The sequence below is a fragment of the Bos taurus genome, chromosome 2, assembly GCF_002263795.3.
Source record: "Bos taurus isolate L1 Dominette 01449 registration number 42190680 breed Hereford chromosome 2, ARS-UCD2.0, whole genome shotgun sequence".
In the NCBI taxonomy this organism is placed as follows: Eukaryota; Metazoa; Chordata; class Mammalia; order Artiodactyla; family Bovidae; genus Bos; species Bos taurus.
This window is the reverse complement of record NC_037329.1, coordinates 9,789,476-9,933,654: the sequence shown is the minus strand read 5'-3', so window position 1 is coordinate 9,933,654 and position 144,179 is coordinate 9,789,476. Positions and strand designations below refer to the sequence as shown.

Below are 144,179 nucleotides of genomic sequence, written 5' to 3'. Positions count from 1 at the left end.
GGTAAGATGGTCTAATATTCCCATCTCTTAAAGAATTTTCCAGTTTGTTGATATTCACACAGTCAAAGGCTTTAGTGTTGTCAATGAAGCAGAAGCAGAAGCTTTTCTGGAATTCCCTTGCTATTTCTATGATGGCTTAATGCAATAAAATTTTATTTTATTCCATTGATAGGACAGTGGGGCAGAGATAGGATGGAGGACTGGCAGATGTATTCCTTTAGTCATTCAGGAACCCAGCTGACAGGCTCTGGCATTTCAACACATGGTTTTTAAAGATAACTTCTCCTGAACAATAGTTCCTTGCTGGTTATCGATTTTAAATATAGCAGTGTATACATGTCAATCCCACACTCCCTAACTATCCCTCCCCCCACATACCCTGTATGGCACAGGGAACTCTACTCAACATTATGTAACAACCTAAATGGGGAAATAATTTGAGAAAGAATACATACATGTATCTGTATAATTGAATCACTTTACTATGGACCTGAAACTAATATAACATTGCTAATAAACTATACTCCAATATAAAATTAAAAGTTTTTAAAAAGGATAACTTGTCTATATAAGCAAGCAATTAACAAGACAAGAGAAGAAAGAACAGATTGTGTGGGAGAAATTTAGCTGTAAGGCTACATGGCCACACAAAAGGACAAAGGAGTTTGAGTACTGTAGTCTGAATATGTGCCCAGCAGGAAAAGAAAATAGATTGGTTGAACAGCTAAATATCTGTCATAGGTGCTATCAGTTCAGTTCAGTCGCTCAGTCGTGTTCGACTCTTTGCGACCCCATGAATCGCAGCACGCCAGGCCTCCCTGTCCATCACCAACTCCCAGAGTTCACCCAGACTCATGTCCATCGAGTCAGTGATGCCATCCAGCCATCTGATCCTCTGTCGTCCCCTTATCCTCCTGCCCCCAATCCCTCCCAGCATCAGAGTCTTTTCCAATGAGTCAACTCTTCATATGAGGTGGCCAAAGTACTGGAGTTTCAGCTTTAGCATCATTCCTTCCAAAGAAATCCCAGGGCTGATCTCCTTCAGAATGGACTGCTTGGATCTCCTTGCAGTCCAAGGGACTCTCAAAAGTCTTCTCCAACACCACAGTTCAAAAGCATCAATTCTTCAGCACTCAGCCTTCTTCACAGTCCAACTCTCACATCCATACATGACCACTGGAAAAACCATAGCCTTGACTAGACGGACCTTTGTTGGCAAAGTAATGTCTCTGCTTTTCGATATGCTATCTAGGTTGGTCATAACTTTCCTTCCAAGGAGTAAGCGTCTTTTAATTTCATGGTTGCAGTAACCATCTACAATGATTCTGGAGCCCAGAAAAATAAAGTCTGACACTGTTTCCACTGTTTCTCCATCTATTTCCCATGAAGTGATGGGACCAGATGCCATGATCTTCGTTTTCTGAATGTTGAGCTTTAAGCCAACTTTTTCACTCTCCACTTTCACTTTCATCAAGAGGCCTTTTAGTTCCTCTTCACTTTCTGCCATAAGGGTGGTGTCATCTGCATATGTGAGGTTATTGATATTTCTCCCGGCAATCTTGATTCCAGCTTGTGTTTCTTCCAGTCCAGTGTTTCTCATGATGTACTCTGCATATAAGTTAAATAAACAGGGTGACAATATACAGCCTTGACGTACTCCTTTTCCTATTTGGAGCCAGTCTGTTGTTCCATGTTCAGTTCTAGCTGTTGCTTCCTGACCTGCATACAGATTTCTCAAGAGGCAGGTCAGGTGGTCTGGTATTCCCATCTCTTTCAGAATTTTCCACAGTTTATTGTGATCCACACAGTCAAAGGGCTTGGCATAGTCAATAAAGCAAATATAGATGTTTTTCTGGAACTCTCTTGCTTTTTCCATGATCCAGCAGATGTTGGCAATTTGATCTCTTGTTCCTCTAAGCAATTAACTAAGCCTCTAATGCTCAGGCTTCTTTTTTAGCTGAAAATGGAGAAGCTCTATACAGTAAAAAAAAAAAAAAAAAAAACAAGATCAGAAGGTGACTGTGGCTTAGATCAGTTCAGTTCAGTCGTTCAGTCATGTCCAACTCTTTGCAACCCCATGAACAACAGCACACCAGGCCTCCCTGTCCATCACCAACTCCCAGAGTCCACCCAAACCCATGTCCATTGAGTCAGTGATGCCATCCAACCATCTCATCCTCTGTCGCCCCTTTCTCCTCCTGCCCTCAATCTTTCCCAGCATCAGGGTCTTTTCCAATGAGTCAGCTCTTCACATCAGGTGGCCAAAGTATTGGAGTTTCAGCTTCAACATCAGTCCTTCCAAAGAACACCCAGGACTGATCTGCTTTAGGATGGACTGGTTGGATCTCCTTGCAGTCCAAGGGACTCTCAAGAATCTTCTCCAACAACACAGTTCAAAAGCATCAATTATTCAGCACTCAGCTTTCTTTATAGTCCAACCCTCACATCCATACATGACCACTGGAAAAACCATAGCCTTGACTTAGATCATGAACTCCTTATTACAAAATTCAGACTTAAATTGAAAAAAGTAGGGGAAGCCACTAGACCATTCAGGTATGTCCTAAATCAAATCCTTTATGATTATACAGTGGAAATGACAAATATATTTAAGGGATTAGATTTGATGGACAGCCTGCCTGAAGAACTATGGACAGAGGTTCATAACATTGTACAGGAAGTGGTGATCAAAACCATCCTCAAGAAAAAGAAATGCAAAAATGTAAAATGGTTGTCTGAGGAGGCCTTACAAATAGCTGAGAAAAGAAGAGAAGCAAAAGGTAAAGGAGAAAAGGAAAGATATACCCATCTGAATGCAGAGTTCCAAAGAATAGTAGGAAGAGATAAGAAAGACTTCCTCAGCGATCAATGCAAAGAAATAAAGGAAAACAACAAAATGGGAAAGTCTAGAGATCTCTTCAAGAAATTTAGAGATACCAAGGAAACACTTCATGCAAAGATGGGCACAATAAAGGACAGAAATGGTATGGACCTAACAGAAGAAGAAGATATTAAGAAGAGGTAGCAAGAATAACAGAAAAACTATATAAAACTGGTCTTAATGACCCAGATAACCATGATGGCCTGGCCACTCACCTAGAGCAAGACATCCTGGAGTGTGAAGTCAAGTGGGCCTTAGGAATCATCACTATGAACAAAGGTAGTGGAGGTGATAGAATGCCAGCTGAGCTATTTCAAGTCCTAAAAGATGATGCTGTGAAAGTGCTGCACTCAATATGCCAGAAATTTTGGAAAACTCAGCAGTGGCCACAGGACTTAAAAAGGTTAGTTTCATTCCAATACCAAAGAAGGTCAATGCCAAAGAATGCTCAAACTACTGCACAGTTGCACTCATTTCACATGTTAGCAAGATAATGCTCAAAATCCTTCAAGCTAAGCTTCAACAGTACATAAACCAAGAACTCCCATATGTTCAAGGTGGATTTAGAAAGAGCAAAGAAACCAAAGACCAAATTGCCAACGTCTGTTAGAACTAAGAAAAAAACAAGGAAATTCCAGAAAAGCATCTACTTCTGCCTCATTGACAACACTGAAGCCCTTGACTGTGTGAGTCACAACAAACTGTAGACAATTCTTAAAGAGATGGAAATACCAGACCACCTAACCTGCCTCTTGAGAAACCTGTTTGCAAGTCAAGAAGCAACAGTTAGAACTGGACATGGAACAACAGACTGGTTCAAAATTGGGAAAGGAGTACATCAAGGCTGTGTATTGTCACCCTGCTTATTTAACTTATATGCAGAGTACATCATGTGAAATTCCAGGCTCAATAAATCACCAACTGGAATCAAGATTTCCAGGAGAAAATCAATAACCTCAAATTTACAGATGATACCACCCTTATGGCACATAAAGAAGAATTAAAGAACCTCTTGATGAAAGTGAAAGAAGAGAGTGAAGAAGCGAGCTTAAGATTCACCATTCAAAAAACTAAGATCATGCCATCCTGTCCCATCATTTCATGGCAAAAATGGGGAAAAAATGGAAACAGTGACAGACTTTATTTTCTTGGGCTCCAAAATCACTGTGGATGGTGACTGCAGCCATGAAATTAAAAGACACTTGCTCCTTGGAAGAAAAGCTATTACAAATCTAGACAGCATATTAAAAAGCAGAGAGATTACTTTACTGATAGAGGTCCGTATAGTCAAAGCTGTGGTTTTTCTGATAATCATGTACAGATGTGAGAATTGGACTATTAAATTGGACTATTAAGAAGGCTGAGCACTGAAGAGTTGATGCTTTTGAATGTGATGCTGGAGAGATTTTTTGAGAGTCCCTTGGACAGCAAGGAGTCAAACCAGTCAATCTAAAGGAAATCAATACTGAATATTCATTGGAAGGACTGATGCTGGAGCTGAAACTCCAATACTTTGGCCACCTCAGGTGAAGAGCCAATTCATTGGAAAAGACCCTGATGCTAGGAAAGATTGAAGGCAGGCAAGAAGGGGACAACAGAGGATACGATGGTTGGATGACATCATTGATTCAATGGACACGAGTTTAAGCAAACTCTGAGAGATAGTAAAGGACAGGGAAGCTTCACATGCTGCAGTCTATGGGGTGACAGAGTCAAACACCACTGAGTGACTGAACAGCAACATAATGTTCAGGAACAGCTTGAAAGCACAGGATACCTCAGTTAAATGTTATAGGAAGTTGTGATGATTAACTTTTTGTGTCAAGTTGACTGAAACAGAGGAGCCTGGATATTTGCTTAAATATTATTCTAGCTATGTCTGTTGGAGTGTTTCTGGATGAGGTTGACATTTGAATCAGACTAATTAAATTATATTGTCTCCTCAATGTGGAAGAGCCGCATCCAATCCACTGAAGTCTTGAATAGAACAAAAGGCAAATAGAGGATTATTTCTCTGCCAGATGTTCTTCATGCTGGGACATCAGTATTCTCCTGCCTTTGGGGCTTCCCTGGTGGATCAGAATCTGCCTGCCATGTAAGAAACCTGGGTTCAATCCCTGGGTCGGAAAGATCCCCTGGAGAAGGGAATGGCAACCTACACTAGTATTCTTGCCTGGAGAATTCCATGACTAGAGGAGGCTGGTAGGCCACAGTTTAGTTCAGTTCAGTCAGTCAGTCATGTCCGACTCTTTGCGACCCCATGGACTGCAGCACGCCAGGCCTCCCTGTCCATCACCAACTCCCGGAGTTTACTCAAACTCATGTCCATTGAGTCAGTGATGCCATCCAACTATCTCATCCTCTGTTGTCCCCCTCTCCTCCCGCCTTCAATCTTTCCCAGCATCAGGGTCTTTTCAAATGAGTCGGCTCTTCGCATCAGGTGGTGAAAGTATTGGAGTTTCAGCTTCAACATCAGTCCTTCCAATGAATATTCAGGACTGATTTCCTTTAGAATGGACTGGTTTGATCTCCTTGCAATCCAGCGGACTCTCAAGAGTCTTCTCCAACACCAGATTTCAAAAGCATCAATTCTTCAGCACTCAGCTTTCTTTATAGTCCAACTCTCACATCCATACCTGACTACTGGAAAAAAACTGTAGACTTGACTAGACAGACCTTTGTTGCCAAAGTAATGTCTCTGCTTTTTAATATGCTGTCTAGGTTGGTCATAACTTTCATTCCAAGGAAATTTCATGATATCCCAAAGAATCAGACACAACTGAACGACTAACACTTTCATATTTTTGGACCCCAACTGGAACTTAAACCACTAGTTTCTCTGGTTGTCAAGTCTTCAGACTCAGCCTAAACTATACCACCAGCTTTCCTGGTTCTTCAGCTTGCCAGCTGCAGTTCCGGGGACTCCTCCACCTCCTTGATCACATGAGCCCATTTCTCATGATAAATCTCTTTATATGTATACTTTCTTTAGTTCTCTTTCTCTGGAGAACCAGACTAATATAAAGGGTGGAAATTTGCCATGGGATTAAGAAGGAATAATAGCACCCCAGGCACACCAAGCAACATACACAGGAGAACAGAGAATTTGGGAAGATTCAAAGTACTAAAGTAAATTTATTTTGACAGGATCCAAGGTGTTGCCATTTCCTTTTCAAGTGGATCTTCCCAACCTAAGGATTGAACCTGTGTCTCCTACATTGACAGGCAGATTCTTTACCACTGAGCCACCAGGGAAGCTCAGAGGCTAGAGGATTATAACCAAAAGTATAAACTTAAACAAGGGGTTTTACAATACTATTAATATGTTGGTGACTGCAAAAAAGATGTTTTATAAGAGCAAAAGGATTTTCTGAAAAATATTGGTAAATGCCAACAGAGCTCTGTGACATTTGATAAGGAAGAACGAGTCAGTTAATCAAATGTGCGTAGGCTGGAAGTCAGGCAGATCTGAGTTTAACGCTACCTGGTAAATTTGTTATAAGAATTAGAAAATTTGTACATAAAGCTGCCTGCACAATGGTATGACAAAGTAGTATGTGTTCAAAGGAAAAAAATAGCTCTTTTCTTTCTTCTCTGAGCAACAGAATAAATAAAAAGCGTGATTTTATCTGAGAACCAGAGGAGGAAAAGTGAATTGGTTAAAGCTTTGGAGCTTTAAAACTACTTGATATTGGTAATAACCTTTGTGAACAATTGTACCCTGTGAAAGTAAGAGCCAAGAAATTCTAAATTTGCCACCTATAAACTTAAATTCTGAGTACTGCTAACCTGAGTGCTAGCTGATGTATCTTAATGGGTTTGAGAAATGTGCAGCAAAATATTTGAAAAAGGTAATAATACTGAGCCTTTATATTAATTTTGAGAAACATTGACAATTTATGATAAATCCAAAATAAAAATGAACAAGAAAAATACTTTTGTATTAAAATTGTTTGACTCTACATGAATCTGCTTCCTAAGTATTTTTCTTATATCCTATTCACTCTTTAATGAAATGTTTAAGAGAAGTTTGATCTTCATAATTAGATATATAATAGTCATGCCTTATGAACTCACTTCAGGGAACAATTTATTCTATATGTTTAGTTTTTTTTTTAAGGCAGACAGTATGTTTAAGAAAATTAATTTAAGGCATGACAGGCTGAAAGCATGAGCAAAAATTCCATACAATGAAAACTGAAAAAAAGACAACGTTTATTTGATAATTCAAAATCCAAATAAATAAGTACTATTTGTTTTAAAACATAAAAAAAAGGTGAAAACTAAATCAAAGTTTTTAATGAAGTGGGGAGTTTTCTGGTATAATTAAGAAGCTAATTTACTTTTGTATTACCATCATGTCACACCATTATTTACTTTTACTATGCTTATTTTAAAGTTCCCAGTCTATAGAGCAATGATTCTCAACTGTGGATGCACAGGGGAGCGGTACAATCATCAGGGAAGATTTAAAAAATACTTTTATACTTAGGCTTCACCTTAGATCCACTGCAAAAGTATATTACAGAGTGGACCCCACATGGGAATTACTTTTAAAATTTGTAGCTCTTATCAATCCCTTTTCACACTACCACTATGCTGTTCAGACCATCAGTATCATTTATCTAGACTATTACTTGCCCAAGTAGCCAACCAAGATACCATCACCATCGTCTTCCTTGTTGCCAAATTAAATGTCCTAACTTGAACAACTTGTCAAACTTGAACATGCATACAAATCATGTGATGATCTTGTTAACAATTATGTTAACATAAGGCTCTGTTTCAGTAGATCTTGGGTGGAACCTGAGATTTTACATTTCTTTCTGTATTTCTTTCTTTTTTACATTTCTTTTTTTCAAGTTTCCATGACATTTACACGGTCATGCTACTGTCATCCAAAAATCCATACTTTGAGAATCATGTCCTAATTGTATTAACAAATGATTAATAGTTAAAATAAAATGTCATTATTTACCACTCTCATGTGAACATAATAACATTTTTAATGAAACATTGATAAGTATCAATACATTCTCACAAGTGTAGGAAGTTATGCACCCCCAAATATATTCATTCACACATGCATATGCATGTGTGCAAATTAGCAGAGTTGTATAGATGCTGATGCTAGGAGGGATTTGGGGCAGGAGGAGAAGGGGACGACAGAGGATGAGATGGCTGGATGGCATCACTGACTCGATGGACGTGAGTCTGAGTGAACTCCGGGAGTTGGTGATGGACAGGGAGGCCTGGCGTGCTGCGATTCATGGGGTCGCAAAGAGTCGGACATGACTGAGCGACTGAACTGAACTGAACTGATAGCATTCCTTAAGTATTTGAATTACTGATCATGCTTTGGAACTTTCACTCTAGCCCTTTTTTTTTTTTTTCTTTCATATTTCACCCATAGCTCTAAGTTTCTTATTTTACCTCAATTTGAACTATACAGTTATTTTCTACCAATTAACAAATAAAGATGTATTGATTGCCATTACTATATGTTAAGATTTCCAGAGTCAGGAAGAAATTACTGGTACCACTTTTTCATTTTTTTTTCCTTTCTTAAATTTTGCTTAATTTCATTTGACATTTTATATTTAAAAAGTAGAATTTTTCTCCTGTTGTATAGTGAGTATCCATGCTAAGTAGTATGTTCAAGTAAAGACAGATTTGGTCAGGACTTGAAACCCTGGGACAGTTCACAGGACAAGCTGTATATCAATACAGTGACAAGTGCTGTCCCCTTACAGACAGGCAAGTTCAGGGTCATATATGCTAAGTGTACCAAGGGTTGGCAAATAGCACTACAATACTTATTTATTAAAAATTATAATTTATTGTGGACGAGGGAGAAATGGATGGGGAAACAATGGAAACAGTGAGACTTTATTTTGGGGGGCTCCAAAATCACTGCAGATGGTGACTGCAGCCACGAAATAAAAAGATGTTTACTCCTTGGAAGAAAAGTTATGACCAACCTAGACAGCATATTGAAAAGCCGAGATATTACCTTGCCAACAAAGGTCTGTCCAGTCAAGGTTATGGTTTTTCCAGTAGTCATATACAGATGTGAGAGTTGGACTATAAAGAAAGCTGAGTGCTGAAGAATTGATGCTTTTGAACTGTGGTGTTGGAGAAGACTCTTGAGAGTCCCTTGGACTGCAAGGAGATTCAACCAGTCCATCCTAAAAGAAATCAGTCCTGAATATTTATTGGAAGGACTGATATTGAAGCTGAAACTCCAATACTTTGGCCACCTGTTACAAAGAACTGACTCATTTGAAAAGACCCTGATTCTGGGAAAGACTGAAGGTGGGAGGAGAAGGGGACAACAGAGCATGAAATGGGTGGGTGGCATCCCCGACTCAATGGACATGAGTTTGAGTAAGCTCCGGGAGTTGATGAGGGACAGGGAGGCCTGGCGTGCTGCAGTCCATGGGATCGCAGAGTTGAACACAATTGAGCTACTGAATTGAATGGATAGTTGGAAGATTAAGGAAATACATGTAACTTAAACTTCATTCCATAATTTTCCTAGCTATTATTGGATTTTTTTAAACCTTCTTATTATGATAGTCTAGAAATTAGCCATTCTGTCTATAAACTAATGCATAACTGGTATTGTATACTCATTTTAAGTAATAACTAGAAACATACAGATTGGACAATATTATCCAAGAATTGTTGACAAATATTACTTAATCTTAGTACAATCATTTCCTACTTTAGTATAAGACATTTCCTACCTTTGTGGTTACCCAAAATCCAGAACAAAAAAAATATTAATAATTTGGATGTTCAAACCTTCAGACTCACACTGCATATCTACTTTCCCAAGTTTCCAGCTTGCCAACTGCAGATCTTGAGCATTCTCAGCCTCCATAGTATCCTAAGCCAATTCTTTACAATAAATTTCATGTGTGTGTGTGCACAGGCACACACACATGCACATGTGGGCACGTTCAGTCATGTCCAGCTCTTTGCAACACATGAACTAAAACCCTTCAAGCTCCTCTATCCATGGAATTTTTTCCAGGCAAGAATGCTAGAGTGAGTTGCCATTTCCTCCTCCAGGGGCTCTTCCCGACCCAGGGATTGAACCCACATCTCCTGCGTCTCCTGCATTGGCAGGCAGATGCTTTACCACTGAGCCACCTGGGAAGCCCATATTACACATATATATTATATATACATATAGTTATACACCTTATTGGTTTTGTTTCTCTGGCGAACCCTAATACACTAAACAATAGGTATAAATTTTTAGTCATTCAAGATGAAAAAGTTCTATAGATCTGCTGTATAATATTGTGCTTATATCTGACAGTACTGTACACTTAAAAAGTTAAATAGATTTCATGTGTTTTACATCACAATTTTAAAAAGAAAAGAGGATTTCTTTAGTTAGGACTAATGTATTTTGAATAATAGTAGAGTCATTGAAATAAGTATGCAAATTGCTAACAGAACAACCTTGAAGAAAATAATACTCACCAGAATATAGAAATTCTGATGTTTCTAAATTCTCTCATTACTTTGTCAGTATTTAAACTGAATTATACTGTACTATTTGTGGGTTTCATCAGTAGAAAATAAAGAGCTTTGCCTAGGCATTAATATGTTTTAAGATTGGATTTTTTAACGGATATCAACTATTAAATATTATAGGAAGTGTTTCTATGAGCAGAAAGCTACCATTTCCTATGTAGTTATTAGTTTTAGATCTATGTAAATATCATGAGTTGCAATTTTAATATTTAAAGTCATCACCAGAATCACAAACACATCACAAGCAGTTATAACTGTAAAACCTTGAAAGTGCAACCTGAGAGTCTTTCCAGCCTAAAATGAATTACAAGAAATGAAGTAAATTACAAATATGTCCCCAGCCTGAGGTTGGAAACCTCATTAATTACAATACCAAAAGAGCCCCCAAGCCCTCGATCTTATTGTGAACCTCATCTACTTTGTTGTTATGCATAGAACTATTTATAATATCAAAATAATATCATATGTGGGATTTTCGCCTATAATTCCAATATGCATAATAGTTATGGTTTGCCTCTCAAACTACCCTTGAGAAAAAACACACATTAACTTGATCATAATGAAGTCACTGGAGGACTACTGTTGCTTAGGAACATAAAATTCTAGTGTGGATTGAGGATTTATTATCATATGAGCCTTCGAATTCAGCAATTGGGTGCTTTTCTTTTGATTAAATGCTATATATCAATGTGGCACCTCTAATACTTCCCAGTTAAGCTGATGAATGAAATCAATTTTGTATTACATTACTCATTGTCTGCTGTTTAATTTGGAAATAAAACCATACCCTTTATAAATCTGAAAATACAAACTAGAAATGTAAACATAAGTCATCATTTTTCTGTTGTAAGTATTTTTACTATTTTCTAAGTGTTACTAGCTTTCATGTTTTTAGTTCTCCTTGTCACCTTTTCTCTTTATCAGGAAAAACACAGAAATAACACATTTCTCAAAGGCAATTGATGCATGAGTACTTACTCAAAGGGCCATTTCTGATTACTGACACGCTATGTGCCATGGCGATTTATGTTTACAATTGCAGAAATAAATGACTCGCATTTTAGATTTTCATGAAAAAGATAAGCCACTGAACTAAGAATTTTATTATGTACAGCATTAATTTTAAAAGTGACATCTTAATGTGAAAAATAAAAATCATTTCAACCATCTGCTTTGTCAGCTAACCTTTACAGTGAGTGCCAAGTCATTTTTCTCAGATTAGTTCAATGTATTAGTCAGTTTTGAAGGAATGAAGCTCATCTTGTGTTCCACTTAAAGCCTATCCATTGATGTAGAACATAGAATGTATCACTGGAGTCTAACTAACTGCTCCCACCCTCTTCTTCATATTTTATGTATCATTATAATGGTGAAAGTGAAAGTCACTCAGTCATGTCCGACTCTTTGCGACCCCATGGACTGTATAGTCCATGGAATTCTCCAGGCCAGAATTCTGGAGTGGGTAGCCTTTCCCTTCACCAGGGTATCTTTCCAATGCAGAGACTGAACCCAGGTCTCCTGCATTGCAGGCAGAGCTGAGCCACAAGGGAAGCTTATTATGCTGAAGGGGTAGTTAAAAAAAGAAGTGGGAGGAGAAAGACTGTTAATATATCGCAAAGTCAGACTCTGAGAAAACAAATGAAAATTAATGTTTTCTATTTTACTTCAAATACCAGATTAGCCTGGCGGGCTACAGTCCATGGGGTCACAAAGAGTCGAACACAACTGAGCGACTAACACACACACATACACACACATACACATAAGATTAATCATTAGGAAAAGACTAAGAACAATTTGCTACATTGCTTAGAAATTCACTTAAGAGGGCATATCAAGATAAGTCTAGGTACAAGCCTAAAAATAATGACTTTTTCGTATTATAATTTAAAATTTTTCTAGCAATAGGAAACTATATCAGATTATTCTGACACAAGATGATTAATTCTTATCTAAGGAGAATCCACTTTTATTAACAGGTATTTCATTCATTGGATCAATCAGTTAACAAATATTTACTGAGCTCCTTACTTTGTGTTATTCTAGATGCTAAAAATAAAGCTGGAAACAATACAGACAACAATCCCTGCCCTCTTAGAGCTTTCTGTTTAGTACAAAAGACAGGCAAACAGTAAATAAACAAGTAACAGGATGACAGAAGACAATGGTAAATTCTTCAGAGAAAAATAAGAATTGAATAGAGAGTTATAAAGGAAAGCTTTCTCTTTTAGAGTGAGCAAGAAAAGCTTTGCTGAAGAGACATTTGAGCAAAGACAGGAATGAAGAGAGTAAGCCTCATGAATATCTGGAGTAAAACATACTCCAGGGAATGGAATAGCAGGTACAAAGGCCCTGAGGTCGGAGTGTGCCTGGCATGCTTAAAAACAGCAAGAAGATCAGTATGGCCAGTACAGTGAGTCAAGAGTAAGAGTAGCAAAAAGCACAGGTCAAAGAACTAGCCAAGAGTAAATCATACATGCTTGAGTACTAAGTCCCTTCAGTCATGTCCAACTGTTTGCAACGTATGTACTGTAACCTGCCAGGTTCCTCTATCCATGGGGATTCCCCAAGCAAGAATACTGGAGTGGGTTGCATTGCCCTCCTCCAGGGGATCTTCCCAACCCAGTGATCGTGCTAAGTCACTTCAGTCCTGTCCGATTCTTTGCAGCACTGCAGACTGTAGACTGCCAGGCTCCTCTGTCCATGGGGATTCTCCAGGCAAGAATACTGGCCTGGGTTACCATGCCTTCCTCCAGGGGATCTTCCTGACCCAGGGATCAAATCTGCATCTCTTATGTCTCCTGCATTGGCAGGTGGGTTCTTTATCACCAGTGCCACCTGGGAAGCCTGTAAATCATACAAGTTTTATCAATTATTTTAAGAATTGTGATTCAACTATTAAGGTAGGAGAACACTAGGGAAGAAATAAGACTTAATAAAGGATTTCTATTTGAGGCATAAGATATCTACTTGAACTCTAGGTAGCAATTTTAAAAATGATACTTTGACCAATGAGCCTAGAACTCATAGGAGAGGCTGGATATATAAATATGAGTCAACATATTGATGGAAATCAAAGCCATGCCACTGGACCAGATGAACTGGGGAATGGATGCAGCTAGGGAAGGAAGAAAGAGCAATAGAAAAGTTAAGAATAGGAAATAAATGCAAGGGAGACTGAGAACCTGTGACCACTGAGGTATGGGTAAAACCAAAAGGGAATAGTATCCTAATTCAAAGGAAGACAGTGTTCAGGGTATTAGGACTAACTGCTACCAAATGATGCAAATAAAGTCAGGTAAGATTAGAACTTAAATTTGTCCATTGATTTTGGCAATTTGAAAGCCATTAATGACCTTAACAAGAGTAATTCTAGAGGCATCAGTTCAGTTCAGTTCAATCGCTCAGTCACGTCCGACTCTTTGCGACCCCATGAATCGCAGCACGCCAGGCCTCCCTGTCCATCACCAACTCCCAGAGTTCACTCAGACTCACGTCCATCGAGTCAGTGATGCCATCCAGCCATCTCATCCATCTGTCATCCCCTTCTCCTCCTGCCCCCAATCCCTCCGAGAATTAGAGTCTTTTCCAATGAGTCAACTCTTCGCATAAGGTGGCCAAAGTACTGGAGTTTCAGCTTTAGCATCATTCCTTCCAAAGAAATCCCAGGGCTGATCTCCTTCAGAATGGACTGCTTGGATCTCCTTGCAGTCCAAGGGACTCTCAAGAGTCTTCTCCAACACCATAGTTCAAAAGCATCAATTCTTCAGCGCTCAGCTTTCTTCACAGTCCAACTCTCACATCCATACATGACCACTGGAAAAACCAGTCTTGACTAGACAGACCTTTGTTGGCAAAGTAATGTCTCTGCTTTTGAATATGCTATCTAGGTTGGTCATAACTTTTCTTCCAAGGAGTAAGCATCTTTTAATTTCATGGCTGCAGTCACCATCTGCAGTGATTTTGGAGCCCCAAAAAATAAAGTCTGACACTGTTTCCACTGTTTCCCCATCTATTTCCCATGAAGTGATGGGACCAGACGCCATGATCTTCATTTTCTGAATGTTGAGTTTTAAGCCAACTTTTTCACTCTCCTCTTTCACCTTCAGCAAGAGACTTTTTGGGTCCTCTTCACCTTCTGCCATAAGGGTGGTGTCATCTGCATATCTGAGGTATTAGAGGCATGGAGAAAGTGAAAATCCTGTTGGAGTATGTTCAGAAGAAAATTGAAGTAAAGGAGATAGAGTGAAGAGAGGTAATCCTTCTGAAAAGGTTAAGAAACAGAGAGATAATAAATAGGTTAAGACAATAAGGATAAGAAACATAAGAGCGTTACACAGAGGAAATGTGAAGTGAGGGGGTTATTTTAAAGACAGCAAACATGTTGGTATATTGTTGGCAATGGCCCAGCAGGAAAAAGAAAAGTGTTAATAAATAAGAAAAAGGAATAATTGCAGAACCAAAATATTTTCACATGGTGTGATTCAGTATGCATGTGGAAGTGCTGTCCCTAATAGAAGCAGAGAGGCAGATCCATAGTAACAAGTGGTAAGGTAGGGTATGTGATTACAGATGTTCAAAGATCCTAAATTTGCTGGTACAGCCAGAAGTTTTCAACCCCAGGATACTAAACATTAAATACCAACCTCACAATCTGCTCCTCAGCCCAGATCTCTGATTCTCCATGCCTGAGATAACTGAATCCTAATACCTCTAGCCAGGTAACAGAGAACATGGACCACCTTACCTAATTCCCTCTACCTCCTCTCCCAGGCAGTCCCCCATGATCCATAAGTCCACTGGAGGTAACAATTGTGTAGAAACATTAACTAAGTCTGACACCAACACTGAATACCAAAACTTTCCTATATTAATCAAAACTTCTTTCCTCATGACTCTACCAGCCCCTCTGCCTTTCTGACCATTTGAGTTACTGGCTCCTTTCCATCCTGGCGTGTTCCTTTCTTCCTTACAGCCATCCACTCCTAGTCTTGCATCTTTATTCTTCTACTTCATTCTAAGCTCACTCCTCTTATCCTTTGCCACTTTATCACTGTGATGATCATTTCTGTTGGAAATAAGTAGGCTAAAGTTCTTTATAATTAGTTTCCTACCTACCTCTTCCTCAAATTTTAGGGCATTCCATTCTCTATCTTTTCTTCTGCTGTACTGAATAACCTGTGAATTGCCTAAAACTTCATGCTACTTTCATAACCCTTTGCCCTTCAAAATGCACTTTCCTCCTATTACAGCATCCCCATTTCTTCATATATCTAAGTAAAATGTCAACTCAAGTCTCAACTCTTCTGGGACTCCATCTGCAAATATCTAGACCTGTGATTTTCAAAGTTGGCTTCACATTAGAATCTCTTAGAAAGCTTCAAGATAAAACTGAGGCCTGGAAGTCACCCTCAGAAATTCTCATTTAATTGACTTGGGCTGCCATCTGGGCATAGGAATTTTTTGCACCTCTCCAGACGATTCTAACATGCACCTAAAGTTAAGAACTAAGGCCCTCGATAATATGAATATCATCTAGCTACAACTCCGTATCACTTGACTCATCATTATCAGAACTTCTCATCTTGTATATTTAATCATCTGTGGACCATATTTTATTACATTTTGTATCCCCAGTGCCAGATTCAGAAAATATTTAACATATAGTTTTTGAGTCAATGAAGGAAAAAAATTATTTCATGTTTGTATACAAATGTTATTACTACCTAATGAGATAATTATTGCCAAATTCAGACTTAAATTGAAGAAAGTAAGGAAAACCACTAGACCATTCAGGTATGACCTAAATTAAATCCCTTACAATTATACAGTGGAAGTGACAAATAGATTCAAGGGATTAGATCTGATAGAATGCCTGAAGAACTATGGACTGAAGTTCATGACACTATACAGGAGGCATGACCAAGACCATTCCCAAGAAAAAGAAGTGCAAAAAGGCAAAACGGTTGTCTGAGGAGGCCTTACAAATAGCTGAGAAAAGAAGAGAAGCAAAAGGCAAAGGAGAAAAGGAAAGATATACCCAATTGAACTCAGAGTTCCAAAGAATAGCAAGGAGAGATAAGAAAGCCTTCCTAATGATCAATGCAAAGAAATAGAGGAAAACAATAGAATGGGAACGACTACAGATCTCTTCAAGAAAATTAGAGATACCAAGGGAACATTTCACACAAAGATGGGCACAATAAAGGGCAGAAATGGTATGGACCTAACAGAAGCAGAAGAGATTAAGAAGAGGTGGCAAGAATACACAGAAGAACTATACAAAAAAAGATCTTCATAACCCAGATAATCATGATGGTGTGGCACTCATCTAGAGCCAGACATCCTGAAGTGCGAAGTCAAGTGGGCCTTAGGAAGCATCACTATGAACAAAGCTAGTGGAGGTGATGGAATTCCAGTTGAGCTACTTCAAATCCTAAAAGATGATGCTGTGAAAGTGCTTCATTCAATAAACCAGCAAATTTGAAAAACTCAGCAGTGGCCACAGGACTGGAAAAGGTCAGTGTTCATTCCAATCACAAAGAAAGGCAATGCCAAAGAGTGCTCAAGCTACTGCACAATTGCACTCATCTCACACAGTAGCAAAGTAATGCTCAAAATTCTCCAAGCCAGGCTTCAACAGTATGTGAACCGTAAACTTTCAGACATTCAAGCTGGATTTAGAAAAGGCAGAGGAACAAGAGATCAAATTGCCAACACCATTGGATCCTCAAAAGAGCAACAGCGTTCCAGGAAAACATCTATTTCTGATTTATTGACTATGCCAAAGTCTTTGACTGTGTGCTTCACAACAAACTGTGGAAAATTCTGAAAGAGATGGGAATACCAGACCATCTGACCTGACTCCTAACAAATCTGAATGCGGGTCAAGAAGCAACAGTTAGAACCAGACATGGAACAACAGACTTGTTCCAAATCGGGAAAGGAATATGTCAAGGCTGTATATTGTCACCCTGCTTATTTAAATTATATGCAGAGTACATCATGAGACATGCTGGATTAGGTGAAACACAAGCTGGAATCAAGATTGCTGGGAGAAATATCAATAACCTCAGATATGCAGATGACACCACCCTTACAGCAGAAAGCAAAGAGGAACTAATGAGCCTCTTGATGAAAGTGAAAGAGGAGAGTGAAAATGTTGGCTTAAAGCTCAACACTCAGAAAACTAAGATCATGGCATCCGGTCCCATCACGTCATGGCAAATAGACAGGGAAACAGTGACAGACTTTATTTTGGGGGGGCTCCAAAATCACTGCGGATGGTGACTGCAGCCATTAAATTAAGAGATGCTTGCTCCTTGGAAGAAAAGCTATGACCAACCTAGACAGCGTATTCAAAAGCAGAGACGTTACTTTGCCAACAAGGTCCATCTGGTTAAAGCTATGGTTTACCAGTAGTCATGCACGGATGTGAGAGTTGGACTATAAAGAAAGCTGAGCACCGAAGCATTGATGCTTTTGAACTGTGGTGTTGGAGAAGACTCTTGAGAGTCCCTTAGACAGTAAGGAGATCCAACCAGTCCATCCTAAAGGAAATCAATCCTGAATATTCATTGGAAGGACTGATGCTGAAGCTGAAACTCCAATACTTTGGCCACCTGATGTGAAGAACTGACTCATTTGAAAAAACTGTGATGCTGGAAAAGACTGAAGGCAGGAGGAGAAGGGGATGATAGAGGATAAAATGGTTGGATGGCATCACCGACTTGGTGGACATCAGATTGGGTAAACTCCAGAAGTTGGTGATGGACAGGGAGGCCTGGCGTGCTGCAGTCCATGGGGTCACAAACAGTCAGACAAGCTTGAGTAACTGAACTAAACTGAATGAGATAAGAAAGCTGAAATATCTTGGGAAAAATTACATAAAAGAAGAAAAAAGGAAATCATTTAGTCAGAGTAGGTTACATGATGCCAGGGTGATGTTTGGAGCTAAGAAAAATTTATAGTGTGATTCTTGAGGCACACAGAAAAAAAAAAATCTGCAGATCTTTTTCAAAAGTAACAAAATAACTGTGGCTTTGTAGTAGAGCCTGAAGTCAGGTAGGTTGATTCCTCCAGTTCCATTCTTCTTTCTCAAGATCGCTTTGGCTATTCGAGGTTTTTTGCATTTCCATACAAATTGTGAAATTATTTGTTCTAGCTCTGTGAAGAATACTGTTGGTAGCTTGATGGGGATTGCATTGAATCTATAAATTGCTTTGGGTAGTATACTCATTTTCACTATATTGATTCTTCCAATCCATGAACATGGTATATTTCTCCATCTATTAGTGTCCTCTTTGATTTCTTTCACCAGTGTTTTTTAGTTTTCTATATATAGGTCTTCAGTTTCTTTAGGTAGATATATTCCTAAGTATTTTATTCTTTCTGTTGCAATGGTGAATGGGATTGTTTCCTTAATTTCTCTTTCTGTTTTCTCATTATTAGTGTATAGGAATGCAATGGATTTCTGTGTGTTGATTTTATATCCTGCAACTTTACTGTAGTCATTGATTAGTTCTAGTAATTTTCTGGTGGAGTCTTTAGGGTTTTCTATGTAGAGGATCATGTCATCTGCAAATAGTGAGAGTTTTACTTCTTCTTTTCCAATTTGGATTCCTTTTATTTCTTTTTCTGCTCTGATTGCTGTGGCCAAAACTTCCAAAACTACGTTGAATAGTAATGGTGAAAGTGGGCAACCTACCTGACTTCAGGCTCTACTACAAAGCCACAGTTATCAAGACAGTATGGTACTGGCACAAAGACAGAAATATAGATCAACGGAACAAAATAGAAAGCCCAGACATAAATCCATGCACATATGGACACCTTATCTTTGACAAAGGAGGCAAGAATATACAATGGATTAAAGACAATCTCTTTAACAAGTGGTGCTGGGAAATCTGGTCAACCACTTGTAAAAGAATGAAACTAGAACACTTTCTAACACCATTCACAAAAATAAACTCAAAATGGATTAAAGATCTAAACATAAGACCAGAAACTATAAAACTCCTAGAGGAGAACATAGGCAAAACACTCTCTGACATACATCACAGCAGGATCCTCTATGACCCACCTCCCAGAATATTGGAAATAAAAGCAAAAATAAACAAATGGGACCTAATTAAACTTAAAAGCTTCTGCACATCAAAGGAAACTATCAGCAAGGTGAAAAGGCAGCCTTCAGAATGGGAGAAAATAATAGCAAATGAAGCAACCGACAAACAACTAATCTCAAAAATATACAAGCAACTCCTCCAGCTCAACTCCAGAAAAATAAATGACCCAATCAAAAAATGGGCCAAAGATCTAAATAGACATTTCTCCAAAGAAGACATACAGATGGCTAACAAACACATGAAAAGATGCTCAACATCACTCATTATCAGAGAAATGCAAATCAAGACCACTATGAGATACCATTTCACACCAGTCAGAATGGCTGCGATCCAAAAGTCTACAAATAATAAATGCTGGAGAGGGTGTGGAGGAAAGGGAACCCTCTTACACTGTTGGTGGGAATGCAAACTAGTACAGCCACTATGGAGAACAGTGTGGAGATTCCTTAAAAAACTGGAAATAGAACTGCCTTATGATCCAGCAATCCCACTGCTGGGCATACACACTGAGGAAACCAGAAGGGAAAGAGACATGTGTACCCCAATGTTCATCGCAGCACTGTTTATAATAGCCAGGACATGGAAGCAACCTAGATGTCCATCAGCAGATGAATGGATAAGAAAGCAGTGGTACATATACACAATGGAGTATTACTCAGCCATTAAAAAGAATACATTTGAATCAGTTCTAATGAGGTGGATGAAACTGGAGCCTATTATACAGAGTGAAATAAGCCAGAAGGAAAAACACCAATACAGTATACTAACGCATATATATGGAATTTAGAAAGATGATAACAATAACCCTGTGTACGAGACAGCAAAAGTGACGCCGATGTATGGAACAGTCTTATGGACTCTGTGGGAGAGGGAGAGGGTGGGAAGATTTTGGAGAATGGCATTGAAACATGTGAAATATCATGTATGAAACGAGATGCCAGTCCAGGTTCAATGCACGATACTGGATGCTTGGGGCTAGTGCACTGGGACGACCCAGAGGGATGGTATGGGGAAGGAGGAGGGAGGAGGATTCAGGATGGGGAGCACATGTATACCTGTGATGGATTCATTTTGATATTTGCAAAACTAATACAATTATGTAAAGTTTAAAAATAAAATAAAATTTAAAAAAAAAAAAGTTAAAGCAAAAAAAAAAAAAAGTAACAAAATGAGATTGCTGACAGTCACATTTTCTTCCAGGACCCTAAAAGTGTCAATATACACAAATCTTTGAACTGCTCTGTTACCTGCTGTTTTCATAATTCTGATGTTTAGATATATTTTACTGCTTTTAAACTTTATCCTACCTATTTGATCCCAAATCATGAAGTTGTTTTTAAGTTAGTGGAATCTAATCCCCTTTAGATTACTGAAGCATCTAGATTCCCGTTACTTATTTGAAGGCAGAAGAAGATTTTTTTTAAAAGACCCAAAAAATACCACTTATAGTAAAATCAGCATGAAACTAAATGCCAGTGAGCACTAGGAAACTAAATGTAATGCCTAATAGTATTTTATTGGAAGTGAAATGAAGGCGAAATGAAAGTTGCTCAGTCGTGTCCGACTCTTTGCAACCCCATGGACTTAGTCCATGAAATTCTCCAGGCCAGAATACTGGAGTAGGTAGTCTTTCCCTTCTCCAAGGGATCTTCCCAACCGAGGGATTGAACCCCGATCTCCCACATTGCAGGCAGATTCTTTACCAGCCGAGCTACAAGGGAATCCCAAGAATACTGTGGAGTGGGTAGCCTATCCCTTCTCCAGCGGATCTTCCCGACCCAGGAATCGAACCGGGGGTCTCCTGAATCACAGGAAGATTCTTTACCAACTGAACTATGAGGAAGAAGTATTTTATTGGAACATTGTCCATTTATGATATGTTTAATCTTGGGTAAATATTAACTATAAATCCAATGATCAGAATGTAAGGTAACATAAGCCAATTTTGCAAAACAAATAAAACTTGAATTTTAGGTTCATGCTTAGGCATATATTATGATAACATTTACTTTTTGTTAAGTTCAGTTCAGTTCAGTCGCTCAGACGTGTCCGACTCTTTGTGACCCCATGGACTGCAGCACGCCAGGCTTCCCTGTCTGTCATCAGATCCCGGAGCTTGCTCAAACTCATGTCCACTGAGTCAGTGATGCCATCCAACCATCTCATCGTCTGTCGTCCCCTTCTCCTTCCTTCAGTCTTGCCTAGCATAGGGTCTTTTCAAAGGAGTCAGTTCTTCACACTAGGTGGCCAAAGTATTGGAACTTCAGCTTCAGTATCAGTCCTTCCAATGAATATTCAGGACTGATTTCCTTTAGGATGGACTGGTTTGATCTCCTTGCTGTCCAAGGTATTCCCAAGAGTCTTTTCCAACACTATAGTTCAAAACCACCTGGGTAATAGCAATTGCAATAAGAAATCAAAGCATTTGGAGCACACATTGAAGGGAAAGAAAATATTTTTAAGAAAAGCTAGCCCTGCCATTGAGAAAGGCACAATCTCCAAAGCTAAAAGTAAAAATTCAATAGAATTCTATCAGTCTTAAGAGTACTAGGAATGGAAATTTTGGGGTTTTAAGATTACTAAGATTTCTGATTTATAAGCATATAGATATATTACAAAATTCGCTGGAAATAGTGCTATTTGTGGAAGGGCTTTAAGTATGCTATCATTCTGAAGCTAAAAAGACAGAACTGATTGCTTTTATTTATTTAAGGTCAAAGTTAATTTGTTTTCTTTTTCTGTTTGATATAATCAGGTATTATTTTTTGTTGTTTCTATTTCTTTGGCTTTTGAAAACAGTAGGTAAACACAAGCATCTGAGTTTGCATTACTGTTGCAACCTCTCTAGTCATCAGTCTCCACGTTCAACTCACAATTTAGGAAAGGGGAACTGTCTTGCCTAATAACAAGTCTTTATTTCAATGTTTGAAATCATGGACAGCAAACAAATAATATAGGAGTCAATCGGGTAATGTAAAGGAGGGAAGCTGGCCATCAAGACAACAAAGAATGTTGACAGCTAAAGAGAATTACAAATTTCATGCCCATATAAGGGCATTGAGGTTTATGATGCTGATGCTGTCTATCATCTGGTCTCTATGTTAAATTCAGTATTTTATATAATGGATTTCCTTAAAATAAGAAATTCTTGTAATAAATTGGTCAAAAGTTTCCCACAATAAACTTTGGTTAAGAGATTCTCCTTAGTCTTAAACAAACCACTTCCATCAGCAAAACTGCATAGCTTATCTTGCTACACAATTACCCAAAATTTTTCTCCTGTTGTAACATATCTTCTTAGACTTGCCCTTACATAATATACTTTGAAGGAGCTTCCCTGGTGCCTCAGACAGTAAAAAATCTGCCTGCAATGCAGGAGACCTGGGTTCGATCCCTGGATCAAGAAGATCCCCTGGAGAGGGGAATGGAAATCCATTCCAGTATTCTTGCATGGAGAATTTCATGGACAGAGGAGTCTGGTGGGCTACATTCCATGGGGCTGCAAAGAGTTGGACACAACTGAGCGACTAACACCACACACACACACACACACAATATATCGCTCAGTTGTATCCAACTCTTTGCGACCCCATGAGTTGCAGCACTCCAGGCCTCCCTGTCCATCACCAACTCCCGGAGTTCACTTGGCATCACCAACTTGGCAACTAGGAGGAAAATTTTTTTTTAATTTAGAAATAGAGATGAATATTTATTGAATACCTAATGTTTCTTGGGGTTTCCCAGGTGGCACAGTGATTAAAAAATCCACCTGCTAATGCAAGAGATGCAAGAGATATGGGTTCAATCCCTGGATCAGAAAGATCCCCTGGAGTAAGAAACACCAACCCACTCCAGTATGCTTGCTTGAAAAATTCCATGGACAGAGGAGCCCAGCGGGTTATAGTCCACGGGGTCGCAAAGAGTCAGTCATGACTGAGCATGCATGCAGAATATTTCTAGACCTATATTAGAATTATTTCATGCATTAGCTTATTTAATCCTCACAACAAGATTATAAAGTAGATTTTACTAACCCCAAGGTACACATGATAGAACTGAAAATAAAGACATGAGATGAGGACTTGTCTGGTAGTCCAGTGGTTGAGAATCCACCTGCCAATGCAGGGAACATGGTTTTGATCCCTGCTTGGGAGGACTGCACATGTCTCAGGACAACTAACCCCATGCACCACAACTACTGAAGCCCGCACACCCTAGAGCCCATGCTCTGCAACAAAGAAAGCCACCACAATGAGAAGCCCACACACCACAACTACACAATAGCCCCTACTCATTGCACCTAGAGAAAGCCAAATAGCAACGCAGACCCAGCACAGGCAAAAATTAATTAAGAAGACACGAGGTGATTTACTCAAGATCACACCAACAAACAACGGGTTTAGGACCGGGTCTCATGTTCTTCTGTCTTAATCCAGTCTCTTTCCACAACATCATAAAAGTCTCTCCTTAATAAACAATGTGATTTTCATGATGACATTATGTTTACTGAAAAGATGTATAGATATTTTCTAAACCTCATTGCCTCAAACAGACTTCACTAACTTCACTGTTTTATGTGATAATTTCTCTTGTGAAAATATTAGACAGTTGAGGTATTTTTACAACATATCAATAAAGTTGATTTTCCACTACATTGAATAAAGCAAACTAACTTTTACCAAAAATGTAAAATAATTTCACTGATGAAAACAGCATAATTTTGGTCTCTTGTGGAAAATAACTAAGAGCAGAATTTGGCATCACAGAAGACTCTGTTATGTGAAATCTGTGTTAAAATATTATTCTGGACAAGAGGCATTTATCTGTCTCATCTAAATATCAAACATAGAAGTAACCCTCAGATCAGTTAAATGCTGCTGACTTAAAATAATTGCATCACATTACCAATTCAGAATAAGATCCCAACATGATCACAATTATGCCTGAAAGCATCTGTACAATGCACATTTCAATGTGGCTAAAAGCCTGTTAATACTTTTATTGCAGGATGGCATGACCTCAATCATTCAGTCAGATTTGAACATAACAATTAACCTCTATAACATAGGATCTATTTTCAGTTCAGTTCAGTTCAGTCACTCAGTCATGTCTGACTCTTTGCGACCCCATGAACCCCAGCATGCCAGGCCTCCCTGTCCATCACCAACTCTCAGAGTCCACCCAAACCCATGTCCATTGAGTCAGTGATGCCATCCAACCGTCTCATCCTCTGTCATCCCCTTCTCCTCCTGCTCTCAATCTGTCCCAGCATCAGGGTCTTTTCAAATGAGTCAGCTCTTCACATCAAGTGGCCAAAGTATTAGAATTTCAGCTTCAGCATCAGTCCTTCCAATGAACACCCAAAACTGATCTCCTTTAGGATGGACTGGTTGGATCTCCTTGCAGTCCAAGGGACTCTCAAGAGTCTTCTCCAACACCACAGTTCAAAAGCATCAATTCTTCAGCGCTCAGCTTTATAGTCACACTCTCACATCCATACATGAGCACAGGAAAAACCATAGCCTTGACTAGACGAAACTTTGTTGACAAAGTAATGTCTCTGCTTTTTAATATGTTGTCTAGGTTGGTCATAACTTTCCTTCCAAGGAGTAAGCGTCTTTTAATTTCATGGCTGCAATCAAAATCTGCAGTGATTTTGGAGCCCAGAAAAATAAAGTCAGCCACTGTTTCCACTGTTTCAACATCAGTCCTTCCAATGAATATTCAGGACTGATTTCCTTCAGGATGGACTGCTTGGATCTCCTTGCAGTCCAAGGGACTCTCAAGAGTCTTCTCCAACACCACAGTTCAAAAGCATCAATGCTTCAGTGCTCAGCTTTCTTGATGGTCCAACTCACATCTATTCATGGCTATCGGAAAAACCATAGCTTTGACTAGAAGGACATTTGTTGGCAAAGTAATGTCTCTGCTTTTTTTTTTTTTTAAAGAAAATCCATCCTGAACCCTCCTCCCTCCTCCCTCCCCATACCATCCCTCTGGGTCGTCCCAGTGCACCAGTTCCAAGCATCCAGCATCGTGCATTGAACCTGGACTGGCATCTCGTTTCATACATGACATTTCACATGTTTCAATGCCATTCTCCCAAATCTTGCCACCCTCTCCCTCTCCCACAGAGTCCATAAGACTGTTCTATACATCAGTGTCTCTTTTGCTGTCTCGCATACAGGGTTATCGTTACCATCTTTCTAAATTCCATATATATGCGTTAGTATACTGTATTGGTGTTTTTCCTTCTGGCTTACTTCACTGTGTATAATAGGCTCCAGTTTCATCCACCTCATTAGAACTGATTCAAATGTATTCTTTTTAATGGCTGAGTAATACTCCATTGTGTATATGTACCACTGCTTTCTTATCCATTCATCTGCTGATGGACATCTAGGTTGCTTCCATGTCCTGGCTATTATAAACAGTGCTGCGATGAACATTGGGGTACACGTGTCTCTTTCCCTTCTGGTTTCCTCAGTGTGTATGCCCAGCAGTGGGATTGCTGGATCATAAGGCAGTTCTATTTCCAGTTTTTTAAGGAATCTCCACACTGTTCTCCATAGTGGCTGTACTAGTTTGCATTCCCACCAACAGTGTAAGAGGGTTCCCTTTCCTCCACACCCTCTCCAGCATTTATTATTTGTAGACTTTTGGATCGCAGCCATTCTGACTGGTGTGAAATGGTATCTCATAGTGGTCTTGATTTGCATTTCTCTGATAATGAGTGATGTTGAGCATCTTTTCATGTGTTTGTTAGCCATCTGTATGTCTTCTTTGGAGAAATGTCTATTTAGATCTTTGGCCCATTTTTTGATTGGGTCATTTATTTTTCTGGAGTTGAGCTGGAGGAGTTGCTTGTATATTTTTGAGATTAGTTGTTTGTCGGTTGCTTCATTTGCTATTATTTTCTCCCATTCTGAAGGCTGTCTTTTCACCTTGCTAATAGTTTCCTTTGATGTGCAGAAGCTTTTAAGTTTAATTAGGTCCCATTTGTTTATTTTTGCTTTTATTTCCAATATTCTGGGAGGTGGGTCATAGAGGATCCTGCTGTGATGTATGTCAGAGAGTGTTTTGCCTATGTTCTCCTCTAGGAGTTTTATAGTTTCTGGTCTTACGTTGAGATCTTTAATCCATTTTGAGTTTATTTTTGTATATGGTGTTAGAAAGTGTTCTAGTTTCATTCTTTTACAAGTGGTTGACCAGATTTCCCAGCACCACTTGTTAAAGAGATTGTCTTTAATCCATTGTATATTCTTGCCTCCTTTGTCAAAGAGGCTTTTTAATATGCTGTCTAGGTTGGTGATAGCTTTTCTTACAAGGAGAAGCTTGGAATCTTCTTCCAAGATGCTTTCTTCCAGCATCTTTTAATTTCATGGCTACAGTCACCATCTGCAGTGATTTTGGAGCCCAAAAATATAATGTCTGTCACTGTTTCCATCATTACCCCATCTATTTTCCATGAAGTGATGAGACCAGATGCCATGATCTTAGTTTTCTGAGTGTTGAATTTTAAGCCAACGTTTTCACTCTCCTCTTTCACTTTCATCAAGAGGCTCTTTAGTTCCTCTTCACTTTCTGTCATAAAGGTGGTGTCTTCTGTATACCTGAGGCTATTTATGTTTTTCCCAGAAATCTTGATTCCAGCTTGTATTTCATCCAGCTGACATTTCTCATATGTCCTCTACACAGAAATTAAATCAGCAGGGTGACAATATATAGCCTTGACATACTCCTTTCTCAATTTGGAACCAGTCCAGTTCTAAGTGTTGTTTCTTGACCTGCATACAGATTTCTCAGGAGGCAGGTAAGACGGTCTGGTATTCCATCTCTTTAAGTGTTTTCCACAGTTTGTTGTGATCAACATCGTCAAAGGCTTTGATATAGTCAATAAAGCAGAAGTAGATGTTTTTCTGGAATTCTCTTGCTTTTTTGATGATCCAACAGATATTTGCAATTTGATCTCTGGTTCCTCTGCCTTTTCTAAATCCAGCTTGAACATTTGAAAGTTCTCAGTTCATGTACTGTTGAAGCCTAAATGGAGAATTTTTGGTATTATCTTGCTAGCATGTGAAATGACTGCAATTGTGCAATAGATTGAATACTCTTTGGCATTGCCTTTCTTTGGGATTAGAATGAAAATTGATCTTTTCCAGTCCTGTGGCCTCTGCTGAGTTTTCCAAATTTGCTGGCATATTGAGTGCAGCACTTTCACAGCATCATCTTTCAGGATTTGAAATAGCTCAACTGGAATTCCATCACCTCCACTAGCTTTGTTCATAGTGATGCTTCCTAAGGCCCACTTGACTTCGCACTTCAGGATATCTGGCTCTAGGTGAGTGACCACACCATCGTGGTTATCTGGGTCAATAAGATCTTTTCTTATAGTTCTTCTGTGTATCTTCTTGCCACCTCTTCTTAATCTCTTCTGCTTTTGTTAGGTCCATACTGTTTCTGTCCTTTATTGTGCCCATCTTTGCATGAAATGTTCCCTTGGTATCTCTAATTTTCTTGAAGAGATATCTAGTCTTTCCCATTTTATTGTTTTCCTCTATTTCTTTGCATTGATCATTAGGAAGGCTTTCTTATCTCTCCTTGCTATTCTTTGGCACTGTGCATTCAGTTGGATGTATCTTTCCTTTTCTCCCTTCCTTTACGCTTCTCTTCTTTTCTCAGCTATTTGTAATGCCTCCTCAGACAACCATTTTGTCGTTTTGCTTTTTTTTCCCTTAGGGATGGTTTTGATCACCACCTCCTGTACAATGTCACAAACCTCTGTCCATATTTCTTCAGGTCCTCTGTCTATCAGATAATCCCTTGGATCTATTTATCACCTCCACTGTATAATTTTAAGGGATTTGACTTAGGTCATACCTGAATGGTCTAGTGGTTTTCCCCACTTTCTTCAATTTAAGTCGGTATTTGGCAATAAGGAATTCATGATCTGAGCCACAATCAGCTCCTAGTCTTGTTTTTTCTGACTGTATAGAGCTTCTCCGTATTTGGCTTCAAAGAATATAATCAATCTGATTTTGGTATTGACTGCCTGGTGATGTCCAAATGTAGTACCATCTCTTGTGTTGTTGGAAGACGGTGTTTGTTATGACCAATGCATTCTCTTGGCAAAACTCTGTTAGCCTTTGTCCTGCTTCATTTGGTACTCCAAGGCCAAATTTGCCTGTTACTCCAGGTATCTCTTGACTTCCTACTTTTGCATTCCAGTCCTCTATAATGAAAAGGACATCTTTTTTTGGTGTTAGTTCTAGAAGGTCTTGTCAGTCATCATAAAACCATTCACCTTTAGCTTCTTCAGCCTTAGTGGTTGTGGCATAGATTGGATTACTGTGATATTGAATGGCTTGCCTTGGAAACAAACAGAGATCATCCTGTTTTTTTGAGATTGCACCCAACTACTGCATTTCAGACTCTTTTGTTGACTGTGAGGGCTACTCTATTTTTTCCTAAAGGACTCTTGCCCACAGTAGTAGATATAATGGTCATCTGAATTAAATTTGTCCATTCCAGTCCATTTTTAGCTCACTGATTCCTAAAATGTCGATGTTCACTCTTGCCATCTCTTGTTTGACCATTTTCCATTTACCTTGATTCATGGACCTAGCATTCCAGGTTCCTATGTAGTATTGTTCTTTTCAATATCGGACATTACTTCCATCACCAGTCATATCCACAATTGAGCATTGTTTTCACTTTGGATCTGTCTTTTCATTCTTTCTGGAGTTATTTCTCCACTGATCTCCAGTAGCATATTGGGCACCTACTGACCTGGGGAGTTCATCTTTCAGTGTCCTATATTTTTGCCTTTTCCTACTGTTCATGGGGTTCTCAAGGCAGGAATCCTGAAGTGGCTTGCCATTCCCTTCTCCAGTGGACCACGTTTTGTCTGAACTGGGTCCTGGTGCACACAAAGTTTTGTTCTTATCATCTTACCTTATGCTATTGAATAATCCTCTCCAATCTACCCCACCTTGAGCTACCTAACAGAAATATGAATCGTTCCTATCACTCACCTCTTAAAAATATCTGATTCTCATTAGCCTATAAGATAGAATTTGAAAAACCTTACTTACAAACTCATTGCAACCCAGTCACAATTCAGCTTTTCAGGCTCAGCTCCCACTATTAACATGTTTTTTAAATTAACTCACACCAAGCTGTTTCCTCTTTTCCAATCATGACTTGCATTCCATAACTCTTACCTTTGTTTACTCCATTCCTCTGCCTTAATCCTCTTTGCCACACATCTTTCCCTGGAATGCTCATTTTTTTAATATTAAGGCTAAACATTGCCTCTTCTCTGCAGTCTTCACGGATGCTTTCCCTAGTATAATTAGTTTTTCATTCATCTGTCTTCCCTCAGTACATTAAATGTATCAGTAGTAGAATATTAAAACATAATGTATTACATTGTGCTGTAGTTCATTGGATGTGTTTTTACCTCGTCTAATAGCCTGACCTTCCTAGAGAAAGAAATCTTGTCTTAGTCATCTTTTATTACCAGCACTTGGGCATGCTAAATGAGACATACTAAGAATTTAGTCAGTGTTTATTAATAAATGAATGAATTAATTAAAGTTTGAATGCACTCTTTTCTCTCTCTTTCTCATTGCTTCTTTCAACATTAAACTGGTCACATATGCTATTCATTTTACTTTCAAATTGTCTTCTCAGCCCATTCTTCCTCTTTCCCCCATTTTCATTGCCTCACAGAAACTCGTGGATGCAAAGGAATACAAATTTGTATAAGCAAGTCATGTAAAAAGAAATTTTCAAAAATTTTTATACTCTACAGGACTTCCCAGTTGGCACTAGTGGTAAAGAACTCCCTGCCAATGCAGGAGACATAAGAGAGGCAGGTTAGATCTCTCAGTCTGGAAGATCCCCTGGAAAAGGACATGGCAACCCACTCCAGTATTCTTGCCTGGAGAATCCCGTGGACAGAGAAGTCTGATGGGCTAAAGTCCATAGGGTCACGCAGAGTCGAACACAACTGAAGCAACTCAGCATGCAAGCAAGCACTGCATAGGAGTTAGGGCAGGGAAGAAAAGGATTAATGTTTTAACATTGACATTTGAGTAGGTTCTATATTTGACTATCAAAACTAGGTGAACAATAAAATGATCATTAGAATCTCAGATTAGTATTTTTGTAGCCCATAGGAAGTTCTGTATTATCTAATAACTGGATATACAATTATATTTTATGTTTAATTATTCTAACATATTGAATTTTCATCATTTCCTTAAATTGACTATATTATCATGTCTTTAGGAACAATCAAAGGACACCTGTAATCCATGAGAGAAAGAAAATCCATGAGGTGAGTCCCCCAATTGCTCAGACTTTGGTCTGGAAGCATTTTCCAAACCACTGCACAAAAACGTGGAAGTCAGGCATAGTACACAGTCTTTCTCTAGAAATTGATAAAACTGTTTGTAAAATTTATATGAGATTGAAAAGGATGCAGAATAGCTAAAATCGTCTTGAAATACAAAAACAAAGTTGGAGGATTCACAATACCTGATTTCAAAACATTATAAAAATTACAGTAATCAAGACATTGTGATGTTGGCTTAAGGTAGACAAATAGATCAATTGACTAGAAAAGAGAGTCCAGAAATAGACACACAGTTATATGGTCAATTGATTTTTATAAAGGTATCAAAGTAATTCATTGGGGAAAGGAAAGTCATTTCAACAAATGTATTGGAACAACTGGATATCTATATTAAAAAGAACTAACTTCAAATGTGTCTTTCATGATGCTCAAAAATTAATTTCAGAAGGAGGATAGATTGAAGCACAAAAACTATTATTATTGGGATTTAGGGATTCTTTATATATTCTGATAAAAATTGTTTTTTAAAATTTGTCTTGCATTTAGTTTCTCCAATCTATGAATGCTTATTCATTTTCTTGATGGTGCCTTTTCGATAAGCAGAAGTTTTAAATTTTTATGAAGTCTACATTTATTATCTTTTTATGGTTTGTGCTTTCTGTGTCTTGTCTAAGAAATCTTTAACCCCAAGATTGCAAAGATATTCTCTATGTTTTCTTTACCTTGTAGAGCTTCGGTTACAAAAGCTTGTGCATATTGAGTACTCAGGTGTCTTCTTCAATGGGTATTTAAAAAATAAAGGATTTATCAGACTGCTGCAAACATTCCTGGAGGAGGGCATGGCAACCCACTCTGGTATTCTTGCTTGGAGAATCCCCATTGACAGAGGAACCTGGCAGTCTACAGTCCATGGAGTCGAAGAGTCAGACACAACTGAGCAGCTAAGCATACCACAGCACAGCTGCAAATATTAACCCCCATTTCTAAAGCAGACCACTTTGTGGGGGTTACAAATGATAACTACAGATGTCAATTTTATCTTTTTTTATCTTTTTTATCTTTTTTTTATCTTTTATCTTTTAATTTTTATCTTTTTTTTAATAAATTTTACTTTAAATACAGTGTCCTAAAGTTTGATCCAGATGGAAAACTAAACTACATGATATCTTGCTCAATTTTATGTATACCATAACAAAGGTTGATATTGAGCATTTAAAATTAAATAAATATATATATATATATATATATATATATATATATATATGGACCCACATGACAATCTAATGGCAAAGAAGAATTGTGTTAAGACCCAATAGAACAGTCCAACTGATATCATATTTTCAGTCCATACTGTGCTGAAATTACGATAGATCTTTATCTGTTTCTAAAGTGCCATGTGCCTAATTATTTAAACTACCAAGAAAACACTATGCAATCTATTCAGTCACACAAACCACACCTGTATGAATTTTAAGAAAAACAAAACCTGATGTGCCATAGCCTAGCCTGACACAAAGAGAAATAAAACTTGGGCATGGGTCAAGCATTTGCCTTAAAAGGCAGTAGTGGACCCCTGAGTGCTGGTCTGGCCAACTCCCTGGCTGACGTAGCCCCTCACCTGCAGTTTCTTACCTGCATTCTTACACTTTGGCTGTGATATTGATTATCAAATTAAGTGCTCATCTCCATGAAAAATTGGAAATTTGAAGAAACTGTACCCATTCGTATATATCCTTTGCAATCTTGATTGGTGATTCAGCAGAAAATCAAAACAAATGATCCAAATCAGGTTCATAATGTTTACCAGTCTAAGAACTTCAACCAACCTTTGAAACCTGCCATAGTGAATAAATGCTCAGACTTTTGCTAGGCTTTGGGAATACAAAGATGAATGTGTGTGTGTGTGTGTGTGTGTGTGTGTGTGTGTGTGTGCTCAGTCGTGTCCAACTCTGTGACGCTATGGGCTGCAGCCTGCCAGACTCCTCTGTCCATGGGATTCTCCAGGCAAGAATACTGGAGTGGGTTGCCATGCCCTCCTCCAGGGGATCTTCCCAACCCAGGGACTGAACCCATGTCTCTTACATCTCCTCATTGACAAGTGGGATCTTTACCACTAGAACCCCCTGGGAAGCCCCTGGTGGCTCAGATGGTAAAGAGTCTGCCTGCAATGCAACAGACCTGGGTTTGATCCCTGGAGTGGGAAAAACCCCTGGAGAAGGGAATGGCTACTGACTCCAGTATTCTTGCCTGGAGAATTCCATGGACAGAGGAGGCTGGCAGGCTACATACAGTCCACACCGTCACAGAGTCAGACACAACTGAGCGACTAACACTTTAAGCATTAATGTCTAAAAAATGGAGTGTTTCAGTTTAGTTTCAGTTTGCAAGATATCCTGATGAGATTGTGAGTAACCTAGAAGAGAAGTTATCACCTATAAGAAATACTTAGTGTCTTCCCTTTTAGGGGAGATAGTGAGTATATTTTTATATACAAGGGATAGTTTCATTATGCTGCATGATGTAGTTGCTATTGTCTAAATGTGTATAGTTCAAATTTGAATGATGTGGACTGCGCTAGATAGTGTGTGGATATTCAATGGAATAATATATAAGCTCAAGTGTCACGTGAATATAATGCATATTATATTTTGAATATAAATTCATAGCATCATGAACATGTGACCAAAGGTGTTCAACATCATACTTGCCTTCAATACTCTCCAGTACCACAAGGACTAAAAATCTAATAAAACATATTTCTCAGAAAACTTTGCAGGAATTTTCTGGTTTAAAATCTTCAAAGAGAAGCACTTTCAGAGAATGTGGGGCTTCCCTGGTGGCATAGTGGATATGAATCTGCCTGCCAATGCAGGGGGCACGGGTTTGACCCCTGGTGCAGGAAGATCCTACATGCCATAGAGCAACTAAGCCTATGGGCCGTAACTATTGAGCCCTCGACCTAGATGCTGCCACCTGTGACTACTGAGCCTGAGTGCCAAAACTACGGAAGCCCACATGCCCTAGAGCCTGTGCTCTGCAGCCAGAGGAGCCGCCACAGTGAGAAGCCCATGCACTGCAACAAGTAGCCCCACTTGCCACAAGTAAAGAAAAGTCTGTGTAGCAACCAAGACACAAGGCAGCCAAAAATAAAATTAATTAATTTTGAAAAAAGGGAAAATGGGGAAGACTGAAGAGAAGAAAGAATTGTTCTCCTCTGGAAGCAGTGTAAAAACATACATGTCTTAGACCCTGAGCAAGACTTCCAAGGAAAATAGCCTGTTTTGGAGTTGCTCCAGAAGCAGAAAAGAATGCAGAAGTAAAATAGGAAAGTGAAAAAAGGTGATTAAAGAACATTGACATGTGGATTACAACTACAGCCAACTAGGGCTCAGTCCTGCTGGAAACTCTCTAACAGACTACGTAGAACGTATTTCAAGGTTCTCCCACTTACGGCAAGGAAGCTGATGTCCCTTGGGGACACAGGGTTGCTCCTGAAGCATTCAATTCCTGGCACTTATGGCCTGTCCTTCATCCAGTATACCCCACAGCCACATAAAGCCCTCAGACCGAGAGACACAGCATCTAAATGCACAGAAATAGATCCCGTAAAGTTTCAGGGGACGTTCAAGATGAGCCAACGTCGGCAATGAGGGCAGAGCTCTCAGGAATTGCTTTAACAATGCAGTCACAACTTCCTTCTGATTCCTGCATTTTTGGATTTCCCAACTACCAGAAACACTTTCTTCTGATCTTCCCCTTCTTAGCCTTCCAAAAGTGTTGTGTCTAATTTTCTCTATCAAGTACATTCCACCTAATATTGTTTATTTTCCTGATCACACTACCTGATATAGACAATATAGGAATAAAAATATGGAAATATTTAAGAAATGATTACTATCTAGGAAAATTTGCCTTGGTCAATAATCAGATTGAGGGAGGAGGTGAAAAAGGGAAAATCTACAGCAACCAAAGTAAGATATACATATGTAGCAGATTTGCTCAAATTAGAGTGAGGGACAAGAAGAAGATAATTCTTCTTCAGACATGTAGAGTTTGATGAAACTCTCAGGCCCCTAGGTGGAATTATATTTAAGAGGTAGTTTGATAGATGTATGAGTATACACTTAAGAAAAGGGGTTGGAACTGATAACATAGATTTAGTAATATGAGTTCCAGAAATATTTTAAGCTGGATGAGATTTTCCATGAATACTAGGAATAGAGTAGGAAAAACACAGAAGGTGTGAATGGGAAGAACCTGGAAAGAAAATTGAGGACCAGCTAATCAAGTGTAGATGGAAAACTAGGGGGAAAAAATGACATCAAAGAAGCCAAGGAAAAAGAAAAATTCAAGACTGACTAAAGTATTAGACTGAGCAGATTTGGCAAGAAAGATAATGTTCTAAAGGGTCCTGTGAAAGGATAATGATGAGATCATTGATAATTAAAGCAAAAGCATTTTCAATGGTATAAATGGTACTGAAGGCATAACTGAAGCAGTTGAAATTTAGAAATTTAGCTGTGAAAGTGAGAAAATATGTAAAGAAATGTAAATGTCTGTCTTATGAATTTCATAATAGATTCTTGTATTATTCATTTATCTAGGTGTAATCAGGTTCATAAAAGCTCTATGAATACAAATACAAATATTATTAATATTTATAAATCAGACATGACTAATAATAAATATTTACTGTTTCATCAGATTTTTTAAGATTGTGTTATTCATATTTAAAAAGGATCATTTTCTCTTGATTTATTACTTTATCTCTGGCTAGTCATTTTAAATGTACAACCTTTCCTACATTTAAGCAATATTAAATAAAAATTTGAGCTCCCTTATAGACTCTAATCATTTAGCTTTTATTGCTCTTTTCATGTTGAAAATGATAAAGCTTTTAATACACTAGAGCTGCCTGCTAGAAGCTCAGAAATGCTTGTATTAATTGAGAATTTGTCAGTATGTTACCCCTGGATGCACGTGGATAGGTCACACTGGTATTAGCAGAATCGCAAAAATGCAGTGCAGTAAGGCTTTACAGCTTTTTATTTTGAACACAATTCAGGGCTCGTGGCATGTGCTATCTCCTAAAATGTGAATTTAGAAAATCCTATGTTGAGCACAGCAGAAGCAATATTTTTCCTACATTATTATAGAATTTACATAGCAGCACGATCTAAAATAATTCCGTGGGTTTACATTCAATCAATAGTGCCAGATCCTATGCTAAATACCAGAGATACAAGCAACAGGAAGACATGGCTTGGAATAATTTTTTTTCCAAACCACAGTTTGAGACCAATTAGAAACTTGTTAAATGAATGTATTGAGTTATAGTAATGATTTTAAAGAAATGGAAAGGAAAATATCAGAGTAGTTCCCATAGTAAATATATTATTTCATGAAATTTAATTTCAGTTTTATACATTACTCTCATAAAATGTATTTCTCACTACAGTTGAAACCAAAAAGATTTGAAAGCTACTGTTCTAGAATATCTCATAGTCCAGGGTGGTGGTTAAGGTCTGAGGGGGATGTTTGGTGACAGACATGTAAAGAGAGCATTTCAATGTAATAATGTAAGTGCTATGATAAAATTATATTCTGGGTTGTATGGAATCTAAATGACATTTATTTAAGCCAGCCTATAAAGAAACAGAATCTTTATAAAGGAAATAAATGCAAATATTTCCAGTTACACTATTCAACAATGTAAGCTCATTTATGTAAAATTCTAATATATTATGTAAAAAAGAAGTTGAAGTACTGTTCTTGGAAATAGTTTTACAATATGTATATTTTTTATATACTTCTAAAATACTAAGACTTCATAAATTACACTAACATGTCTTTTAATCAAATTAAGAAAATAAAGTTATATGATAACTGTTATCCACAAATTTTTTGTTTTGGAGTTCATTTTTCAATATATAGTTATAAAATATGTCTTAAAGCAATATTGTATTATTCATCTTTAGGTGGTCTTCCCAGATGGCTGAGCAGGTAAAGAATCCTCCTGCAATGCAGCAGACACAGGAGATATGAGCTCTATCCCTGTGTCAGGAAGATCTTCTAGAGAAGGAAAGGGCAACACACTCCAAATCCTATGTCCCTGGGATTTACATTTAAATCCCAGGGACAGAGGAACCTGATAGGCTACAGTCCATGGGGTCACAAAGAGCTGGATACAACCGGGTGACTAAGAACATACATATGTTTGGATATTTTTTCAAATTGACTTTCTTACTACTTAACATAGGTAATGTCATATTAAAGAAAAGGAGATATATCCAAAATGCAATATATCTAGTAATTTTCTGGTGGACTCTTTAGGGTTTTCTATGTAGAGGATCATGTCATCTGCAAATAGTGAGAGTTTTACTTCTTCTTTTCCGATTTGGATTCCTTTTATTTCTTTTTCTGCTCTGATTGCTGTGGCCAAAACTTCCAAAACTATGTTGAATAGTAATGGTGAAAGTGGGCACCCTTGTCTTGTTCCTGACTTTAGAGGAAATGCTTTCAATTTTTCACCATTGAGGATAATGTTTGCAGTGGGTTTGTCATATATAGCTTTTATTATGTTGAGGTATGTTCCTTCTATTCCTGCTTTCTGGAGAGTTTTTATCATAAATGGATGTTGAATTTTGTCAAAGGCTTTCTCTGCATCTATTGAGATAATCATATGGTTTTTATTTTTCAATTTGTTAATGTGGTGTATTACATTGATTGATTTGCGGATATTGAAGAATCCTTGCATCCCTGGGATAAAGCCCACTTGATCATGGTGTATGATCTTTTTAATGTGTTGTTGGATTCTGATTGCTAGAATTTTGTTAAGGATTTTTGCATCTATGTTCATCAGTGATATTGGCCTGTAGTTTTCTTTTTTTGTGGGATCTTTGTCAGGTTTTGGTATTAGGGTGATGGTGGCCTCATAGAATGAGTTTGGAAGTTTACCTTCCTCTGCAATCTTCTGGAAGAGTTTGAGCAGGAGAGGTGTTAGCTCTTCTCTAAATTTTTGGTAGAATTCAGCTGTGAAGCCGTCTGGACCGGGGCTTTTGTTTGCTGGAAGATTTTTGATTACAGTTTCAATTTCCGTGCTTGTGATGGGTCTGTTAAGATTTTCTATTTCTTCCTGGTCCAGTTTTGGAAAGTTGTACTTTTCTAAGAATTTGTCCATTTCTTCCACGTTGTCCATTTTATTGGCATATAATTGTTGATAGTAGTCTCTTATGATCCTTTGTATTTCTGTGTTGTCTGTTGTGATCTCTCCATTTTCGTTTCTAATTTTGTTGATTTGATTTTTCTCCCTTTGTTTCTTGATGAGTCTGGCTAATGGTTTGTCAATTTTATTTATCCTTTCAAAGAACCAGCTTTTGGCTTTGTTGATTTTTGCTATGGTCTCTTTTGTTTCTTTTGCATTTATTTCTGCTTTACTTTTTAAGATTTCTTTCCTTCTACTAACCCTGGGGTTCTTCATTTCTTCCTTTTCTAGTTGCTTTAGGTGTAGAGTTAGGTTATTTGTTTGACTTTTTTCTTGTTTCTTGAGGTGTGCCTGTATTGCTATAAACTTTCCCCTTAGGACTGCTTTTACCGTGTCCCACAGGTTTTGGGTTGTTGTGTATTCATTTTCATTCGTTTCTATGCAAATTTTGATTTCTTTTTTTGATTTCTTCTGTGATTTGTTGGTTATTCAGCAGCGTGTTGTTCAGCCTCCATATGTTGGAAAAGTTGCAGGATATAAAATCAACACACAGAAATCCCTTGCATTCCTATACACTAATAATGAGAAAACAGAGAGAGAAATTAAGGAAACAATTCCATTCACCATTGCAACAGAAAGAATAAAATACTTAGGAATATATCTACCTAAAGAAACTAAAGACCTATATATAGAAAACTATAAAACACTGGTGAAAGAAATCAAAGAGGACACTAATAGATGGAGAAATATACCATGTTCATGGATTGGAAGAATCAATATAGTGAAAATGAGTATACTACCCAAAGCAATTTATAGATTCAATGCAATCCCTATCAAGCTACCAACAGTATTCTTCATAGAGCTAGAACAAATAATTTCACAATTTGTATGGAAATACAAAAAACCTCGAATAGCCAAAGCGATCTTGAGAAAGAAGAATGGAACTGGAGGAATCAACCTACCTGACTTCAGGCTCTACTACAAAGCCACAGTTATCAAGACAGTATGGTACTGGCACAAAGACAGAAATATTGATCAATGGAATAAAATAGAAAGCCCAGAGATAAATCCACGCACATATGGACACCTTATCTTCGACAAAGGAGGCAAGAATATACAATGGATTAAAGACAATCTCTTTAACAAGTGGTGCTGGGAAATCTGGTCAACCACTTGTAAAAGAATGAAACTGGACCACTTTCTAACACCATACACAAAAATAAACTCAAAATGGATTAAAGATCTAAACGTAAGACCAGAAACTATAAAACTCCTAGAGGAGAACATAGGCAAAACACTCTCCGACATACATCACAGCAGGATCCTCTATGACCCACCTCCCATAATATTGGAAATAAAAGCAAAAATAAACAAATGGGACCTAATTAACCTTAAAAGCTTCTGCACATCAAAGGAAACTATTAGCAAGGTGAAAAGACAGCCTTCAGAATGGGAGAAAATAATAGTAAATGAAGCAACCGACAAACAACTAATCTCAAAAATATACAAGCAACTCCTACAGCTCAACTCCAGAAAAATAAATGACCCAATCAAAAAATGGGCCAAAGAACTAAATAGACATTTCTCCAAAGAAGACATACAGATGGCTAACAAACACATGAAAAGATGCTCAACATCACTCATTATCAGAGAAATGCAAATCAAAACCACTATGAGATACCATTTCACACCAGTCAGAATGGCTGCGATCCAAAAGTCTACAAATAATAAATGCTGGAGAGGGTGTGGAGAAAAGGGAACCCTCTTACACTGTTGGTGGGAATGCAAACTAGTACAGCCACTATGGAGAACAGTGTGGAGATTCCTTAAAAAACTGGAAATAGAACTGCCTTATGATCCAGCAATCCCACTGCTGGGCATACACACTGAGGAAACCAGAAGGGAAAGAGACACGTGTACCCCAATGTTCATCGCAGCACTGTTTATAATAGCCAAGACATGGAAGCAACCTAGATGTCCATCAGCAGATGAATGGATAAGAAAGCAGTGGTACATATACACAATGGAGTATTACTCAGCCATTAAAAAGAATACATTTGAATCAGTTCTAATGAGGTGGATGAAACTGGAGCCTATTATACAGAGTGAAGTAAGCCAGAAGGAAAAACATAAATACAGTATTCTAACGCATATATATGGAATTTAGAAAGATGGTAACAATAACCCTGTGTATGAGACAGCAAAAGAGACACTGATGTATAGAACAGTCTTATGGACTCTGTGGGAGAGGGAGAGGGTGGGAAGATTTGGGAGAATGACATTGTAACATGTAAAATATCATGTAAGAAACAAGTTGCCAGTCCAGGTTCGATGCACGATACTGGATGCTTGGGGCTGGTGCACTGGGACGACCCAGAGGGATGGTATGGGGAGGGAGGAGGGAGGAGGGTTCAGGATGGGGAACACATGTATACCTGTGGTGGATTCATTTTGATGTTTGGCAAAACTAATACAATTATGTAAAGTTTAAAAATAAAATAAAATTAAAACCAAAAAAAAAATGCAATATATCTATTTTAAACATTTTAGACTTTAGAATATTATTACCAAACAAATGGACACACTCAGCTTGATTCTAGCTTGATTTTTATCCCATTCTACAGCACCTCTATGGATTGATATGGTTATGATCCCCAAGTCTATATTCAGCTCCAGACCTGTATTTTTCAGTATGAACAACTCCTTCTGAATTTCCCACAACTACCTCAAATTCAGATGGTGACTGCAGCCATGAAATTAAAAGATGCTTACTCCTTGGAAGGAAAGTTATGACCAACCTAGATAGCATATTCAAAAGCAGAGACTTTACTTTGCCAACAAAGGTCCGTCTACTCAAGGCTATGGTTTTTCCAGTGGTCATGTATGGATGTGACAGTTGGACTGTGAAGAAGGCTGAGTGCTGAAGAATTGATGCTTTTGAGCTGTGGTATTGGAGAAGACTCTTGAGAGTCCCTTGGACTACAAGGAGATCCAACCAGTCCATTCTGAAGGACATCAGCCCTGGGTGTTCTTTGGAAGGAATGATGCTGAAGCTGAAACTCCAGTACTTTGGCCACCTCATGCGAAGAGTTGACTCATTGGAAAAGACTCTGATGCTGGGAGGGATTGGGGGCAGGAGGAGAAGGGGACGACAGAGGATGAGATGGCTGGATGGCATCACTGACTCGATGGACGTGAGTCTGGGTGAACTCCGGGAGTTGGTGATGGACAGGGAGGCCTGGCGTGCTGTGATTCATGGGGTCGCAAAGAGTCAGACATAACTGAGCGACTGAACTGAACTGAACTGAACCTCAAATTAAATATTTTTAAAATAAATTTCTTATTTTTTTCCAAAGATGGGATTCTCTTTTATGTACCCTACCTGGTTAGCATCACCATTTAACTAGTAACTTAATCTAAGAATCTAGTGGTTATATTAGACTCTTTCCTCTCCATCATATATAGTTTCCAGTTAGTTAATAAAACCAGTGGATTTTCCAAACTCTATTTACCCCTTCCTCTTCACCCTCCACTGTGTTAGTTTAACTCATCTTTTATAAATATTCCGTGGACTGTGTAGCCCATGGGGTCCCAAAGAGCTGGGCACAACTGAGCGACTCCCACTTTCACTCTGACTTTCCTTCTTGGCCTCCTCTAATCCAACCTCTTCTCTGCAGTCAGAGTGATGTTTCTATAAAGGAAACCAAACAATGTTTTTTCTCTACTTAATATTCTTCAATATCTCCTTATTTCTTTTAAAATAAGATCCTTAGTATGCAAGGGCTTTCTACTAGCTTGCCTTCAAAAGCAGTAATCCTACCTTTCCGTCATTACTTCTCCAGCCTAGCAACTTGTAAACATGCTTAATGTCAGACATTCGCTACTGGTTGGCACCGGCTTTCCTACCACAATTCCCATCACCCTTTCCTCTTCATAGTTCAGATGTTCAGTCTCAAGTCCTGCCCAGCTCTGTTACCCCATGGACTGAAGCACCCCAGGCTTCTCTCTCTGTCTTTCACTGTCTCCTGGGGTTTGCTCAAACTCATGTTCATTGAGTCGGTGATGACATCCAACCATCTCATCCTCTGTCATCCCCTTCTCCTCCTGTCCTCAGTCTTCCCCAGAATCAAGGTCTTTTCCAATGAGTTGGCTCTTTGCATCAGGTGGCCAAAGTATTGCTGCTTCAGCCTCAACATCAGTCCTTCAAATGAATATTCAGGATTGATTTCCTTTAGGATTCACTGGTTTGATATTCTTGCTGTCCAAGGGACTCTCAAGAGTCTTCACCAGCACATAGTATGAAAGCATCAATTCTTTGGTGCTCAGCCTTCTTAAAGGTCCACCTCTCACATCCGTACATGACTACTGGAAAACCATAGCTTTGACAAGACGGACCTTTGTCAGGAAAGGGATGTCTCTGTTTCTTAATATGCTATCTAGGTTTTTCATAGCTTTTCTTCCAAATAGCAAGCATCTTTTAATTTCTTGACTGCAGTCACAGTCCACAGTGATTTTGGAGCCCGAGAAAATAAAACCTGTCACTGTTTCCACTTTTTCCCCTATCTATTTGCCATGAAGTGATGGGACCGGATGCCACAATCTTTGTTCTTAGTTTTTTGAATGCTGAAACTTTTTTCTTTTTTTTTATTGGAGAATAATTGCTTTATAATATTGTATTGGCCTCTGCCATACATCAACATAAATCAGCCACAGGTATACATATGTCCTCTTGTTCCTGTCTTTCCCCACCCATCTCCCATCCCATCCCACCCCTCTATGTTGTTAGAGAGCACTGGGTTGAGCTCCCTGTGTTTGAGAGAATAGTATATGGAAACATATATATTACCATATGTAAAATAGAAGCAAGTGGGAAGTTGCTATGTGACAAAGATAATGTTGAGTTTTAAGCCAGCTTTTTCACTCTCCTCTTTCACTCTCATCAAAAGATTCCTTAGTTTCTCCTCACTTTCTGCCAGTAGAGTGACACCATCTACATATCTGAGGTTGTTAATATTTTTCCCAGCAATCTTGATTGCAACTTGTGATTCATCCAGCCCAGCATTTTGCTTGATGTACTCTGCATAGAAGTTAAATAAGCAGGGTGACAATACACAGTCTTGACGTACTCCTTTCCCAGTTTGGAACCAGTCCATTGTTCCATGTCCGGTTCTAACTGTTGCTTCTTGACCTGCATACAGATTTCTCAGGAGGCAGGTAAGGTGGTCTGGTATTCCCATCTCTTGAAGAAGTTTCCACAGTTTGTTGTGATCCACACAGTCAAAGGCTTTATCATAGTCAATGAAGCAGAAGCAGATGTTTTCCTGGCATTCCCTTACTTTTTCTATGATCCAACAAATGTTGGCAAGTTGATCTCTGGTTCCTCTGCCTTTTCTAAATCCAGCTTGTACATCTGGAATTCCTCAGTTCACATACTGTTGAAGCCTAGCTTGGAGGATTTTGAGCATTACGTTGATTGCCTTCCCCTTCACATGCACATTATTTTCCAGTAATACTAAGCCACTTGTAGGTGACTGATGACACAATTCTTTCCCAAGCTGTGGGTTTTCACAGCCTAGTCCTTTTTCCTGCAATTATAATTTTCCTTTTGCAGTTCAAGACTCAATATAAATGTTCCTACCTCATTATATGGCTACCTTTTATTATGAACTTTTTGAAATTTTCTTTTCTAAAATTGCCAGATTATAAAGCAACATTAATTACTGCCTTTTCTGTATTCCCATGATCCCTTATAATGTTATTATTCTTATTATATAAGTATTTGTTAATGTAGTTTATTAATTATATTATTATAATATTTCCATAATTACATTTATCCCCACTACTACCTATTGGACCATTGAGGTTTATGGTTCCACTCATCTTTGTATTCTGAGCATGTAGCATAATCTGGCACTTAAGAAGTGAATTTAATAAAGGTCTGTTGAGTAAATAAATCGACATAAGACAAAAACAGAAATATCATTAAAGTGATTGTTATTTTAAACACTTACTTCTGAAAAGACTCCATGGAAAGAATGTGTGATTGTAGGTTATATTCAAATTAAACTTGAAGATGATTATTGTTGTCATTTGTTTATGCACAATCAAAACCTTGCAGTTCTCATATTACTTCTGATTTTTCATTAATGGAGACACTATTTTCAATGATGTCAGGGTTCTCATTCTCCCGCTCTTCTCTCAAAATAGATTATAATTCCATTTCTAATTATTTGTAGCATATTTCAAAAGCTTCATGAACCTTTGTCATCCAATTCACCACCACTGTTGCTGGCCCATTTCACTCTTTCAGTACTTCTTTTCTTCCCATCTTCTGTATGTGGTTTTAAAAGTCTCCCTTCAGCATTTTGTTCACATTGGCTTCTTCCATTGTGCTGCTGCTGCTGCTGCTAAGTCGCTTCAGTCGTGTCCGACTCTGTGCGACCCCATAGACTGCAGCCCACCAGGCTCCCCCGTCCCTGGGATTCGCCAGGCAAGAACACTGGAGTGGGTTGCCATTGCCTTCTCCAATGCATGAAAGTGAAAAGTGAAAGTGAAGTCGCTCAGTCGTGTCCGACTCCTAGCAACCCCATGGACTGCAGCCTACCAAGCTCCTCCGTCCATGGGATTTTCCAGGCAATTGTAGCTCTCTACATATTATCAGTAGAGTCCATGGTACATTCTGCATTTATTTTCAAACTTCCTTACCATCTAGAACCACACTTCCACTTTAATCTCCACCCACAGGTTCATGCCTATCTTTTTTTTCTGAAGTTTTTGAAATTTTCTTTTCTTAAATCCACTGTATGTACTTGACTAAGTTCAGTGTCACACAGACTTTCTCTCAAAATGCACATCAGTTCCACATCATCAATCAATACTTTATTTAGAATTAATCAAAGACTAGCAATTCCCCTAGTCTCTTTGGTTCTTTTGAGAGGTGAGATTGTAAGCAAAATGTGGCAAGAATTTGTCAGATCTGCTTTTACAGGATTTGATTTCTTATAGATGCAGAGATGGCTGTGATAAAGAATGATATATTCAAAATACCTCTGATGTTAGACTCAGGGGCTTTAGATAACGCTCTAACACTTATTACCTGTGTGACTTTAAGAAAGTTACTTATCATTTCTGATTCTGTCTCCTTATCTGTAAAATTAAGTTAAAAATATCTCTTACAGTTGTTATAAAAATCAAATGAAATGATTACATGAATTTGATTAATATATGGCACATAACATAATATAGATGATAAATACTTATTAATTTTTTAACTAGATTATTATCAATATTACCTTTCTAAAACCACTGATAAATCACAATACGACACTTAAAAGTATAAAACTACTTTAATATTAAATGAGAAAAAAGATGAAGGGAAGAGTGTTATTAGTTAAATCTTCTTTAAACTTTTTTGATGTATAATTTATAAGTATAACAAAATTGCAATATACATTGTGGAAGGGGTCCCATCATTGAATTAATTAACACATCTATCATTTCACTTTTTTGTTGTTGTTGAGAACACTTAAGTTCTCTTTTCTTAGCAAATTTTTCAATTATGAAGTTTGTACATTTTCAGAAGCATCTCCATATTTTCCACTTCAGATCCAACTATCATTCACCTATTTCTATGAATTCAACTTTGGTTTTTTAGATTCCACATACAAGTGATATCATGCAGTATTTGTCATACTCCACTTGGTTTATTTCACTTAGCATAAAGTCCTCTAGGTTCATCTATGTTGTTGCAATGGCAGTATTTCCTTCTTTAGTAAAGCTGAATTTTATATATAATATGTATTATATATATATAATTATACCATATCTTTTTTCCATTCATCTATTAATGGGTAATTAGGTTGTTCCCATGTCTAAGCTGTTGAAAACAATGCTGCAATAAACGTTGGAGTACAGATATCACTTCAACATAGTAATTTTGTTTACTTTGGATATATACCCAGAAGTAGTATTGCTGACTCATATAGTGGTAGTGGTTTAGTCGCTAAGTCGTGTTTGACTCTTGAGAACCCATGGACTGTAGCCCACTAGGCTCCTCTGTCCATGGGATTTTTTAGGCAAGAATACTGGAGTGGGTTGCCATTTCCTTCTTCAGGGGATCTTCCTGACCCAGGGGTTGAACCCACATCTGCTTTACAGGCAATCTCCTGCATTGTAGGCGAATTCTTTACAGCTGAGCCTCTAGGGAAGCCTGGATCATATGGTAGTTGTACTTTAAGTTTTTTAAGAAAACTCCACACTAAGTAAGAAAAACTCTACTTTAAGTTTTGTTTTCTTTTTAAGAAAACATGAAGTTTTCCATAGTGGCTGTACCAGTTTACAGTTCCACTAGCAGTGTACATGCTGCGCTGAGCTAAATCACTTCAGTCGTGTCAGACTGTTTGCAACCCTATGGACTGTACAGCCCGCCAGTCTCCTCTGTCCATGGAATTTTCCATGGCAAGAATACTGGAGTGAGTTGCCATGCCTTCTCCAGGGGATCTTCCCAACCCAGGAATTGAACCTGCATCTCTTCATCTCCTGCATTGGCAGGTGGGTTCTTTACCACGAGTGCCACCTGGGAAGCCCCTCAGCAGTGTATAATTGATACTTTTTCCCTACATCCTTGCCAGGTTCTGTTATCCATTATCGTTTCGATGATAGTCATTCCAACAGGTGTGAGGTAGTATCTCATTGTGGTTTGGATTTGCATTTGCCTGATAATTAGTGATGTTGAGCACATTTTCATATCAGTTGGCCATTTGGGAAAATGTTTATTTTGGTCCTCTGCCCATTTTTTAATTGGGTTATTTGTTTTTTACTGTGGAGTTATACAAGTTCTTTATATATTTTGGATATTAATATCTTATCAGATATGTGGCATATTTTGTCTATTATATGAGAACAACTTAAATTCAAACACATACAAAAGCTCTACATTTTATACTCCTGCCCCATTTTATATTTTTGATGTCACAATTTACATCATTTTATCCTGTGTATCCATTAAAAATTATGTAGATAGTTATTTTTAATACTTTTGTATTTTAACCTTTATAACTCATTCATAAGTGATTTACCCACTACTATTATACTACAGCAATGGCACCCCACTCCAGTACTCTTGCCTGGAAAATCCCATGGATGGAGGAGCCTGGTGGGCCATAGTCCATGGGGTCGCTAAGAGTCAGACAAGACTCAGCGACTTCACTTTCACTTTTCACTTTCCTGCATTGGAGAAGGCAATGGCAACCCACTCCAGTGTTCTTGCCTGGAGAGTCCCAGGGACGGGGCAGCCTGGTGGGCTGCTGTCTATGGGGTCGCACAGAGTCGGACACGACTGAAGCGACTTAGCAGCAGCAGAAGCAGCATTATACCACAGTATTCTGAATTTACCTTTACCAATGAGTTTTATACTTTCATGTTTTCATGTTACTAATTTGTATCCTTTCATTTCAGCTTGAAGAACTCACTTTAACATTTCTGTAGGGTGAGTCCAGTGATGATGAACTTCAGCTTTTTTCTGTCTGGGACCTCTTTATCCCTCCTTCAATTCTAAAGGACAGTTTTGCCCCAGGTAAGGGGAGGGGGGTTCAGGATTGGGAACACGTGTACACCTGTGGCAGATTCATGTTGATCTATGGCAAAACCAATACAATATTGTAAAGTAATTAGCCTCTAATTAAAATAAATTAATTAATTTAAAAAATTCTTGGTTAGCAGTTTTTTCCTTTTCAACATCAGTACCTTTGCTATGAAACACAAAAGTGTGCCCAACACATGGTGAGACCAAACAGTACCAAAACACCAGAGTTTAGAGGAGAGAAATGTTTCAGTTCAGTTCTGTCTCTCAGATGTGTCCAACTCTTTGTGACCCCATGGACTGCAGCATGCTGGGCCTCCCTGTCCATCACCAACTCCCAGAGTTTACCCAAACTCATGTTCATTGAGTCAGTGATGCTATCCAACCATCTCATCCTCTGTCGTCCCCTTCTCCTGCCTTTAACCTTTCCCAGCATCAGGGTCGTTTCAAATGAGTCAGTTCTTCCCATGAGGCCAAAGTATTGGAGTTTCAGCTTCAATATCAGACCTTCCTATGAACACTCAGGACTGATCTCCTTAGGATGGACTGGTTGGATCTCCTTGCAGTCAGTCCAAGGGACTCTCAAGAGTCTTCTCCAACACCACAGTTCAAAAGCATCAATTCTTTGGCACTCAGCTTTCTTTATAATCCAACTCTCACATCCATACATGACCACTGGGAAAACCATAGCCTTGACAAAATAGACCTTTATTGGCAAAGTAATGTTTCTGCTTTTTAATATGTTATTTAGGTTGGTCATAACTTTCCTGCCAAGGAGTAAGCATCTTTTCAATTTATGGGTGCAATCACCATCTTCAGTGATTTTGGAGCCCAGAAAATAAAGTCTGCCACTGTTTCCCATCTATTTGCTATGAAGTGATGGGACTTGATGCCATGAGCTTAGTTTTCTGAATGTTGAACTTTAAGCCAACTTTTTCACTCTCCTCTTTCACTTTCATCAAGAGGCTGTTTAGTTCTTCCTCACTTTCTGCCATAAGGGTGGTGTCATCTGCATATCTGAGGATATTTCTCCCAGCAATCTTGCCTCCAGCTTGTGCTTCTTCCAAGCCCAGCATTTCTCATGATGTACTCTGCATAGAAGTTAAATAAGCAGGGTGACAATATATAGCCTTGACGTACTCCTTTTCCAATAGAACCAGTCTGTTGTTCCATGTCCAGTTCTAACTGTTGCTTCCTAACCTGCATACAGATTTCTCAAGAGGCAGGTCAGGTGGTCTGGTATTCCCTCTCTTGAAGAACTTTCCAGTTTGTTGTCCTCCACACAGTCAGAGGCTTTGGCATATTCAATAAAGCAGAAGTAGATGTTTTTCTGAAATTCTCTTGCTTTTTCAATAATCCAGTGGATGTTGGCAATTTGATCTCTGCTTCCTCTGCCTTTTCTAAATCCAGCTTGAACATACGAAAGTTCACAGTTCAACAGTACTGTTGAAGCCTGGCTTGGAGAATTTTGAGCATTACTTTGCTAGCTTGTGAAATGAGTGCAATTGTGCGGTACTCTGAGCAATCTTTAGCATTGCCTTTCTTTGGGATTGGAACAAAAACTGACCTTTTCCAGTCCTGTGGCCACTGCTGAGTTTTCCAAATTTGCTGGCATATTGAGTGTAGCACTTTCACAGCATCATCTTTCAGGATTTGGAATAGCTCAACTGGAATTCCATCACCTCCACTAGCTTTGTTCATAGTGATGCTTCCTAAGGCCCACTTGACTTCACATTCCAGGATGTCAGTTCTAGGTGAGTGATCACACCATCGTGATTATCTGGGTCATGAAGATCTTTTTTGTACAGTTCTTCTGTGTACTCTTACCACCTCTTCTTAATATCTTCTGCTTTTGTTAGGTCCATAACATTTCTGTCCTTTATTGAACCCATCTTTGACGAAATGTTCCCTTGGTATCTCTAATTTTCCTGAAGAGATCTCTAGTCTTTCCCATTCTGTTGTTTCCCTCTATTTCTTTGCATTGATCACTGAGGAAGGCTTTCTTATCTCTCCTTGCTATTCTTCGGAATTCTGCATTCAAATTGGTATATCTTTCCTTTTCTCCTTTGCTTTTTGCTTCTTTTCCTTTCACAGCTGAGTAAGGCCTCCTCATGTAGCCATTTTGCTTTCTTGTATTGCTTTTCTTGAGGGTGGTCTTGATCCCTGTCTCCTGTACAATGTCACAAAGCTCCATCCATAGTTCATCAGACACTCTATCATATCTAGTCCCTTAAAACTATTTCTCACTTCCACTGTATAATCGTTAGGGATTTGATTTAGCTCATATCTGAATGGCCTGGTGATTTTCACTACTTTCTTCAATTTAAGTCTGAATTTGGCAACAAGGAGTTTACGATCTGAGCCACAGTCAGCTCCAAGTCTTGTTTTTGCTGACTGCATAGAGCTTCTCCATCTTTGGCTGCAAAGAATATAATTAATCTGATTTTGGTGTTGACCATCTGCTGATGTCCATGTGTAGGGTACTCTCTTGTGTTGTTGGAAGAGGGTGTTTGCTATGAACAGTGCATTCTCTTGGAAAAACTCTATTAGTCTTTACCCTGCTTCATTCTTTACTCCAAGGCCAAATTTGCCTGTTACTCCAGGTGTTTCTTGACTTCCTACTTTTGCTTTCTGGTCCCCTATAATGAAAAGGACAGCTTTTTTGGGTGTTAGTTCTAAAAAGTTTTGTAGATCTTAATTCAGCTCAGTCGTGTCTGACTCTTTGTGACCCCATGAATCGTAGCATGTCAGGCCTCCCTGTCCATCACCAAATCCCGGAGTCCACCCAAAACCATGTCCATCGAGTTGGTGATGCCATCCAGCCATCTCATCCTCTGTCGTCCCCTTCTCCTCCTGCTCCCAATCCCTCCCAGCATCAGAGTCTTTTCCAATGAGTCAACTCTTCACATGAGGTGGCCAAAGTACTGGAGTTTCAGCTTCAGCATCAGTCCTTCCAAAGAACACCCAGGACTGATCTCCTTTAGGATGGACTGGTTGGATCTCCTTGTAGTCCAAGGGACTCTCAAGAGTCTTCTCCAACACCACAATTCAAAAGCATCAATTCTTCAGCGCTCAGCTTTCTTCACAGTCCAATTCTCACATCCATATATGACCACTGGAAAAACCGTAGCCTTGACTAGACAGACCTTTGTTGGCAAAATAATGTCTCTGCTTTTGAATATGCTGTCTAGGTTGGTCATAACTTTCCTTCCAAGGAGTGTCTTTTAATTTCATGGCTGCAATCACCATCCGCAGTGATTTTGGAACCCAAAAAAATAAAGTCTGACACTGTTTCCCCTATTTCCCCCTCTATTTCCCATGAAGTGATGGGACCGGATGCCATGATCTTAGTTTTCTGAATGTTGAGCTTTAAGCCAACTTTTTCACTCTCCTCTTTTACTTTCATCAAGAGGCTTTTTAGTTCTTCTTCACTTTCTGCCGTAAGGGTGGTGTCATCTGCATATCTGAGGTTATTGATATTTCTCCTGGCAATCTTGATTCCAGCTTGTGCTTCGTCCAGCCCAGCGTTTCTCATGATGTACTCTGCATATAAGTTAAATAAGCAGGGTGACAATATACAGCCTTGACGTACTCCTTTTCCTATTTGGAACCAGTCTGTTGTTCCATATCCAGCTCTAACTGTTGCTTCCTGACCTGCATACAGATTTCTCAAGAGGCAGGTCAAGTGGTCAGGCATCCCATCTCCTTCCTGGATATGGATGTATATTTCTTTCCCTAAGTTAAGGAAATTTTCAGCCATTTTTTCTTTGAATAAGCTTTCTACCCCTCTTTCTCTTTTCCTTCTTTGGCCCCTTTAGGGTAGATATTGGTGCCCCCTAAGTCTCATAAGCTATCTTCACTCTTTTTTGTTTTTCTTTTTCGTTTGTCTGATAGCATGAATTCCATTTCCCTTATTCAAGTTTTCTGTTCCTTTCTTCTATTTTATCTATCCTTTTCTTAACTCTTCTACTGAATTTTTCAGTTCAGTTATGAGTTTCCTTCAACTTTATGATTTCAGGGTGATACTTTTAATTTATTTATATATTTATATTTTGATTTATCTACCTCCTTATTTTGTCTAGTACTTATATTTCTCTACATTGAAATTCTTGTTTTATTCATGCATTGTTGTCCTGACTTCGTGAGGACATCTTTATGCCCATTATTTTGAACTACTAGGTAAATCATGCCTCTCTATTGATATTGGTTTCAGGATATTTATCTTGATCATTTGTTTGAAACATACTCCTTTGTTTCTTCATTTTCCATGACTCTCTGTGTTGGTTTCTGCATATTAGATAAAACAACCACCTCTCCAGAAGTCTGTCAAGTCTTCTTGTCTGTCAGTCTTGACAGACTTCTGTACTTCTGTAGAGCTTGAATCTCATCAGTCAGCTTGATTGGAGCTCTGTTTTCCTCTCAGATCTTTGTAATTGTGCAAGTTGGCATCTTTGTTCTTAATAGTTCCTAATATTTAAGGATACGCCGAGACTCAGCAGTGTCCTAAAGGGGAGGATGGCAGTCAGCACCTAGATGCAGGCTGCATAGAATCCAGACCCTCAAGCAACAGCTGGGGAAGTATGCAGTTAAACTCTTCCAGGGAGAAACTGCTGGATGGGCATTTTGGCATGCTCCCCTTAGGCCGAACCCAGGTGTATAGCCAGGGTTGGAATAGAGTGCTTCTGCACCCACTTAAAAACTGCTTTTTTTGTTGGGCTATAGTCTTGTGGGACTTGTAAATACAAACATTGTTCGCTATCAAAGCTATATGGTTTGGGGACTTATCCCTTAGGTCCCTGGGATTTTCCAGGCAAGAGTACTGGAGTGGGTTGCCATTTCTTTCTCCAAAGGATCTTCCCGACCCAGGGATCGAACCCAGGTCTCCTGCATTGTAGGCAGACACTTTACCATCTGAGCCACCAGGGAAGCCTGATCATCCCTTAGGAAGTGGCCATAAAATCTGGGACACCGTATATGTGGACAAGGGACAAAACTATGCCATTCCCTTTCCTGTAGGTTCCCACAACAAAATAGCTTTAATATTATACAAGGTAATGTATTCAGAGATTAAAATAGCCCTTTAACACAAATGCAGCATCTTCACTATATTGGTCTTCTTTTCTAGCTTCGTGCATTATGAATTATGAATTTAACCAAAAAAGTGTGGTATCCAAAAAAACCTGTTATCAGTTCTGATATATTTCTTAAATAACATCATTAGTATTTTATGTGCTTAATTTTAACACTTCTGAAATATTCATTAATATTACAATTTATTCATTAATCCTACTGCTCTATAGGTAATTCTAGGTCAATATTCTGGCAGAAACCAATGCTCTGAAGGCAGGGAGAGAGAGGAGAGAGAAATGTATTCAATTTGCCTTATAAAATACTCTGAAGAATCTCTTTAAAGCACACTTATACAATGAAATATCCATATTTAGAATTTCAACAGTTTTATGCTTTTAGTGATTGCTTCAATGCTGATGTTATTAAAATAGAGAAATCACATTAAAATTACCATAATAAAGCATCAACATAATTCATTTATTTCACAAAAGATGTTGGCTGCCATCTCCTGGACTATGTCAGTATTATACTTTCAAAAAGAGCAAACAAATTAGGTCTTCAGGCTTTTTTCATTGTTCAGTCACTCATTCAGGTCCAACTTTTTGTGACACCCTGGACTGCAGCACGCCAGGCTTTCCTGTCCTTCACGATCTCCCGGAGCTTGCTCTAACTCATGCCCATTGAGTCAGTGATACTATCCAACCTGACATCCCCTTCTCCTCCTGCTTTCAATCTTTCCCAGCATCAGGGTTTTTTCAGCTTCAGGCTTTACATGGCTAATATTTCTTCAAGAAGGAAATAAGAGGACTTCCCTGGTGGCACAGTGGATGAGAATCCACCTTGCAATACAGGGGACATGGGTTCAATCCCTGGTCCAGGAAGATTCCACATGCCTCAGAGCAACAAAGCCCATGCTCCACAACTATTAAGCCTGTACTCTAGAGCCCTGGAGCTGCAAGTGCTGAGCCCATGCTCTGCAGGTACTACAGCCAGCACACCTAAAGCCTGTGCGCCACAACAAGAGAAGCCGCCAAAATGAGAAGCAGCACACCACAGAGCAGATTAGCCCCTGGTCACCACAACTAGAGAAAGCTGGTGCAAAGCAATGAAGATCCAGTGCCGCTAAAAGTAAATTTTAAAAAAGGAGGAAATAACAAAAATTGTAAAGAGCAGCAAAAAATATTATTTGCATATACATATTTCATTAAAAATCTGGCTTCTACAGTATTTATATGTAGTTAAATTTTCCTAGTTGCGTTCAAAGAGATTTATCCAAAGAGGTGCACATGCACACATGTGCACACACACACAACACACACACACACACACAACACACACAACACACACAACACACACACACACACACACAAAGTATACGTTATCCTAACTTTAAGCTTTATGGGTTTTTTTAAACAATACTCGTCACATATTTCCATTCAGTGATTCTTTTATATTCTCATATAGTTAGAGCTACAACACGGGTCATTTCTCTCCTTAAAATATTGGTTATTAAGGTGCCAAGGCTGATTAGTTTCCTCTGAAGCTAGTTGACAATTGAATCCTCAAGAGATAATTATTGTTTCTCATTAGGATCAAGTTTATTTTTTATTTTATGTACATCATATAGCTGGAATTAATAGGACAAAGAGAAGGATTAATTATTGGTATAAAACTAGAGTACATCTAAATTATACTCACTTTATGGAAGTTAGTGATAAAAACACACACTTTAATCTTTTCGTTACTTAGTCCTTCTGTATGATATCTGTATTTTTAATATTTTATAGATTAGCGATTTTCTAAAAGTTGAGGAGAAAATATTTGAGATGCTTCAGTCTCTAAATACGGAGAAGGCAATGGCACCCCACTCCAGTACTCTTGCCTGGAAAATCCAATGGATGAAGGAGCCTGGTAGGCTTCAGTCCATGGGGTCGCTAAGAGTCAGACATGACTGAGCTACTTCACTTTCACTTTTCACTTTCATGCATTGAAGAAGGAAATGGCAACCCACTCCAGTGTTCTTGCCTGGAGAATCTCAGGGACGGGGGAGCCTGGTGGGCTGCCGTCTATGGGGTCACACAGAGTCAGACACGACTGAAGTGACTTAGCAGCAGCAGTAGCAGCAGCAGTCTCTAAATATGTATATTTAGTTTTACCTAGGAAATACTTAAAAGTACAAGACTGAAAATTAAAACCACAGAATATTAAAACAAAAGCAATTTATCCTTAATTTTAATAGAAATCCTAAGACAACCTGCAAATAAGTAAGTGAACATTTGAAAATGATTCTGCCTTTCAAAGTAAAAGTGTTAATGAGCTCAAATATAATCTATTTAGTCTTACTGTATGTGAGAAAAGTAAAAATGATGGCAATAAGTAAATTGCAGTAATAGGTATGAAAATTAAAGCACATTTTGTCACTTAAAAACTTTGGTTTTCTGTTTTTAATGTGTTCTACTAAACAATTTGAAAAGGTAAAAAGAACACCATTTAATTGTGCCTGAGGTAGTGAAAATTGCCCAAGTATTTAAAATGATCTAACATGAAAATAATTTTTATTATGTTGTTGAGTATTGCAAGTGCATGTAATTATGAATTATTCACCCTCTCACTAGGCAGATCATCTCAGGATTACAGAAAAAGTAAGGAATAATGCATCTCACATGCACATCATTTTGAATTCTGACTCATTTGTTTAAGTAGTAAAATCTACTTTGCTTGATTTCTTAATTAGGCAACAAATTCAAGGGAAATTCTGAACACATGGAAAGTCAAAAATACATCAATAGAAATAGAATCCTAACAACTGATATCAAGAGAAGAAAAGCTGTTGATGTCACGGTCTTAAAGTAATAAGCTCATTGTGACACCTGGTGGATATTGTTGAAAAGGCAATTAATAGCAGTTTGGTTCCAACACAGCAGCCACTTGCCTTGTGGCCACTGAGCACTTGAAATGTTGCTAGCCCAAACTGAGATGTGGTATTGAAAGACAATGTTTTTAAAAGGCATGATATCTCCCCCATAATGATGCTTGGGACTAGTGCACTGGGACGACCCAGAGGGATGGTATGGGGAGGGAGGAGGGAGGAGGGTTTAGGATGGGAAACACATGTATACCTGTGGCGGATTCATTTTGATATTTGGCAAAACTAATACAATTATGTAAAGTTTAAAAATAAAATTAAAAAAGAAAAAAAAAAGAAAAAAATCAGTAGCCAGGAAAACAGAAACTTAAAATGTTACAGTAAAAATAAAGATAGTGCTTCTCAAACTAGACTATTCCTGGAGATTCACAAAGAAAGTTTTGAGGCATGGCCTCAGAGATTAACTATAGCTATTTCCAGGGTCAAGGAAACACCCGTCTCACCTCAGTGTAAAGGGATAAATCAATTCTAATCCCAAGCCTTCAGTTATAATAGTTAAAGCCCACCATCCCTGACTTTACTGGGGGAACATTACAGAGATCTTTCCTTTCAAAAAGAATGCCTCTTCCCTTCCTCTGCCTAGAAAAATCCAATTATATTTCAGTGTCACCTCTTCTGTGAAACTCTTCCATTCTGTGGTATTATGGCAATTTGCTCAGATTTTCATTGTAGCTTTTACTGATTTATTCTTGCTAATTTATGTATCTGTTTCCCACACTGTTGAGACTGGTCAAGAGCAAAGGCCTTGTCATCTACTGCACAAAATCCAACATGTGGTGGGATCCAATAAATGTTTGTTGATTCAAAAAAAAAAAAAAGCCACTATAAAATATTTTTTAGATCTATGTGAAAACTGCCCTTTAAGAAAGACAGACTGTCATTTATCAAAAAGACCAGCTGAATAAATGACTAAAGTAAGAACAAAAAATAAATAAATAAAAGGCATGATATCTCCCCCATAATGTTCCATATTGATTACATGCTGAAATGATAATACTCTGGGCATAGTGATTAAATAAAACATATCGTTAAAATTTATTTTGAAAGTTAAAATGTTAGTCACTCAGTCTTATCCAACTCTGCAACCCCATGGATTGTAGCCTGTGAGGCTCCTCTGTTCATGGAATTCTCCAGACAAGAATACTGGAGTGGGTAGTCATTCCCTTCTCCAGAGGATTTTCCTCACCCAGAGATCAAACCCAGGTCTCTTGCATTCAGGCAGATTCTTTACCATCTGAGTCAAAATTAATTTTATTTGTTTCTATTTACTTTTTCTTATGTGACTACTAAAAATAAGGCTTTTATGTGGTTCACATTTGTGGCTCACATTATATTTCTACTAAACAATGCTGTGATAGCATCTAAGCCTTAGATATTGTATAGGCATTACAGAATTTCTCAACTTCTTTGTGAAAATAGGAAATACATTTGTAATTTAAGATCGATATATGTGGTAGGCAGAATTTTAGGATGACTCCCAGTGATCCACACCCTTGGATAATTCCGACCCGTTGAGTAGAAGCAGGGCCTTCAAATATGGTGGGATAGCATCCCTTTGGTTGGTTACACTATACAGCAAAGCTAAAAGCATTTTTCAGATGTAATGATGGTGACTAATTAGTTGACTGTCAGTTCATCAAAACTGTGCTGTGTGGTGATCTGCCCTAATTAGATGAGCCCTTAAAAGAGGCTCAAAGCAACAGCAGACACCATCGCATTGGTCTAGAAGCAAATTGCTGCCATGTTGTGGAGTCAGGGGAAGGATGGCAGGCAGTCCCCAGGAGCAAAGGGCCTTAGTCCTTCCACTCTAAGAAACTGAATTCTCAGCAACTTTGGCAAATTTGAAAAAAAAAAGCCAAGCCTCAGATGAGTTGCAGCTCCATCTGACAGCTTTACTGCAGCCTTCCAAGACCCTGAGACTGAGGACCCAGCTAAGCTGTGTCTGGACTTCTGACTCATGGAAAGTGCAAGATATAACTGTGTGTCACTTTAAACTACAAAGCTTATGATCATTTGTTATGTAGCAATGGAAAACTAATACATTATGCCTTTGAGTATTTTTAGTTTATTTGTTTGTTACATTATTATAGTTCATATTTTTTGTTCTTTTTTCACCTGACATATTCATCACAAGAAGTCAAAATCAGCGGTGAAAACCGTAACTGTATTATAACATACACTTTACTGTAACTTCATTCTAGCAGGTACTTTATCATAGTAAGCACAATGGAAACAGAAATAAATACAAGGAAATAATAGAAAGGCTAATATAAACTTCTCATTAGAGCTGTGCTGCTATATAAATCATGGTAACTCCAACCCAGAGCTCTTTTAAATTTAAGCAGTGATGCATTTTTTTCTTCATCATTTAGTGCTGTTTTGACATTTAAGGTCCCTTGACTTCTAATGCTGAAGAGACAACGGGGTGCTGGTACAGGAAAATTTGGATACGTAGAGAGGTGAAACCAATCCCCTAACCTAAGCTGGGACATTTAAGCAGAACTCCTAGCTATATAAAAGTTCATCCATTATCAGAGACCTTTCACTCTGCTGCTTTGAATTCCTGAAATTTATAGCATACTCTTGATCCAAGTTCCTCAAGTTGAAGATTAGCTCAAAGAACAAGAAAGATGATTAACTCAAAGACTTGTGCCCTGTGACCTCGCCAATGATTCTAAAGGTGACAGCTGTCACTAGCTCCTCCAATCAACTTCCTGTTCATCAAACTCACCATAATTTTTCTATGCTCTTGAGCCTTTGCACATACATTTTGCTTTTCCTGGAATAAATTTTCCATTGCTTCCATGCCTGGGAAAGAGCACTTTTCTTGAGAACTTTTCCCACTATCCTCTGTTGACTTCCTGGGTAGCTTTTGCTTTTTTTCCCAGTCAGAAGTTTCTTCTATTCAATGAGTCCAACTGGGAGGACAAGAGTGGTAAGATTATGTGACCATTTTGTGATTATCTACACTGATTTCATCAGTGAGTGAGGTTACTTTAGGTTTGTATAGTACTCAAAAAGTTCTCAGGCATACAAGCTTGAATATATATATTTATACACACACACACACACAAAAAGAACCTCCTCCTCTCCCCTTTGTTTCCTCTCTTGACCACTCACCCAGGGATTTCATTAGACCCCTGCTTCCTCCTATTTGCATATTATAATAATACAAGGAGCTACCTGTCCCCGTGTTATTTCTCCCTAAGGCCTGCTGGTATTAAGCCAATGGGATCTGTTTCCTCACTATCCTTGTATTTTCACTTCTGATTTTTGAAAGAGGCCTTTTTTTCTTAATTTATACTATGTCAACACATTTCCAAAATACTATCACATTACATTTCTTGTCACCCCAAGATACAGCTCATTTTTCTTGGCACTTTGGTTTCAGAACACATTGCAGACTTCTGTAACTGAATTTACAACATTGTATCATAACTACTTCATGTCTATATCCACCATTACTAACAATAGGGGCCATACCTTATTTAATCTGGCATCTTTAATCTCCAAAAGGCAACAAATAAAATAAAATAAAATCTTTATTTATCTTTATTTTTTTATTATAAGCCAAATTAAAAACACTAACTTAGCTTAAGTGAAACATTTAAGACAAACTTGTGCTATCACTGATAGTAATTTTCCTATCCCTCTGCTAAAGCAATAAGCTGATGTTTCAGCTAGCTGAACCAGTGGGGACGGGGGAGGAAGATGGAAGAACAACCATGAGATTGCAACTGCCTCCTTCCCCTCCAGCTCCCACAGTGACTAGATAATTGTCATTATCTAAGATTTCAGAGCCAGAACTTCTTTGACAAGTGCTTTTTAACTTGCTTAAAATGTGACTTCCCTATAGGTGAAGTCGATGTTGTAGATTACAAAAGAAGAAAATAAGAAAAGATGGAAAGCAGGACATAGTTCCTAAGGAGGGGTGGGGGGCGGTGGGGGGGATTAAAACTCTGCTCCACTTTTCCAAACTGAAGGTCATGAGTACCCCTCAGGTGTTTTGGTTAGCTTCACTTCTCATTACTGGTGATATTTTGATAATTATAGTGCAGAAAGGTTTTGTAAATGAACATTTTGTGACTCTATATTTACCTCAGTTATTATCTCTGTATGAATTGAGCTATTGTTTGAGCCTATCTCAGCCAAGTTTATTGGCAATTGCAGTCTATTTGCCAACATCTTAGAAGCACTTATTTTAAACTAAAGTACAGCCCAATCTTTAAATGCAATCTTGCCTCAGGTTCATAAAGCCAAATCAATAGGATCATTCAAATCCAAGGTTAACTCTTATCTTGGAACCAAGCTCATTTCTATTGATTAACTTTTATTTTTGTCTTATTATGAAGACCAAAAGGTCCTTGGGATGGCTGTGGAAAGAAATCACCAAAAACAATCTATTTATGTCCCTTTGTAATTCTAACTAATTCATATAATTTTTATTTCCAACTTCATTCTAAATATATATTTTTTCTCATATATGATTTCTTTCTGTTTTATGGAAGACTTCTCAAATATCAACTACTATTAGTATTTCCTAAAAATATTAGGGAAACAGAGGAATGTGAATGAGTCAGATGTATAGCACATGAAACAGTCACACAGATTTCTATAAAACCAGAAACATAAAAGTATGTTTGTGGATGCTTATTTCCCAGAATTAATGTTTTTACATATTTTAATCTACACTAGAACTGTAATTAACACTAGAAACGTATTTGATATTTTTATTCTCTCTACTTTTTCCTTATGGACATTTTGCTATCCTTTTTATTTTGTCCATGATGACAAAAGAAAATATACAGGTAATTGTAAAGCTAAAAGATTTATGAAACAAAACTAAAATTTCCTAGAAAAGAAGGAATCCCACCTCAAGATAGTAACAAGATTGCAACACAGACACTTGCCTGAGTTTCCAGCTGCCAGCCTGCCCTACAAATTTTAGACTTGCTAGCTCCCAAAATTATATGAGCTAACCCCTCATAATAAACAAATACACATGTATGTGTACGTGAACACACACACATGCACAAGTTCCTTGCAGAATTCTAACTGATATAGTAAGTATATGAGGTGCTTCCCAGGTGACTCAAAAGTAAAGAATCCACCTGCCAATGCAGGAGACGCAGGAGATGCGGGTCTGATCCCTGGGTTGGGAAGATCCCCTGGAGGAGGAAATGAAAACCCACTCCAGTATTCTTGCCAGGATAACCCCATGGACAGAGGAGTCTGGTGGGCTACAGTCTATAGGGTTGAAGAGTTGCACAGGACTGAGCAACTGAGTGTGCACACATGCATAGTGAATATATACTGTATCTTCAACTACAAACAGGTGTGCAAGAAATGTCAAACTCCATTATTTCTTTAAAATCAAATAATTCCAGGTTTCCATTCCACAAACCAGGAAGAAATTCAATGTAGGTCCTTTAGAGTTCACAAACATCCTCTCAGCTTTATCGTATTCCCCTTTGATATCTTATTTTTCAAGGCCACTTGGCTCCTTAAGGCAGATGGCTCTGCCCATTCCATGTCAAACCTGAGCACTGGAATATCTGTCAAAGCTGGGAGTCCCATTTCCCTGTCCAATCTCTCTAGGAGCTCCACACAGTAAATCCACTTGATGTCTTGCCAGGTCCTAAAGATAATGCCAGGGGATGGAGTGTGGATCACCATTAGTTTTGAAGCTCATAAACCTCCAATCAGTCTTGGGGAAGTCCTCTTTCCTTCCCTCAAAGGAATTCAACTCTCTTCTTTGCCCTAAATATTCTTCAGAAACTGGGGGCCTCTCTATAAAACAAAAATGAAAAAATAAACAGCTCTCTGTAAGCAATATCTGCTTTCTAGCAGGTAATACAAATTCCTTATGAGACGAGGAATCTGAATCAATAAATTATCATACTGTTACATTAAAATGACCCATCCTGTACTTTGAATGGATCTTCTACACATCTCATTCTATTAACTCATGCTTTGATCTTTTGAAAAATATCAGTTCAATGAGTTATATAGATTTACCAAATGTTTATTATAAAATGATTCTTTTAAAAAATCACATCTGTTGATATCACCACCCTCATCATCAGAAAGGTTTTTAGATATTATGAAGCTGTCAAGTCCATAATGACCAAGTTTTTCAAAATTCTGAATTTTGCTTAAAAGATTAAATTTTATCATTGGCAACAAATGATATCAAAGGTTTTTCTTGAAGTGATAGTCTCACCCAGTTGTTTTTCAAGAAACCATTTGCCAAATACCCAAGTCTAAATAATCATAGTTCATTCATTACTCTGTCAAGTAAAAATTCTGTTCCATAAGAAAAGCAACTAATTCAACTTCCAACCCAATTTCACAAATGCTTTTTCTTTGAGATTGCCATTATATTTACATGTGCATCAAAAATAATGACTATAAATATTTCTGATTTTTGTCACACAGAATGCTACAGAGATGTATTTAAGGGCCAAATTTTAATAAAATTAATAGTTTACACTACTTTATCGGGGACATGCTTAAATGAAGCTTGTATTTTTCTGTACGTTGTAGTGAAGAATACAATGACTGCTAGTACTCTTGGGTGCCATTGCTTTGAAAAAATAGAGTCAAAAAGTGCTTACCTATAGCATTTGACATAATTCCTCTTAAAAACTTTCCTCTCGTGGCTGTTTCAACACTTCTCTTTCTGCTTGTTTCCTTTCCATCTCTCTGATAACTTCTTTCTCCCTTCAGTATCTTTGTATTAGTTATGTATTACTATGTAAAAAAGTACTCTAAAACTTAGTGCATCTAAACAGCAAGCATTGCTTTTCAAAGTATCTGATTGTCAAGAAATCCAGGTACAGCTTGGGGTGGGGAAACTGGGACATTCTGGATCAGGGTCTCTGATGAGGTTGCAGTGAAGGCATTGACTGGGGCTGCAACTATTTAAAGACAAATAGGGCAGGGAGATCCACTTCCAGGAAGATTCACTCACATGACTGTTGGCAAAAGGCTTCAGTTCCTAACTTGTTACATGTGTCTCGGTTCCTCACTATATGGGTCTCTCCATGGGCTGCGTGAGTGTCTTCATGGCAGGAAAGATAGGCACCCCCACCCAACCAATCAGGCAAAGACAGACAGGCAGACAGACAGAAAAGCTGCAGTACCTTTTATGCCCTCATCTATGAAACTGTCAGAGAAGGAAATGGCAACCCAGTTCAGTATTCTCACCTAGAGAATCCTGTGGACAGAGGAGCCTGGTGGGCTGCCGTCTATGGGGCCGCACAGAGGCAGACATGACTGAAGCGACTTAGCATGCACCCATGCATTGGAGAAGGAAACGGCAACCCACTCCAGTGTAATTGCCCGGAGAATCCCAAGGACAGGGGAGCCTGGTGGGCTGCCGTCTATGGGGTCGCACAGAGTCAGACACGAATGAAGCGACTTAGCAGCAGCAGCTATGAAACTGGACACTGTTGACAGTAAGCACTAAATTCATCCCAGCACTGGAGAAGAGAAGAATTAGGCTCTACCTCTTAAACAGTATCAGTTAAATTGTGGACATATTTCCTTACTACCACAGAATACTACATTTCATTCCCTGAATGTTACTGCTACTTAGAGATCTTACCAGTAACTTTTACCATCTCACTTTACTCACTTACCCTGGGTGATCTCAACCACTCCCCTAGTTCCAAGTGCCATCTATATTGATGAATATATTCATCTATATTGAATCTCAAACCATTATTTCAGGTTCATTATTTTAGTCCTCATCTTTCTTCCAAAACCCATAGTTATGTTTTCAACTGCCTGTTACACATCACCTAGAAAGCCATCTTGCTGCTGCTGCTGCTAAGTCGCTTCAGCCGTGTCTGACTCTGTGCGACCCCTGAGATGGCAGCCCACCAGGCTCCCCCGTCCCTGGGATTCTCCAGGCAAGAACACTGGAGTGGGTTGCCATTTCCTTCTCCAATGCATGAAAGTGAAAGGTGAAAGTGAAGTCACTCAGTCGTGTCCGACTCTGAGCGACCCCACAGACTGCAGCCCACCAGGCTCTTCCGTCCATGGGATTTTCCAGGCAAGAGTACTGGAGTGGGGTGCCATTGCCTTCTCTGAGAAAGCCATTGTAGCCTAACCAAAACCAAATATTTGTCTTCCTCTCTCTTTGTTCCCATTCAGCTCTTTCTTTTTGATCTTCAACCCAGTTACCCAAAATAGAAAACATAAAATTATCCTCAGTACCTACCTCGTATCTTTGATGTAGACTTATCCTCATTGTTTATGCCCCCTAAATAACTCTCAATTTATTTCCTCTCTCCATCAGCACTATCTTTGTACAGGTTGTCACCATTTCTAAGACTACTGCACTATCCTGATAATTGATCTTTATGTCTAGTCTCTCCTTTTTCTAATTTATCTTTTGTCAGATTTATCGTGGCTAGAATATATATCTGAGATCATATATCTCTATAAAAACCTTGAATGACTCACTAATAACTTCAATTTAAAGCCCAAGTCATTTAAAATGATACATAAGACCCTTTAAAATCTGATCCTAATATATTTTTAGCTTCATCTTTTGTCACTGTCTCAACACATCTTCCCCAAATCATTGTCACTCCCCTGAAATATCATGTACTTTCATATATTCATATATTTGCACATGCTGTCTTCTCTGCTTGGCATACCCACTAGCTCCACTCTGCTTGGTAAATTCCTATATTCCCAGTGCAAACAGCATCTCCTCCAAGCTTCTCTTTCTGACTTCTCCAGGCGAGAAGTCATTTTCATCTACTGTGGTTTCACATCATCCTGCGTATACTGATGGCATATCTTTGTCACCTATATGTTGTGGACGTTTTTAGAGCTGTTTCGGTTTCAAATGTTCTGTCTTTATGTCCATACAAGAACATGAGTAAATTTATCTGAGTATGCTTCCCAGTTTTAATGCAGAAAATACAATTACTAGTGACATCACTTGTCCCCTCTAGGAATTCCAGAATAACCTATTACAGGAAGAGGCTTTGTTGTCTCTTACAGAATTTTTGAAATCTTTTCTGATTTTATGTTGCAAACCTGCATCTCGAATAAGGCAGAGTGTCATTTAAAGCCCAGAGCACAAGTAAATATTTTATCAATGTTTATATCCTTTTCCACATTGCCCGTTCCCCATTCACCACAATTCCCAGAACACCGTTACAAACCCACTTCCACAATAAGCCCCAGAGTCAGGAGAACCGAAAGAAAGGAAGCCTGCAAGTGTGTCTGTACATCTAATTAAAGATGTTTATCCTCAGAAGTCTCATCTATAGTTTTTTCCTGTTCTTGTAGAATCTTGGCATTCAGTGACACACATCCTCATTATTGCTAGAAAATTCCCCAGCTGGATCTGGATTCTCATATCTCGGCACAGAGGTTTTTATTAAACTCATCCTCAATAGATAAGATAAATACCAAAGCTAAATACACTCTTGCAGAGAAAATGGGAAAGAACCCTCAGCTCTCACCTTAGTTCTTGGCTATCACTCACTTTTTAACACATTGATTGAGATCCTTCTAAGAAGCAGGTTGTGTTAGGCACCATCAATGGAGCAACAAACAAGAGAGCCAGGGTCCCTATTCCCATGAAGCTTACATGCTGGGGTAAGAGACAGCCAATTAAGAAATAAAGAAACAAAATCACAAAGTAGTTACAGATTTTGATAAATGCTATTAAGAAGTGAAGAGAGTGATGAGATAAACAGGGACTGAGGGAGGGAGGCCCTTCAGATATAATGGTCAGGGCTGGTCATTAGAGGAAATGGCACTTGAGCTGAGACCTCTGGGATGAAAGCAAGCCAGACATGTGGAGATTTGGGAGATTAATATATCCTATAGAGGGAACAAGGGTACTGCTACTGCTACCACTGCTAAGTTGCTTCAGTCGTGTCCGACTCTGTGCGACCCCATAGACGGCAGCCCACCAGGCTCCCCCATCCCTGGGATTCTCCAGGCAAGAACACTGGAGTGGGTTGCCATTTCCTTCTCCAATGCATGAAAGTGAAAAGTGAAAGTGAAGTCGCTCAGTCGTGTCCAACCCTCAGCGACCCCATGGACTGCAGCCTTCCAGACTCCTCCATCCATGGGATTTTCCAGGCAAGAGTACTGGAGTGGTGTGCCATTGTCTTCTCCAGGAACAAGGGTAATCATACCCTAAATATAGTATCTTAATCACCAAAAAACTAACAAAAATTCAGGTTATTAGCAGATGGCAATATCCATATATATAAGAAATACAGGCCAAGACAGCTTGAAATATCTACTAATTTCAGATGTCTATGTCTTAAATTGGATGTTCAGTATGAATTCACCTTAATTCTGATCGAGTAGCCACACTTTTAAGCCAACTCCAGAGTCAAAACTACTCTGCTGACAAGCTCCAATTTGAAAGGCTCTTCTCCTTAAGCATCCCTATCATAGTTGCCTCTTCTCACCTTGCTTCCTGAGCTGCTTTTACTATATTTGCTGTTTAAATTTTATCCCTCACATTCTCACTCTTTTTTGTTGTTTTTGTTCTGTGCAATTCTCCTCAAAGTTCTCCATTCCCATTGGCACCTATATGTTCCAAAGTCTCTCCTGAGTTTCCAAGTCAAATATCCACATTCCACTGGATTTCTACACACGAATGTCCCACTAGCTTCCCTAATTCAACAGAGCCAAAACTGGATACATCACCCCCTGCCCTGCACAGACACTCCATTCACTCCCCATGTAACCTTCTAGCACCATCAGTGATCATGTGCCCATGCTATCAAGCATGAAAGTCTTCTGTTTTCTGACTTCTACCCCCTCAGCTCCCACGCATAGTCACCCAATCTCCCAGTTTCACAAACTTAACATTTCTTTGGCGTGAGTTCCCTCAGAAATTAACAGGTCAACAATAAATTCTTTACTTCTTTATACTACAACCTGGAGTTATAGTAATATAAACTAATGATGTGCTTACTATGTGTCAGACACTCTGAATGAGTCACATGCACTATGTCATTTCGTCCTTCAAATAGCTCTGTGAGCTATGAACAGTATGATTATGTCTCTTGTATATGTAAAGAAACCAAAGCGCAGAAGTGTTCAGCAATTTGCCTTAAGTCCCCTATGGAAGTGGAAGGGCTAAGATTTAACCTACACATTTCTGACTCTAAAATCTGATCTTTTAAACATGTCATAAAAGTAAAAAATTAGCTTTCATAACAGGAAAATTAAGCAATTAACTTCACAGTTTTTCTAGGAACAAATTTACCACTTCAAAGACTTTTAAAATTCTGGGATAACAGGCACTAAATCTAGCTATGAAGGTGACATGGTGTTTGATTAATTAAATCAGTTATTCTGAAATGTGTTCAGTAGCAGACATCTGAAAATTGTGGTGTTATTTGGGTAATATGCAAAAGAAAAAATGATATGTTGAATTTCACCAAAAGCCTACACATGTTCCTAACAGAAAATAAGACTATATTTTACATAAATAGCTCCACATTATGTGGAATGTACATGAAACACTTTCAGTTACATGAAATATTTTGTCCATCCATTACTACTTGTTTCTTCCTTGTACATGTGTTTTATGACCCAATAACTAAGAATTCTAGCAGCCTACTAATTTTTAAGAACAAATGTGAAGGAGAAATTTTGAAATTGAGGGAAAAAAAGACTTTCTTTAATAGCCCAAGCAAAAGATGTGGCCCTAAAGTAAAGAAGTGAGATAGGAAGAGCATAATTTAAAAGATTAAGAGGTAGAATCAATAGGACTTGACTGGTTTGGAGGTTGAAGAAGGAATCAAAGATGACTCACAAAGTTTCTATGTATGATAGATGGAAGGTAGATAGTTTTTGTTTGAACTTGTATACATAAAACCAGAGTAATTCCCATTTATCCAGTTTTTCTTTCCATGGTTTTAGTCAATTTGGTCCAAAAATATTAAATGGAAAATGCCAGAAATGAACCACAGTTAAGTCCCCTCCATACAAATAAATTTTGTTCCAAGAATGTGTCTATAAGTCCAATTTGTTTGTAAGTCCAACAAAGTTAGTCTAGTCGCTCAACTAACACGTGGCTATATAGTACAGTACTGAGATAAGCTTATAATACTTTCACACAAATAATATATAGGAAACAAACACAAAAAATAAAAACATTTTTAATCTTACAATATAGTATCTTGAAAAGTACAGTAGTACACTACAAGAGGGCTTCCCTGGTGGCTCAGTGGTGAAGAATCCACCTGCAAATGCAGGAGATGCAGGACACTCTGATTTGACCCATGGGTGGGGAAGACCCCCTGGAATAGGAAATGGCAACCCACTCCAGTATACTTGCCTGGAAAATCCTATGGACAGAGGAGCCTCGTTGTCTACAATCCAAGGGGTCGCAAAGAGTTGGACATGACTGAGCACACAGAACACAGTACAAGAGCTGGCACACAGGGGTTGGCAGTGGGTGACCAGGCAAGAAGAGTGACTGACTGGAGGAGGGAGAGGAGGTGGGAGCTGGTAGAAGTGAAGGATCGTCAGCAACAGGAGACGGAGGGCAAGCTGCAATTCCACTCATGACTGATGGTGATGGCACAGGTTCTGGTTCCTTGCTGGATTCAGTTCTATCTATCCTCTTTAAAAAACAATCCAGTGAGGTTTGGGTAGTAGCTCTGTTTTTCATAGACAACATGGTAGCACTGGACTGCATTCTGAACCTCTGTGTACCATTCTATGTTTGGGTCCTGTGCCTCAAAAGCTAACAGTGTCTCCTCAAATAAAGAAAATCCCCCTGCCATCTGCCATCTCCTGCGTCACGAACCTCTGTTCTTCAGTTTCTTCTTCTTCCTCTTGTCTCTCCTTCATCCTTTCTCTGGGCCTCCAATTCCTGGCGATTCTTAGCAGTACCAGCTACATCACTGCTGGTTTTATGCTTGCTTCTCTACACCCTGGGCTTAAAGATACAGTACTACTGTACTCTATACGGGACAGTAAAGGACACAAAAGCACAACCACTTGTAGAGGACGCATGCACGTGACAATGTACACCAGACACTTGAACTAACAACATGATTGGACACGATAGCATGTGTGCATCTTTAAAAGGTCACAACTTGAAGCTTCGTATGTAAGGGAAAGTTTCTATGCAGGGGACTTGCTGTATTTGTAAGTATTAAACTGCACGACATTCTGAGTAGCTGTTCTAAGTAGCATGATGAAATCTTGCACTATCTCCCTACACTACCCCCAGAACTTGAATCATCCATTTGTCCAGCGTATCTATACTATATATAATACTTGCCCATTAGCAACACATAGGGAAAAAAATTTTAAACATAGTTTATGTAGGGTTTGGTACCACCTGTAGTTTTAGGCATACACTGGGGATACTGGAATATTCATATCCCCCATGGATAAGGGGAGACTATAGTATTTATGAAAAGCTCTAAGGCAGTGGAGAGTAATAGGGGTGTGGAGGTGAGAGATAGGAAAAGCTGACCTAAAATGGGGAGCATAAACTAGTAGAAGATAAAAAGCAGACATTACTGGGCTGAGGAAAGCATGGAATCCCTTGTATTACCTTCAAAAAGGCACGGGAAATCATCAGAAAGCTCTTAGTAGGGAAATAACATGATTGATGAGAATCAAGGGAAACGGTTTTAGCTTCAATGAAGCAAAAAAAAATATTTGGAAATTGTACATCTTGATTTCTTGACAAATGCCATAATAACTATTATCATAATGGCACCAAGAAATATTTCAAACAGAAACAGATAAGTCACCCATGTAAGTCACTCATTTAAGAAAATTTTATGTCAGTGTAGCTAAAGTGAAGGTTTATGAATTGAAACTCACACTGACAAGTTAAAAGAGATTTTACATGCGTTACTGAAATAATGGCAAATCTTTTGTAATAGTTTATTATTTTGGAGAAGGAAAAAATGTTTTAAAGGAAACTGCCAACATGTCAGAAGCATTTTGAAGCATCCAATATTTAAATCAAAATACTTTCTAATATATACTGCCTCAAGTCACAAAGTAGATCAGCAACTTACAGGACCAAATTAATCCCGTCTTAATGAAAAGAATTTAGATAAAACTAGTAGTCTGGCCTCTGCTCACCATAATAGCAACACCCACAGCATACTTGGGTCCTTTATCAGTTGGGGTCTGTATTGGCATGCTGTGGTAACAAAATATCACAGTCTTGGTGGCTTAAACAACAGAAATTTATATTCATATAGTTTTGAAGGCTAGAAGTCCAAGATCAAAGTATCATCAGGTTTGGTTTTTTCTGAGGCCTCCCACCTTGGCTTGCAGATGGCTACTTTCTTGCTGTGTCTTCATGTGGTATTTCCTTTTTGCACATGCATACCTAAAGTCTCTGTGTGTCCAAATTTCCTTTTCTTAATAGGACACCCATGAGATTGTATTAGAGCTCAAACTGAGAGCCTCATTTTAACTTAATCATCTATTTAAAGGCCTTACCTGCAAATACAGTCACATTCTGAGGTTCTAAAGATCAGTGTTTCAACATATAAATTTGGAAAGGCAGGTATAATTTATCCCATGAAAGAGTCTTTAGGTGCAAACAACTAAAACCAAGCCAAATTTAAGTTTTAAAAAATTATTGGAAATGTTGCCCACAGAATCTAAGGAATCTGGCAATCTTAGGATATCCAGAATTTTGGGAAACCTGGAGAATTCAGGTTAGGAAAACTAAAAGAGCAAGAGATAATAGCAATGGATGTAATTAAAGTATAGAGCAGATGCTGCCACCAGCCTATCACCACTGGATTTGTAATAAAATGTATTCTTCTAATGCTCTGAAGGACTCCAGAACTATTTCTGAGTCTTGTTTCATTTCTTTGAGATTAAAAGCTTAGGCATGGTAGGGAGGTGGCAGGAAGAATCTGTTGGTCAAATTCTAAATTATGTAACTAGAATCTAGGTCTGTGGGATAAGAGAAAAGAAGAAACTTGCCCCTTTAGTTTCTAAAGTGGGAATTTTAATATAATGGGTAACCTCTCTCTCTCTCTCTCTCTCTCTCTCTCTCTCTCTCTCTCATACACACACACACACACACACACACACACACACACACAGCACCAAGGACCTTTGGTTTTGTTTGTTTGGGATCTTGAGTCTCTATTCTTTTCTCTTCCCCTCCCTGGTGAGCAGGAAGAGGTTATATCATCAGGCAAGGGTATGTGTAAGGATCAAGGCAGTAACACTCTTCATTCTTCCTTCTGCAGTTTCAAAAGAGTGGAGTTGCTGAGATTAGGGTGTGTGTAGCATCTTAGGTGGTCCTGTCTCCTTAATCTTGATGAGTCTCTGGTCCCTTTAATCTTACCTCAGTTGGTTCTGTTCTTCTCCTTTGATTAGGAATTGTTCTGCCCTTCAGGCTTCTCTAGGGAGTCCCTGGTGGCTCAGAGATCAAAGCATCTGCCTGCAATGTGGGCGACCTGGGTTCGATCCCTGGGTTGGGAAGATCCCCTGGAGAAGGAAATGGCAACCCACTCCAGTATTCTTGCCTGGAGAATCCCATGGACGGAGGAGCCCGGTGGGCTACAGTCCACGGGGTCGCAAAAGAGTCGAACATGACTGAGCGAGTGACTTAAATTTAGGCTTCTCTGGTGGCCCAGATGGTAAAGAATCTGCCTGCAATGGACTACAGTCCATAGGGTCACAAAGAGTTGGACGTGATTGAGTGACTTTCACTTCTTCCACCCTTTGGAACTTGGAGACGGTCATAGAGGCTGGAGTCATGCCTACAAGGAATGGCAGACAAAAAGGCCTTCATGTCCAGGAGTCCCATAGGGCCCTGCTCAGCATCACCAGGTCAGGAAGATCCCCTGGAAAAGAAATGGCAACCCATTCCAGTATTCTTGCCTGGGAAAATTCCATGGACAGAGGAGCCTGGCAGCCTACAGTCCATGTGGTTGCAAATAGTAGGACAGAACTTAGTGACTAAACAACAATTTTGCTTTGTATAAATATTAATAGGCCCCATTTATTCATCTACTTTTGTTTTATCAGTGATATGTATTTAGACTTTGAAGTGGAAGCTGTGTGACTGAGATTGGGACTTGAACCCATGGTCTTTTAGATGAAATCACTCATCTGGTTTCAGAACGTAATGAAGCTCAGATGTCTCCTTTCAGAAAGAGTTCAGTGAGAGACAAAGAGATAGGTAAAAAGTGGATTTACCTAGAGAGAAATACATTCGACAGGAGTGCAGCAGTGGGCCATATCAGAGAGTGGCTCAGAAATACGGCATGGTTAGTTCTTTACGGGCTGGGTAATTTCACAGGCAAATGAGTGGGAGGATTATTTGGGGGGAAAGCATTAGCCGGTCAGTTGCGTGGGATTCTTTGCGGGCCCCATGGACTGTAACCTGCTAGGCTCCTCATCCATGGATTTTCCCAGGAAACACTGGAGTAGGTTGCCATTTCCTTCTCCGGGGGATCTTCCAGAGCCAGGGATTGAAGCCAGGTCTTCTGCATTGCAGGCAGACTAATCTTTACCATTTGAGCCACCAGGGAAGCCCATTTGTGGGAAGGAGCAGGGATTTCATGGAATTGGGCCAACACCCACTTTTGGTCTTTGATGGACTTAGCAAGCTGATTTGTTACCACTGAGTTAGCCACCATCTTGGACGTATTGGGTTCTAATCAGTTTCTGGCACAAGTTCTCCAGCTATGGCATTCTTTCAAAGTTTGTGGCCTGCCTCCTCCTGCCCCCATTTGAAGTTTAACTGCCAAAGTTGGAATTTCTAGCTTGGCCTTTATCAGAATCCTGAATATGTTTCTTCTTTTCTGTGCTTCACTTTAAAATGCTAACAGTAGCAACTTCCATCTCAATGTCAGTGTGATAACCAAATGAAATAGTGTGTATGCTCTGCCAACTAGTTTCTGGATTCAGTTCAGTTCAGTCACTCAGTCGTATCCAACTCTTTGCAACCCCCATGGACTGAGCACACCAGGCTTCCCTGTCTTTCACCAACTCCTAGAGCTTGCTCAAACTCATGCCCATCGAGTCTGTCACTGTTTCTAAATTACCAAGTATTTAAATGGTATCCGGTCCCATCACTTTATGGCAAATAGATGGGGAAACAGTGGCAGACTTTATTTTGGGGGGCTTCAAAATCACTGCAGATGGTGACTGCAGCCATGAAATTAAAACACACTTGCTCCTTGGAAGAAAAGCTATGACAAACCTAAACAGCATATTAAAAAGCAGAGACGTTACTTTACCAACAAAGGTCCATCTAGTCGAAGATATGGTTTTTTCCAGTAGTCATATATGGGTGTGAGAGTTGGACTATAAAGAAAGCTGAGCGCCAAAGAATTGATGCTTTTGAACTGTGGTGTTGGAGAAGACTCTTGAGAGTCCCTTGGACTGCAAGGAGATCCAACCAGTCCGTCCTAAAGGAAATTAGTCCTGAATATTCATTGGAAGGACTGATGTTGAAGCTGAAACTCCAATACTTTGGCCACCTGATAGGAAGAACTGATCCACCTGATGCTGGGAAAGATTGAAGGCAGGAGGAGAAGGGGACAACAGAGGATGAGATGGTTGGATGGTATCACTGACTCAAGGGACATGAGTTTGAGTAAGCTATGGGAGTTGGTGATGGACAGGGAGGCCTGGCATGCTGCAGTCCATGGGGTCCCAAAGAGTCAGACACGGCTGAGCGACTGAACTGAACTGAAGCATTTAAAGAAAGTTGTTGACATGTGCCCTCCACCCTCAAACTAGGTTTGGTAACCTCTCATTACAAAGATTTTAGGAATCATCTAGGCACTTTCCTAAAGCCTGAAATTAACTCGATAAACCTAATACACCAAAGGAGTTCACCGTTAGGCACTCCTCAAATAAAAGGAAACCTTCTCCATTTCTTCATAAACCTCCACAATAAACTGAGTGCACGCCGCACTCGCCAGTAAACTGGCCCTGCTCCACCTGGGACCGAGAAGAAGGTAACTCCGTACCCTGCCCTCCAACCAGCCCTGAGTTGCTATCGATGTTCGGCAGTCATCCAGAATCGGAGAAGGCAATGGCACCCCACTCCAGTACTCTTGCCTGGAAAATCCCATGGACAGAGGAGCCTGGTAGGCTGCAGTCCATGGGGTCGCTAAGGGTCGGACACGACTGGAGTGACAGCAGCAGCAGCAGTCATCCAGAATGGAGATAATACAGATGACTGCTAATCCAGCCGGCAAGAAGAGCCTCCACCCAAGACGAAGATGGGCAAAAGTCGCACATCGTCAGCGAAACAGACTGTGTAGGGACAACACAAACGCAGTGGGTTCCAATCTGTTTCCCCCAACTATCACCGAGCCTGCGGCAATCTAGCAAAGGCCAGGCGACTGAGCAACATGACGTGTAACGCGCAGTCATTTTCCCACGTCTCGTCTCCTCCCCCTCCTGGCCCGCCGACGCATAAACGCAGGCGCAGATTCGCTTCCGGGTTCCGGTCCTCACTACCCACCATGCTCTGCAGCACCAACCTGTCGCAAAGGCCGCATTCCGGCGGCGCGTGAGCGAGTAGCTTTACGTGCTGTGCGGCGGCAACGGCGGCGCGCGTCTTCCTCCTCTTCCTACCGCGGGGCCGGAGTCCCTGAGGGAGTCCAGCAGCGCTTAAGTCTGGCCGGCGCGACCTGTCTCCGCAATGCCCCCCAAGAAACAGGCTCAGGCCGGGGGCAGCAAAAAGGCGGAGCAGAAAAAGAAGGAGAAGATTATCGAAGTGAGTACCTAGTCCCCTCCCCCACTCACGCCGCGAGTTCTCAGGAAAGCAGCCTCCCGGTTCCCCGGTCCCCGACTACTCCTGTTCGCGTCTTCCGGGCCCACGTGCCCCTTGCTTTGGCTCTGTGTGCCCACAGCCCCTTCTCCAGCCTCCTGCTGACGCTCGCTGCCTCTCATCGCTATAGTGACGCCGCGGGCGCCCCCGCACTCAGCCTTTGCTTCTCCGCCCCACAGAGCCGCCTTCACCGACTCCCGTACGAAACGACCCCCACCCCCACCCCAGTGCCCTCACAGGGTTGTGTCCGCTAGTCACCGAAATTGAAGACGTTTCTAGGCTTGTGTTAAAAAAGAAAAATACGCTGAACTGTCTGGGACCACACTTTTTCTGGAAGGTCGACTTATTACGAGCCTTTGTGTTTCGTGTTTCTTTACCCATCACCTAGGAGTAGTGGTTACTTCCTTCAAGCCAACAGATTACTTCTTCGTGACATTTTTCGATCCACTTCTAAACTGTTTGAGGTCACATGAAGAGAGGAGATTTCTTTCATATCGTGTCACACCGTCTTGTACATGACGCTTGTCACATAGGTTATGGATTAAATTAAATCGAAAGACGTTTTAAGGGAGATGAGGTTTCTTGTCACTAGCTGTGTTGTATCTGAATTTGTTATATATTTATGTAAATTCATTTAGTTCACTGATTCTATTGCCTTTTAATGGCAGAGCGACGCTATTGACGTTCTTAAATGTTTTATATTTGTAGTCCAACGACTGTATCAGTGAATTTCCTTAAGAGAGTGAACCGTGTTTGAGATAACATAAACGTATCGTATGGACTTCTCTGGTGACTCAGTGGTAAAGAACCCGCCTGCCAATGCAGAAGACGCGGATTCAGTCCCTGCCTCAGGAAGACCCCTGGAGAAGGAAATGGCAACCCACTCCAGTATTCTTGTCTGGGAAATCCCATGGGCAGAGGGCTGGCGGGCTACAGTCCATGGGGTCGCAAGAGTCCGACGCGACTTAGCTACTAAACAACAAGGTATTTCTTCCCGTATTCCTGCTATTAATCACTCCCAATTAAACAGTTCCTCGTGTGCGTTAGAAGTAGTTGGAAACGCCATGACCATTTTCCTACATGATATGTATCTGAATAATTAATGGAGAGCCGTTTCTGGAATAGTTAACTTTTCATTAGAACACGAAAAACATATTGGGTGTTTTGAAATGAGATATTTATTTGTAAATGATTATTTTAATATTTGGTATTTGTAGCCTTGAAAAATAATAGCAGTGAAAGCCCTCAGGGTTTCATTGTATAAACCTAATCAGAACTTGTGTTTGTCAGAATTTCACAAAATTTTTAGTGTGTTAATTGGATTTAACTAACATGCTTACTTAGAATTCTAGTAGCTTTGGCCAGGTTCCGGCTCTGAAGCACAACATATATTCTTACCGCCAATTTGTGCTATTTAAGAACTGTCATGAAGTAGCATAACTAGAGATTTGAAAACAGTCATTGTCACCTTCACATCTGTGTCTGCTGTACCTTTTTGAACAATCTGGACTCTTGACTCTTGGTAAATATCTGGGGATGGTTACCTGATGGCATTTGGTGCTATGTAAACCAAGGGCATTTTAGGGATGGCATTTCACTTGTTAGCTTCCTTTACTGAGGTTGAGTTAACACATTCAACCATGATGCAAAGTAAAACTCACATATAGACATGGAATTAAATATTACATGACAGTTTAAGTATACTTTATGCATTATTGAGTTTTATCTGTGTACAGTTTTTATTTTTAAATAAATATTTAATTTTGTTTTAAGCAGTTGTATTTGAAAATTATAGTATTCCCATAACTAAAAATGATAGCTATGGATTTATTCATCTTGTAACAAGGTTATTTTTAAGGTAAGGAGAAGAGGACTTTAGTTTCATTAATGAAGACTTCATCAAAGAAAAATGGAAAATAGACAGCTGTATTCTTTAGCCAAAAATATTAGAATAGTGGGATTAAGTCTTTCTTAGTAAATTTTTTTTTAAATGGTAGTCTGCTGCTTAGATGTTTACTACCACCAGAGAGGGACCAAAGTATTGTAAATTGTAGGTATAAGTTTTATCATTTTTTTGTGAAACTAGATTTGTAGAGAATACTATGTTATTCAGCCTGGTTAGGAAACAGTATATTCCATTTCATCCAGAAAAGCACTTCTTTCATTTTTTGGTACAATTTGCATAATCTGAATACTGTTAATAGAAAGGCTTTTTATTTATTACCAAAGCCTTTAAAAGTTAAGATGAAGTAAAATATATGTATATTTTTTTTTAACACATACTACACATTTTTAATTTTATATGCAACTTCTAAAGGTTACTTTCCATTGACAGTTATTACAAAATATTGACTATATTCCCCATGTTCTACAGTACATCTTGAGCTTATCTCACACAATATTTTGTACCTCACATTCCTCCACCCCTATATTGTCCCCCCGTAACTGCTAGTCTCCTTTTTTTATAATTTTTTTTTTGTATTTTTAGAGTCCACATATAAGTGAGTTGTCTTTGTCTTATTTCACTTAGTATAATATTCTTCAGGTCCGCCCATGTTGCTACAAATGGCAACAGTTTATTCTTTTTTGTGGCTGAGGTGTATTTCACACTATATATACCACATCTTCCTTATCTATTAATCTGCAGTGGACATGTAGGTTGCTTCCACACCTTGGTAATTGTAAACAATGCTGCTGTGAACACTGGGTTGCATGTATCTTTTCAAATTAGTGATTTGGTTTGGTTTGTTCCTAGGTGTATACCCAGGAGAGGAATTGCTGAGTCATATAATCTGTTTTTGGTGACAGTATACTTTGCAACAAACTTACAGTGAACATGTGACAGTTGAAATCTGGTTCATACTGATAATTGAATTTTATTGCCATAATTTTTGTTGAAAAAATATTGTCTATATTTGACACGTGAAAGGTTAACATTTCAGAGATGGGTTAATTTTGAACCGTTTATAGGCATATGACCAGAAATTTCTAAATTCACCAAAAATTGAAAGTTAAGTAGAATATATGCTTTTAAGCAGCACTTTTGAAGAGATTTAAAATAAGTGGTTATACTACCCATCTGTCCCCTCTTCTATACCTCTGTTGCTTCCACTGCCACCGTCTTAGACACCCACTGTAGAACAACAGCATACATAGGTTTTGAGAACTTTAAGAAGTAAAAAGAGGCATGAGAGGCAGCATAATTTAATGAAAGAAGCAGCAGCTCGAGGCCAAATAGACCTGGGTTTGAGTCCCATATTTTGCATTAAAATTTCAAACTAGTTTAGGCAAGTTACCTGACCTATCTAAACCACAATTTCTCATTAGCAAAATGGAGCTAATTCCTATTATTCCAGAACTGTGGGTTAAATGAGATGACATGTAAAGTACCTGACATATGTTCAATTAATAACAGCTGTTGTTAATTCATTACTATAAAAAGAACTAGTTAGGGAAATTAATCAGACTGACCGCTGTTTATACAGTGCTTACTTTCTGTCACTTAAAATAATTAACTTATAATGTCTGCATTTTTTTCTTTCCCTGTTTAAACTCCCCAAAATTTCATGAATTCATTTGCATTTATAACTATTTGCTTCCCTGGTGGCTCCGATAGTAAAGAATCTGCTTGCACTGCGGGAGACCTGGGTTTGATCCCTGGATTGGGAAGATCCCCTGAAGAAGGGAGTGGCTACTGACTCCAGTATTCTGGCCTGGAGAATTCCATGGACAGAGGACCCTGGTTGGCTAACAGTCCATGGGGTCACAAAGAGTCGGACAGGACTAAGTGACTTTTGCTTTCTTTATGAAATGAATATATCAGAAAGGGTTATGGTTCTGTTCAGCATTCATACAGTTGTCTCAAATGGCATATACTATTTGCTTTCTTTGGCTAAAATTTAATAAACTGAAATCAACTTTGGGAAATGGAAGGTTTGTTAATGGAAAGGGGGAGATAATCTGGGTTAGGGCAGGCAAATAAAGGATGCCCAGCTAAGGCCTTGTAGTAGCAAAGAAGTAGTAATTGAAACTTAGAGGGGCAGGATCCAGGTGTGTAAAGGATGGAGAAAGAAGTGATTCTTGTTGCCAGTGAAAAACTTAGGCTAAGGTCAACTGTTTATTACCTTAAGCTGGATTAACCAGAAGCAAAATATCCATTGCATAGATGGACAAAAAAAAAATACTAAGAGGGCATGTGGGATGAAACTAATAAGGTAGAACAGTGCTGGCCTTTGTTCACACTGGTGAACAAAAGGAGGACTCCAGTTATGTTTGAGCACTGTTTATTATTGACCTGCCCTCACACCCTCTTCCTTTTTTCAAATATCTTAATTTAAGATGTAGAGGCTGGTCTGTAAAAGAAGTAGGATTAGTTAAGGGTAAGAAGAAGGGGGAGAAAGTGTCAGTTTTAAGTCAGGTTTGGAGTTCACTTAATGTTAAGGCTTTTGAAGCCTCTGGGAGCCATCCTTTTAGAATTACTGCCTGATCTCTAAACTCCTTTGTATTTTATTTCCATGCCTGAAACACACATTGTTCTTTCCTTATCACCTTACCTTTGGGACCTTATTAATCTAATGAGAACCACTATTTCTCTAGGGATGAGTGTAACCTCTGGTCTTCCCATCTACTGTCCCTCGACCCTTAAATCCAGGTTAATCTTGAGATAAGGGTCTCGCCTATATTCAAGAAGGGAGAGGGAGGCTTTTAAGTATTCCAAATTGTAAACTATCCTGTTTTCAAGGTTGGTGTGTCAGGTCCACAGTGTAGTATTCAGAAAACTTTGTTTACCAACCAACCCTGTAACTTAACTGGTTTCTCTGGGAAGTAGTTTTTCATGGTGGAAAGAACAAGAACTTGGCTTAGACTCAAATAATACCTGAACCAGACACGGATCTCAGTGTTTGGTGGAAAGAAAGGAAGAGAAGCAAGCCATCTACAAGTGATAAATTTTACACAGCTCCTTTAATTCCCTCACTGAAGTAAGTATTATTAACCTTTTTGCATTTGAAGAAAGAGAAACAGGTTAAATAATTTGCCCAAGGTTATTATTAAGGCAACAAGTGGCAGAGTTAGGATTTTGGTTCCCGAGTCCTTCCTGTTAACCACTGTGCTCCACCTCCTTGTAATAAGTCTTTTGACTTGCACTGCAGTCCTGAGATGCTACTAAGTTGAGACCCAATCTACAAATAAGAAAACTGGCAAAGAAGGTAATTTGTCCAGTTCTGTTTGGTACTGGAGCTTAGGCACTCTAACTCCAGAGCTTATACTCTATAAATCGTTACACTGTACAGCCTGCCCCTTATTAGCAGTGTTACTTCAGAAGAATTGAGTTTCAATATTCACATTTACAGAATGAGATAATATGATCTTTAAGAGGATTCAATAAAGTTATATATTCAGGAGTTTATATTTAGTGAATGCTAGATGTAAATAAGTGTCCTTTATCTCTGGAAAAAACAATAATTTCCAAGTTCTAATTAGAGACTTTCCAAATACAACTCATTCATTATCTCTTTAGACTGGTTAATTATGTGCTAACACAGTGTAATTAAACGTGGAAAACTGTTTTTCTTCTGGGATCTGGAGCTTTACACCTCTACCAGAAGTTCTTGTCATGAATACTTACTTTCTAGCTGGCCAGCACCCGTTAGAGGACTTTTTTCTTTCCTAAATCTTCATATATCAGTACCTATCTTTCTCTTTGGCCTTGCTTAATTCTTAGTTTGCTTCTCCTCTGTATTAATACAGAAAGCATGAACTGAACCCCAGACAGGCTCTCCTCTGGTGAGGCATGTGTAGATGGTGTTGCACTTTCATGCTAGTAACACTTTAATCTGAGGTTTTCCATCCCTTCATGAGACCTCATTTTTTTGTAAAAGGAAAGTACTTTATGGCATTTCATACCTGGTTGCTGTATGCAGTCATCTCTCCATATGTCACTTTACTGTTAACCATTTTTTTCTTCTAATTGGATTGTGTATTAAACTCTATAAAAACAAGGGAAGCCAACCATATTTAAAAAAAAAATACAGAGAATATCAGTTTGTATATGCCACCTACTACCTTTTTTTATATGCATAGGCTGTAGGAAATTCATGTAGAATTTTGTAATATAATGCAGTGTTAAAGCATAGGCATTTAAGTAGGGAAACTGAAGTTTTGCTATATGGATGGATATAGATGAGATGAACAAAGAGCTGTTTCCCAATGAGATATACTCTTTTAGAACTAAAATCCTCTTGAACTTTGTGATCTTGAGAGCATTGAAAGATATGTTTTATTAATTTTTTCCACTTCCAGTTTGTTCGCATACATATATAAGTATTCTTTACCTATAATAACTTTCTTCTCCCTACCCTGTCCCTTCCCTTAGAAATAATATCTAAAATAAAGGCTTTAAAATAGCCACTTAATTTTTTTCAGATTGAATGCCTCTCAAAAGATCTCAGGTGAATTTAAGACCTTTTTGCCTCTTTCTTCCTTTTGGAGACTCACTTATAAACAAGAGTATGAAAGAAATCCAAACTCTGACTTGAAATTAGGAGACATCTATAATTTTGAACCTCAGCGTATGAAAACTGATAGTGGATGGATGATGAATTGGTTAACTGATCTTGTAGAACAGAGCAGTTGGGCCTGAGTGCCCACCAGGAGTGTGCCATTGAGAAGTAAGTAGATTTGCTCTGCAAATTTTTGCAGAAACTCAACTGTGGCAGGTACTAGGTAATACAGAAGGCAAGTGATTGAAAATTGAGGGTTTAAAGTACAGAAGTAGCTGATAGTTTTTGTTTATTACCCCTGCAAGAAAGAGGGTGGAGGTTATAAATAAGGAGGCCTCTCTGCTTCTGTAACTAGGCACAAATGATGTGGGAGGCATGGTTAAAATGTGAGCCTGAAAAGAGCCACTAAGATGTCCATGTAGTAAACTAAGAGACACCTTATCCTACCTGCTCTCTTTTACAATCCTCTAGCCAGGCTTGTTGCTGTCCTCACTGAAAGATCCTTCTCAAGAGAAAGAGAAAAGACAGGAGAAAAGACTTTCAGATACCAGTGGTGGTTTCCTGATAGGCTTTTCACCTTGGTGTGAAGCTCACTCAGTCTAGCCTCCTGTGTTACTTTCCTAGGATTCTCATACAAATTACCACAAATTGGGTGACTTGAAAAAACAGAAATTTATTCTCTCACAGATACGGGGGCTAGAAATCTGAAATCTGCTACAGGCAGGACAGTGATCCCCCTGAAGACTCTAGGGAAGAATCTTCCCTTGCCTTTTCCCAGTTTCTGGTGGCTTCCAGCTGTCTTTGGCGTTCCTTGGCCTGGAAGCTGTATCACTGTAATCTGTCTGCCTCTTTCTGCACATTGCCTTCTCTCTAAACCTGTTTACCTTTTTCTTCTCTTATATAGATACTAGTCATTGGATATGTAATCCAGTGTGTCTTCGTCTTAATTTATTATAGCTACAAAGACCTTTTTCCAAATAAAATCACATTCTGAGGTCCAGGTAGACATGAATCTGAGGGGGACACTCTTCATCCTACTGCAGCATAAGTAGTCAAAGACTATCATTTAGTACATATAATGCGCATTCCACAAGTGATAGCTGCTATGTATTAATAGCTTTCCCAAAGTACTATTTGATAATATTCCAAATTTAAAGTGTTGCTTTTTAGTTAGGAATACTTCAATTTTAATATTCCCATTTTAGCAACAGCTAGTAATGCATGCATTTTAAATTTGAGTTCTTTAATTGTTTAGAGAGGATAGTTTATTACCCAAGAAACCAATTCAGAACTTAATGTATCTGCTTATGCAGTATTCCCCAAAATGTGTTAGTAGTAAGTTCATAATCCCTCATTTTTTGCTGAGAAAAATGCTTTCTGAGGTAAAGTCAGATTTAGAAGATTTAGGATGGCTGCCTTCTCTCTGGGTAAAGGTTTTCAGATACCATGTGCTTAAGAATTAGAAACCCTGTTGAATAAGCATTTTCCTAAACTTACTTGATTGTTGAACTAATTATCCTGCTGTAACAACTCTGCATATCCTGTAATACTGATATTCTAAAACAATTCAGAAAAAGCATCATAAACTAACAAGTTTAATGATGATAGTTATAAGAATGTATTGAATTCTAATGTATCATTAATATAAATTGCTAACATATTTCAACACTGTTTCTCCTTTAGGACAAAACTTTTGGTCTGAAGAATAAGAAAGGAGCAAAGCAACAGAAGTTTATCAAGGCTGTCACTCATCAAGTTAAATTTGGTCAACAGAATCCACGTCAGGTAAGTAACTTAAATTTCTGCATTTTCTTCATATGGATGTAATACAACATTGTTGCAGATAAAAATGTTTGGTGCCATAATTGTGTTTCAAAACAGAATCCTACTCTGTAAACTTACCTGCATCTTGTCTTGGTTACTCAGCAATATCTTCTAGATATTCTTTCAAACCATTTTTATATAGCTCTAATTTATTGTAATGGCTGCATACTGTTTTATGATGTGGCTGTACTATATCCATTTTTTCACCCTTTATAAGTAATCACTTTGTTTCTAGCTTTCTGACTTTAAGAACAGTTCTACAAGAAATTCTCTTGTACAGGTGTTTTTACGTGCATTTGTGCTTTTTATTTATGTAGCATAAATTATCTGGTGACACATTTCTAAATAAAGGGAAATGAACTTCTAATTTTAAGAAGTTTGCCTGATCATTCTCCATAGAGATTGTAATACTTGACATTTTCATTTGTAGTGCATGAGTTATACGTACTAAAGCTCTTTTTAATGTTTTCCAACCTGATTAAGTATAAAGTGATACCTCATTTTTCTTTTCCTTATTCCTAGTGAGTTTGAAAATTTTCTTAAGCTTTTTGACTGAGTCTCTACTTCTCTGACTTTTCTATTCACATCCTTTGTTTTTTTGTTTTTTTTGTCTTTTCATTGGCAACTTGTGAGAGAGATATAGATAATTTGTGATGTTTCTGTTACATTTTGCTGTACAACAGTCTACATTATAGATAATTTGTGATGTATCTGTTACATTTTTCTGTGCAACAGTTTTTAGTTTTTGTACTGTCAGATATGTGTAGCTTTTCTTTTATATGGTTGAAGAGGTCTCCCCTGCCACTAGATGATGTGTTTATCCTAGATTTTTTTCTGACTATTTACAGTCTATAATTTATCATATAACTTCATTTTGCATCATATTTCCTTTCAAATAAATAGCTAGCATCGTTTATCACACTGAATTGAAACATCCCTATTGACATATATGAAAGTCTCATATATGTTCAGATCTATTTCTAGATTCTCTTTTCTGTCTTTCCCTAAAGCAGTACTGCATCGATTTTGATTCTAGTGGCCTAGTAACATATTCTGTTAGCTGATAAGGCAAGTCCTTTCCCTTAAGATGTTACTCCTTTTCTGTTTTTCTTGGCTGTTCTTAGGCATTTATTTTTTCAGATGAATTTTGGAATTATTTTTATCAATTGGCAACTCATTCAAAAAACTTTAAACACATTTTCTTCAAATCTCTGTATTCTCCTTTCTTTTTTTAAAATGTAGATCTTTCGCTTTGAGTTTAGGATTTTACAGACACAGACATTTATTTTACTTTTTTCACCACCATATCTCCTTTTCCTTAATTTGGAAACACTTTTTTTTCCATCTGAAAATACCAGAATATATATTCATAAGATGGTTAACTTCTATCACTGATTCTGTCTACAGATTAGTACTTCCAACACTTTTCTTTCTCTTATACATGGTTTGACTCAAGAGCCAAAAGCTTGATCCTGTACATTGCTGACTTAGCAGCCTGGTCTAATAAAAACGTATGCTCAGGCTTTGGAATCGGATCTGCTTGAGCATGCATCCCTCTGTCTTATTTGTTTTATGATCTTAAATTTGTCCGACTCTCTTCGACCCCATGGACTGTAGCCCACCAGGCTCCTCCGTCCATGGGATTGTCCAGGCAAGAATACTGGAGTGGGTTGCCATTTCCTTCTCCAGGTATTTAATGACACTGGTCTTCAATTTGTAGTACAGTGAAAGGTCAATTACCCTTACAGGGTTTCTGTGATAGTTAAATGAGAAGATAATGTAAATCTTCTGGCATAATGTAAGGATTCCTTTCAAACATGTTTCCTCTTCCTATTTTTTCTTCCAGTGGGAAGTATCTTGACTGGTAATTTAAAATTTCATCAACCTGAGAAAGCCATAAAATGTTTTGTGGACTTGAGAGTACTTTCAGTAATACATTGTTTATAATCTCTTGGGTAACTGGCCTTTTATCTGTGAACTTGAGGTATCTAACCACCATACTTAACACTGGAAATGAGCAGCAGTCTTACTGTTAGAGCCAGGCAAAAGATCCTCCCCCGCCACCCCACCCCCACCAAACCCTGTGCTACAGAGGATGACCCTACTTTGTGTCTCTTCTAGACATGTTTCTCCCCACACCAGCTCAGGGCCTCAAAGTCCCTTACCCCAAGTCCATCTTAGGATATACTGACTGCCTGTGTGGCTGAAGTAGTCACAGCAAGGGTATGTCCTGGGAGTATGGGCAGAGTCTGGATCCAGACCATGTCCTCCGCTGCTCCTTCTGTCTCCCCACACACATGTGGTGGGATGAAACTCGGGGTAGAAAGAGGAGCAGCCAGAGATTGATTCTTGCTTTACTGCCGTGCTCCATGTGCAACTCCATGAAACCTGAGTGTTTTAAATTTGAACCTGCTCTTCCATGCCACAAGGTATGTTTGTCAAGTAGGGGTACAAACTATACTTTACTTAACAATAGTTTGATTTCTGACATAAATACTTGTAAAAATGGTTCTGGTCCCCACAAACATCTGATACAAAGAATACTTTTATTAAAAATAAAGTGACTTAAATTTTTATTTTTAGAAAACTTTTCTCATTGTTCTGTTTAAACACATCTGACCACATCATCAAAGCCAGGATTTAGAATGTCTTTAAGCCTATTATAATACTTGCCCAGTTCTTTCCTAAAATTTCCTTTCCCTTTAATACTTTTTTTGTCCTGGATTTCTACTTAATTCTTTGATGTTTCTTTGTTCCTTTAACAGGCTTTTTAGGTTCTTTTGGCTTGTTTAATATTAATATTATTCAGGGTACTGTTCTCTGCTCTTATACTTTTTTATGGTGCCCAGGCATAATCTCATACACACCCAAAGTTTATTATCTGTAAGCAGCTATTTCTAAAATCTTTATCTCAAAGCAGACTTCTGTCCAGGAATCAAGATCCATGTCCAGCTGCCTTCTAAATAATCCACCTTTCTGCCCTGTCAGCATCTCATACCAAGTATGTCTAAAACTGAGCTCATCTCCACCTCCTGCCATGAAACCTGTTCCTCCTGTATTCCCAGTCTTGTTTAGCATCACTAACCATACAAATGATAATCCTAGACTCCTCCCTCTCCCTGATACCTCATGTCCAGTCAGTCACTTAGTCCTAACAGTTTTATCCTTAACAGCTTTATTCCACCTTTTCTCCATCCTTGCTACTAATGCCTGTTTTAAGCGCCTATGCTTTCTTGGCTACAGCAATTGCATCAGCCTCCTAATTTTCCTTGCCTTCTTTCGTGGACCCCTTACAGTCCACTCTTCATAAAGTTGTTATTGTGATCTTTATGAAATGCAGTCTGATTGTGTCACTTGGCTTACTTTAAACTCTTGAATCTCACCCTGTCCACCTGTTGATACAGTCAACATTTTTCATTGATGTCTATCATACCTGATTCATCTTTGCATTGGTTGGAGCTTCTGTTTCTGCATTTCTTGCTTATTGAAAGAATTCATCCGTAAAGTATTAGCTCAGTCTAATTTTCTTAGGCGTATAAGCATTCTTTGTTTCCAGAGCACCGTGTATTATATTATAGTTGCTGACATGTCTGTCTTCCCACTAGATTCTGAGCTTCTTTAAATAAGCATCTTTGTCTTTTCATCTTTGTATTCCCTGTCATCTAACATAGGACCTGACATATAAATGTTTGGATGAAACCTCTAATCATATTAGGTATGTAAATTGTGTGCCTGGAACTACGTCATATGTCATGTTTGTTTTGTTTGGTTTGGTCTCCCACATTGACCTAGCCCAGTGTTTTTCCCAAGGGTACTTAAAGGTGTTTGGGTTGGTGCAGTTCTTTATTTGTGTGGGACTGTGCATTTTAGGATGTTTATATCTCTGATCTTCAAAATGCACCTACTTATTTCTGGGGAGTAGGTTGTTGTCACAAGAAGAAATTTCCAGGTGAGAACCATTTGCTAAAAAATGCTGGGCATGTAGCATATGCTTAATAAATGCTATCGCTGCAAGCTTTTAAATACGCTCTTAACTCGGCATGGTACCATGTATAGGTTTTTTTATAAGAGTCAATTGCTCTACAAGATTTAGCAATTTCATTTACTAGTTTGACACACCATTTAATATATACTGGAAGGCCATTGTAACATTGATATTAAGAAGTAAGAACTATATACATGTAATATGTGATTGTCTTTGTTATGTCAGTGATATAGATATTACTGTGTAGTGAAAACAGTTTTGTTATATTATATCAAATTTATATATCATACCTGGTAATATTATAGGTAGCACAAAGTGAAGCTGAAAAGAAGTTGAAGAAAGATGACAAGAAGAAAGAATTGCAAGAGCTAAATGAGTTGTTCAAACCTGTAGTTGCTGCTCAAAAAATAAGTAAAGGTAAACTTTAAATTTCAAAAGTGTTTTTACCAATGTAATTCACATTTGAAAACTCTTAAATGTTTTCATCAGTTGTATATGCTGTGAAAATAATAACTCTGTCAAAATTATCAATGTCGATTCTTATTCCTTTTATATGTGCATGGCTGTGTCATACAACTGTTAAATCCAGCCATTAGCCCTCCACCCTGCATAAGGGAAAATTAAGGATTTCGGCAGTCTACTAGTTGATTTATAACCTTTGATCTTTGGTAGTAGACAAAACAAACCTGTGGTTATAAAAACTACAAATCCCAAACTCTTGGCACTGCAAGTACATTTATATTTATATTTCTCTTTTGCCTCTTACCTCATTGACTCCAACTAGACAAGTAACTATAGAATAACATGCACTTACTTGGTTTCCTACCCCCTTGCTCTCTTTTTTGGTAAGAATAAAGGAATCAAATACAGATATAATATGCTATAGAAAGAACCTCAAAGAAATGTCTTAATATTCATCTATATGTGTGGTATTTCCTTTCACACCAGTGAACAGAAAATAACAAATTAACCAAAAGTAATTATATCTTACAAAGAAGCTGTACTTTGTTATCTGACAGTTTTTAATGTAAATACCATGTGCTATTTGACTTAGGTGCAGATCCCAAATCCGTAGTATGTGCATTCTTCAAGCAAGGACAGTGTACTAAAGGAGATAAGTGTAAGTTCTCTCATGACTTGACTCTGGAGAGAAAATGTGAAAAGCGAAGTGTTTACATTGATGCAAGAGATGAAGAACTTGAGAAAGGTATTTTTTTTTTTAAGATATATTCTTAAATATATTTTGATTTGTTGTTACTAAAATATTTAGTAGCTTGAAGACCATTTCAGTCTTAGTAGGACTGTGTTTGTCCTGAAGAATAGTTTGTTGTTTTTTGTAAAATCTGAATTTATCATATTATGTCCTTTAAGTAAATGAAGATATTTAAAAACCGGTGGCTTGTTTTGTATTTGTCTTTCACACTTTGTTCTAGTACTACCTTCTCATTTGCCTGAATTACTTAGATTTGGTGAAAATCTCACAACACCATTTATTCTTACCTTTGGTGTTTTAAAGGAAATGTGTTAGGTCATGAGTTTTATAATACGGCTTTCTTGTGTAAGGATATATGCAAAGTATTTTGGGGACAGTAAACAAAATTAACAGTATTTATTCTCCACATCACTCTCTATTTAGATACTATGGATAATTGGGATGAGAAAAAACTGGAAGAAGTTGTGAACAAGAAGCACGGTGAGGCGGAAAAGAAAAAACCAAAAACTCAAATAGTATGTCCTTTTCTTGAATTGAGTTGCTTTGGTCTTTATCATTAGGGAGAGTTATGTGGCAAGATATTTCTGGTATTTTCTACTAGATTATTATTTAAGTTACTGGACCTTTTCATAAAGATAAGGTGATCAGGCTTTGTGTTTGGAATATACAAGTGTCAGTTATACATAATTCTTGGTCAAAAGTGACTTGAAAATCATGTGACTAAAGTTCTTCAAATGCTATTTTCTGAGATGGTTTTACTTTCTCAAACATGGATGAATACACGTTTTCATATAAGAATTCTTAACTTTTTGTACAAAACAAATGGAGAACTGTTAAACTACCGTGTCTAATTCATAACTTACTCTGTTTTAATGGTAGGGAGACATTTACTCATAAAGGTAAAAATATTATTACGTATGAATTGCAAAATGAGTTTTTGGTACAAAATAGATCTAGTATTATTCCAGGAAATGTACTTTTACAAATCAGAGTCTTATTTCTCAGATGCTACATTCATGTCCACATACTCATTCTGTAGATTATTTACAAGTGAAAAACCTTGCTATGTTAGAAAAATTCGGAATATTGTTTTTACTTATCTCTTGTAGCCTTTTAGGAAAAGAGTATTGCTTATTAGTTAATGTTTCCTTCTTATTTGTAAAGTGCATTACCTAAAGCTTCAGTACAGTTGCATCTTGCACCCATTCATACCTTGCTCCCTTATATAAAATTGACTATAATTTCAGATAATTGAAATAATGTTTGTATCTTTACTGCATGTGGTTAGTTTTTAGAAAAGATCAAACCAAAACAAAGTTACTGGTTTTATTTTCTTGTAACCATTTTTAATTTCTCATATTTAAACACCACTCTTTGGATCCCATTTACAAAGACTAAATGGCAGCAAATCCTTTTGTGTAATTCAGTTTAGAGCATTGTCAAAAATAAATATTTTATACAAATCCTCTCTAAAGGAAAGTTACCATTGTATTAGATATTTTAAGATTAATGTATATTTACATTTCTGTATACAGGGTATTCTGTACCTAAGTGGTTAGCTTAAAAAAGATATGAATTGAATGTACCTATTCCATATACCTAAGCATTTACCTTGGAAACAGACCACACTGAGCCACTACTTGTGTATTAATAATACTGTCTCTCTAGGTGTGCAAGCATTTCCTTGAAGCTATTGAAAACAACAAATACGGCTGGTTTTGGGTGTGTCCTGGAGGGGGTGATATTTGCATGTATCGTCATGCACTGCCTCCTGGATTTGTCTTGAAAAAAGATAAAAAGAAAGAAGAGAAAGAAGATGAAATTTCATTAGAAGATCTAATTGAAAGAGAGGTAACTGGTATCTTTTTCTAGCATAAAACTCTAAAGCAGTACTGTGAAATTCTAATATTTACCACTTGGGGGCAACAATAGCATATTGTTATGAAAGGGAAAAAATAATACGAACTTTTCTCAAAGCTTCCTTACTTTTTATTTGATTACTCTTACATGTCAAAAATGCAAACCTAGCCATAATCATGATATTAATTTTAGGATTATGAAACAGTTTTTTTAAGTGCTAGCCACTGGCTTATCAAATAAATTGTTTTCATAAGATTCATATACTGGTACATCAATTCATGAAAATGCTTAGTATTCAGAATGACTGAACTTGAAGTTTTAGATGTTTTCCTTGATGTCTTTATTTTTTCACCATTTTACCTAGTTATTTATTGGTTATTTTAACATGTGAAAGGAGCCACTACAGCTTTTCAAGTATGTTTCATCACTCTTGGACTCAAGGACTCTTCATCTGCTCATCTCTGGTTCAACACAAGAATTTTATCCTTTGAGCTAGCAGATAGGTTTACTGAGTCAACAGATAAGGCTCCTAGCTGCTGCTAAGTCGCTTCAGTCGTGTCCGACTCTGTGTGACCCCATAGACAGCAGCCCACAAGGCTCCCCCATCCCTGGGATTCTCCAGGCAAGAACACTGGAGTAGGTTGCCATTTCCTTCTCCAGTGCATGAAAGTGAAAACTGAAAGTGAAGTTGCTCAGTCGTGTCCGATTTTTAGCGACCCCATGGACTGTGGCCCACCAGGCTCCTCCGTCCATGGGATTTTCCAGGCAAGAGTGCTGGAGTTGGGTGCCATTGGCAGTGACGTGAAAATGTTGAGATTATTGGAAATATTAGATTTAGGGTTGTGTGCTTCAAACAGTATCCATTTTGTCTTGCTATGGCTGGTCTAAATATGTTTTTGTAAATGTCTAACTTTGAAGTTATACATTTGTTCTTGAAAGGATGTATCATTTGGTGTCTCACACAGGAGGCAATATATTGTGATAAAAAATGTAGACTTGGAGTCAGATGTATTTGGAGTTTGTATCCTAGTTCTGCTACATTCTAGCTAAAACCTCATCTTTGAGAATCACAAATGAAACTTGGATGTATTGCTGCTTTTTCCTATTTCTTGTTTCACTATTTCTCATGACAAGTTTTACTCACCTTCGATTTTGAAAAGACATCTAGCTCAGAATAATATATTTTATAATGTTTGGAAATGTTTGTATCTGTGGACAATCATTTTGCTCCTTGCCATGTAAAGTAAAGATAAAGCAGTTAACTCCAGATTTAATGTCTTCTTAACAGTCATAGCAAGGACTTAATTGAACTAAGAGAAAATGATTAGATGTTATCATAGATAACTTTAGGGGGAGAAAATTAACTTTTTTATCTTTGCAGCGTTCTGCCCTAGGTCCAAATGTTACCAAAATCACTCTAGAATCTTTTCTTGCATGGAAGAAAAGAAAAAGACAAGAAAAGATTGATAAACTTGAACAAGATATAGAAAGAAGGAAAGCAGACTTCAAAGCTGGGAAAGCATTAGTGGTATGTCCCAAACTCCTGATTAGGTTTTCTATTCTCTCTTTCATTTTATAATTTCTATATTATGGAAGATTTTATCTCTATTTAATTGTATATGTCTAAAGTCAGTGACCAGCAGAGATTTCCCTGGCAGTCCAGCAGTGAAGACTCCACACGTCCACTGCCAGGGGCATGGGTTCAATCCCCGATGGAGGAACTAAAATCCCACATGCTGTGTGGGACTGCCAAAAAAATAAAGGCTTTTTAAAAATAAAACCAGTGACTAAGAAATGTTTGAAGTTTGTCCTGAGTTGATATATGTGTGTATTTGAATAGATCAGTGGTCGTGAGGTGTTTGAATTTCGTCCTGAACTGGTTGACGATGATGATGAGGAAGCAGATGATACCCGTTACACCCAGGGAACAGGTGGTGATGAGGTAAGAAGGACGCCTTGGCACTTCATTTTCTCATGTTGATTGAGAGAAACAATAGAGAGTGACAACAGAGCAGTACAGTTAAGAGTACTAACTTGGAGGCCTTGGTTCAAATCCCTGCTCTACCCTGGGAAATTAGCTACACTCTAGGCCTCCACTCTCATCCGTAATACTGCCATAATTATAATCCCTCCGGTCACAAAGTACTTCTGAGAATTAAGTGAGTTAGTACATTTATATTTGTTTATACTTCTTTATACAACTTGGGACAGTGCCTAATACAGTGTTCAATGCTTGAGTGTATTAGCTGTAAAATGTTCTACTCTCCCTCTCAAAAAAAGGTTTTTGTTTAACTACTTTATAGTAAAAAAATCATGAGACAGAGACACTAAAAAGTACAGAGAAGGGAGCAGAAGACAGCAGCAGAATTAATGGTGATAGATAAACTTAGTATTATTAATATTTTAATTATTAACTATATTGATTAATAAAATAGCAAATAGCTTTTGATTTTTCATATGAATATCATAAAATTCTGACTTCTGCCTTTGAGTTAAAAGATTAAAATATATTGTATATGTAAAACTGTGATGTCAGGAAGAAGCGTCAAGTATGACATTTCTATTCCTTTCTCAAGAAGTGTATAAAAGAAGTAAATTTGGCAATAGTCATTTGTTTTCATTTGGCACTATTAATTTTCTATCATTAAGATAAATGTCAGAGGTAAAGGGCAAGTAATGTATGAAAACTATTTTTATTAGTAACATTCCTTTTCTATGTGTTTTTAAAGGTTGATGATTCAGTGAGTGTAAATGACATAGATTTAAGCCTGTACATCCCAAGAGATGTAGATGAGACAGGTATTACTGTAGCCAGTCTTGAAAGATTCAGCACATATACTTCAGAAAAGGATGGTAAGTATGCTGAATTTCCGTGTAATTCTACAAACTAAGAAACTGTCTAAAGGAAGTTAGACCAGTCTTGGCAAACTTAGATGTCTGCAGGTACCAGACCAGTAACATAAATGTATGATCTGGCTGAATATAAAAGTAGTAAACAGTGGAGGCTGTGGAAATGGGTGGCTGATTGAATATTGAAGCCATTAACTGAAACTTGAATGAAAATGAGTTTGGACATTTAGCTAATGAGTTCAGTTTGGGAGCACACGAGTATGAGATATTTTGGTTATCAAAAGTGGCATTGTCTAGGATGCTGTGTAGACATTCCTAGGAGGAAAAGGTTTGAAAGTCATCTGCATTCATAGCTAACAGTGAATGATTTCACCCAGACACCATACATAGGATAAGAATGTTCTAGAACAGACTTCTGAAAACATTAATGTTTTAGAGTAGTAGAAAGGAAAAGGCTTGGGAAAGTTGCTGAGAAGAACAGAATTTCAGGAAGATTAAGTTGGATGAGAATTAGAAATAATTATGACTAGGGAAAGAATTCTAAGAATAGAGTATACAGTTTTCATTGGGACTACAGTGGTATGAGGAATGAGGAGAAAAAGTGAATATAAATCACTCACTTTTAAGAACTTTTAGAGGGAGACATGGTCATGAGAGAAGGGTCTTTTAGAGTATGGGAAATCTAAATATTGGCCAGAGAAAAAGGATCTGAAAAAGACAGAAAAATTGAAGATGAAACAGTGCTAGATATAGAATCAAGATCTGGAACTGTAAGTAGTTAACTTCGATGAAGAATAAAAATGGAAGGGAGGCTGATTTACATATATTTGGAAACAAAAGATAGCTAATACAATTTATATCTAACTGTGTCTTGAGTGAGAATTAAAAGTTTGGCACAGTTGCTGTGAAAGAAAAGAGTAGACAAAAGTTGAGAGGGGAAAAAAAAGCTAAACCTTATTTTTACACTGAAGGAATACAAGTTATAACTGGAAAATCTGGCCTGTCCTGAGGTTTGAGAATGCTGTCAGACTATTGTCTTAATGCCAATTGCAAACTAATTTGCTCCTTTTAGAAGTAGGGCTTTGGTGGTAATAGGTACAATTGCAAGTACCTCAGAGGTTTTAATTCCTAAGAGTTTGTCATCAGAGATGTATGAAATAACTTTAAGCTATTGAAAATTCTCTTCTGTTCATTATTGGTGTTATTGAACAAGAAAGGGAAGCATTTTTGTTTTGTCAGTCATAATAACTATAGCCTGAAAGAAGTAGCTGCATAGCCCCAGGGTTTTTTTCCCCACAATTTGATGACAAGGTAAAATGTTGCTGTATTTACACCATTACAACTCATGTGACTTAACTACTGTTTGTAAAACCAAAAACTCAGTAGCTGCTTGGATCATGAACATTTTCTAGATCACATGATCATTTATCAAAGCACATGGAAGTTGACTTTAAAAACCTAATTGTTGGGTCATGTAGAAAATACAGAGTTGTATAAGATAAATCTTGCCCTCAGATGTATGAACCATTGAACAATCAGCTGTCTTCAGTGAAAGACGTATTTTATCGTAGGTTTAGAAAAGTGATACAGATAAGCTCAAAAAAAGAAAAATCAGTTCTTATTAGAGTAATCTTAAGGAAGATTTTCATGGAAAAAGGAAAAGAACTATATCAGTCTGTAGCTATTCCTGATGGACTAGTGTTTTCTTTTTCTAGGCCTTATTGATTTTAATTTTTATTTTTAGAAAACAAATTAAGTGAAGCTTCCGGAGGTAGGGCTGAAAATGGTGAGAGAAGTGATTTGGAAGAGGACAACGAAGGGGAAGGACAGGAAAATGGAGCCATCGATGCTGTTCCTGTTGATGAAAATCTGTTTACTGGGGAAGATTTGGATGAACTAGAAGAAGAATTAAACACACTTGATTTAGAAGAATGACACCAAACAAGTCAATGAAAAAATTGAGCCAGCTCAGCAGGAGTTGAAATTGACTACATTAATTTTTTTCCACCTAAAACTCTTCAACAGGATGTTTGTTTCCCATGCTGATTCTGGAGGGCTTAGTTCCTCCAAAAAAGGAATATTCTCCCTACATCTCGTTTTCTGACTTTGGCTACATCTCATAGTAAGTTCAGAGTAGTTCATGATAAATTAAAGATAAATGGTCATTGCAGGAAATGATTGATTATTGTAATTGTCCACTCAAGTAGGAAGTGTAAACTACTTTTCCAGCTTTTGATTTTCATTGGGCATGTGTTGTTATAAGGACAACATAAATTTAAATTACCCTTCATTTAATGCAGTTTTTAATGAGTGATTCTATTTCCTTTGTATTTATATGTTTAAAAGACTGCCTAAGATATGAGCCTGTACTTCATCAAGGAAACTGCATATGCAGGTTCAGTATTATATATCTTTGGACAATTAGATGGTCATTTAAAATGAAACTTCATTAATCTGACAGGATCAACTGCAATGCCCTGTGTTAAACTGTTTGAAACTACTCCCTTTTCTTTTTTTGCCAATAAAGTTGTAAATAAAAACAGTGATACAATAAATTCCAAATACAGACTTTTTTTTTTTTAATGTTTTTCTATGAAAGTCTTCTGACTATTTCTAGCTTGAGAATTTTTACTAAATATCTATTAGAATTAACTATCACAAAAGACACACTTAAAGTATTCTCTTAATACCGATTACAAGATTGAGTGCTGATAGCACTACTATGAGTTTAGTAACACAAATACTTAGCCTCAAAAAGAGGCTATAGATGGTGTTATGTGAAAGGGTAATTACTGAATTGATAGATCATCAACCTAATTAAGTATCGCCTACATGCATATGTGCTAGCAGTGCAGGTAAAGCAGTTGTACCAAATACTACTTAAGCATCATTGTGGAGATCCAGTGTGTTACAGTAGTGTGCAATGAAGTTTGATAACCTTGTTTAAAAGAGTGTAAAGAAATCCACCAAAAAATTGAGCAGGGGGCCTTTGACACTGATAAATTTTCAAACACGAATACAGTGCTGCTTTTGTTATTTGCTAACCTAATGGATTTTAAGGCAATTAAGTAATAAAGTAAAAGGTCAGGTGACCTAGGCCCTAATTATATGAACCTTAGTTTCTTTGTCTGCATAAAGAAGTTAAAGTGTTTCTGAATTGTGAAAGCTAAGAAAACATGATTGTAAATTTTATCAGCGATAACATCAAAGTTGATAGAGAAATTGAGTTCTTGACAGTTTAGTACTATTAAGGTTTAGATTATCAGGAGCCAAGTTTCCCATCTGCAGTGGAAGTATGCTTTCATACTTTCTATGAAAGGTTTATTTCATTCTTTTTATTAAAAAGCTCTAAATACTTTAATAATGAAGCATTTCAATTTGAAGTATTATTTCTTTACAGCAAGCATTTGATTTTGAAAACCAGTTTTCTTTAATCAGTGAGTTAAAAGGAAAATGCTATAGTGTGAAAGTAATTTTCATTACCCACGATTTACGTATAAGACAGCCTTCATCTAATTTGCCTGTGTCTTCTATTAGGAAAAAAAATACGCTCAGAAAATGCAAAAAAAAAAAAAAATCTGAAAAAAATCAGAATGCAAAATTAAATCATATACAGGCATACCTCAGATATTTTGAGTGTTCAGTTCAGACAACTGCAGTACAGCAAAATATTCCACTAAAGCAAGTCACACAAATTTTTTTTTCCTGTTGCATAAAAAAATTTTATTTACACTATATTGAAGTCTGTTAAGTGTGCAGTACCATTATGTCTATAGAACAGTGTACATTCCTTCCTTAAAGATATTGCTAAGAAAAAAGGCTAACCATCATTTCAGTCTTCAGAAAGTCACTGTATTAATATAAAAAAATCACTTACCACAGATCATTAAAACATATTATAATAATGCAAAAGTTGACAATGTTACAAGAATTATCAACGCATGACAGAGACACAAAGCAAGCAAATGCTATTGGAAAAATGGCTCCGATAGACTTGTTGAGCAAAGTACAGTTTAAAAATGCAGATGCTGAATGTTTATCAAATTGAAGGCCTGTGGCTTCCCTGCATCAAGCAGGTCTATCAGCATTATTTTTTCACATGTTATTCTTAATGTTTGTTTTTGTTTTTTAAGATGTAATACTATTATACACTTAACTTAATAAGCTGCAGTGTAAACTTTTATTTGTACTGAAAGTGAAAGTGTTAGTTGCTCAGTTGTGTCCAACTCTTTGCAATCCCATAGACTAGCCCACCAGGCTCCTCTGTCCATGGAATTCTCTAGGCAGGGATACTGGAGTGGGTTGCCATTTCCTTCTCCCACAGATCTTCCCTACCCCCAGGGATTGAATCTGGGTCTCCCCACATTGCAGGCAGATTATGGTCTCAGCCACCAGGGAAGCCCTATATGTACTGGGAAACCAGTAAATTTGTGTGACTCACTTTATTGTAATAAGCAGTTTTCTTGCATATTAATGTAATATTGCATATATGTAATATGTGGTGATCTGGAACTGAACCTGCAGTCTCCAAGGTGTTCCTGTATTGTTGACAGTGCAGTTACGCTGTCTTGGTACAACAAATCTGACATTGGCACTTGTTTTTCAAGACCATTTACACATAACTTTAGGGTGGGTTTTTTTTCACACATTGCTCTTTTGTATAATTTCCATTGTTAACATAGTAGGTCTCTGTCATCTAATTTTAATTATTTGATGACTTAGCTTCATTTTTAAAGATTTGTGGTTTAGAAACTTAAAATGTAAGCCCTTCACAGAGAACTGTGACTTTAGCCTTATTTCCCTTTAGTTTATTAATGAGATCATTTTCCCAAACCTAAGGCCTTTTTATTTTCTTTAACATATAGGGGGTTTCATCAGTCAACACTTTTTATCCTGTACTCAATAATTGTTACTATCATGATCCCATGTTTGCCAAAATGTTTCTAATGCAAGCTAATTAAATTATAATATTAACTTCTTTTTGTACAGATAACTTATATAATACTATGGACCTACCATGGATGGACTAATGCAAAATTGTGTAATTGTTATATTTTTTTAATATTTGAATTATGCCATTCTGACCATTAAGTGGTTTAGAATGTGGTAAAAAGGAATCTACAACATCACATTTACATGTAGCAGATCATAAAGCATTGCATCCATCCTCAGGTTTTAGCACAAAAGGGAGTTTGTGACAGAAATGATTACAGATAATTAATAGTATTGAATGAGTTCTATTCATATTCTGTGTAGTGAACTTTGTATAAAGAGCTTTCAGGATCACAGGCTAAAAACTGGTCTTTATATATTAAAGTGGAGATCTGAGATTCTGATACACATACAGATAATCTATCTGATATCTATACAGATACATATATATATACTGTTAATGTTAAAGCTTCCAGGTATGTACACACTGTTCATACTGTATGAACTTAGGTACATGTAGCAATGAATGTATTACTACAAGGAATACCATGTGAGAGGTAGTAGGTGGACTACCAAAATCTTGTGTTTTGGGTTTTTGTCTTTTTTTCAGATGCATATCCCATTGGTAATAGTATTTTCTGAATGAGGATAATACCTTGTTTCTCAATTAATAAAAACTACAAAGATAACTTTAAACTAGAATTTAGTACCATCCACAAAATTTCATGGCCTCCCTGGGGGCTCAGATGGTAAAGCATCTGCCTGCAATGTGGAAGACCTGGGTTCATTCCCTGGGTTGGGAAGATCCCCTAGAGAAGGAAATGGCAACCCACTCCAGTATTCTTGCCTGGAAAATTCCATGGACAGAGGAGCCTGGTAGGCTACAGTCCATGGGGTAGCAGAGAGTTGGACATGACTGAGCCACTTTACTTCACAAAATTTCATAGTATCTTTAGAAATAAATCTGAATACAGCTGAGTGTACAAGCACACACACAAACCTGAATGGCATTAGTACAAAATGCATTTCCAAATACCTCCCCCCATTGTAATGTATGTTTACCCTTTCACTGTTCATTGCTTTCTGTTAATAGGCAATTCATTCAATTAATAGGTTTTTGTGCCTTTTCACAAATACGATACTTCTCGTATGCACTGTAGCATGACTTACCTCAAGACTTTGTGCCTAATTTGAGTATACATTTTAGAAAAGAAGGTCACAGCTATGTAAGGCTATGAAATATGAAACTAAAATAGCAAGTACAGAGCTGTTAATAGAAATGGCTTTTCTATCAGACTATAGGCAAACTTTTCAGTCATTTTGTATTTACATTTCATTGAGTATTTAGATTTTTTTAAATAAAAATGTCTTTTGTGAAAGTATTGTGAAGGACATTCTTCAGGCAAAGGTGGTTATTTTATACTTGGTACCCAGAGACGTATATTGGTTTTGAAACAAATGTATGTAAAATTAAGTGGTACTTAGGGACTTAAGCACTAGGACTTAATTTTGTTAGCCCTGTCTAGTTGGCTTTGTGCTATAATTCAGAAGACAATTAATACCTGACCACTTTTTTTGACACTTAATCTTGAGAAAAGGGTATGCAAATGTTTTCAAAGGAGCATATATATACCAGTTTCAATTTTACATGTGCAGTTGTGTCTCTTTTTACCTATGAATCCTTAAAACTGCACTTAATCTTACCTAATTTTTAGAGAACTGTGTATTTCAGTGACAAAGATCAGTACTACTTTTACATGTTTTAAGAATTTTGTGATGCTGTTACTGTGTTTATTTGGTAGTTATTTATTTTGAGTAATCTGTTTATAACTTTACAGCATGTATAGAAATGTATCAAAGAATGTGTAATTGAAAGGTGTATAATATACTAATCGTGTGGATTACCTCATGATTATGCATTATTGCATATATTGTATGTGTGTGTGCATGCATGCATGCAGACTCAATCATGTCCAACTCTTTGCAACCCCACAGACTTAGCCTGCCAGTCTCCTCTGTCCATGGAATTTTCCAGGCCAGAGTACTGATGCTATGCTAAGTCACTTCAGTCGTGTCCGACTCTGTGTGACCCCATAGACAGCAGCCCACCAGGCTCCCCCATCCCTGGGATTCTCCAGGCAAAAACACTGGAGTGGGTTGCCATTTCCTTCTCCAATACATGAAAGTGAAAAGTGAAAGTGAAGTCGCTCAGTCATGTCCGACTCTCAGTGACCCCATAGACTGCAGCCTACCAGGCTCCTCTGTCCATGGGATTTTCCAGGCCAGAGTACTGGAGTGGGGTGCCATTGCCTTCTCCGAAGAGTACTGAAGGGGTTGCCATTTCCTTCTCCATAGGATAGGCCCAACCTGGGGATCGAACATGCGTCCCTTGCATCTCCTGCTTTTGTAGGCGGGTTCTTTACCAACTGAGCCACTGGGGAAGCTCATATTGTGTATATTTTAGTTAAGAAATGTGGGAGAAGTAGAATCCATTGCATTCGTAGGAATATTCATCCTTTAATTTTTATTCGTTATTGAATAGATAATGAAAGTTAAGACTATAGTAACTAAATCCTTTTGATAATTTTTCAAATTAAAGTGATTGAGAAGCAAGTTAATTTCTGTAGATAATCATAACTAAACCAGCTCTCACTGATTCAACTGTATATCAGCTGATTGACCACATTGTTTGTTCACTCCATGGACCTTTTTTGTCTGATAATACTATTCCTACACTTCTTGCACTGGTTACCCATCATAAGAAAGAAAAGTGAAGTTGCTCGGTCGTGTCCGACTCTGCGACCCCATGAACTGTAGCCTACGAGGTTCCTCCGTCCATGGGATTTTCCAGGTAAGAATACTGGAGTGGGTTGCCGTTTCCTTCTCCAGGAGATCTTCCCTACCCCAGGATTGAACCCAAGTCTCCTGCATTGTAGGCAAATGCTTTACCATTGAGCCACCAGGGAAGTCTAAAGAGAACACCAGTCATAAAGGAAAAGTAAATATTAGCTTATTTTCTACTTACTCCAAACTTATCTTTCAGCTCTGTGGTGAGTGGGGTGGGGCGGTCATTAATAGCTCCAACTTGTTTATCTTCAATTTAAAACTAGGACTAAAAAGAACTATATCAACTTTGAACTATTAATTACAATTTTTAAATTACTTGATTGGTCTTTTGAGCTTTTTCTCCAGAACAGTCTTCTAGTGGGAAGGGTAAATTCTCAACTATCTAATATGTAGCCTTCAAGAACCATTTGATGTATGGAATGGCTTATATACAGGAGACCCCATTCATCCCTTGATAGCCACCTCACTCCTTTTCTTCCCAGGAAGATTTCTGGCAGCAAAGAATTATTTTAAATTATTAATCATTCAACATTGGAGGTAACTAAAAAGATTACTTAATTTGTAGGTTTACTACAGTAGTTTCTGATTGATGATATTTATAAAAAAACTATGAAGGATGAAAGTTGATACCCTTATTTATTTAAAAAAATATATTAGAAGTGACAGAAGTATGAACACAGATGAGTTGTCTTATCAGAAGAAAAGTGGACCAATTGGATGTCAGGTTTTTGTCAACAAACAGGCTACTAACAAGTTTATTCCAGCACTTATATTTTTATATTTAATTTAAATGCATACATAAATATGATTCACCATAAGTGCCTCTGGAACCGGGAATAAGCCCTTCTGTGAGAACTAGAACTGTATTTTGGACACTGGAACAATTAATTTGTTGTACAATGGCTTTCTTGTGGGAGAATTTTGCCAGCATTTTAAATGAACTATTTAAATGAGCTTATTAAGTGAGTTAAGTTAAATTTAAAGATGTAAAATCAGTCAAATTTCAAAGAGATAAATTGATAGAAGCATCTCTATTAATTCCTCTATTCAGATAAAATGGTTTTTCACAGATGTTTACTGAATTATTTAAACAGCTTCATTGAGAAGGCATAATTAATACAATAAATTTATACATGATTAAAGTGTAAAATTTAATGTTTGACAGATGTATATACCTGTGAAGCCATAATCACAAGATACAATATGTATGTTCATCTCCACTGAAAGATTCCTCATGCCCTTGTGTAATTTTTCCCTCCCCAAGCAAATACTCATAACTAAGTTAATTTACATTTTTTAAGATTTTATATGAATGGAATCATACAATATGCAATAGTACTCTATTTTTTTCTCTTTGCTTTCATGCAGCATAATTATTTGGAGATTTATCAATGTCTCAGATACTAGTAGTGCATTCTTTTCTGTTAGTCAGTGGTATTCTTTTGTATGTATATTAACACTATCCATTCACCTGTTGATGACATTTGAGGTTGTTCCCAGTTTGGAACTCTCATTTTAAAAAGTTACTATGAACTTTCACATATAAGTCTTTGTATGAACATATAATTCATTTCTTTTAAGTAAATGCATGTGGAATGTTTGGTTCATATGTTTAATTTCTTAAGGAATTTCCACAATGTTTTCAAAGTGATTGCATCATTTTACATTCCCATGGCAGTTTGAGTTCTGCTTGTTCCACATCCTTACTAACACTTGATGTGATCAGTTTTAATTTAAATCTCATTCATTTTGGGTTAATGTTTTTATGTAGTCCAAAGTATGAATAAAAGTTCTTTTTTTTTTTTTTTTTTTTGCGTTTGGTGAACACTGTAATCATTCTAGCACCACTTATTGGAAGGGTTATTATCTCTCTCTTGCTGTCAGTACAATACTTTCTTGATGACTGTAGCTTTATACTAGTAAAGCCTGAAATTAGGTAGAATAAGTTCTCCAACTTTGTTCATCTTTTACAAAGTTATTTGTATTTTCATGTGCATTTTAGAATGAGACTGTTGATTTTTGCCCAAAATGATACTGGAATTTTGACTGGGCTTGCATTAAATGCATAGACCAGGGAGTTCCCTGATGGCCTAGTGGTTAGGATTCCAGGCTTTCACTGCCATGGCCTACATGCAATCTCTGGTTGGAGAACGGAGGTCCCAGAAGCAGTGCAGCACAGACCAAAAAAACCATACATCATATTTGAGAAGAATATGCATCTCAGTATTGAGTCTTCTGATTCCTGAATCTGGTGGATCTCTCAATTTATTTAGGTCTTTTTGAATTTCAGCAGGTTTGTAGTCTTTAGTATACAAGTTTCAGACATCTTTTGTGGTATTTAGTATTTGTCATACTAAAGTATTTCATATTTCTTAATGCTGTTGTAAATGATACTTTTAAAATTTCAATTTATAATTGCTCATCCCTACCATATAGAAATATAATTTTTGCATTTTGATTGTACTCTGCAGCCTTGCTAAACTCATTCTACTTTTTTTAAAATAGATTTAACAGTCTTCTACATAGATGATCATTTGATAACCATCTGTGAATAAAGATAGTTTTCTTCCTTTTCAATCTGGATACATTTTTTTTTCTTTTTTCCATTATTTCATGAGTCAGCAAACCTGTTCTTATAAATAAGGTTTTATTCAAACATATTTATATATCCATTATCTCTCCTGCTTTCATGCTACAGTAGCAGGTTGGGTAGTTGCCATAAAGACCAAATGGCCTCACAAAGCCTGACTTACCATCTGTTTCTATTTTTAAAAAATTGAAATTGAAGAAATGCTTCCTTATTGTCCTGGCTAGGACCTTTAATTAAGGTATTAAATAAAAATGGTAAGAGCAAACCTTCTTGGCTTTTCATAATATTAGATAAAAACATTCAGTCTTTCATCATTAAGTAATGATGTTCAGTCAGTTCAGTTCAGTCGCTCAGTCATGTCCGACTCTTTGCGACCCCATGAACTGCAGCACGCCAGGCCTCCCTGTCCATCACCAACTCCCGGAGTTCACCCAAACTCATGTCCATCAAGTCAGTGATGCCATCCAGCCATCTCATCCTCTGTCGTCCCCTTCTCCTGCCCCCAATCCCTCCCAGCATCAGGGTCTTTTCCAATGAGTCAACTCCGCATGAGGTGGCCAAAGTCCTGGAGTTTCAGCTTCAGCATCAGTCCTTCCAATGAACACCCAGGACTGACCACGAGGATAGACTGGTTGGATCTCCTTGCAGTCCAAGGGACTCTCAAGGGTCTTCTCCAACACCACAGTTCAAAAGCATCAATTCTTTAGCGCTCAGCTTTCTTCACAGTCCAACTCTCACATCCATACATGACCACTGGAAAAACCATAGCCTTGACTAGACGAACCTTTGTTGGCAAAGTAATGTCTCTGCTTTTGAATATGCTATCTAGGTTGGTCATAACTTTCCTTCCAAGGAGTAAGCATCTTTTAATTTCATGGCTGCAATCACCATCTGCAGTGATTTTGGAGCCCCCAAAAGTAAAGTGTGCCACTGTTTCCCCATCTATTTCCCATGAAGTGATGGGACCGGATGCCATGATCTTAGTTTTCTGAATGTTGAGTGTTAAACAAACTTTTTCACTCTCCTCTTTTACTTTCATCAAGAGGCTTTTTAGTTCCTCTTCACTTTATGCCATAAGGGTGGTGTCATCTGCATATCTGAGGTTATTGATATTTCTTCCAGCAATCTTGATTCCAGCTTGTGCTTCTTCCAGTCGAGCGTTTCTCATGATGTACTCTGCATATAAATTAAATAAGCAAGGTGACAATATACAGCCTTGACGTACTCCTTTTCCTATTTGGAACCAGTCTGTTGTTCCATGTCCAGTTCTAACTGTTGCTTCCTGACCTGCGTACAGATTTCTCAAGAGGCAGGTCAGGTGGTCTGGTATTCCCATCTCTTGAAGAATTTTCCACAGTTTATTGTGATCCACACAGTCAAAGGCTTTGGCATAGTCAATAAAGCTGAAATAGATGTTTTTCTGGGACTCTTGCTCTTTTGATGATCCAGCGGATGTTGGCAATTTGATCTCTGGTTCCTTTGCCTTTTCTAAACCAGCTTGAACATCTGGAAGTTCACAGTTCATGTATTGCTGAAGCCTGCCTTGGAGAATTTTGAGCATTACTTTACTAGCATGTGCTATGCTATGCTAAGTCACTTCAGTCGTGTCCGACTCTGTGCGACCCCATAGATGGCAGCCCACCAGGCTCCCCCATCCCTGGGATTCTCCAGGCAAGAACACTGAAGTGGGTTGCCATTTCCTTACTAGCATGTGAGATGAATGCAATTGTGCGGTAGTTTGAGCATTCTTTGGCATTGCCTTTCTTTGGGATCAGAATGAAAACTGACCTTTTCCAGTCCTGTGGCCACTGCTGAGTTTTCCAAATTTGCTGGCATATTAAGTGCATCACTTTCACAGCATCATCTTTCAGGATTTGAAATAGTTCCATTGGAATTCCTTCACCTCCACTAGCTCTGTTCATAGTGATGCTTTCTAAGGCCCACTTGACTTCACATTCCAGGACGTCTGGCTAGGTGTAGGTTTTTCATATAATACTTATAAAAGATTGAGCAAGTTCCCTTTTAGGGGGTGAGTGGTATTTGTTTTGTTTTAATCAAGATTGAATGTTGGTTGTGTCAAGTATTTCTCTGTATCTATTGAAGTGACCATATGGCTTTTAAATTTTTAAATATGATGGCTCAGTCTGTAAAGAATCTGCCTGCATTGCAAGACACTTGGGTTCAATCCCTGGGTCAGGAACATCCCCTGGAGAAGGAAATGGCAACCACTTCAGTATTCTTGCCTGGAAAAATCTCATGGACAGAGGAGCCTGACATGAGGCTGCAAGAATTGGATATGACTTAGCTAATAAACCACCAACATGGTGAAACTAACTTTGAATTTCTATAATAAACCCTACTTGACTCCAAAATATGATAAAATTTTATTTAAAATACTTATGTCTCTGTTCATTATTGATGAGTTGGTCTGTAGTTTTCTTGTTATGTCTTTGAGTTTGGATCAGGGTAATACTGTCAGAGAATGTGTTGGGATGTATTTCTTTCTCTTCAATTTTCTAGAAGATATGTGTTCAATATTATATCTTCCTTGAAATTCACCAGGGAAACCATCTGAGCCTATAGTTACCTTTATTAAGGGAAGATCTTTTTATTACAAATTCCAATTATTTTTTCTTGTATGAGCTTTGTTAGTTTGTATGCTTTGAGGAATTTGTCCATATCATGTTTTCAGTGTATTAGCATAAAGTTTTTCATAGTTTCCTTTATTATCCTTTTAGTATACTACTGCAGAATGTGAAGCAGTATTAGCTCTCATTCTTAATGTTAACAGTTTGTGTCTTCTCTTTTCCCTGATAAGTCTTGCTAGAGACTTACCAACTTGATTGTCTGAGAGAAATAGCTTTTGATTTCTTTGATTTTTTTTGTGTGTAATTCTGTTTTCTGTTTCACTGATTTTTTTACTCTGATCTTTATTATTTTTTTCTTCTGCTTGCTTCAGGTTTAATTTGCTATCTGTTAGTTTCTTAACATGGTAACTGAGGTTATTAATCTGATACTTTTTTTTTTTTTTTTTTGACTGCACCACACGTTTCGCAGGATCTCAGTTCCCTGACCGAGGATTGAACCATGGCCACTGCATTGGAAACCTGGAGTCCTAACCACTAGGCTACAAGGGAACTCCCAGATTTGATATTTTTTAAATCTAGTGATTGAGTCCTATAAATTTCCCTCTGATTACTGTTTTAGCTACGTCTCATCTCATGTTTTGCTTCTCTTGTGGCTCAGCTGGTGAAGAATCCACCTGCAATGCAGGAGACCTGGGTTCGATCCCTGGGTTGGGAAAATCCCCTGGAGAAGGGAAAGACTACCCACTCCAGTATTCTGATCTGGAAAGTCCCATGGTTTGTATAGTCTGTGAGGTCGCAAATACTCCTACACAACTGAACAACGTTCACTCTTCACTTTCATGTTTTGATATGATATATCCCATAACTTTTTCCTTTTTAATTCAGATCAAAATTCTTTATAATTGCCCTTTGACCATGTTATTGACTCTTGATTCTATTGTGGTCAGAGAACATACTTTCTATGACTTGGATTCTTTTTAAATTATTGGGACTTGTTTTACGGCTTAGAGTATAGTTCACCTTGGTGAATGTCCCATGTACATTTCTGCTGTTTGTTCTTTACATGTTTATTACGTCATATTGATCAGTAGTGTTTTTCAGTAATTCTGTATCCTTTTGACATGTTTTTTCCTCCTTTCCACTTAACCTATTTGTGTCTTTATTTAAAGGGTTTCTTTTAGGCAGCATATAGTTGGGTCTTGCTTTTTTATCCAATCTTATCTCTCTATCTTTTCACTGGAGTGCTTAGACCATTTACATATAATAATTGGATTCACAAGAGTGGGTTAAAGTCTATAGTCTTACTATTTTCTATTTGTTCTATTTCTTTGTGTCCCTTTTTAATTTTTACTACCTTTGGGGGAGATTGAATATTTCATATGATTTCCCTTTTTTCCATTCACTTACTAGTCATAATCTTTGTTAGTTTTGATTGACTGAATTTTTTCCTCCTTATGGGTTGTATTTTCCTGCCTTTTTTTTCCCCTGATAATTTTTGGTTGGATGATAGACACTTTGAATTTGTTGAGTGCTGGTATTTTCGTATTTCTCTAAATATTCGTAAGCTTTGTTTTGTATTCACTTAAGTTACTTGGGAAGATTTGCTGCTGCTGCTGCTAAGTCTCCTCAGTCGTGTCCGACTCTGTGCGACCCCATAGACGGCAGCCCACCAGGCTCCCACGTCCCTGGGATTCTCCAGGCAAGAACACTGGAGTGGGTTGCCATTTCCTTCTCCAATGCATGAAAGTGAAAAGTGAAAGTGAAGTTGCTCAGTCGTGTCCGACTCTTAGCAGCCCCATGGACTGCAGCCTACCAGGCTTCTCCGTCCCTGGGATTTTCCAGGCAAGAGTACTGGAGTGGGGTGCCATCCAGGTCTAATTTTCTACAAGTGAGGCAAAGCCTTTCTGAATATTGTGCCAGATGCCCCATGAATTTATGAGATTTTCCTGTCTGATAGTTGAGAACAGGAACTGTTGTAGCCTGTGTGAGCTTCAAGTATTAATTCTCTCTGAAACTGTCAAGTGTGGGTTTTTTTTGTTTGTTTGTTTGTTTGTTTGTTTCTCCAGCCTTAGGTAGTTTCCATGCATGGGCTGGTCATTAGTACTCAGTTGAAGACCTAAGAAGGGACCCTTGGTGTGGTGTGTGGCTCTCATCTCTGGCACTTTGCCTTGTAAATTCTAGCTGCCTGGGCTTCCCTAGACTCCTTCTGGGTTTCCTCTTCCTATCCTATAACTAGAAACTCCAGGCAGTAAACTTGGAAAAGTCATGGGGGTCACTTTCTTTTCTCATCTCTCAGAAATCATTGCCTATTGTCTAATATTTGTATCTTGAAAACCATTTTTTATTATTCTTTTTAATTTATTTTAGTTGGAGGCTAATTATAATGTGGTAGTTTTTGCCATACATTCACATGAATCAGCCATGGGTGTACATGTGTTCCCCATCTTGACCCTCCCTCCCACCTCCCTCCCCATCCCATCCCTCAGGATCATCCCAGTGCACCATCCCTGAGCACCCCGTCTCATGCATCAAACCTGGACTGGTGATCTATTTCATATATGATAATATACATATTTCAATGCTATTCCCTCAAATCATCCCACCCTTGCCTTCTCCCACAGAGTCCAAAAGTCTGTTCTTTACATCTGTGTCTCTTTTGCTATCTCACATATAAGGTCATCATTACTATCTTTCTAAATTCCATATATATGTGTTAATATACTGTATTAGTATTTTTCTTTCTGACTTACTTCACTCTGTATAATAGGCTCCAGTTTCATCCACCTCATTAGAACTGATTCAAATGCATTCTTTTTAATAGCTGAGTAATATTCCAGTGTGTATATGTACCACAGCTTTCTTATCCATTCGTCTGCCTATGGACATCTAGGTTGCTTCCGTGTCCTGGCTATTATAAACAGTGCTGCAATGAACATTGGGATACACATGTCTCTTTCAATTCTGGTTTCCTCGATGTGTATGCCCAGCAGTGGGATTGCTGGATCATATGGCAGTTCTATTTCCAGTATTTCAAGGAATCTCCATACTGTTCTCCATAGTGGCTGTACTAGTTTGCATTCCCACCAGCAATGTAAGACGGTTCCCTTTTCTCCACACCCTCTCCAGCATTTATTGCTTGTAGACTTTTGGATCGCAGCCATTCTGACTGGCGTGAGATGGTACCTCATTGTGGTTTTGATTTGCATTTCTCTGATAATGAGTGATGTTGAGCATCTTTTCATGTGTTTGTTAGCCATCTGTATGTCTTCTTTGGAGAAATGTCTATTTAGTTCTTTGGCCCATTTTTTGATTAGGTGGGCTTTTTTTTTTTTTTTTTTTCTGGAATTGGCCTGCAGGAGTTGCTTGTATATTTTTGAGAATAATTCTTTGTCAGTTGCTTCATTTATTATTATTTTCTCCCATTCTGAAGGCTGTCTTTTCACCTTGCTTATAGTTTCCTTCTTTATGCAAAAGCTTTTAAGTTTAATTAGGTCCCATTTGTTTATTTTTGCTTTTATTTCCATTACTCTGGGAGGTGGGTCATAGAGGATCCTGCTATGATTTATGTCAGAGAGTGTTTTTCCTATGTTTTCCTCTAGGAGTTTTATATTTTCTGGTCTTACATTTAGAACTTTGATCCATTTTGAGATTATTTTTGTGTATGGTGTTAGAAAGTGTTCTAGTTTCATTCTTTTACAAGTGGTTGACCAGTTTTCCCAGCACCACTTGTTAAAGAGATTGTCTTTTCTCCATTGTATATTCTTGCCTCCTTTGTCAAAGATAAGGTGTCCATAGGTGCGTGGATTCATCTCTGGGATTTCTGTTTTGTTCCATTGATCTATGTTTCTGTCTTTGTGCCAGTACCATACTGTCTTGATGACTGTAGCTTTGTAGTATAGTCTGAAGTCAGGCAGGTTGATTCCTCCAGTTCCATTCTTCTTTCTCAAGATTGCTTTGGCTATTCGAGGTTTTTTGTATTTCCATACAAATTGTGAAATTATTTGTTGTAGCTCTGTGAAAAATACCGTTGGTAGCTTGATAGAGATCTCATTGAATCTAGATTGCTTTGGGTAGTATACTCATTTTCACTATATTGATTCTTCCGATCCATGAACATGGTATATTTCTCCATCTATTTGAGTCCTCTTTGATTTCTTTCATCAGTGTTTTATAGTTTTCTATATATAGGTCTTTTGTTTCTTTAGGTAGGTTTATTCCTAAGTATTTTATTCTTTTCATTGCAATGGTGAATGGAATTATTTCCTTAATTTCTCTTTCTGTTTTCTCGCTGTTATTGTGTAAGGATGCTAGGGATTTCTGTGTGTTAATTTTGTATCCTGCAACTTTACTATATTCATTGATTAGCTCTAGTAATTTTTTATATACTACATATGATTTTTTGTTTCAAGCAGGGGTATATCTGATTCATTGTGTCATTTTGGCCAGAAGTGGAAGTAAAATCTAAATTTAGACATGCACTTTTTCTTTAATACAGGAAATTTTTGAATGAAACTTGACTTTCTCTACACAATTTGGTAAGAATGTGGGGGTTCACAAAGTACCAAACCCCTAATTAATTCTTCCCCATATTTCCTGTGTTTACTTTGGATAGCTTATGTTTTTCAGTCAGTACTACTCATAAAAATCTATTCGACAGTAATAGCTTTGCTAATACTGCTGCTGCTGCTAAGTCGCTTCAGTCGTGTCCGACTCTGTGCAACGGCATAGACAGCAGCCCACCAGGCCCCGCTGTCCCTGGGATTCTCCAGGCAAGAACACTGGAGTGGGCTGCCATTTCCTTCTCCAATGCGTGAAAGTGAAAAGTGAAAGGGAAGTCGCTCAGTCGTGTCCGACTCTTCGCGACCCCATGGACTGCAGCCAACCAGGATCATCCATCCATGGATTTTCCAGGCAAGAGTACTGGAGTTGGGTGCCATTGCCTTCTCTGTTGCTAATACTAAGAATATTCATATTCAAAAAATTGTTATTTTCCCTTAAAATTCTTTTTTTAATGATTAAGCATTGCAGTATATATTCTCTGTATGAGAATATAGTATAAAGTATTAAAATCTCATGAAAATTATTTTTTGAATGTGAAAATAACTCAGGTGTAATATAAATGGGTGTCACAAACTTCAAGGGAAAGAACTTCAGGAGTCTACTGAGTGGCTGAGAAAATGCTCTTTTACATAGTTCTTGAGTTCACTGTTGAGATATATCTGTATTTAAAGTGATTTTATGTAACATGGAAGATCTCTCGAAATTACTGCTTTATCTTTCCCGGATATTTTTATGTAAAACCCACAATAACTATAGAACTTTATAGAAGTGAGTGACCTTCTCAGAGAAAATACAAGTATATCTTTATGTCTTCTTTTCATTTCCTTATGCTTAAAAACTGTTGCTTTAAATTGGATCTTTTGGTATACAAAAGAATTCTTTGGACACATTTGACCACTTTGGTTTTCTTGTTTCATTTACTTGCCCATATGTTAATGAAGCAAACTGAAGTTAATAGCACCCTAAAATTGAGGAAAACACTTGAAGTGATAATAACCTGTTCAAGATCTCAGCTTTAAAACGTGAGCTTAGAAATTCAGGGAACATAGAAAATAACAGTTTATTTTGCCTTATCCTCTGAACATATTGACATAATTATTTAGCTGTATGATCATCCTAGGATGTTCAACATCTGCATAGATTGTTTACTATACATATTAACTTGCCAAAAATGGTTTGCAGAATTTTTCTAATGACATGAATATTGCAGTTCATTTTCAAAAAAGCAAAGATAAAACCATTAATAATGTCAAACAGGGTATTGTCTAGAGAAATTCTAGCCAGTCATTTAGTTACTGTTTACAATTTATTACTGAATGTGCTTTACCATCAGGAACAAGCTTCCCATGGTGGTTGTATTAAAAATTAGCAGTTTTACACTGAGAGGCCCAGTGCCAACCTGGAAAAATTGGTTGCATTGATGAGTAATAAACTGCATGTTGCAGATTCCCATACTGTTTGAATTCATTTCACAGTATTGGCAAAGAATCTGAATTTTAACTGGAAACACACGGTTCTCTTCCAAGCAGGTATTAAAAACACATTGTCTACTTTTCAGAGAATCATAATAGAGTTTCTGCACTTTGTCATTTTGACCGTAGTTTAAGGTTTAAAAGGTTTGAAATTTCTTGAAAATATTAATTATCCTTCTCTATTTTCTCATTCATAAAGTTAATATGATTCCAGTGCAATGTACCATTTGTTTTTAGATATATGAAGAAATACGTGGCCTACTTTAAAACTGTTTTCCTCCAAAAAATGAATTTTTAAAATGAAGGAAAAGATAGTTAAATAATTGCAAAGCCACTGTTTTCAGTTAGACTTGTAGATTATGTATATACTCTCGATACTGAAACATTGAGGTTTCTTTGAAAGGAGACAAGCTTAAAAGTAGGCCAGTATTCCTGTGGTTTAATTTCAACTTTCTGGACAGTTAAATAGAATTTTGTACTTAAAATATTTTCATATGGCTTTGTTTTAAGAGCAAAAAAATATGAATTTGCCTTACAAAATGTAAAAGTTTTAAATGCACTTTTTTTCCTCACTTGTCAAAGCAACCTTAAAATTAAACTCAAATGTCCTTATGTATATGTTTATCAACTCCATATAGTAATTTTAAAGTGTACATGGTCTTTCCTAGGTAAAATTTATATCTCCATGTAAGTGAAACAGTAAATCCTGGGCTTTCATATATGGACACTAAGCAATTTGTCAATATACCATATAGTTCTGAATGCACTAATAATACAAAGCTTAATTTTGTTCTTTAGTCTTGATGTATTCACTGATAATGGTGGGAGAGACCTCAGCTTGGCAATCTACAGCAAGTTAGTTAGGAAAAGATAACATTATTCATACACATATGCTGAGAAAATGAGTGACAGAATGTTAGGTACTTGAGTGGCCAGTGTCACTGCTCTGTTTATCTTGTATCAATCACTCTAGTCCTGAGCTAGAAGTACATTTATAACATAACACTCAGAAGTTCACATTCAAAAGAAAAATGTTAGGGATTTCCCTGGTGGTCCAGTGGTTAAGACTCTGCACTTCCATTGGAGAGGCCCCAGGTTCAAGCCCTGGTTGGGGAACTAAGATCCCACAAGCCACATAGCGTGGCCAAAATATATAGTCAAAAGGAAAAAGTTGATAAAAGTTTTTAAATGAAATGATAACAAGCAGGAAACAGTTTGTGAAGTCGCCATTTGGTTTCCTGATCAGCTACTTTCAAACTCAGCATTCTGCATCTGCAGTTGGTAATTTTGACTGAGTTCAAGATGATCAAGAATTATAGAACTGTTAACCTCATTTAGTATTTACAAGATGAGAGTTGTAACTATGTACTCCTTGACATCCTCCAGGCCTCTTTGCCACCTTTGATTACTCTCTATTCCTTGGCAGTGTCATTCACTTTATGATTTCAGTTATCATTTCCATATGTGCAGCTATATCTCCAGCCTCACATTTCCCATAAACTGCCATACAGCTCAGCATATCCTGCCAGTACATCAGATTCCAAACTGAAGTCATCATTTTCTCTCCTAAATCTTTTCTTTTTCTTTTTTTCACTTTCTTTTTTAACCCATTATTGAGGTTTTTTTTTTTTTTTCTTTTTTTCTGTCCAGCCACTTGAATCAAAAAAGTGCTTATTATTCTACTATGCCAAGATTTCTCTCACGTCCTTCCTCCCTTCTATTCACCTTGCTACTATCCGATATCACTGAGGTTCTCATTTCCCTTCATATTTGGTCACATGGTTATGTCTCTTCCAAACCAGGACACTTTTGAATGTAAAAGGGACATTATGGAGAGTGAAGAAGGCTCTTAATACATACAATAGGACAACTGTTACACAAACTATCCTTCGCAAATCTAGGTATATGATCACCGTTAATCTATTTCCTTCCTTCCTGTAACTAATCCATTAGTTTATAGCCCTGCCAGATCTATCTTCTTCTTTTTTTTTTAATTGATGTATAGTTGACTTACAATATTGTGTTAGTTTCAGGTATATACCATACTGATTTGATTTTTTATTTTTATTTTTTTTTTTTGCAGATTATGCTGTATTATAGGTTATTACAAAATAATGGGTATAACTCCTGTGCTATACAACATATCCTTGTTGCTTACCTTTTTATGTGTAGTAGTTTGTATCAGATAATGCCATCACCTTAATTTGTCCCTACCCTCTCCCCTATCCCCATAACCAAAAGGGACATTTTGGAGAGTGAAGAAGGCTCTTGTAATACTTAAACTAAGACAGATGTTACACACTCAGACTGTCCCTTGCAAACGTGGAACAGTTTTAATCACTGTACTCTGGTTAATCTATTTCCTTCCTTCTTGTAGATAATCCATCTACTGCACTACCAGACTTAACTTCTTTTTTTGAATTGATGTATAGTTATTTGTTTTCTGTGTCTCTGAGTCTGTTTCTGTTTTGCATATAATCCATTTGTATTATTTTTTAGGTTCTATATATGAATGATATCATAAAATATTTATCTTTATCCAATTTATTTCACTGAACTTAATATTCTCTAGGTCTATTCACATTGTTGCAGTGGCAGTATTTCATTCTTTTAATGGCTGAGTAATATTCCATTGCATATATGTAACACATTTTTGTAATCTAGTCACCTGTTGATGGGAATGGGGCTTGCTTCCCTATCATGGCTTTACACATGGTCCTGCTATGAGCATTAGGATGTAAGCATCTTTTCCAATTAGTGTTTTTGTTTTTCCAGATACATATCCAGGAGTGGAATTGTTAGATCATACAGTAGTTCCACTTTTGTTTTTTTAAGGAATCTTCATACTGTTTTCCAAGGTGGCTGCACCAACTTACATTCCCCCCAACAAGATGAGCTTTCCTCATAGCTCAGTCGGTAAAGAATCTGCCTGCGATGCAGGAGACCTGGGTTTGATCCCTGGATTGGGAAGATCCCCTGGAGAAGGAAATGGCAACCCACTCCAGTATTCTTGCCTGGAGAATCCCATGGACAGAGGAGCCTGGCAGGTTACAGTCCATGGGGTCGGACACGACTTAGCAACTAAATCACCACAGCAGTATATGAGGGTTCCCTTTTCACCACATCCTTTCCAACATTTATTTGTAGACCTCACTGCTTTGCATTTCTCTAATAATTGATGATTTTGAGCACTTACTCTTAGGCCTGTTAGCCATCTGTGTGTCTTTGGGAAAATGTCCAGATCTGCCTATATTTTGATCATTTAGTTTTTTGATATTAAATTCTATGAATTGTTTGTCTATTTTGAACATTAACCCCTTGTTAATCACATTGTTTGTAAATATTTTCTCCCATTCTGTAGATTGCCTTTTCATTTTGTTGATGGTTTTCCTTTACTGTGCAAAAGCTTTTAATTTTAATTAGGTCCTATTTGTTTATTTTTGCTTGTATTTGTTTTGCCTTGGGAGACTGATCCCAGAAACTATTGCTGTGATTTATGTTAAAAAGAGTTCTACTTGTGTTCTCATCTAGGAGTTTTATGGTTTCAGATCTTATATTTAGGTCTTCAAACAATTTTGAGTTTATTTTTTGTATATGCTGTGAAAGAATGTTCTCATTGTTTTACATTTGGCTTTCTAGTTTCCCCAGTACCACTTGTTGAAGAGACTATCTTTTCTCCATTTTATAGTCTTGCCTCCTTTGATATAGATTAATTGACCATTTTTGTGTAGGTTTATTTTTAAAATCATTTTATTCTGATTTTTCATTATTAGTATATAGAAATATACCAGATTTCTGTATATTAATCTTGTGCCCCACAACCTTGCTGAATTCATTCGTTCTGGAGACTAAATTTCTCTATATATAAAGTATTATGTCATCTGCAAATAGTGACAGTTGTATCTCTTCCCTTCCAATTTGGATATCTTTTATTTCTTTTTCTTGACTTATTACTGTGGCTAGGACTTCCAATACTGTTATATAGAAGCAACAAAAGTAGCCATTGTTGTTTTGTTCCTGAATTTACATGGAAGGCTTTCAGATTTTCACTGTTATTTTCGTTGTGGGTTTGTCATAAATGACCTTTGTTGTGTTGAGATATGTTCCCTCTATACCCACTTTGCTGAGAATTTTTATCATTACTGGATGTTGAATATTGTCAAATGCTTTTTCTGTCTATTGAGATGACCAAATAGGTTTTTCTTTCCTTTTGTTGATGTGGTGTATCACATTGATTTATTTACATATGTTGAACCATCCTGTGACCCAGGAATGAAGCCAACTTGATCATAGTATATGATCCTTTTTATGTATTGTTGCCAATTTTTGTAGAGGATTTTTGCCTCTATACTCATCAAAAATATTGACCAGTAATTTTCTTTTTTGCAGTGTCCTTGGTTTTGGTATCAGGATAATAGTGGCCTCATAGAATGATTTCTTTCTCTTTGAATTTTTAGGAATAGTATGAGAAGGACAGGTGTTAGTTCTTCCTTATATGTTTGATAGAATTCCCCTATGAAACTGTCCAGCCTACACTTTTGTATACAGATTCAATTTCACTTCTAGTGATTTTTGTAGTTGTTTCGTCACTCAGTCATGTCTGACTCTTTGGAACCCCATGGACTGCAGCACACAAGGCTTCCCTGTCTTTCACCATCTCCTGGAGCTTGCTCAAACTCATGTCCATCAAGTCGGTGATGCCATCCAACCATCTCATCCTCTGTCATCCCCTTCTCCTCCTGCCTTCAGTCTTTGTGAGCATCAGGGTCTTTTCTAATGAGTCAGCTTTTCATATCAGGTAGCCAAAGTATTCGAGCTTTCATCTTCAGCATCAGTCCTTTCAATGAATCTCAGGATTGATTTCCTTTAGGATTGACTGGTTTGATCTTGCTGTCCAAAGGACTCTCAAGCGTCTTCTCCAACACCACAGTTAAAGAGTATTAATTCTTCTGTCCTCAGCCTTCTTTATAGTCCAACTCTCACATCCATACATGACTACTGGGAAAACCATAGCTTTGACTAGATGAACATTTGTTGGCAAAGTAATATCTCTGCTTTTTATTATGCTGTCTAGGTTAGTTATAGCTTTTCTTCCAAGGAGCAAGTGTCTCATAATTTCATAGCTGCAGTCACCATCTGCAGTGATTTTGGAGCCCAAAAAAATAAAGTCTGTCACTGTTTCTATTGTTTCCCCATCTATTTGCCATGAAGTGATGGGATTGGATTCTGTAATCTTAGTTTTTTGAATGCTGAGTTTTAAGCCAGCTTTTTAACTCTCCTTTTTCACTTTCATCAAAAGGCTCTTTAGTTCCTCTTCACTTTCTGCCATAAGGGTGGTGTCATCTGCATATCTGAGGTTATTGATATTTCTCCCAGCAATCTTGGTTCCAGCTTGTGCTTCATCCAGTCCAGCATTTCACATGATGTACTCTGCACAGAAGTTAAATAAACAGGGTAACAATACACAGCCTTGATGTACTCCTTTCCCAATTTGAAACCAGTCCATAGTTCCATGTCCAGTTCTAAGTGTTGCTTCTTGAGCTGTTTACAGATTTCTCAGGAGGCAGGTCAGGTGGTCTGGTATTCCCATCTCTTGAAGAATTTTCCACAGTTTGTTGTGATCCACACAGTCAAAGGCTTTAGCATAGTCAATGAAGCAGAAATAGATGTTTTTTCTGAAATTCTCTTGCTTTTTCTATGATTCAACAGATGTTGGCAATATGATCTCTGGTTCCTCTGCCTTTTCTAAATCCAGCTTGAACATCTGGAAGCTCTTGGTTCACCTACTGTTTAAGCCTAGCTTAGAGAATTTTGAGCATTACTTTGCTAGCATGTGAAATGAGTGCAGTTGTCAGTAGTTCGAACATTCTTTGATGGTGCCTTTCTTTGAGATTGGAATCAAAACTGACCTTTTCCAGTCCTGTGGCCACTGCTGAGTTTTCCAAATTTGCTGATATATTGACTGCAACACTTTCACAGTATCATCTTTTAGGATTTTAAATAGCTCAACTGGAATTCCATCACCTCCACTAGCTTTGTAGTGATGCTTCCTAAGGCCCACATGACTTCCCATTCCAGGATGTCTAGCTAGGTGAGTGATCACACCATCATGGGTTATCTGTGTCATGAAGATTTTTTTTGTACAGTTCTGTGTATTCTTGCCACCTCTTCTTAATATCTTCTGCTTCTGTTAGGTCCATACCGTTTCTCTCCTTTATTGTGCCCATCTTTGCATGAAATGTTCCCTTGATATCTCTAATTTTCCTGAAGAGATATCTAGTCTTTCCCATTCTATCGTTTTCCTCTATAGCTCTGCATTGATCACAGAGGAAGGCTTTCTTATCTCTCCTTGCTATTCTTTGGAACTCTGCATTCACATAGGTATATCTTTCCTTTTCTCCTTTGCCTTTTGCTTCCAATTTTTCCATACTCTCACTTTCAGTCTATATGTGTTGGGTTTCTTGTAGGCAGCATATATATGGGTCTTGTTTTTGTATCCATTCAGCCATTCTGTTTCTTCTTGTTGAAGCATTTAATCCATTTATATTTAAAGTGATTATTGATATATGTGTTCCTATTGCCATTTTCTTAATTGTTTATGGTTTGTTATTGTAGATCTTTTTCTTCTCTTGTATTTCCTGACTATATATGTCCCTTTAACATTTGTTGTAAAGCTGGTTTGATGGTACTGAATTCTCTTAACTTTTGCTTGTCTGTAAAGCTATTGATTTCTCCATGAATTTTGAATGAGATCCTTGCCAGATAGAGTAACATCGGTTGTACATTTTTCCCTTTCAGTACTTTAAATATATCCTGCCATTCCCTTCTGGCCTGCAGAGTTTCTGCCGAAAGATCAACTGTTAAAAAGATCAGCTTTTATTTGGATAAGTTAGATTGTTTGAGATTTTTCTTGCTTCTTGAAGAAAGCCTTTATCACTGTGAAATTCCCTCTTAAATGTGATTTACCTGCATCACATATATTTTGGAAAGTTATGTTTTCAATTTCATTTGTCTCAAAATATTTTCTGATTCTCTCTTTGATTTCACTGTTGATCCACTAGATTTTAGTGGCACGTTGTTTAGTTTCTACATGTTTATTCTTTTCCTGTTTTCCTTTCTGTAGTTGATTTCTAGTTCATACTGATGCAGTTGAAAAAAATACTTCAGGTAATTTCTATCCTCTTACGTTTGTTGAGACTTTTGTTATCTAGTATATGGCCTATCCTGAAGAACGTTCCATGTACACATGAAAAGAATTTGTTTTTGAATGTCATGTCCTGTAGACATCAGTTAAGTCCAACAGATCTATTGTGTCCTTTAAGAACACTTGCCTTATTTTCTGTCTGTATGTTTTGTGATTGATATCAGAGGAGTATTAAAGTCTCCAACTATTACTGTATTTTTATCAATTTCTCCTTTATGTCTGTTACTATTTTCTTCATATATTTAGGTGCTTCTGTGTATATATGTTAACAAGTGTAATATTATCTTCCTGTCCTGATCTCTCCTTTATCATTATATAGTGCCCTTCTTTGTCTTGTATTATAGCGTTTGTTTTAAAGTCTAATTTGTCTGATACGAGGATTGCTAGCCCCCAGACTTACCTTCTTAAAACATTGTTTTAGTCATGCCTTCCATCTTCATAATTCTTTAGTGGCTCTAAATTATAAAAATGTTCAGGCATGATCTTCAAAGTCGTCTTTAGTCCAATTTCAGTTTCTCTCTCCTACATTATTTCTTTTACAGTTCTATTGAGATATAATTGACACACCGCACTATATATGTTTAAGATGTAGAACATAATGACTTACATACCTTGTGAAATGATTACAATGTTAGTTAACATCCATCATCTCATTGATATTTTTTTAAAAAGTGAGGGAAGTATTTATTTATTGTGATGAGAAATCTTAGGGTCTACTCTCTTAACAACTTTCAAATATACCATATAGCAGTCTTAACTGCAGTCATTGTGTTATACATTACATTACATCCCCAGTACATATTTATCTTGTGACTGGAAGTTTGTACCTTTTGACTACCTCTATCCAGTTTTTCCACCTCCCACTCTGGTAACCACAAATTTAATCTCTTTTTCTGTGAGTTTGGGATTTTTATTTATTTTTAGGTTCCACTATTTATTTTTAGAGTCTGTGTATAAGTGAGATCATACAAATATTTGTCTTTCTCTGTCTGACTTATTCCACTTACCATAATGCCCTCAAGGTCCTTCCATGTTGCATTGTTATTATTTCCTCAGTCAAGCAACTCACAATGTTAATATTTAACTTTTCTGATCCTGAGTTACCTCATTAGTAAAACGGAATTAAAATGTTTATTCCTCACTTATGAAGCTAGCTTAGTACATAGATAGTGAAGTGAAGTGAAGTGAAGTTGCTCAGTCGTGTCTGACTCTTTGCGACCCCATGGACTACAGCCTACCAGGCTCCTCGGTCCATGGAATTTTCCAGGCAAGAGTACTGGAGTGGGTTGCCATTTCCTTCTCCAGCAGATCTTCCCGACCCAGGGATCGAACCCAGGTCTCCCTCATTGTAGGCAGACGCTTTACCTTCTGAGCTGTACCTACTGCCAAGTACTTGGTACAGGCACACTGAGGAACTGGTAGCTACTATTACATACTATAATTTTGTGTATCTTCTCTACCTATTTCTACTCTGTGAAATATTCTCTTCCTCTTCTCTAACTTCTCTATCTTCAAAGTCCTTAATCCTTCCTATCCTTGAATATTCCAAAAGTGTATTCCCTTTAAACCACTTTTTTTTTACATTTTTTTATTTTTTTTAATTTTATTTTATTTAACTTTACAATATTGTATTGGTTTTGCCATATATCAAAATGAATCTGCCACAGGTATACATGTGTTCCCCATCCTGAACCCTTCTCCCTCCTCCCTCCCCATACCATCCCTCTGGGTCGTCCCAGTGCACCAGCCCCAAGCATCCAGTATCGTGCATCAAACCTGGACTGGCGACTCGTTTCATATATGATATTATACATATTTCAATGCCATTCTCCCAAATCATCCCACCCTCTCCCTCTCCCACAGAGTCCAAAAGACTGTTCTATACATCAGTGTCTCTTTTGCTGTCTCGTATACAGGGTTATTGTTATCATCTTTCTAAATTCCATATATATGCATTAGTATACTGTATTGGTGTTTTTCTTTCTGGCTTACTTCACTCTGTATAATAGGCTCCAGTTTCATCCACCTCATTAGAACTGATTCAAATATATTCTTTTTAACAGCTGAGTAATACTCCATTGTGTATATGTACCACTGCTTTCTTATCCAGTCATCTGCTGATGGACATCTAGGTTGCTTCCATGTCCTGGCTATTATAAACAGTGCTGCGATGAACATTGGGGTACACGTGTCTCTTTCCTTTCTGGTTTCCTCACTGTGTATGCCCAGCAGTGGGATTGCTGGATCATAAGGCAGTTCTATTTCCAGTTTTTTAAGGAATCTCCACACTGTTCTCCATAGTGGCTGTACTAGTTTGCATTCCCACCAGCAATGTAAGAGGGTTCCCTTTTCTCCACACCCTCTCCAGCATTTATTATTTGTAGACTTTTGGATCGCAGCCATTCTGACTGGTGTGAAATGGTACTTCATAGTGGTTTTGATTTGCATTTCTCTGATAATGAGTGATGTTGAGCAATTTTTCATGTGTTTGTTAGCCATCTGTATGTCTTCTTTGGAGAAATGTCTATTTAGTTCTTTGGGCCATTTTTTGATTGGGTCATTTATATTTTTGGAATTGAGCTGCAGGAGTTGTTTGTATATTTTTGAGATCAGTTGTTTGTCTGTTGCTTCATTTGCTATTATTTTCTCCCATTCTGAAGGCTGTCTTTTCACCTTGCTTAGAGTTTCCTTTGTTGTGCAGAAGCTTTTAAGTTTAATTAGGTCCCATTTGTTTATTTTTGCTTTTATTTCCATTACTCTGGGAGGTGGGTCATAGAGGATCCTGCTGTGATGTATGTCGGAGAGTGTTTTGCCTATGTTCTCCTCTAGGAGTTTTATAGTTTCTGGTCTTACGTTTAGATTGTTAATCCATTTTGACTTTATTTTTGTGTATGGTGTTAGAAAGTGCTCTAGTTTCATTCTTTTACAAGTGGTTGACCAGTTTTCCCAGCACCACTTGTTAAAGAGATTGTCTTTTCTCCATTGTATATTCTTGCCTCCTTTGTCAAAGATAAGGTGTCCATATGTACGTGGATTAATCTCTGGGCTTTCTATTTTGTTCCACTGATCTATGTTTCTGTCTTTGTGCCAGTACCATACTGTCTTGATGACTGTGGCTTTGTAGTAGAGCCTGAAGTCAGGCAGGTTGATTCCTCCAGTTCCATTCTTCTTTCTCAAGATAGCTTTGGCTATTCGAGGCTTTTTGTATTTCCATACAAATTGTGAAATTATTTGTTCTAGCTCTGTGAAGAATACTGTTGGTAGCTTGATAGGGATTGCATTGAATCTATAAATTGCTTTGGGTAGTATACTCATTTTCACTGTATTGATTCTTCCAATCCACGAACATGGTATATTTCTCCATCTATTAATGTCCTCTTTGATTTCTTTCACCAGTGTTTTATAGTTTTCTATATATAGGTCTTTAGTTTCTTTAGGTAGATATAGTCCTAAGTATTTTATTCTTTTCGTTGCAATGGTGAATGGAATTGTTTCCTTAATTTCTCTTTCTATTTTCTCATTATTAGTGTATAGGAATGCAAGGGATTTCTGTGTGTTGATTTTATATCCTGCAACTTTACTATATTCATTGATTAGTTCTAGTAATTTTCTGGTGGCGTCTTTAGGGTTTTCTGTGTGAGGATCATATCATCTGCAAACAGTGAGAGTTTTACTTCATTTTTTTTTTAATTGAAGGATAATTGCTTTACAGAATTTTGTTGTTTTCTGTCAAACATCAGCATGAATCAGCCATAGGTATACATATATCTCCTCCCTTTGAACCTCCCTCCCATCTCCCTCCTCATCCACCCCCTAGGTTGATACAGAGCTCCTGTTTGCGTTTCCTTAGCCATACAGCAAATTCCCACTGACTATCTATTTTATATATGGTAATGTAAGTTTCCATGTTACTCTTTTCATACATCTCATCCTCTCCTCCCCTCTCCCCATGTCCATAAGTCTATTTTCTATGTCTGTTTCACCATTGCTGCCCTGTAAATAAATTCTTCAGAACCATTTTTCTAGATTCTATATATGTACGTTAGATTATGATATTTATCTTTCCTTTCTGACTCACTTCACTCTGCATAATAGGTTCTAGGTTCACCCACTTCATCAGAACTGCCTCAAATGTGTTCATTTTTACAGCTGAGTAATATTCCATTGTGTATATGCACCATAACTTCTTTATCCATTCATCTGTTGATGGACATCTAGGTTGCTTCCATGTTCTAGCTATTGTAAATAGTGCTGGAGTGAACAATGGGATGCTGCTGTTGCTGCTGCTAAGTCACTTCAGTCATATCCAACTCTGTGTGACCCCATAGACAGCAGCCCACCAGGCTGCCGCGTCCCTGGGATTCTCCAGGCAAGAACACTGGAGTGGGTTTCCATTTCCTTCTTCAATGCATGAAAGTGAAAAGTGAAAGTGAAGTCGCTCAGTCGTGTCTGACTCTTCACAACCCCATGACTGCAGCCTACCAGGCTCCTCCATCCATGGGATTTTCCAGGCTAGACTACTGGAGTGGGTTGCCATTGCCTTCTCCGAACAATGGGATATATGTGTCTTTTTCAATTTTTATTTCTGCAGGGTATATGCCTAGAAGTGGGGTTGCTAGGTCATATGGTGGTTTTATTCCTAATTTTTAAAGGAATCTCCATACCGTTTTTCATAGTGGCTATATCAATTTACATTCCCACCAACAGCGCAAGAGCGTTCCCACTTCTCCACACCCCCTCCAGCATTTATTGTTTGTAGACTTTTTGATGATGGCCATTCTGACCAGAGTGAGGTGATATCTCATTGTGGTTTTGATTTGCATTTCTCTAGTAATGAGCAATGTTGAGCATCTTTTCATGTGTTTGTTAGCCATCTGTATGACTTATTTGGGGAAATGTCTGTTTAGGTCTTTTTCTCACTTTTTGATTGAGTTGTTTGTTTTCCTGGTATTAGTTGTATGAGCTGTTTGTATATTTTGGAAATTAATCCTTTGTCAGTTGTTTCATTTGAATTATTTTTTCCCATTCTGAGGGTTGTCTTTTTACCTTGCTTATAGTTTCTTTTGCTGTGCCAAAGCTTTTAAGTTTAATCAGATCCCACTTGTTTACTTTTGTTTTTATTTCCATTACTCTAGGCGGTAGGTCATAGAAGATCCTGCTTTGATTTATGTTATCTAGTGTTCTGCCTATGTTTTCTGGTCTTACATTTAGGTCTTTAATCCATTTTTAGTTTATCTTTGTGTATGGTGTTAGGAAGTGTTCTAATTTCATTCTTTTACACATAGCTGTCCAGTTTTCGCAGCACCATTTATTGAAGAGGCTGTCTTTGCTCCATTGTATATTCTTGCCTCCTTTGTTAAATAAGGTACCCATAGATGCATGGGCTTATTTCTGGGCTTTCAATCTTGTTCCATTGGTCTATATTTCTGTTTTTTGTTTTTGTTTTTTTTTTGCCAGTATCATACTGTCTTGATTACTGTAGCTTTGTAGTATAATCTGAAATCCTGAAGGTTGATTCCTCCAGCTCCATTCTTCTTTCTCAGACTGCTTTGGCTATTCGGGGTCTTTTGTGTTTCCATATGAACTGTGAAATTTTTTGTTCTAGTACTGTGAAAAATGCCATTGGTAATTTGATAGGGATCACATTAAATTTGTAGATTGCATTTGGTATTTTCACAATACCAATTTTTTCATTTCACAATATTGATTCTTTTTTTTCACAATATTGATTCTTCCTACCCAGGAACATGGAATATTTCTCCATCTGTTTATGGCATCTTTGATTTCTTTCATTAGTGTCTTGTAATGTTCTGTGTACAGTTCTTTTGTCTCCTTAGGTAAGTTTATTTCTAGATATTTAATTCTCTTTGTTGCAATGGTTAATGGGACTGATTCCTTAATTGCTCTTTCTGATTTTTCGTTGTTAGTATATAGAAATGCAAGTGATTTCTGTGTATTGATTTTATATCCTGCAACTTTGCTAAATTCAGTGATTAGCTCTAGTAATTTTCTGATGCTATCTTTAGGTTTTTCTATGTATAGTATCATGTCATTTACAAACAGTGAGAGCTTTGCTTCTTTTCCAATCTGGACTTTTTTATTTCTTTCTTCTCTGTTTGCTGTAGCTAGGACTTCCAGAACCATGTTGAATAATAGTGGTGAAAGTGGTCACCCTTGTCTTATTCCTGATCTTAGGGGGAATGCTTTCATTTTCTCACCATTGAGAATAATGTTTGCTGTTGGCTTATCATATACGACCTTTACTGTGTTGAGGTAGCTTCCTTCTATGCACATTTTTTTTGAAGATTTTTGATCATAAATGGGTGCTGAATTTTGTCAACGGCTTTTTCTGCATCTATTGAGATTATCATATGGTTTTTATCTTTCAGTTTGTTAATATGGTATGTCATCTTGATTGTTTTGTGCATATTGAAGAATCCTTGCATCCCAGGAATAAACCCAACTTGATCATGGTGTGTGAGCTTTTTGATGTGTTTCTGAATTCTGTTTGCTAAAGTTTTGTTGAGGATTTTTGCATCTATGTTCATCAGTGATATTGACCTGTAGTTTTTTGTGTGTGTTGTCTTTGTCTGGGTTTGTTATCAGGGTGATGGTGGCCTCATAGAATGAGTTTGGAAGTGTCCCTTCCTCTGCCAATTTTTGAAAGAATTTTAGATGGAGAGCATAGCTCTTCTCTAAATGTTTGATAGAATTCTCCTGTGAAGCTATCTGGTCCTGGGCTTTTGTTTTTTGGGAGATTTTTGATCACGAAAATGAAGTACAATAGATCGCTCCAGTGAACAAAGGAAATCAAAAATTATGTTTACCAGTTAAGAACAAAACTAACAAAGCACAAACTGGATAAAAAACTAAAGCAAAGTGCCAATTGGGGAATAAAGCAATGAAAATAAAATTAACAAATATGTTGAGAGGAAAAGAAAGAAAGAAAAGAAAGAAAGAATAGATATGCAAAGTTAAATATAGGTAGATAAAGAAGATTTATATATATTAAAGACTAACTGTAAGGGTAAAAGAACAGGAGGAAAAACAAACAAAGGAATAAATGTAGAGGAAGCCACTTTTTACTCCTCCCAACTGAGAGTATAAAATTCATGTAGTGATTAATATATATGTCTTTATACCTTGTCTATTCATGTGTGTATCTTTGCCTCCATAATAGAGTATTGTTTGCCTGAGGAAAGGAACTCTTATCACTCATTATAATGCATTCCCCACACCCTAGTGCTGGACTTTTAGGTAATGAATATTGTTAATTATTAAAATTTTTACAATTAAAGGGTTCATTCATTTGGACTATGAAGCAATTGAGACCTACAGTACTATGTTTGCCAAATATGGTACATTTGTATATGAAATACTATGCAGTTGTTTAAAAGAATGAAGTAGATTTTTCCATGTACTAGCATGGAAAGATAACTATGGTATTCTATTGAGTATTAAGAAATAAGGCAATTATGAGAACTCTGTTGAAAAGTATATACGGGTGTATGGAGTGGCTGTATCTGTATATTTCTTTAAAAAAAGATTTTAAAACTATATACCTGTTAACAGTGTTTGTTGTATTTATGTAGTATATTTATAATTATAGTAGGAAGGGATATAATTACTGAGACCCTTGATTTTCAGATTTCTTCTTTTTGTGTGTGTGTCAAAAATAAATAAAAGTAGTCCACAAAATACATACATTATATTTACCATTTTTAAGTGTTCTGTAATGTTAAGTATGTTCACATCACTTTGCAACAGATAATATAAGTGGATTAATACAGTATGTGTATGTGTTATGATTTTGCTTAGCATAATGTTCTCCAGGTCCGTTAATGTTGTAGCATGGGACAGAATTTCTTGAATATATACACAGAAGTGGCATTGCTTGTCAGTTCAGTCAATCAGTTCAGTCACTCAGTCATGTCCGACCCTTTGAGACCCCATGGACTGCAGCACACCAGGCCTCCATGTCCATCAACAACTCCCAGAGTTTATTTAAACTCATGTCCATTGAGTCAGTGATGCCATTCAACCATCTCATCCTCTGTTGTCCCCTTCTCCTCCTGCCTTCAATCTTTCCCAGCATCAGGGTCTTTTCCAATGAGTCAGTTCTTCTCATCAGGTGGCCAAAGTATTGGAGTTTCAGCTTCAACATCAGTCCTTCCAATGAATATTCAGGACTGATTTCCTTTAGGATGGACTGATTGGATCTCCTTGGTGTCCAAAGGACTCTCAAGAGTCTTCTTCAACAACACAATTCAAAAGCATGAATTATTTAGCAGTCAGCTTTCTTTATAGTCCAACTCTCACATCCATACATGACTACTGGAAAAACCATAGCTTTGACTAGACGGACTTTTGTTGACAAAGTACTGTCTTTGCTTTTTAATATGCTGCTGTCTGCTGCTGCTTCTAAGTCACTTCAGTCGTGTCAGACTCTGTGCGACCTCATAGACGGCAGCCCACCAGGCTCCCGTCCCTGGGATTCTCCAGAAAAGAATACTGGAGTGGGTTGCCATTTCCCTCTCAGGTGCATGAAAGTGAAAAGTTTGAAAATGAAGTCGTTCAGTCATGTCCGACTCTTCACGATCCCATGGACTGCAGCCTACCAGGCTCCTCTGTCTATGGGATTTCCCAGGCAAGAGTACTGGAGTGGGTTGCCATTGCCTTCTCCGTCATTTACAAGCTGGTGAGATGTAATTTATATCTGAGAGCAGGACATGAAAATATGCTGTCTTGGTTGGTCATAACTTTCCTTTCAAGGAATAAGCGTCTTTTAATCTCATGACTGCTGTCACCATCTGCAGTGATTTTGGAGCCCAAGAAAATAAAAGTATCTCACTGTTTCCATTGTTTCCCCAACTATTTGCCATGAAATGATGGGACCAGATCCATGATCTTAGTTTTCTGAGTGTTGAGTTTTAAGCCAAATTTGTCATTCTCCTCTTTCACTTTCATCAAGAGGCTCTTTGGTTCCTCTTCACTTTCTGCCATAAGGGTGGTGTCATCTGCATATCTGGGGTTATGATATTTCTCCTGGCAATCTTGATTCCAGCTTGTGCTTCATCCAGCCTGGCATTTCACATAATATACTCTACATCAAAGTTAAATAAGCAGGGTGACAATACACAGCCTTGACATACTCCCTTCCCAATTTGGAATCAGTCTGTTGTTCCATGTCCAGTTCTGACTGTTGCTTCTTGACCTGCATACAGATTTCCCAGGAGGCAGGTCAAATGGTCTCATATTCCCATCTCTTGAAGAATTTTCCACAGTTTGTTGTGATCCACACAGCCAAAGGTTTTGACATAGTCAATAGAGCATTGCTTAACCATATAGCAATTCTATGTTTGTTATATTCTGTTCTTTTGATAGTGATCATGCTAATGGATGTGAGGTGATATAGTGGTTTTGATTTATATTTCTCTTATGATCATCTGTATTTCTTCTATGGAGAATTGTCTTTTCAAGTTCTTTGCCCACTGTTTAGTCAAATTATCTGTTTTTTGTTGTTGAGTTACAGAAGTTCCTTATATATTCTGGATATTAGCCTTTTTTCAGATGTGGGATTTGCAAATATTTTCTCCCATTTTGTAGGTTGCTTTTTCACTCTGTTGATTGTTTCCTTTGGTGTGCAGGATTTTTAAGTTTGATATAGTCTGTTTTGTCTATTTTTGCTTTTGTTATCTGAGCTTTTGATGTTTATCTGAAAAATTACTGCCAAGTCTAACATCCTAAAGCTTTTCCCGTACCTTTCTCCTAGGAGTTGCAGTTTTAGGCCTATGATTTAGGTCTTTCATCCACTTTGAGTTTATTTTTAATATGGTATATGGTAAGTTTCCAAATTCACTTTTGGCATGTGGATATCCAGTTTTCCCAACACTATTTATGAAGAGACTACTCTTTTCCTCTTGTGTAATCTTGTACAGATTCTTTGGCCATATATGCAAGGGTTTATTTCTGGACTGTCTATCGTGATCCTTTGGCCTATATAACCTGTCTTTATTTCTGCAGCACACCATCTTGATTGGTCTCTCATGTATTCTTCATAACAACTATGTGAGCCAGGTACTATTATCCCCACGTTCTAGAAAAGGTAATTGAGTTCTAGAGAGGTTAAGAAAATGCCCCAAGGTCAAATAGCCAGTAAGTGTCAGAAGCAGAATGAAATCTCAGTCAGTTTTAAGGGTTTTATTTTATGAATGGATCTTTGTTCTTAACCTTAGCTAATATACTGTGGGGCTATTGTGATCACCAATTGACATTACTGTGATTTAATTAGAAGAATATCTGAGTCTATTTGACTACTCACTACTGCGCAATGGATTTGCAAGATGAATTAATTGGGCCAAGGCACAGTAGAGCCATTCAAAATGAATACTGAACCCTGGGACCCAAATGATCATGCTGTGATACCAGTGAACTCCTAAAGCAAAAGCTTGGCCATTTAATAAATCTATTTGTTCCATTCCTAGATCGATTCATTCATTCCTTCTCCATGTGACATTTCCCTCATAACAGTTCTTCTAACTATAACTTTTTAATTAGAATGATATGCTCTCATTATATATAGCATTTACTGTATGAAGCTGTTGTGCTTTCTTCACATAAACAACTTGTTGCTATAGAGTAATTCACTTAAAATCATTAGAAGAGAAGACATCAGTATAGAAATTGACCACTTGGTTACTGTACCTTCTTGGCAATGACTTTAGTTCAGTCAAACATGGAGGGGAAAAGCTAGTCAAATCCCTCTAGTTGTGCCTTTGTTAAGCATCTCAACTTTTTCATTTATTCAACAAACATTTGCACAATTACTATGCACAAGTATTACACTAGGTGTTGGGGATATCAGAGGTGGAAATGAAACAAAACCCACCTGTCTTGTGAGGCCCCCATCTAATGAGGAAAATGGGAAAATAAATGGATGATTTTAATACATTAAAATAGAGAAATGTATGTACTCTATGAAAGCACATGAGGGAAGCACTTAGCTCAACAGAGAGGATCAAGAAGCAATCCCACAGATGTCTTCTTACAATACTTTAACTTAATCTCAAAGTTCAGAGGAACAGAAATGTGAGCAAGCATGGATCATAGTTCGGTACAAAGTTCAGTACAATTGGAGCATTAAAAGAGGCATCGTGGGAGATTTCTGATTTCACGGTTGAAAGCATTTCAGGCATGTACATGTGTGCTCAGTCGTGTCCAACTCTTTGTGACCCTATAGACTGTAGCCCACAGGTTCCTCTGTCCATGGGATTTTCCAGGCAAGAATATTGGAGCAGGTTACCATTTCCTACTCCAGGGGATCTTCCTGACTCAGGAATCAAATTCACATCTCCTGCATTGACGGGTGGACTCTGTACCTCTGGTGCCACCTGGGAAGCCCATTCTAGCAGATGAAGCAAAACTTGGTAGTGTTGGTTGTGCGATGTGCAGTTGAGGGTTGCTGGGGGAGAACTGAGCGCTTTCTGTTGACCAATGCCGGCTGCAGGCATTGCAGTTTTCAGTGCATCTCATCCATTTGCTGAGCATACTTCTCAAATATAATGGTTTTGCCGGGATTCAGAAAGCCATAGTGGATCAGACTGTCAGCAAACCACTGAACAGTAACAAGCTTTTTTTGTACAAGTTTGGCTTTAGGAAGTGCTTTGGAGACTCTTCTCAGTCCAACTTCTAAGCTGGTCATCACTGGTTGTCGTATACAATCCACCTTCCATCTCACATCACAATCCAATTGAGAAATGGCTCATTTTTGTTACATAGACTAAGAGAAGATAACACTTCAAAACTATGATTTTTTTGATTTGTGGTTATCTCATGAGACACCCATTTATCAAGCTTTTTCACCTTTCCAATTTGCTTCAGATGCCAAATGACTGTAGAATGGCCAACGTTGAGTTCTTGGGCAACTTCTTGTGTGGTTGTAAGAGGATCCACTTTGATAATTGCTCTCAATTGGTCATTGTCAACTTCCAATGGCTGGCCACTATGCTCCTCATCTTGAAGGTTCTTGTCTCCTTTGCAAAATTTCTTGAACCACCACTGGCCTGTATGTTCATCAGCAGTTCCTTGGTCAAATGCATTGTTGATGTTGTGATTGTTTCTGCTGCTTTATGACCCATTTTAAACTCCAATAATAAAGTCCTTCCAATTTGCTTTTTGTATAGCATCATCTCCATGCTCTAAAAGACATATAAAATAGACAGCAAATAATAATTCATTAGCAAAAAAAAAAATACTGCAAGAAATGTGCATTAAAATGATGTATAACATAACCACATTTAAGAATGTATTTCAATATCAAATGGCAAAGTTCAACAATGCAAATCTGTAATTACTTTTGCACCAATCTAATAATTTCTATCAACTGTGTAAGTCTTTCAACCATTTCCTTAGTTTTTTCTTTCTGGAAAATAGCAGAATGACATGTTGGAGTTTAATATTTCCTGTAGATTGGAAATTGTTACTATTCATACGTTTCGGAGTCCCATGTTTGAACATAAAAAGAAGAAATGTTTCTCTTCTCTTAATGCAATTCCATCCTTGGCCTTCATACTTACGCACAGACCACAAAGTGACAAAAGCTGTATATCCCAAAACTGGATAAAGAAGAAAGACGGAAATGGAAATTACCTAGGAGTCATGATTCCTTTCTTTTTGGGGTCCCTGAAAATTGCCTCGTGTCTGAGTACATTCATAGCATCAGATGCCACACTCAGTCTCCAGAAACCATGTGAACAAGTCATGGCTGCCAGCACTAGTAAGGATTTCTTAAATCTGACACAAAGCAGGTTAAAGAGTACAGAAGTGCAGGCACAAGGGCCTTCTTGGCCTTAGGAGTAAAAATTCATAGCCATTGTGTTATCTCTCTTCCTCCCCCAGCTGAATTGGAGTCTTTTTGCCAAGTGTTTTTTCCATCCACTTATGGACACTAGTGTATACGTAGGAGAAGGCAATGGCAACCCACTCCAGTACTCTGCCTGGAAAATCCCATGGACGGAGGAGCCTGGTAGGCTGCAGTCCATGGGGTCACTAAGAGTCAGGCACGACTGAGCGACTTCACTTTCACTTTTCACTTTCATGCATTGGAGAAGGAAATGGCAATCCACTCCAGTGTTCTTGCCTGGAGAATCCCAGGGACGGCGGAACCTGGTGGGCTGCCGTCTATGGGGTCTCACAGAGTCAGACACGACTGGAGCAACTTAGCAGCAGCAGCAGCAGTGTATATGTGCATTGAAAGGTGTGGCTGATTTGGACTTGGGTAAATTTTTCCTTGGAATCTTCTAACTATATGATACAACACCATGAACAGCTTCCTTTTTATGTGAAAGGAAAGCATGATAACACACTGGTGGCCCCAAAGTGGGATTGGCTGCTATTGCAAATTGTTGAGAGAGCAGAAACAAACAAATGCTACATAGATTAAAATATTTTTTTAATTGGCACAGTATAAGATGCTCATGGGGATGAGGACATCTTTAACAACAAATGAACTGGACATTGAATCTAAAAGGAAAGTGGATATCAAATTAATACAGCTAGAATATCAACCATAAACCTTGGTAGCTCACCTGTCCCTGACAAAAACCCAAAATGTTTACTTTTATTCCCAAGAAGTGTTGGAGAATTTTTGTATTCAGTATCTCAATACTGGGAATATATAATATATTCTGGCACAGATTCAAAGAATAAAAATAAAAATAATGTGTGAGATTAATATAGAAGACATTTAAAGAATTAAATGGAGGTTGGTTATGAAAAGGGTTGAGAATGAATACCCTGCCCTTATTTCGGTTCTCCTTGTTCCATGAAGGAGGTAAGCTGGCCAGTCATTTAAATTCCTGCTTTGTGCCCAGGATATAGCTCATCCCAAATAGCTTTTGCATTGCTTGGGAAGTCACAAAAGAAAAAAAAGAAGGATCCCACGAGGTTTCTAGAGGCTGTGCACTAGTCTGAGTACACCATGCTCTCTCTGTACATAGTATCTGGGACAGTTCAAAGCAAATAGGCACCTCATAAATCATGCTGATGTGAATGGATTAACTAGATTTTTTACTGTAAAGTTAATCTCTCTTGGGACAAATATCAGATTATCTTTCTCTAAATAATTCTAATGTAATATAATTTAAATCACAGTGTAAAAGTAAATAATCATAATTTCTTAGGTGTATACTAGCCAAAAAAATTTGCTCACTGAAAAACAGATTCAGAGGCACCCTCAAATCAACCCTTGCCCTAGATACTAAATTCACTGCATTTTGTAAGAACCAATGAGCTAATATATTCTATTTATAGTTGATTCATATCCTTCTCCATCATCAAATGGGTTCCAGGAGATAAGTGAGATGTTGTCACTATGTGCAGTAACATTTTATCATTCTCTAAGTCACTTCATGGGAAGTAGATGGGGAAACAGTGGAAACAGTGTCAGACTTTATTTTTTGGGACTCCAAAATCACTGCAGATGGTGACTGCAGCCATGAAATTAAAAGATGCTTACTCCTTGGAAGGAAAGTTATGACCAACCTAGATACCATATTCAAAAGCAGAGACATTACTTTGCCAACACAGGTCCATCTAGTCAAGGCTATGGTTTTTCCAGTGGTCATGTATGGATGTGAGAGTTGGACTGTGAAGAAGGCTGAGCGCTGAAGAATTGATGCTTTTGAACTGTGGTGTTGGAGAAGACTCTTGAGAGTCCCTTGGACTGCAAGGAGATCTAACCAGTCCATTCTAAAGGAGATCAGTCCTGGGTGTTCATTGGAAGGACTGATGCTAAAGCTGAAACTCTAGTACTTTGGCCACCTCATGTAGATTCATTGGAAAAGACTCTGATGCTGGGAGGGATTGGGGGCAAGAGGAGAAATGGACGACAGAGGATGAGATGGCTGGATGTCATCACTGACTCGAAGGACATGAGTTTGGGTTTATTCCAGGAGTTGGTGATGGACAGGGAGGCCTGGTGTGCTACAATTCATGGGGTTGCAAAGAGTCGGACATGACTGAGCAACTGAACTGAACTGAACTGAACTGAATTCATTAGAAGTGGCAATGAGAAGTTTCTTTTCTTCCTCGTATTTCTACAAAAGCCTGAGTTGCAAGATTTTAAGCTCAGTGGTAAGAACACAGCTACATATTATCACCCTTGACATTTGCAGACTGAAAAGAATTCTTTTTTCCACTTGGTTTTTGGCTTCCCTCACTGACTCAATAAACAGGACTTATTTACTGGAGAAAGATTTAAAGACCAAACCCAGCATGGTGAAAATGGCAAGAGAATAGATTTTGGAGTAAAATAGCCCTTGTCACAAATCCTGACTATTCCCCTTAATAGCTTGATAATCTTGACCTCTAATCTTCCTCATCTATAAAATGTGGAGAAAAAGATTTGTCTTGGGGATGCTGAGTTTTTGAAAAAGAAAATGCATGTGAAGCACTTACCACAAAGCCTGACAGTTTATAACTGTCAGCTCCCTCCCTCTGTTTCTCTTTTCTCTTCATGTTGTACAACATAACTCCAGAAGAAAAGATTCAGAATACATTTCTTCATCCTTTATTTACACAAATTAAAATTTTCTTTCTGCTAATACTCATTATATCACACTAAAATATGAACAATAAATTATAATAAAATATACTAATGATGATGATGTTTACTAATGATTGTCTTCCAAGTTGTTTGCCACAAATTGTAATAAACTTCAAAGGGCATGTTTCCCTCAAATAACAGCTCTGGAGGAGGGCTATCATTAGGCCAGGCTTGATCTAGATGCTCAAAGGATGTCATCAAGAATCTGGTTTTGAAGTGTTTACATAATATACAGGCTGCATCCTCCCCTAGGGGCCTTGTTGATGAGGGAGAGAGAGGGGAATTCTTTGAGGGAGATATTGGAGAAAGCAAGAGACAGAGGCACGAGCAGATTACCTGGCAGAAGGACACTCCCGGCAGTGGGAAATCAGATGCAAAAATAACGGACAAAGGAATTAATCTAGGGCCTCCTTGGCCATTGACAGATATATTGGCTTTTGCTCTGAGTAAGATGCATAAGCACTGGAGGATTTAGGATGAAAGAGGGACACACTCTGACTTAAATTTTAAAAGTTTCACTCTGGTTGCTGTGTTGAACTAGACCAAATGGAAATAAGAGAAAGGCAGGGAGATGGATCAGTAAATTTTCAACAGAGCAGGTAGATGATTGTACCTTGGTCGAGAATACAGGGATGAGATATGGGGAAAGTTTGGATTCTGAATGTATTTTGAAGATAGAACCTTCAGTATTTTCTCATAGACTCAATGAGGAATATGATGGGGAAGCAAGCAGTAAAGGATGTTAGATAAGTCTACAGGAGCAGGGACTTAAGGGAGAAAAATTGGAAATTTGGTTTTGAACGTGTGATGTTTTTGATGCCTAGTAGACAATCGGCATGTTTATAGCTATTGTTTAAAGTTACTTACTGTGTTCTGACAGTTTTAAGTGCCTATGCACATTAATTTATTTAATCCCCATTACAGCCATGAACTTCCAGATGTTCAAGCTGGTTTTAGAAAAGGCAGAGGAACCAAAGATCAAATTGCCAACATCTGCTGGATCATCAAAAAAGCAAGAGAGTTCCAGAAAAACATCTATTTCTGCTTTATTGACTATGCCAAAGCCTTTGACTGTGTGGATCGCAATAAACTGTGGAAAATTCTGAAAGAGATGGGAATACCAGATCACCTGACCTGCCTCTTGAGAAACCTATATGCAGGTCAGGAAGCAACAGTTAGAACTGGACATGGAACAACAGACTGGTTCCAAATAGGAGAAGGAGTACATCAAGGCTGTATATTGTCACCCTGCTTATTTAACTTATACGAAGAGTACATCATGAGAGATGCAAGGCTAGAAGAAGCACAAGTGGGAATCAAGATTGCCGGGAGAAATATCAATAACCTCAGATATGTAGATGATACCACCCTACAGGCAGAAAGCGAAGAACTAAAGAGCCTGTTGATGAAAGTGGAAGAGGAGAGTGAAAAAGTTGGCTTAAAGCTCAACATTCAGAAAACTAAGATCATGGCATCTGGTCACATCACTTCATGGGAAATAGATGGGGAAACAGTGGAAACAGTGTCAGACTTTATTTTTGGGGGCTCCAAAATCACTGCAGATGGTGGTTGCAGCCATGAAATTAAAAGACACTTACTCCTTGGAAGGAAAGTTATGACCAACCTAGATAGCATATTCAAAAGCAGAGACATTACTTTGCCAACAAAGGTCCATGTAGTCAAGGCTATGGTTTTTCTAGTGGTCATGTATGGATGTGAGAGTTGGATTGTGAAGAAAGCTGAGCGCCGAAGAATTGATGCTTTTGAACTGTGGTGTTGGAGAAGACTCTTGAGAGTCCCTTGAACTGCAAGGAGATCCAACCAGTCCCTTCTAAAGGAGATTAGTCCTGGGTGTTCATTGGAAGGACTGATGCTGAAGCTGAAACTCCAATACTTTGGCCACCTCATGTGAAGAGTTGACTCACTGGAAAAGATTCTGATGCTGGGAGGGATTGGGGGCAGGAGGAGAAGGGGACGACAGATGAGATGGCTGGATGGCATCACCGACTCAATGGACATGAGTTTGGGTGAACTCTGGGAGTTGGTGATGGACAGGGAGGCCTGGCATGCTGCAATTCATGGGGTCACAAAGAGTTGGACATGACTGAGTGACTGAACTGAACTGAACTGAACAACTGCATGATTTTTTTCTTTGAGGCATCCTCAGTTATCAATAATATGTAAAGCCATGAGTCTGGATGAGATCACCAAGAAAAGTGGGTATAGATACAGGGAAGACCAAAGACTGAGCTCAGTGAACTCTAATAATTAGCTTTTAGAGACATGAGCTAAATGGGAGGGGCTTCCCAGGTGACGCTAGTGGTAAAGAACCCGCCTGCCAATGCAGGAGACATGAGAGGAAGGTTTGACCCCTGGGTCAGGAAGATCCCCTGGAGGAGGGCATGGCAACCCACTCCAGTATTCTTGCCTGGAGAATACCATGGACAGAGGAGCCTGGTGGGCTACAGACCTTGGGGTCACAAAAAGTCAGACTCGGCGGAAGAGATTTAGCACAGACGCGGAGACAGGTGCAGAAACTAGCAAAGGAGATTAAGGAGTGGCCCACAGAGGAGGAGGGGAACATTAAAAATTAGCACTCCAGGAATCAAGTAAGTCTATCATAAAAAGATGAAATGATCACTGTGTCAACAGCTGCTCGTATTTCAGGTAACATGAGGGCTGAGAATTGACCACATTTCAGTGGAATGTTGAGGACCAAAGCTTGGTGGGAATAGATCCAAGAGAGACAGGAAGAGGGGAAATAGAGGCAGCTAGTGAGCACAGGCAACCCTTTGGAGGAGTTCTTCTCTAAAAGGGAGCAGAGAAATAAGGTGGCAGCTGGAAGGCAATGTGAGGTCCAGTAAAGCTTTTTTGGTTTGGGGTTTGTTTTCAAATTGATTTTCTTTTTAGAGAAATTTTAGTTCAGAGCAAAATTGAGCAGGAGTAGGGAGATTTCACACGTACCTACTGAGCACACATGTAGCCTCCCCCCACCCTCAAAATCCCACACTTGACAGGTGCATTTGTTACAAGCAATGAACCTATACTGATACATCAGCATCACCCAAAGCCCATAGTTAACATTGGGGTTCACTCCTGTTATTGTACCTTCTATGGATTTTGACAAATGTACAATATGCACCTACCACTATAGTATTATACCTAGTGGTTTAATAGGCTCCACCTATTCACCACTCTGTCTCCCAACCCTAGCACCACTGATCCTATTACTGTCTCCATAGTTTTGCCCTTTCCAGAATCAAATTTCCTAAAAATCCTCAGAACTCTGCCTATTCATATCCCCACTGCTACCCTACCCTCTGAAAACTGAACTTTTTATATGGTCTCCACAGTTCTGCCTATTCCAGAATGGAATATAGTTAGAATAGTACAATATGTAGCATTTGGGGACTGGCTTCCTTCACTTAGTAAGTAATATGCATTTATTTAAGATTCCTCCATGTCTTTTCATGGCTTAATAATTCAATTCTGTTTAGCATGGAATAATATTCCACTGTCTGAATGTACCACAGATTATTTATCCATGAACTTACTGAAGGACATCTTGGTTGCTTCCGTGTTTTGACAACTATGAATTAAGCTGCTAGAAACATCTTTATGTGGACGTTTTTATGTGGACACAACTTTTCAACTCATTTGAGTAAATACCAAGGAGCACAGTTGCTGAATCTTATGGTGAGATACTGGAGAAGGCAATGGCACCCCACTCCAGTACTCTTGCCTGGAAAATCCCATGGACGGAGGAGTCTGGTCGTCTGCAGTCCATGGGGTCGCTAAGAGTCGGACATGACTGAGCGACTTCACTTTCACTTTTCACTTTCATGCATTGGAGAAGGAAATGGCAACCCACTCCAGTGTTCTTGCCTGGAGAATCCCAGGGACGGGGGAGCCTGGTGGGCTGCCGTCTATGGGGTCACACAGAGTCGGACACGACTGAAGCGACTTAGCAGCAGCAGCAGCAGCATGATGAGATATGTTTAATTTTGACAGAAATTGCTAAATTGTTTGCCAAAGTGGCTGTACTCTAGTGCATTCCCACCAGCAATGACAGTTCGTTTTGCTCCACATCCTCACTAGCATTTGGTGTTATTAGTGTTTTGGATTTTGGGCAAAGTGAATAACAGTGCTATCTCATTGTTATTTTAATTTGCAATTCTCTAATGACATATGATGCTGAGCATCTTTTGGATGCTTATTTGCTGTCTGTATGTATTCTTTGATAGAGTGTCTGTTCAGGTCTTTGGCTCATTTTTAAATGTAGTTGATTTTCTTATTTTTGAGTTTTAAGAGTTCCGTGTGTGTGTTGGAAAACTGTCCTTTATAGATAAGTCTTTGGGAAATATTTCCTCCCACTCTGAGGCTTATCTTCTCAGTCTCTTAATACTGTCTGTTGCAGAACAGAAGTTCTTAATTTTAATGAACTCTACCTTATAGTTCTTTCTTTCATGGATCATGCCTTTGGTGTTATATCTAAAAAGTAACTGCCATATCAGAGGTCATCTGGTATCCTATTATATTGTCTTCTAGGAGGTTTATAATTTTGCAGTTTACATTTTGATAGGATACATTTTTAGTTAATTTTTGTGAAGATTGTAGTTATCTTTAAATATTCATGGGACCTGTAGCAATGTACCTTCTGTTAATTCTCTCTTCTCCTCCTAGTATTCCCATTATGTGTATGTTACACCTTTTATCATTGTACCACAGTTCTTGGGTATTTTGTTCTGGGTTGTTTTTTGTTTTTGAAGTCTTTTTTTCTGTTTCCTCTTCAGTTTTGGGGGCTTCTAATAAGATACATTCAAGCTCAAATATTCTTTTCTGAACTGTATCCAGTCTACCAACAAACCCATCAAATGCCTTCCTCATTCCAGTTACAGCTTTTTTATCTCTAGTATTTCCATTTTATTCTTTCTGAGAATTTCCATCTCTCTGCCCGCACTGCCCATCTGTTCTTGCACACTGCCTACTTATCTGTTAGGGAGTCCTTAGCATCTGGTCTGATTATTCCAACATCCCTGCAGTATCTGAATCTAGTTCTAGTGCTTGAAAGTGAAAGTCACTCAGTTGTGTCCGATTCGTTGCAACCCCATGGACTATACAGTCCATGGGAATTCTTCAGGTCAGAATACTGGAATAGGTAGCCTTTTCCTTCTCCAGGGGATCTTCCCAATCCAGGGATTGAACCCAGGTATCCCACATTGAAGGAGGATTCTTTACCATTTGAGCCACAAGAGAAGCCCAAGAACACTGGAGTGGGTAGCCTATCCATTCTCCACAGAATCTTCCCAATCCAGGAATCTAACCAGGGTGTCCTGCCTTGTAGGTGGATTCTTTACCAACTGAGCTATCAGGGAAGCCCAGTTCTAGTGCTTATTGCCTCTTCAAACTGCATGTTTTGCCTTTTGGTATGCTTTTTAATTTTTTGCTTGACAACCAGGTATAATATATTGGTTAAAAGGCACTGTGATAAAGACTTTTAGTAATGTGGTAATAAGGTGTGAGGGAAGAGAAAGGTCTCAGTCTTTTAGGGAGCCTGTGTCTCTGAACTGTGCATCTTGGTATTTGCCCCCCAGGTGGGACAGAATGGATAGAGGAGGCTGGAGTTGGCTATTTCCCTTCCCCAACATGGAAAGTTAAAAGGAATTAGGGTTGGGTATTTCCTTTCTCGCATGTGGAAAGCTAGAGTGGGCTAGACTTGGGTATTTCCCATCTAATAAAATCTCAATATTTAGGTTCTGTAAAATAGGTTTTCTTATGGGCAGGACTTGTTAAGAAAAAAAATGTTCCTACATACTTCAAAGTGATTTCTTTTCTCATCCCCCTGCCATCAACCTAAGCATATTTTCCTCTGATATTTACTGTAAGAGCTAGGTCAAGCTCTGGAGATAAAACTCACAAAATTGTGGGGACCTCCTGATGACTGGGTCCCCCTAGAGTATTTAATTCTCAGGCTTGTCCACATTGAGCCTCTAGCAATTTGTCGATTACAGTTCAGGTTTTCCTACCCTTGCACTGGTTCTCATGAAGGTCTTTGCTCCAGCAAGTTCTGATTCTCTGTATTTACTTGTCTCTCCAAGTTTGGAGGCAGTAGTTTGCCTATGACCTCACTTCTCTGCTGGATCTCAGAAAAGATGTTGATTTTTCATTTTGTTCAGTTTTTCACTTGCTGTTAGGACAAAATAACAGTTGCCAAGCTCCTTACATGCCAGATCAGAAACCAGACACATGTTTTTGTATTTAACATAGGAATATTACTTTACCTGCCTCCTGAGAAGCCTGTATGCAGGTCAAGAAGCAACAATTAGAACTGGACATGGAACTATGGACTGGTTCCAAATTAGGAAAGGAATATGTCAAGGCTATATATTGTCACCCTAGTTATTTAACTTATATGCAGAGTACATCATTTGAAGTGCCTGGCTGGATGAAGTTCAAGCTGCAATCAAGATTGCTGGGAGAAATATAAAATCTCAGATACGCAGATGACACTACCCTTATGGCAGAAAGCAAAAAGGAACTAAAGAGCCTCTTGCTGAAGGTAAAAACTCAACATTCAAAAAACTAAGATCATGGCATCCAGTCCCATCATTCATGGCAAATAGATGGGGAAAAAAGTGGAAACAGTGACAGAGTTTATTTTCTTGGGCTCTAAAATCTCTGCAAATGGTGACTGCAGCCATGAAATTAAAAGATGCTTGCTCCTTGGAAGGAAAGCTATGACAAACTGAGACAGCATATTACAAAGCAGAGACATTACTTTCCCAAAAAAGATCCATATAGTCAAAGCTATTTTTTCCTGGTAATCATGTATGGATGTGAAAGTTGGACCATAAAGAAGGCTGAGTTCTGAAGAATTGATTCTTTTGAACTGTGATGCTAGAAAAGACTCTTGAGAGTCCCTTGGACATCAAGGAGATCAAATCATTCAGTCCTAAAGGAAATCAACTCTGAATATTCCTTGGAAGGACTGTTGCTGAAGCTGAAGCTCCAATACTTTGGCCATCTGATGTGAAGAGCCGTCTCATTGGAAAAGACCCTGATGCTGGGAGAGATTGAAGGCAAGAGAAGGAGAAAACAGAGGATGAGATGTAGATGGCCTCACCGATTCAATGGACATGAATTTGAGCAAGCTCTGAGAGATAGAGAAGGACAGGGATACCAGGCGTGCTGCAGTCCATGGAGTTGTAAAGGGTCAGACACGACTGAGCAACTGAGCAACAGCATTACAGAATATCTGTATACTGATGGGAAATGATTTACGAGGGTAGAAAAATTGATGATACAGAAGAGAGGATATATTTGAAAAAGAGAGATCCTGGAGAAGGTGAGGGAATGAGATCCAGTGGAGCTACTGGATTTAGATAAGCAGATAGACATTCATCCGTGGTGAAAGGTCAGGCAGGGTACATGGGGCCCGATGCAAGAAGATCAGTAGTTGTGGTGTTAGAAGTATGTGGAAGTTCTCTTCTGACTGCTTCCATTTTCTCAGTGAAATGAGAAACAAGTCATTGGAGAAGTGGCAACAAAAGTCTGAAATGAGATATGAAATAATTAATAAATGAACTGACTTAGAAAGTAGAGTAGGCTTTCAGGGCTATGCCGTGTCATGAATTTGAAGGAAGTATAATCAGCATGGTTATTAGTCTTCAGCTTGTTCAGTTTCCCAAGGACAGGCAGGAGAAGTACAGAATTCAATTTAACCAGAGAGGAGTTTGGCAGAAGTGTGTAAAGGCAAAGAGTATAGACTCTGGAGTTAGACTGCTCATATTTAAATCATGGTTCAAGCACTTGGCAACTAGCTTGTCTTGAACAAACTGCTTACGCTCTCTGTGCTTCTGATTCCTCAGCTGTAAAATGAGTACAGTCTGTTTCCCATTTACAGAGATACTAGGACCATTTAGAGGAAATCTTTTACATGTTTCCACCACCCTGTCTCCTAGCTTACCTGCGTCTGGGCCCATATACTCCTAGGGTGTGGTTGAGTGTCTGGGTGGATAATTCTAAGCACTGGAAAAAGAGGAGGGAAGGGTAAAGGATGGGGGAAGAGGGGAAGGACACATAGAAAGCACAATAGAAGTGCTTTATTATCTTCTAAGAGGGTAAGGTGGAGGAGCAAAGTAGCAAGAAAGCTGAGGATGTATACAGTGCAATGATTAAAGTGATGAGTTGTGAGTGAGGAACTGAAATCCTGCTTCTTTAGATCTCAACAGAAGTGCAGGAAACTCCAGTTAACTTTAGGGAAACCCCTTCATCCAAAAGAAAACTCTAGAATTTGATTTGAACCTAAATGAAAGTGAGGCAGACTTGAAACTCATGATCTCTCGTACAGTTCCATGATGAAAGGAGAAATATATGCCAAGAAAACAACAAATTCTTAATGCAAATCAGAGAAATTCTGCTACTTCGTTGAAAATGGTCTTTCTCTTTCTACTGTAATTATTTCAGTGGTGTAGGATTGACTATAATCCCTGCTCAAAAGCAGCCATAGGGCAGTTTTTATACCAATTTCAGAAGTCTAGAGTTACATGTCAGCTTGCTGCATTTCTTAAGTATTTCATGTTCATTGGCCACAAAATTACTTCCATATTCTCATTTGTTTAAGAAAAGGCAGTGCCTTTTCATGTACTTATCCTTACAGAGTTCCACCAGAATTTCTCTGAATTTCCTGTTAATTTAGTGACTATATGACGTTTATCATGAGGACCTTTCTCTCCTAATGTATCTCAAGAGACTCTATTAGAGAAGAAAGAAGAGAACTGTTTTAGGAGGTAGCAAGGCATTGGCAGTCATACAAATGAGCAAGTGATGCCTAGGGCTTAAGAGTGTGGCCTCTGAAGACACATCGCCTGGGACCAGCACCTCCCTCCCTTCACTACTATTATATAGCTGTACATCCTTGGAGATTTTCCTTGGGATTGTTATTTATAAAATGGGCATCATGATAGGGTTAGGTGTGAAGATTAAATAAGCCATTGTATAAAATGTTCACAATAGTACTTGATGCAGTAGGAACTCAATAAGTATTATATATCTCAATTTTTAAAAATTAGACATGAATGGGTTGTAATTTTCTGTAGTTTTCTTCCTAAATCCCATAGTTTGGGATTGAGCATGATGAGACCACATTTGAATACTCCCATCCTTTTTTTTTTTTTTTTTTTTGGTTTTGTTTTTTTTTTTCTCAAATAACCCTAGGATTGTCCCTACCCAAAAAAAGTATCTGCTCTCTTAAAGATAGCTTAGTATATGAGGGACAGAAAAAGGCAAAGCAGAGATTTTTCAGGTAGGATCAAGTGTTCATATATCATACCATATAATCATTGGGTTATTGTTGAGTTAGTTGAGTTAATATGTGTAAAGTGCTTGAAACAATGCCTAGCTCGAGTGTTATCTGCCAAGAGAAAGAAGAGGAAGAAAGTAGCAAGGAATCTGGAGAACCAGCTCCAGTTACCCAGATCAATACGAAATCCTGTTTTCTCTTCACCACCTTAAGGGTTCATCCCCTTGCCTCCAGTTTTCCTGGACACATCGTGCCCCGCTGCTGAAGAACCATGGGAGTGCTAATTGTCCTGCCTGGAATGCTCTTCCCGCAGTCAACCCACCCCCTCTTTCAGTTTGCAACCTCTCTTCTTCCTTC

The 144,179-nt window shown here is 38.1% G+C and overlaps 1 protein-coding gene and 1 non-coding gene across 2 annotated transcripts; both read left to right on the top strand.

The window, feature by feature from the left end:
* The first annotated feature begins 74,265 nt into the window (after positions 1-74,265).
* Positions 74,266-95,292, top strand: ZC3H15 (zinc finger CCCH-type containing 15). The gene is made up of 10 exons (NM_001046394.2): positions 74,266-74,438; positions 82,676-82,777; positions 87,107-87,218; positions 87,856-88,008; positions 88,438-88,529; positions 89,683-89,865; positions 91,256-91,402; positions 91,715-91,816; positions 92,604-92,727; positions 94,469-95,292. The coding sequence occupies exons 1-10, from the start codon at positions 74,364-74,366 to the stop codon at positions 94,657-94,659; spliced, it is 1,281 nt and encodes a 426-aa protein (NP_001039859.1). The 5' UTR covers positions 74,266-74,363; the 3' UTR covers positions 94,660-95,292.
* A 17,464-nt stretch (positions 95,293-112,756) lies between these two features.
* TRNAG-UCC (transfer RNA glycine (anticodon UCC)) lies at positions 112,757-112,829 on the top strand. Its single transcript has one exon. It is a non-coding gene; the product is annotated as a tRNA-Gly (tRNA).
* The last annotated feature ends 31,350 nt before the right edge of the window (positions 112,830-144,179 follow it).

Coding starts and splice junctions, on each gene's coding strand:
- ZC3H15 (NM_001046394.2), top strand. CDS start 74,364: ATGCCCCCCAAGAAACAGGCTCAGGCCGGGGGCAGCAAAAAGGCGGAG. Junction 74,439..82,675: donor AGAAGGAGAAGATTATCGAA/GTGAGTACCTAG, acceptor TTTCTCCTTTAG/GACAAAACTTTTGGTCTGAA. Junction 82,778..87,106: donor GTCAACAGAATCCACGTCAG/GTAAGTAACTTA, acceptor GTAATATTATAG/GTAGCACAAAGTGAAGCTGA.